This window comes from Pristiophorus japonicus, chromosome 4 (assembly GCF_044704955.1).
Source record: "Pristiophorus japonicus isolate sPriJap1 chromosome 4, sPriJap1.hap1, whole genome shotgun sequence".
Classification (NCBI taxonomy): Eukaryota; Metazoa; Chordata; class Chondrichthyes; family Pristiophoridae; genus Pristiophorus; species Pristiophorus japonicus.
The window spans coordinates 82,531,685-82,673,494 of record NC_091980.1 but is presented as its reverse complement, the minus strand read 5'-3'; the positions used below and the strand labels follow the sequence as shown (position 1 = coordinate 82,673,494).

General features: G+C 47.2%; 1 long non-coding RNA gene across 1 annotated transcript; it reads right to left on the bottom strand.

Annotated features, from left to right (window-relative positions):
• Nucleotides 1-55,456: 55,456 nt before the first annotated feature.
• On the bottom strand, nt 55,457-128,841 carry LOC139262101 (uncharacterized). The gene is made up of 3 exons (XR_011592894.1): nt 128,701-128,841; nt 56,971-57,133; nt 55,457-55,516 (listed from the first exon to the last, which is right to left on the bottom strand). It is a non-coding gene; the product is annotated as an uncharacterized lncRNA (long non-coding RNA).
• Nucleotides 128,842-141,810: the final 12,969 nt, after the last annotated feature.

Sequence of the window (141,810 nt, the reverse complement as noted above, 5' to 3'; positions counted from 1 at the left end):
CCCCAAACATGGTAGAAGACCTCTTACTGCGTTCTCCTTCAGTTGGGGTGTGTCCACTGATGTGGTAGGGTGCATGTTGGATGTATGGGGTAAGTACCCACTTTTCTTCTTGCAGAGATGGGGTTTTGAGTTACTTTAGGTAAGGTTTTACCATTAGCAGGTCAGGAACAGATTGTAGAGTGGAAAACTTTCGAATCTCCGAGTTTCTCCCAAGTTGGTTTTTACTGAAATTTGTCAGTCGTGGTGGCTCAGTATTACCAAGTTGGTTGAAGGTAATGCTTTGTTGGTAGTTTCATAAGGCTCTTGTTGCTGCGATGTGTCCGATGATGTTTTGGGCCACTGAAGCTGTTTGAAGATGTCACTGACCTTGGTTGCACTGTAGAACTCTTGACTGCACCATCTCGACTCTGAACTGCTCCGTCTCGACTTGACTTGACTGACTTGACTGATTTGACTGTGAGACAGGCCCTCAATCGATCCCTGTTCTTTGTTGAATTTTTGGCGGGCTCGTCAACGGTAACCTGATTAAAATGTGTCAATGTTGCGAAAAATGGTTTCGAAACTGCTGTACTCACTATTCATGAGCTGATGAGCTCCCAGCTATTGTTAAAGTTATACTCTGGTTTCGAGTTGCCTGTCTGGATCCAAGATTTCTATGCAGGTTGGAAAGGTGATTAGAATTATGCAAGTGTTGAATGGGTCCTGTGATTAGGGTGGGGACTGCTCTTCCATGGGTCGATTGTTGGAAATGTTAATGTCTTCTAGGGGGCTGACTCAGGTTAAACAGTTCCCCCAGACAATTTGATTAACTCCAATATCCAAACTGGCTTTACAGAAATCCATCCCATCCCCTGGTTTGCAGCCTTTTTCCCTTTACAGGCCCAACATGCACCTTTAAAGTTCTAAACCTTTGTTTTCGACCTTCAATCTCCCTCTCTTAGGCCCAATATGTATTTTACCATCCCAAAGCTGGTTTAAAAGAATCTAAAGTTATTCTCCTTAGGGTTTCTTCAAGCATTGGGGGATCTGTGAATTTTGAGAACTCATACAGCATATTACAAGAGTTGTGCCCGTTTTTTTGGGCCCCGACTATTCCAAAAAAATAACTTGCAAGTTTCCCCATTCAAATTGTTTAAATTGGCACCGCGCAGCCTGTCCTTTAGCTTCGGGGGTGGGGGGGAGGGGTAGTGCCTAATGTCTGCGCCGAAAAATCAATGCACCCCTTCTGCGCATGCGCAAAAAAAAAAAAAAATTTACGTGACTGCTATGGTTGCGCATGCCCAGTACAGCTTAGGGTCTGCATTTGGCCATTTCTAAAGAACCAGTTGTGTGTGAGAACTTTAATTCTCAGTGGAAAAATCGGAGCTGCAATATGCAACGTGGCTCAAGGACCAAGAATTTCTCACAGGATGAAGTGGAAGCACTAGTTACTGTGATTGTGGGCAGATGGAATGAGCTGGGGTCACATAAAAGTTCCACCAAAAGAAATGAAGAAACGCTGGAACCAACTTGCACACGATTACTTTGCAATGGTGACCACCCCGAGGTCTGGAGGCCAATGCAAAAAATGACAGGACCTTGGTCAAGTAGTTAGTGTAAGTAATATTTTCATTTTATCACTGGAAGTGCAATTGTAAATGTGACCATCTGTATGTCCCACCCAGCAGAAAGACACCCTCTCTAAAAAGTTATATCTTCATCTTTGCAGAGGAAGGTGGCACACAGCAAAAGGGAAAGAACTCAAACAGGAGGAGGCCCGGCAAATCTGCACCCACTGACACCCTTGGAAGAGAGGGTCGCTGCTTTGATGGGTCCTGCCTGGAGAAAAGCATCAGTACTGCACAAGCTGGGCCCACACTCAAGGGAGAGGGTAAGTCTTGCAAATTCCAAAGACTGGCTTTGCTAAATGTTAAGTACTGTGCGGGCTAGCTGTACTTCGGTTCATGGGGATGTCTCTGTCAGCTACGCTTCGGTTGATGCAATGTGCTATCATTCATCGTGGGCCTTCAAATGAGGCTACTGCCTGCACTGTGTGAGCCTACTCATGCCACCCTGCTCCCTCCTCTGCTGCTAACCATTTGTCGGTGTTCTGTTATATTTTGCAGAACTTGAAGCCAACACTGACGAGGCTGAAATCAATACAGAAGAAGATTCAGAAGCGGACGAGCCTGAAGAGGAGGACATCTTCCAATCACACCTTCCAGACCAAGGGCATGGGGGGGAGGGGTGTGGCAGGGGAGGGGGAGGATGAAGCCCCCACTTGAGCTCACTCTGGAGGAGGTACAGGTTCCGCCCTTTGAGGTGCCAGCCCCTTTCCTGAGTGGTGCGAGTGTTGGGACATTTCATGGTTTCACACAGTCCGAAGCAGGGGTTTCTAGTGGGGTGCAGCAAGGCACATCCAGGGCCCCATCGTCCAAGGCTGCGGGTCCCACTAGGATGCAGCGAGCCACACCCAGAGTCCCACCGTTCGAGGCTATGGGTCCCAGTGGAATGCAGCGAGCCACACCCAGGGTGAGGAGGGGAAGGAGAGTTCGACAGCGCTCTCTTGAGGTGCAGGATCTAACAGATGTGGTTCAGATGATGGCAATGAGTGCGGAGAGCATTGACCTTACGTGATCATTCTTGGACACCATCAGTGGAGTCGGGACTGTCGGGAGAAGTAACAAAACTCTCACGAGAAATAGGAACACTGTCCAGGCACATGAGGGAATGTCGCAGGCAGCTGATACACTGTCGGTGAACATGAGAGAGGGAATGTTGCAGGTAGTTGAGACACTGTCGGTGAACATGAGGGAGGGAATGTTCGCATGTAGCTGATACACTGTTGGTGAACATGAGAGAGGGAATGTTGCAGGTAGTTGAGACATTGTCAGGGCACATGAGGAAGGGAATATCGGAGTTAGCTGCTGCAATAAGGGAACACGCCCAGATTCTGCAGCCATTGACAGAGTCAACTGACACTCCCACTCCAATCCCCAGACCAGCCTCTGAAGTGGCCCAAGCCAGGCCTTCCACAATTCTGCCTGCCCACGCCCCCATCAAGAAATGCGCAGTACCCGAGATGCTCGAAAGAATAAGTTTGGTATCAACCCGAGAAACACTGCACCACCGCCTCTGGGCAGAGGTGGAGTCACCAAGACCAAGCGCAGTCTTAGAATAAGGTGGAGGAAAGATGGGTGCAGCCTTTCTTTGCTGCTATTGTTGTTGTTACTGTTGTAACTGTTCACACGTTAAAAGTTTTTTTTAAGTGATATAATATTACAAGTTTAAAAGTTTGTAAGTGATCTTAGCTGAAAACTTTAGAGTTTGATACAAGAATACTTTTTTAAAGTTAAGTTAAGTACAAACAAGTGTTTGTTAAATTTTTGAATAAAATATATTTTAAATTATAACTGAATCATTTCCATTATTTGTTCCATTATCGCAACACAAGATTACAGAATAGGTCCAAACAGTAAACATGCTCTATTTGGAAAAGTTGCCGCTGAGTCTTCAGGCAACAAAGCGTTCATGGATGAGCTGCTGGCGCAAGGCTCGAGTTATCGTTAAAGGAGTACAACGGCCCACCCTCCACCGCCGCCGTGCTCCGGGTTCAGGTAGTTGCGTGGCTTCCTCCTCCTCCTCCTCCTCCTCCTCGTCATCTGTATGTTCCTCCTCATCATCAGCCACTCTCACCTCAGGTTGGATTTCTACTCCCAGCTGCTGCTGCCTCATGATGGCTAAGTTATGCAGCATGCAGCATACAACAGTGAACTGACTGACAATCTCAGGTGAGAATTGCAAGTAGCCTCTGCAATGATCCAGGCATCGGAATCGCTGTTTCAAGATGCCAATGGTCCTCTCTATTATGCTGCGCGTCGCAATGTGCGACATGTTGTATTCCCGGTCAGCTTCTGTCCGGGTTACACGTAGGGGCATCATGAGCCAGGTGGCGAGGCCATACCCTTTGTCTCCCAGCAGTCAGCTCTGCCCTCCTGGCTGCTGATGAAACATGGCAGATACAGCACTCTTGCATTGGATGAACGCATAATGAGTGATCCCATCGTATCTCGCATCAACTGCCATGATGCGATGCATGTCATCGCAGACGAGCTGCACGTTAACGAAGTGGAAGTCTTTCTGTTCCTGTACGTCTCGGAATCCTCCAAAGGTGTTTGCAAAGCGATGTGGGTACAATCAATGCAGCCCTAAACCTTTGGGAAGCGAGCAATCCTGGAGAAGCCCTGTCATGCATTGCCTAGGTGATCATGGTGACTTTATGTAGTCATTCCTCCGGGCATATAGTGCAGCAGTCACCTGCCAAATGCAGATATGTGTTACATGTTGAGAAATGGCAGCCACATCTCCAATTGTGGCCTGGAATGATCCAGTTGCATAAATTGAAAGTGCAGCTGTAACCTTTACTTCAATTGACAACGCAGTCCTCTTGACGCTTCTAGGTTTCAGCTCTGCTTTTACTAACTCACAGATCTCGGTTACAACTTCTTTGCGGAAATGCAGTCTTCTCACACAGTCTGCATCACTCAGGTGCAGGTGTGAATGACTGTCTTGATATACTCGATGTGCGTAAGGCCTTCTGCCCATCATCCTACGTGCTCTGAGGTTCCTCATGCGATGATGACTAATCAATCATCTCCTCCACAACACCATCATGCAGAAGGCTTGCCCGAGTTATGGCATTGTCAATATTGCCCCCATGAAGCTGCTGTATTTATAAGGGTTCTCATTCCTTCAGTTTGGCATCCGCCGCGCCCCTCCCCCACCCCCACTCCACCCCCCCCCGCCTGGGCTTCATTTGAAGCTGAGCCGCGAGCACCTGTGTTTTGGCGAGTTAGCGATTCTGCCGGCCAACGCTCCGACACTTGAGCCCAGTGAAGAGATGTTCAGTGGCGGCGTGGTACTTTGAAAAAAATGAAATATTAAAGATTTGCATTAGACTTCCATTTTCTCCCTTTTGACTTTGAAAAAATTAAGCTTCATGATGCATATTCTTTGTCTACTTGACTCCCTCCAAAACGTCGCATAAAAACAATGCCGTCTTTCTGCTCCGATTTTTTAATGTGCGCTGGTTTTTCTTGTGCCCAGAAGGTTTTTTGGGAGTGGTTACATACGCCGTCCTAGGAAAAATGTTAGTTGGTCAAACTTGCATAAATGTGAAAAACTGGCGCAGACATTAGGTTACATGACACAAAAAAAAATTAACCTAAAAAAATCGTATCAAACTGAGTTACGCTGGCGCAGAAACTTTGGGGAAACTTGGATATTTTAATTTACGCCCCAAAATGTGGTGCGCGCTAAAAAAGTGGCGCAGATAACTGTGAAAAATTGAGCCCTAGTTTCAGGTCGCTAACTTTTTGTTAGAACCGGATTCTGCTGAAAACTCTACGGCCGAATTTTTGACCTTTGGGGTATTTCGGTGAAAACGGTAGCTATACGTGAAACTTACCGTTTGCGCTGTGCTACTGTTTTTAGCCCAAACTTTCAGCCTTTACATCTGCGCCAGGGAAGGGGCGTTGCACGAGGATTTGCATTGCAAAAGCGGGAGTTTCACCAAATTTAATCCGGGGCTGGGAGCACTACGAGAGAGGCCTTGGGAGGGGGGAATAAAAAATTCCAAAAAACATTCCAAAATCATTTACAAGACCCTATCTATCAAATCGCTGAAAAAAAAAATCAAAACTTGAACTTACCATTTTTTTCAGGTTTTCATACTTACCGCTGCTGGCAGGGCTGCACCGACAGGTTTGACCTGTCACTATTCTGGGCGCGGCGTACAGGTTGGGAGAGAACCGAAAGTACGACGCAAATGCAATCCGCGTTGCGCACCTCTCCCCGGCTGTACTTGAAAACGCCACCACAAACAGGTACCCGAGGATGCCGCCCGGACTTTGCAACCGGGTTTTCGCCGCGGGGGGTCAAATCGCAATCTTCTCAAAAATCCGGCCCATCTATCAACCTGAAATGTTTACCCTATCTTCCTCTCTCTACAGAGGCTGTCCGAACTGTTGAATGTTTCCAGTATTTTCTGTTTTCTTTCAGATTTCCAGCATCTATAGTATTTTACTTTTTACTTTATTTTCTATTTTTTTAAATTGTTGTGTCTTTGGACAGGCGATTATTTCTGTTGAAACTGTACTGTTTATTTTAGTAATATCCAGATTTTAGTGCCTCTGAGGATAAAATCTGAAGAAACTCTGAATGGTCTTGGTTACCTGGTTACATACACAATGGACTTGAAATTGTGGTAGGAGGCTTCTGCCTGTGTAGAGGCCCACGTTTCCCAGGGGCACATGTGGTTCGCAAGCATCCCTGTGATCACATGGGCCGGCCCAACCAATCAAAAAGGCAGATTCCCATTATGCTTATGGGGATTCCATTTACATATCACACAACCTATATAAAAATAAATCACCACGTGTTTAAAATGAATCAAAATGTAATTTAATTAACTATTTAAAACAAAAATGTAATTTTTTGAAAAATGAATTGACAAATGAATTGATAGGGCTCAAAAATAACCGTAGCTAATTTTAAATGTTTTTGAATGTTTAAATGATTTAAATTTTTTTAATTAATATTTATTTAAACCCTTACGCTGGTAAAAGAAGGCTCTATGCCTGCTTTTACTAGGTATAAGGGCTCCATGGGCATTTGCTGGGCAGTAGTTGGGCAAATAGCTCAACTCTCCACCAACGAATGCCCATTTCCTGCACATGCGGACGATGGGGCTGAAATTCAGCCTCCCGCTAAAGCCCGTTACGGCCGGAATGGGGCGGCCAGGCGGCGGAATCGAATGGCTGCCAATTTGTGGTCGAACGGCCGCCGCCAGCAAAATTCAGCATGGGGTTTTTTGTTTAGCGGTCTCTACTTCCACCCTGCCGCTGCTGAACGGCTTTAAGTGCATCAGCAGTGCGCGCACTGCCGGGACTTCGCACCTCCAACAAAATTCAGGCCCAAAAATCTAATGCCCGCCGAGCGGAGCCCCCGACAGCTTTTTCTGTCGGTGCACCTTGCATTCTGTCTGTGCAGCGCATGTGGAAACCTGGAACTTGCGACAGCGTACGCGGTCATAGGCCCCATAAAATCGGGCCAATAAATTCAAAAGCGGGCTAGCCATGTTCAACTCCTAGGGAGTGACAATGAATAATTTTTACTTTAAAAAATGACTTATTTTATGGTATATCATTCTGAGAAGAAAACACAGCTCTAAGTTTAAATGGATTAGCAATCTACAGCCCTCTTTTGCTGATTAAAAATCTCTCTCCTCACCTTTCACTGATGTTGAGTGCTGTGGGCAGTGACTGGTTTGCACACAAGAGTCCAACTTGTTAATTTGTCAGCTGTGGTTTCTTCAGACAAATTATTCAGAGCAAGAGTCAGATGTAAAGAGGAGTCTTCTGGTCCATCAGAATGGAACTCGCTCAGCTGAGTTATCCAATACCAGCTGGCCAAACATTTATTTGTGGTGTAGTGACATGGTTTGGAAAAAAAATTACCATAAGGATCGGGCACCTTGCAGCAGTGTTGCAACAGTTAGAATTTTTTGTGTGATTGATTCTTCAGATAACAAGGGCAGTGCCACAATGGACATATCACTGCATATTTTGGAAACTGACCAAAATTGTTTTTAGGGTCCTCTCATCCAACTCTACTTTGCCTCTAGGTGGGCAATGTTCCAAAGGGGGCCAGAAGGATTTACAAGCAGTTAGTCAGACTGGAGATAGGGGTCACAGTCTCAGAATAAAGGGTCAGCCATTTAGGACAGAGATGAGGAGAAACTTCTTCACTCAGAGGGTGATGAATCTTTGCAATTCTCTACCCCAGAGAGTTGTGGATGCTCAGTCATTGAATATATTCAAGATGGAGATTGATAGATTTTAGGATACTAATGGAATCAAAGGATATGGGCATAGGCGGGAAAATGGATTTGAGACGGAAGATCAGCCATCATCTTATTGAATGGCGGAGCAGGCTCGAAGGGCCAAATGGCCTACTTCTGTTCCTATTTCTTATGTTCGTATGTGCGAACAACTAGCTTGTACACTGAAGTAAACTAACTTTCTGGCAAGCAATGTCAAAGCCCAAAGCTTGGCAAAGATTCTTTGGGTTAAAAATTATTCTCCTCAGTGCCACTCCATAGCGCCAGCAGCTTAGTAGGGGAGGTAGGGTGCTGCCCCGGGCGGGGGGGGGAAGGGGGGTTGGGGGGGGGGGGTGGCGCTGCTGGCTCCTCGGACCAGGAGATTGATGTGAGCTCTCCAGTTCACAGCAGCCCTGAGCCGAGACCTGCCACTCCACAATTGCTGCCAACCATGGCATCGCCCCAGCCACTTCCGACAAAAGGCGCACAGGAACATGCGGCCCAGTCTACAGCCGGCCCTTCCAGGGCCAGAGCTGGTCGAGAACGTCTGAGAAGGACATCTGTAGCTTCTTCTACAGACACACAGCAGCCGTCCCAAAGCCATGAGACAGCCACAGGGAAGACACTGTGGCGTAGTGTAAGGATAGGGCTACATAAGAGGGGTAATAAGGAGTTGCACAAAGGTGATAATTATTTATGTGAATATTTTGGAAACCCATTGTTTGGGTTCTAATAAATCTTTATTTTGTGTTTGGAATTTGTGATGAGGTCTCTCATTTGACTGTGCTGGAATGATGTGTGAGAGGGCTCACAGGTTGGCCCATGGACATGGCCAGATGCAGGCTCAACTGGGCATTGAGTTATGTGAACCATGCAGCTATGAGATGCTTTTGTATTTCCCTTGCAGGGTCACGATGGCAATGCCGCCTCCTGTGTGGCTGGCCACCCACATCCTCCTCCTCCTCCTGTGCCTCCTTCTTGCCCTCCTCCTCCTCCTCCTGCACAGGGGCCACTGCTGCCTCATTCTCCAATGGCTGCGCCCTCATGATGGCCAGGTTGTGGAGCTTGCAGAACACCACCGCGAATATGGAGGCATGTTAAGGCGAGTACTGCAGCATAACCCCTGAGTGGTCCAGGCAACATAACCTCTGTTTGAGAATGCCAATAGTGTGTTCGATGATAGTCCTGGTGGCCGTCAGACTCTCATTGTACACAAGCTGCGCAGCAGTTCTAGGGTTGCAAAGCGGAATCATGAGCCAAGTGCTTAGCGTATAGCTCTTGTCACCCAGGAGGGAGCCGCAATCTTCATTGGGACCAGTGAAGAGGCGTGGCACACCGCTGTGGCGCAGTATGAAAGAATCGTGGCTGCTGCCAGGAAACCGGGCATCCACTTGCATAATATTGCTGTTGTGGTTGCAAACAAGTTGAACATTGAGGGAGAGGAAACCCTTGCAGTTTCTGAATTGCTCAGGGGTTTGTTGGGGTGCCCTGAGACCAACATGAGTGCAATCAATGACCCCCCTGGACCCTGAGGACGCCTGCAATGCGCAGGAATGCATTCTGGTGCTCCAATTGCTTATCCCTGGTCATAGGGAATGAGATGTAGTCGGCCCTCCTCCTATACAGAGCATCTGTGACCTCCTGTATCGATGAGCAGGCTGCCAACTGCGAGATGATGCACATATCCGCAGTGGCAGCTTGGATGGACCCAGTTGCATAAAAGTTCAGGGCGATAGTCACCTTGGATGCGACGCTCAGGGCTGTCCTCACATGTTTGCGGCTCCAATTCTGCCTGCAGGAGATTTCAGAGCTCCCTCATGTGGTCCTTTTGGAATCTTAGTCTGCGCAGGCACTGATCATCATTCATATCCCTGTATGAGAATTACTAGCGGAAGAACCTTTCTCAATATGGCCTGGCACCCCCACGTCTGTGTTGACATCTTGCTCTGTGATGTGCCTCATTGGCTTCTCCCTGCTGCTCTGCTGCCTCTTCCACCTCTGCAGGCTGCTGCTGCCCAGCATCGGCCTCCGCTGCAGGCTGCCTTCTGGCCTGCTGGCCCAGTATCTGGTGGTGGTGGTCTGCGTAGCTCATTCTCACCTGAGGGGCCGCTCTTGCTGAGGGCCTTCTTATGGCACCTCTCTTGCCTCCCCTCTGTGGCCATCTCCCTGGCCCTCTCCATGCTGGGCCGCAATGATAGCTGCGGTCCTTGCCCGCTGCCTCTGCAGCCATTGCCCCCGGCGCCACATTCTCCTCCGTGCCTCAGCGGCACGCACAATGTCCCAGAGGCGTTGGCCTGCCAGCACTGCCCCCATTTCCAGGCCCTCCCCAAGCCCAACCTCCTCAAAGTGGCCTCCCTGTTTTGCAGATGGAAGGTGCCACCAGCACTCGCAAACCTGCGCGCACTGTATCCTTGCACTGCTAGTGAAGCAACGGGAAAACATTTCTGACACAAAATCAAGATAAAGCAACACACCTTTAAGACATTCCGGCGATGTGCATTAGGAACGATGCACCACTTGAAAAATATTGGCATCGCCGAGCGGTCAGACGACTTTTGAAGGGCAATGAGGCTTCCGGCCCAGAACCTCGGCGGTGCGTGCAGTGATGACGCAATTAGGAGTGCTGCCCAGCACCGTCACGGAAGTGGGGGCGAAGCGATGCGGTGATGCTCACTGCCGGGAAACCACGGCAGGACAATTGGGTTATCGGCGGCTATTCCATGAAAAGATGGCAGCCACTCCACTCCCGCAACGTGACGCCGATTTCCGGTGGTAACAGGCCTTAAGGGAAAGGGCAATTTTGGCCCCTTTTTGATCTTGGTCAAAATTGTGTGCACCTTTGGAAGTGGCTTAATGAGTGGTAGTGAATGGTCGGACATAAGGGTACGCTACACAATGGTGAGGAGTGTGAAAGGTATGGCTTGGGCATTACAGGGATGCTTTACGGAGCCGGTGTGGGGTGGTGCCAACCTGACACATCATGTGGCAGGCTCGGTGCACAGCATCAAGTGAAGTAAATGTAGCGATGGTGAGGCCATCCCTGGGGTCCCAGGCAGCGATGTGGTCGGGTGTTGATTCCCTGTTTTCTGTGCAGTATCAGATGATTGCGTAGAAAGTTAGTGTTGTTGGTAATGCTGTTGTGGCTGGTGATGTATATGTTGGGGCTGATCGTGGTGGGATTTTAAGGACCAAGGTGAGATTTTTTTCGAGGGCCCCGATGCTGCTGGAGTAGATGGCAGATAAGGTTGAAATGACAGAAGTGATCTATTGATGGTGAGAGAGATTGCTCCAAGGAGGTATCAGTGAATGGCGAGTTCACTGCAAACACTTCCAATCTGCATACAGCTCAAAGGTTTCTCCTAAATCCTGAAGGCTTCAGTTTCTGACATTGGAAAGTGAACAGCTGTGAAATGGTAGCTTTTGTACCACTTCTGCAGCTGTCAACTTGCCAATGCACTAGAGTCACTTAAAACCTGACTCCACTCACCTGGTGTGTTCCCTGAGGGATAACAAACCCGTCAAAAGTTTGGTAAAATTGGTAATTCTCATAAGCAGCATTCAGCTACCTCTTAACGACTTCAATTAACTGGCCCGTCGCTTGCTGTCGGGTCTGCAACCCGAACGCAGACCAGACAGGTCAGAAACTCACATGGAGGCGGGTTGGAGCAGGATCCCGACCCGCTGTCAATATGGGCTATTTTGACAGCGGGCCTGCCTCCAAATCCACACTCGCAAGGCTGGGAAGATTCCGGCCACAGTCTTTGGATCATTAGTCCAGGACTCTGGGTTACTAGTTCAGTAACATAACCACTATGCCACCGTCCCCAGCAACTTGTTGGTCGACTACATGAACTTAAACTCCTTTAAAATAATCTTTTTGAAAGCCAAATAATCCCTTTGTTTAATGCCTATACACTGTTATAAAAGCAGTTTAAGTCCTTAATACATTTCTTTTACTCACAGTTAGCCACTGCATTGTTTATTTACAGGGAATGTTTTTTCCCATCATACCTCAAAACCCCCTGTCTCTCGCCACCATGAGTATTTTGGGGTAGTTTGCCAGCAGTGGTGCTTCTGCTGCAAGGCTAGTTTTAATCATACCATGACACATCCTGAGAGCATCTCTGCTGTGAAGTAGAGAGTGTGCCAACATACACTCAAAGGGCTCAAAATTGCCCAGGGTTTGCTCCGTTTCTTTTGGAGCAACTTGATTTTTCTGGAGTATCTTAAAAATCCCCATTTTGCAGATTCAATTTGCGCCAGTGTAAGTTAGTTAGGATTTTTTTTAGTTTAGTTTAGTTTTTTTCAAAAGGGGGTGTTACCAACCACCTATGCCCATTTTGGCCATTTAGGCCACTTTGGACAGCTAATAGTTACTCCAAACTAACTTAGGCCAGTGTATGTGGCCACTTGTGGCCGCACAGAAAACCCTTGCGGAGAGTTAAGAAATCAGCGCAGGTAGGTACTAATGACTTGACTAAAGAATGTGAATAGGATCAAATAGCTATACAGGACACCATATGACAAACTTCGCAAAGTTAATTTACTGTACAATAGAAGCATTCATGGAAGCTTAAATTAAAAAATAAGAGACAAAACATATTTACATAATTTTTTCAAAACATCCAAATAAAAAATAGAAGTACCTCCTGCTCGTAATTCTTATGTTCTTATGTAGGAAAGTATTTTCATCAACAGGGTTAAGGAAAGTCTTGAGTAAGCTCATTAAAATTACTGGCTACACAGTTATCACCGCCCCCACCCCCCAATCAAAACTCCCCCCCTGGGATCAAAACTCGCCCCCCAGATCAAAACTCTCCCCACCCCACCCCCCACCAGATCAAAACTCTCCTCCCCCCACCGGGATCAAAACTCTTCCTGCCCCCGCCCCCGGATCAAAACTCTCCTCTTCCCCCCACCCCAATCAAAACTCTCCTCCACCCTGATCAAAGCTCTTCCCTCCCCCCCCCCAGATCAAAACTCTTCCCCCACCCCGATGAAAACTCTCGCCGCAACAACCTGTTCATTGTAGCCTTAGCCCGGGAAGGCAGCCGGCCAGCCTGTGTGGCAGGCCACTTGGTCCGGGATAGGGACAGGACGCATTGGGTCTCACGCTGCATCATCATCATCATCATCATCGGCAGGAGCTACTGCGCATGCGCGAACGCTCTAATGCGTATGCGGACAGCTGCTGGCACTGTTTTTCGTGCAGGGCCCTAGCTCCGCCCTCCAATCGACTGGCCACGCCACACCAACAGAGAGTCAACAGAGCGGCCAGAATCCGGGGTGATCTTTTTGGCACCATTTTCAACCTATGAAGTCGGTGCATCTCTGGTGAGTGTGCCGAAAAAACAGGCGGGCCAAATTTTGGCCCAACGATTCCCTTTGTATCTTGTTTCAATACTGGAGGAGGGTGAACTTAAGATGAAGCTAATGTATGTATTTTTGAAGAACACTATTTTTAAAATGATAACAATGATTCAAGTTGGCACTTCGTACAGTTTTGGTGTGTTGGCTATTGGGACAATATATAAGAAATATTTCAGCCTATGGCTTTGTAGTCCCTGCCCATGCCAACATTTACAAATTGTGCACAGAGACAATTTGCATCATCCATAAAAGATCCACAATGCTTTTTGGGGGGAAACTATGATACTGTACTTTTCCCTCATATTTTAAAATACTTTTACTATCTTGGACTTCTGGGAGATTATTTCAATAGACGAGTGCCCAGGTGGTGATTTTTGTGTCACTACCACCTTGTTTTTCCTTAAAAACAGGTCAGTAGTGGAACCAAAATTATTCTGTAACCAAGTATTACCCTTTAACAGATGACTTTAACATCTAATTCAGATAGATTCCATCGGAACCTGTACGAATTTTATCCAGGTGATCGGTCCTCTCCATCTTTCTGACTCAATGTTGGTGGATTGCTTTGTTTGGTATAAGGATCATGGAAGCTCTCATGAAGTGGAGCAGTTTATCTTTTCGGTACATACAATATGCACAGTTCCCGATCATAGAATCATAGAATCTTAGAAATTTACAGCAAGGAAGGAGGCCATTTCGTCCCATCATGTCCATGCCGGCTGGTAAAGAGCTATCCAGCCTAATCCCACTTTCCAGCTCTTGGTCCATAGCCTTGGGGGTTACGGTACTTCAAGTGCATATCCGAGTACTTTTCTGCCTCTACCACCCTTTCAGGCAGTAAACTTTAATAAACTCCCACCACATTCTGGGTAAAAAAATATCCCGTCAAATCCATTCTAAACCTCCTACCAATCACTTTAAATCTATGCCCCTTGGTTGTTGATCTCTCTGCTAAGGGAAATAGGTCCTTCCTATAGAGGATTGGCTAACTAACAGAAAACAGAGAGTCAGGATAAATGGGTCATTTTCAGTTTGGTAAACTGTAACTAGTGGGGTGCCACCGGGGTCAGTGTTGGGACATCAACTATTTACAATCGATATTAATGACTTGGATGAAGGGAGCGAGTGTACTGCTGATACAAAGATAGGTGGGAAAGCAAGTTGTGAGGTGGACGCAAAGAATTTGCAAAGGGATATAGATTGGTTAAGTGAGTGGGCAAATGTTTGGCAGATGGAGTATAATGTGGGGAAATGTGAGGTTATCCACTTTGGTAGGAAGAATAAAAAAACAAATTATTATTTAAATGGAGAGAGACTACAAAATGCTGTGGTACAGAGGGATCTGGGGGTCCTCGTACATGGAACACAAAAAGTGAGCACGCAGGTACATCAAGTAATCAGGAAGGCAAATGGAATGTTGGCCTTTATTGCAAGGGGGATAGAGTATAAAAGTAGGGAAGTCTTGCTACAACTGTACAGGGTATTGGTGAGACCACACCTGGAGTACTGCGTACAGTTTTGGTCTCCTTATTAAGGAGGGATATACTTGCATTGCAGACAGTTCAGAGAAGGTTCACGAGATTGATTCCTGAGAAGAAAGGTTGAGCAGGTTGGGCCTATACTTATTGGAGTTTAGAAGAATGAGAGGTGATATTATTGAAACATATAAGATTCTGAGGGGGCTTGACAGGATACATGCAGAGAAGATGTTTCCCCTCTTGGGGGAATCTAGAACTATGGGGCATCGTTTCAGAATAAGGGGTTGCCCATTTAAAATGGAGGTGAGGAGGATGTTTTTCTCTAGAGGGTCATGAAACTTTGAAATTCTCTAACCCAGAGAGCTGTGGAGGCTGGGTGTTTAAATATATTTAAGGTAGAGATATACAGATTTTTGAACTTCAGGGAAGTCAAGGGTTATGGGGAGCGGGCTGGAAAGTGGAGTTGAGGCCAAGATCAGATCAGCCATGATCTTATTGAATTGCGGAGCAGGCTCGAGAGGCCAAATGGATGTTGATGGAAGTCCCGTCTTCACACTGAGGACACCCTCCATCGTGTTGTGTGGCACTACTACTGTGCTAAATGGGATAGATTCAGAACAAACCTAGCAGCTCAAAATTGGGCATCCATGAGGTTCTGTGGGCCATCAGTAGAAGTAGAATTGTATTCCACCACAATCTGTAACCTCATGGCGCGGCATATCCCTCACTCTACAATTACTATCAAGCCAGGTGACCAATCCTGGACAATGAGGAATGCAGAAGATTGTGCCAGGAGCAGCACCAGACAAACCTAAAAAAAAATGAAGAGCTAACCTGGGGAAGCTGCAACACAGCTATAGACAGGTCTAAGCGATCCCACAGTCAATGAAATTTCAGCAGCGCTTCCCAAACCCACGATCCCTACCACCTAGAAGGTCAAGGGCAGCAGGCGCATGGGAGCATCATCACCTGCAAGTTCCCGTCCAAGTTACACACCATCCTGACTTGGAAATATATCGCCGTTTCTTCATCGTCACTGGGTCAAAAACCTGGAACTCCCTCCCTAACAGCACTGTGGGAGTTCCTTCACCACACGGACTGCAGCGGTTCTAGCAGGCAGCTCACCAACACCTTCTCAAGGGCAATTAGGGATGGGTAATAAATGATGCCCACATCCCAACAACGAATAAAAAAAATCTACTTTAAAAGATCTCCATTATAAGCAACTGTAGACTCAAGGGGATATATTTTTCTGCTTTTGATAGGGATGGTGTTAATCTCCCATCTTGTTCTGGAGTCAACCAGCAACAAATTAAAGCGACATTTCACTTCCATTTTCTGTTGGATGATTTTAGTGAAATACATTTCCACTTGAGGTAGCACCAATAATGACACACCTTTAGCAGTGCGCATTTCTCAGAAAATATAAATAATGACAAAAGCCATTAAGAGATCTGGGGGGTAAATGAAACAGCCCCTGAAAACTGTTGTGGGTATTGCGATTAGAGCGTGCCTGTTGGTCCGATGCTGGATGCACGTAAACTTCATGCTGCCTGGTCATTTACATGATTGCAGCGTTGAGGTAGCGCTAAATGCACTGTTCAGTGGCTGAGAGCCTCAGCAGGGGGCCCAAGTTTGTGCAAGGCTAGCACCACTTAAAGGTAACCTGTTCTACTTAAAGCCAGCCTGCACCTCTTAAAGGGGAGATGCATTCTGGCTGCAGCATGCACTGGAAAAGCCTGACCTGGAATAACAGTGAGTTATTGTTTAACGGTGGAGAGAGCATGCTACAAGGTTCTCAGATGCTGCACTGGAGGCCTTGGTGGAGGAGATGGACAGGAGGAGAGAGGTCCTCTATCCACAGGGGGCCCTCCAGACAAACTATGCGATGGCAGTGTGAGCATGTGGCCGCGGCAGTCAATGCCCAAAGTCAAGCTCCGAGTACCAGAATGCAGTGCCATAAAAAGTTCAATAACCTCACATGAATGGTCAAGGTGAGTGAATTCATCTTCAAATACCATCTCCCACCAACTGCACCACTGGCCTCAGACATTGCTCAATTCATCCCAATTACTCATCTACCAACATTCTCTATCAAATAGGACTCATATCTAAAATTCATAGTTTAACCTCACCCTCACACTCTTAGCACTGTTGCAAGCTTCATTACCCACATCTCACAGCTTACACACACTGTCAGCTATTCAACCATGACAAGCACATCACCCAAACAAATTGCACTATATGCACTAACACACTTCGCCCTTTCTTGTAGGATACGGTGGGGCATAACTGGAGGCAGCAGGGGCTACCTGTAGAGGGACAGGTGCACCTGCATGGCCTAACCCCCATGGAGGAGACAGTGCTGGACATAATTGGAACAGCCATCGCTAAGCCCTTGGCATGCGGTGGGGCTGAAACAATCAAAGACAACGGTATCCTCATACGTAATCTTCTCACATCGCATGTTTCCTCAACCCACGATCTCTTTCAATTTAAAAGCTGCACACGGTGTAACTATGCACTTCTTGCTTACCACCCTTTCTCTCACCAAGATACCCAAGAACTGCAACTGGCCAGGCATTGGTGGCAGAGCAAGAACTGGAAGAGAAAAGAGGCAGTGATGGGGATGACACAGCACCATCATTCAATTTCACACTTACAGCCACAGTCTCAGATACTGACACATCGCATTATACGCACTAACACACAGGTGGAAACGTATTGGTTGCTGTAAGCTCAGAATTGGAGACCCTTTACGAGAGCTGGGTAGCAAGTGCAGGATTGAATTTGATGAGAAAACTGCTGTTATTGACCATCACAACTACGATGTTTCTGATCCTGGCCAGATTGTTGGTACCATTGTCTGTGCGCCCCCTGGCCTGCGAGCACCATCGGAGCAGGCTGGGGAGTGGAAAGAGCAGTGTGGCGGCATACCACTCCAGGGAGCAGCATGTGCTGGAGCAGGAGAGCAACGGCAGTGAAAAGGGACATCATCAAGGTCCAGGTCGGTGACTGAAGCGTGGGCAGATACAGCAGGAGCGGCGAGGTCAGGACAAAGGAGCGGCGAGAGATTGTAGAGAGATGTGATCAGAGCCCAGGAGAGGCGTGAGTTAGGGGCCCAGAAGAGGCGAGGGCCCAGGGGCAGCACGGGCCAGCCCACACTGCGATATGTGTGCGCACTAGGTCCGTGCAGCAGAGCTGGTCTCCAGTCGTCTTGGTTAATCCTTGCTACTGGACCAAGAGCTAACTCTGTCAAGCCCGTGTGGTGGCTGGTGTGCAATGGCCACCACACATTAAAAAAAATTCAAGCACAGGCATCTTCCACCTTTCAAGATTTAGTTTGGACCTGGAATTTTAGATCCATCATTGAAACACCTGTAAACTTTTTGACGTGGAAGCAAGTCATCCTCGATTCGAGGGACTGCCTATGATGATGACATTAGAGGATAGCTTAGACATGGGATCTGCATGTGGTGAGACACTAGACACAAGTGGGCTGCAGCCAGGGCAGGGGGCAAGGGTGGCGCAGGTGCCAGCTCTCTGGAGAGCAAGGCCGCATATGAGTTCTGCTGCAGAGGACAGATGAAGACTTCGATAGGGCAGACTACAGAAGATGAGTGATGGGTATGCATCATGAAATGCTTGGTGCATTGGCAGGCTTGCCAGAAAGCCTGTGTACAACGGCAAGGAGCGTGGAGGAGTCCAGCAACAACATGGCGCAGAGCTTGGCGACTATCCTTTCCAGCATGAAAGTGATGGCCAACTCTATTATCACATTTGCAGACCCAATCATGATGCAGCGTCTTCAGCTTCCATTGCAGCACAAGCAGCAGCCTCCAAATGTCTGAGTGCTACAGTGGAAGCTCAGAATTCTGTCATGCACGCTCAGACTGCTGCCATCATGGCTGCACTTACCAGTGTTCAAAGGGGCTTGCACAGTGTCACAGCAGTCCAGCAATCTGCCCTCGAACAGATTACTAGCTTTGCTGAAGCACTGCCCCGGGGGAGTGGCAGTGGCTCAGTGGAGCATGAATTTCTCTCTCAAGATGACAGCATTCGTCCTCCCACCCCGGTCACTTCGCCAGTGCCCAGACTGTTGCCCCTCATGCCGAGGTAGTGCCATCTACAGTCGGGCCTTCTCAGCCCAGAGCTGCTCGAGTTTGTCCTCCAAAGACATCTGCGCTAAAAGTCAGCAGCTATCTACAAGCCATGCTGCAGCCACTGGGGTAGCATTGTGTAGGAGCACTAGGACAGGCAAAGGCACACGGAAGAAAGGCACGCATGCAGCAGACCACCACGAATCTCGACACCCATTCTACCAGATGATGCAGGTCTCCTCCAGAATGGTCCATGCAGTGGAAATGTTGCTTCAGCATGCCAATGTTCGATGATGTTTTATGCAACAGCGTGACTTTCATTGCATGAATGCTGCCCATCGGATTTATGAGCCATGCTGCTAATGGATAGCCCTTGCCTCCCACTAGCCATCGTGGTGGCTCAACTGCAGGTTGGACAGCGGACTGCTGCAGAATGAAGACATCATGTGTCGGGTGTTTGTTTTCCACTCTACTCTGATTCTTAGATCTCGGAACTTATAGTGGGAAAGGACAACACATGGCACAAAATATTAGGCTTAACCCAATGTCAGTTTTATTACGCAACAATAAACGACTAAAACTACAGGACTAGACTGCTGAAAGAAATTTGACTTTAGACATACAATCACCAGAGATTTGTGGTTCTTGATTCCGTAACCTGCTGTTTTTCCTTCCGGCTGTTCTCTGCTGCTTTTGTTCCTTTTCTGCCACTTCTTCTTGTGTTGCCTTCCTTCTTGTGTTGCCTGCCTGTGTATCTCTGTGTCCGAATATTTATATCCATTGTTGGAATAAGTTTCTTGCTTCTGAGATCCGCTTATCGAGATGGTGATCTATTTAACTGGCTGTGGTGATGAGCTTGAATGGTTACTAATTTGCACACGGAGTTGACGATGCAAAAGATATTTCCTTATGCTGAATGCTGTTATCGAAAAATTTGCATTCCGTGGGGTCCTTTGTTGTTCAGTCTTTTTACAGACTCGATGTCTCCAATGGCTGTTTCCCCCACCCTGGTCAATCAAGTTCAAAGCCTCATGTAACAACTCCATTGTTGTTATGCATGCTCAGTTTTATGTCCTTGACCACAGAATGTCCTTAATTGTCCAGCTTAATTCCAAAAGTTTGGATTAATCAATTTTTAGTTCATGGTCTGTGTTTTTCTGAAGGTTAGTAACCTTACACATGACTGCTGCCAGGTACTGGGCAAAGACCTGCAAGATTCACTGAGTATGGTCACATTCCAGCTGGACATTGAGGGAGAGGAATCCCTTTCGTTTGCAGTACATCTCCTAGTTGAGATGCGGCACCCGTGGTGTGTACAGTCAATGGCACCCTGAACCCTGAAACCAGCAATCCTCGCGAAGCCACGTGTTCACTCTGCTACTGTTCTCTGGCCAGAAAGAAGGAAAGGTATTCAACTCTCTTGAAATACAGAGCCACAATTACCTCCCTTATGCAACAGTGTATGGCAAAGTAAGAGATGTTACAAATATCACCTGCTCCAGCCTGGAAGGAGCCCAATGTATAAAGGTTCATGGCCACTGTGACTCCACAGCCACTGGTAGAGTAGTCCTCGTCCCGCTCTGAGGTTGCAGTTGTGGCTGTAGCAGGTGGCAGATTTGAATGCAGATGTCTTTGGTTAAGCGCAGACATCTGACACACTGTTCCTCGTTGAGGTTCAGGTAGAAGTATTGTTCCCATAATGCCCTGGGCAGATATGGCTTCCTGCTGTGAGTCCTTTTCCCCCTCCTCCTCCCTCTTCCAGCAGCTTGTCCTGCTCTGTGTCACCTCTGCTCATTCTCCCTGTCGTGCTGCAGGTCAAGTGGAATGCCTACTACTGCACCCATGTCTGGGAGCAAGTGATCTGTACAGAATTTCTTGAATTCAGAACAAAATCCTTCAGCACCTGCCACACCACTCCCTGTAGACTTTAGCAACTTTAAAGAACTGTACGAAGCACCAAACACTTCTACAAATTCAGCAACAGCCAATAGAAATCAATCAGTAACTAACTGTAAATAGTTGATCAGGTGAGTCTGCATTTGCTCGTTTTCATGAGTTGTATTACTTAACACAGACTTTTATATGTGATGAGTGTCTTACTGGTAACTCAGTGTAAAATAGTTCCATGGGTTGGGTCAGACTGCCGGAGAATGGTTTGCACTATACTGCTGACTGCTTCTAAACACTCCTTTTATTCTATTTACTGAGATGTAATAAGGTAACTGACTAATGGGAACCAATGCAGTGAGACGGAGGGAAACAAAAAGGAGACAAAAGCAAAAGACAGAAAGGAGATGAGGAAAAGTGGAGGGCAGAGAAACCCAAAGCAAAGAACAAAAAGGGCCACTGTACAGCAAAATTCTAAAAGGACAAAGGGTGTTAAAAAAACAAGCCTGAAGGCTTTGTGTCTTAATGCAAGGAGTATCCGTAATAAGGTGGATGAATTAACTGTGCAAATAGATGTTAACAAATATGATGTGATCGGGATTACGGAGACGTGGCTCCAGGATGATCAGGGCTGGGAACTCAACATCCAGGGGTATTCAACATTTAGGAAGGATAGAATAAAAGGAAAAGGAGGAGGGGTAGCATTGCTGGTTAAAGAGGAGATTAATGCAATAGTTAGGAAGGACATTAGCTTGGATGATGTGGAATCTATATGGGTAGAGCTGCAGAACACCAAAGGGCAAAAAACGTTCGTGGGAGTTGTGTACAGACCTCCAAACAGTAGTAGTGATGTTGGGGAGGGCATCAAACAGGAAATTAGGGGTGCATGCAATAAAGGTGCAGCAGTTATAATGGGTGACTTTAATATGCACATAGATTGGGCTAGCCAAACTGAAAGCAATACGGTGGAGGAGGATTTCCTGGAGTGCATAAGGGATGGTTTTCTAGACCAATATGTCGAGGAACCAACTAGGGGGGAGGCCATCTTAGACTGGGTGTTGTGTAATGAGAGAGGATTAAATAGCAATCTCATTGTGCGAGGCCCCTTGGGGAAGAGTGACCATAATATGGTGGAATTCTGCATTAGGATGGAGAATGAAACAGTTAATTCAGAGACCATGGTCCAGAACTTAAAGAAGGGTAACTTTGAAGGTATGAGGCGTGAATTGGCTAGGATAGATTGGCGATTGATACTTAAGAGGTTGACTGTGGATGGGCAATGGCAGGCATTTAGAGACCGCCTGGATGAAATACAACAATTGTACATTCCTGTCTGACGTAAAAATAAAAAAGGGAAGGTGGCTCAACCGTGGCTATCAAGGGTATTCAGGGATAGTATTAAAGCCAAGGAAGTGGCATACAAATTGGCCAGAAATAGCAGCGAACCCGGAGACTGGGAGAAATTTAGAACTCAGCAGAGGAGGACAAAGGGTTTGATTAGGGCAGGGAAAATGGAGTACGAGAAGAAGTTTGCAGGGAACATTAAGACGGATTGCAAAAGTTTCTATGGATATGTAAAGAATAAAAGGTTAGTAAAGACAAACGTAGGTCCCCTGCAGTCAGAATCAGGGGCAGTCATAACGGGGAACAAAGAAATGGCAGACCAATTGAACAAGTACTTTGGTTCGGTATTCACTAAGGAGGACACAAACAACCTTCCGGATATAAAAGGGGTCAGAGGGTCGAGTAAGGAGGAGGAACTGAGGGAAAGCCTTATTAGTCGGGAAATTGTGTTGGGGAAATTGATGGGATTGAAGGCCGATAATTCCCCAGGGCCTGATGGTCTGCATCCCAGAGTACTTAAGGAGGTGGCCTTGGAAATAGCGGATGCATTGACAGTCATTTTCCAACATTCCATTGACTCTGGATCAGTTCCGATCGAGTGGAGGGTAGCCAATGTAACCCCACTTTTTAAAAAAGGAGGAAGAGAGAAAACAGGGAATTATAGACCGGTCAACCTGACCTCAGTAGTGGGTAAAATGATGGAATCAATTATTAAGGATGTCATAGCAGCGCATTTGGAAAGAGGTGACATGATAGGTCCAAGTCAGCATGGATTTGTGAAAGGGAAATCATGCTTGACAAATCTTCTGGAATTTTTTGAGGATGTTTCCAGTAGAGTGGACAAGGGAGAACCAGTTGATGTGGTATATTTGGACTTTCAGAAGGCTTTCGACAAGGTCCCACACAAGAGATTAATGTGCAAAGTTAAAGCACATGGGATTGGGGGTAGTGTGCTGACATGGATTGAGAACTGGTTGTCAGACAGGAAGCAAAGAGTAGGAGTAAATGGGTACTTTTCAGAATGGCAGGCAGTGACTAGTGGGGTACCGCAAGGTTCTGTGCTGGGGCCTCAGCTGTTTACATTGTACATTAATGATTTAGACGAGGGGATTAAATGTAGTATCTCCAAATTTGCGGTGATACTAAGTTGGGTGGCAGTGTGAGCTGCGAGGAGGATGCTATGAGGCTGCAGAGTGACTTGGATAGGTTAGGTGAGTGGGCAAATGCATGGCAGATGAAGTATAATGTGGATAAATGTGAGGTTATCCACTTTGGTGGTAAAAACAGAGAGACAGACTATTATCTGAATGGTGACAGATTAGGAAAAGGAGAGGTGCAACAAGACCTGGGTGTCATGGTACATCAGTCATTGAAGGTTGGCATGCAGGTACAGCAGGCGGTTAAGAAAGCAAATGGCATGTTGGCCTTCATAGCGATGGGATTTGAGTACAGGGGCAGGGAGGTGTTGCTACAGTTGTACAGGGCCTTGGTGAGGCCACACCTGGAGTTTTGTGTACAGTTTTGGTCTCCTAACTTGAGGAAGGACATTCTTGCTATTGAGGGAGTGCAGCGAAGGTTCACCAGACTGATTCCCGGGATGGTGGGACTGACCTATCAAGAAAGACTGGATCAACTGTGCTTGTATCGACTGGAGTTCAGAAGAATGAGAGGGGACCTCATAGAAACATTTAAAATTCTGACGGGTTTAGACAGGTTAGATGCAGGAAAAATGTTCCCAATGTTGGGGAAGTCCATAACCAGGGGTCACAGTCTAAGGATAAGGGGTAAGCCATTTAGGACTGAGATGCGGAGGAACTTCTTCACCCAGAGAGTGGTGAACTTGTGGAATTCTCTACCACAGAAAGTTGTTGAGGCCAATTCACTAAATATATTCAAAAATAAGTTAGATGAAGTCCTTACTACTAGGGGGATCAAGGGGTATGGCGAGATAGCAGGAAGGGGGTACTGAAGTTTCATGTTCAGCCATGAACTCATTGAATGGCGGTGCAGGCTAGAAGGGCCGAATGGCCTACTCCTGCACCTATTTTTCTATGTTTCTATGTTTCTATGTTTCTATTAACCTTCGGAGTCACTTTATTAATCAGGCTTAATTGCAGGAATACCTTCGTAAGAAAGTGTTGTAGCTGTTGGATACGGGGCCCAGAGGAGCCGAGGGCTCAGGGGCAGCATGGACCAGCCCACACTGCGATATGTGCGCGCACTAGATCCATGCAGCAGATCAGGCCTCCGGTCGTCTTGGTTAACCCTTACCACTGGATAAAGGCCTAGCTCTGTCAAGCCCGTGTGGTGACTGATGTGCAACAGTCACCACACGTTAAAAAAGTCCACGCACAGGCATCTTCCACCCCTGGAATTCAGGACTAGAATATCGGATCCTTCATTGAAACATCTGTGAACTCATTCCTTTTGGTGTGGAAGCAAGTCATCCTCGTTCGAGGGACCGCCTATGATGATGATGATGAGTTGATGATCCCTTTAAATATCTCTAATGGCGGCGGGTGGGGAGGGTGGGGAGGGGAGCCTTCCTGCTGCTGAACACGTGTTTAGCTGTGCGTGTTTAAGAGAGGGTGTTAGCTGGAGTGTTGCTCTCTAAAATGGCAGCGTTGGTGTTAAATCAGCGTGACATCACGATCTGCCACTCTGCATACTACTGGTGCAAGCTCCTTGTGCCTGCGCTAATGCCTTACCTAGATGGTGTCCTGTGCGGCCCACACCAGAGGTGTGTGCATCACAGATGCCATTTTGGACCCGAATCGGCACCCATAGCGCCTCAACAATGGGCGCTATAGAGCCAAGTTTTGCGGCCCTGGAGTGCAGAAACCTGCAGCAATTTTGTCTCAAAAGTCCAGTCCAGTTCACTAACATGACCATTGAAATAGCGATCGATTCTGTGCCATGGAGAAGCAATACGCCACAGTTTTCCTTCGTCAACTTGCAAGTCTGCATCTTAGCAACTGGGTAAATTTCGTCATGACAATGGCTTAGGTTCGGGAAAAAATTTCACATTCTCAATAAGAGCACCAATGACATGACAAAATTGTAGCAAAATTTGTATGTAAAGGATATCTATATACGGCTGCAAAGGCATAAAATTATGGAATGAAATTGGTCATCGACCATAGCACAAGATGGGCGATAGTAAAGTGACACCCCACCCTATTTTCTTCTCCATCAAGAAAATCAGACGGGGTGTAAAATGAGCTGCCGATTTCCGGTCACCCGTTTTGTGTTAGCGCCGGAGATCAGTGACATCCTGTATGACTGTACAGGTACAAATACATCCTTCCTAAACACGCTGATGAAACCAAAAAAAGAGCAAAAGTTGAATTGCTTTATATCTGTTTTTCTCTGTGGAAAAGAACTACAAATAAATGCACAATTCATATAGAATCTGTTTAAATGACGAAGAAGTTGTACATGTGCAGCAAATTTAAATGTTTTTGTTTTCTACACACAGATTTTAAAGGAACTATGCTTTTTATATCCCTATTATTCTCAAGTGGATACAAAATCTGTTTGACCAAGTTACAAAACTTGGAATAATGTGTTAATGTTTACTAATATTTATATATGGCCATCCTCATTCCCCGACATCTCAATGGGGCACAAACTCTCTTTGGGATGCTGCGTATATGAGTTTTATCAGGATACATTTCACACGGCCTTTTCTTACCCCTTTAAACATTCAGTCGGTTTGTCCTGGGGCAAAGAATGAATCAATAATGGTAATTCAATTCTCTAATGCCATTGCATCACTGAATTCAATTGAACCTTCAATGAATTAGGAACACTTAAAAAAAAAGTGAAGTGAAGATGAAGCTGCAGTTTAAATCTCCTCAAGCATTTCAAATCACAACTGAAGTGATTTCAAAAATTAATTCAAATATGGGAGACAATTGAAAATGTGTTACTGATATAATCTTTTGTGACAACTCTTAAAGCTAGCAACATATCTGAGCAGGCATTTTTCATCAACCCAAGTTGTAATACCCCCCAAAATACTACCAGCATCAGTGTATGCAGCTATTAACCTTATTAACTTGTGCTCTCAGACAGTGCTATGTCTGGTATCCTGCACGTAATAGTTTCCTGACAGAAAAGCTAATATTTGTAAAAGCCTTGCCTGTCCTTGACAGAGAAGGTGGATAATACCTTTCCCTGATGAAAATCCCATGAAAGAACTCCAGTTAGAAAGATAATAACTAGTTCCATTATCAGAGATTCTACTGATACTGAATCCAACAGTAAATTCAACCATTTCTGATGTGAAGCCAAACCATGGCACATAATGAGCCGGAATTTGCGGATTTGCGGTGGGTATTATGGTGAACTAACAGTGTTCGTCATTATTACCTCTCTGAAACTGACACCAACTTCAGGATTAAGCGCATCCGCATCTAACCTGGAATCCTGAAATGGTGGTCCGTCAGTCACTGCTCCGACACAGGCTGCGCCAGAAGTCTCTGTTCCTCAGACTCTGGTCTCTAGTGCATACCCCCCTCCGCACCCCAACCCCTCCCTTTGCCCCACTATTGGTGGCTGTGTCTTCTGCCATCTAAGCAGCACACTCTGGAATTCCCTCCCAAAACTCCATCGCCTCTCTACCTTCTACTCCTCCATCAATATCCTCCTTAAAACCCATCTCTTTGATCAAGCTTTTGATCCGCCTCCGAATATCTCCTTCTTTTGCTCTACATGTACTTTTATCTAATTGTATTTCTCTGAAGTGCCTTGCGGCATTTTTCTACATTAAAGGCACTACATGAATGCATGTTGTTTTTTGCTAGCTGTAGCAAAATCATAAAGCTGTTTCTAAATAATAGGGCAGAAATTCCGAGGAGGGCTTCCCACGGGTAAATCCAGAAAAAATAGAAATAAAATGCGCACTTACCAGAAGCTGCTGCGTCCGTTGGAACTCCCGATTCACAAACCTCCTCTCCCTACTATGTGCAGCGCATGCACGTCGGGAAGTCCGCAGCAGTCACATGTGCCTGGCCACCCAATCACAGGTAAGTATTTTCTCAATCATTGGAATAGGAGTTTCATAAATTACAAAACTCCTATTACTATGAATGAGAAAAAGCCCAAAACGCACAAACACTACATAAAACATTTAAAAAAACACCTCACACAATAAACTAATAGAAATTAAAAATGTTACACATGGTTTTTAAAGAAAAAAAATTCCCGTTTTTAAAAAAAAGTTAGGGTTAGGGTTTAAAAGAACAGTATCTGAGTGGGCAGGGTTTTAACATAAATGTGTTTTAAAATTTTTATTTTAATCATGTTTTCTCTATGTTTTTAAACTCTTACACTGTAAAAGTAGGCTATACGCCTGCTTTTTCAGGCTCATGAGTTTTGAGGACATTTGCTGGGCAAGATATGGGTAAATGTCGGAAATCTTGCCCTGCAAGTGGCCTCGCTCCCGGTCTGCGGATCATCTGACAAGCCAGAAACTTGACAGATCGGAAAAGCCGGTTTTCAGCGCATGCGCATTACGCACTGAAAACCGGCTTTTCCGACGCCTTCCCGGATCCGTAGAAACTTCGTACGGACCCGGGACATTGGAATTTCAGGATCAATAGATTTATGATTTTGCTACATGTAGCACACGGGAAATCTATGACTCCACCCGTAGTATCTGTTATTTAGGAATATGCAAGATTAAGGCCTAGAAATTTGATTGCCTCTGAAAAAGGGCATGGAGATCATGATGCGCTAGCAACCTGCGACCATTTCGAGGACTGCAGGCAACACCCAAACTTTGTGCTGCCTGCTCATTTGCATAATTGTGGTGTTGAGCCCAGCACTGAACATGCTGCTGAGTGGCTTAACGTCAGCAAGTGGCTCAAGTTTGTGCGAGTCCAGCACCAAGTAAAGCTAACCTGCACTACGTAAAGGTAGTAAGCACCTCTTAAAAGGGAGGTGCATTTTGCCTGCAACAGATCATTGAACTGGCTGGAGAAGACAGTGGGAAAGATCAATTAATGGTGGCACAACAGGGGAGAAAGCATGCACCAAGATTCTCCGATGCAACATTGGAGGCCTTAGTGCAGGAGATCAATATTAGGAGGTCCTCTTACCGCTGGGGGCCAGGAGGCCCTCCAAGCAACAGAGAAAAGTGCAGTGGGAGCAGATAGCCGCTGTGGTTAAAGCCAGCAGTGTAGCCCCGAGGACATTAACGCAGGAATAAGTGAAATGACCTCATATGAGTGGTCAGGTCTGTGAATTCATCTTCCAATGACATATCCCACAAACTGCACTACTAGCCTCATACATTACTCAATTCACCACACGCCTATCACTCACCCACCAACAATCTCTATCAATCATGACTCATACCTCACATTCACATGCTCCATCTCACCCTCACACACCATTGCCACAAGCCTCACATTGACAACTTACAGCTTTCACACACTTTCAGCTATTCAACCATGACAGGCACGTCATGCAAACATATTACACCACACTCACTGACACGCTTTTCTTTCTCTTGCAGGGAAAGATGGCATATAACTGCCGCTAGCAGAACTTAACTGGCGAGGCACAGGCTCACTTGTATCTCCTCATCTCATTGCAGGAGATGGTGCTGGCCATTCTTTGGAGGGGCATGGCTGAGCCCGTGGCCAGCAGCGCAGTTGAAAGAATACAAGATGCTGGTGTCCTCATATGTTATTTTCCTTCTCACATCCCACTTCCCCTTCATTCCACAATCTCTTCTGATTTACCAGCTGCAGATGGTGTAAGCAGGCACCTCCTGCCTCCTCCGCTCCCCTCCCCACAACCCTATCCTTGAACCTTTCACATTTCAGAGACCGCAGAAATCCAACCTGCTCTGCCAGTAGTGCAAGAAAAGTAAGAGGAGAGTGATGAAGCAGAAACACCGTCACTTGATCTGACAATTGCAACAACCAGATCAGATACCGGACACTGCATGGAATTTAGAGGGTAGCTTAGAGGCGGGATCTGCACGTGGTCAGTCACTGGCACGACTGGGTTGGTGCAATGACAGGCCAGCTAGAAAGCCTGAGTGCAATGTCACGGAGCATGGAGGAGTCCGACACCAACCTTGCACAGGGCTTTCTGTATAGCTTGGAACCCATCCTTACCAGCATGGAAGGGCAGATCCATTACCGCACTTATAGACCCAACCATCATGCAATGTCTGTTGGCTGATGTCTCAGTTTCCATTGCAGCAGAACCACATGTCACCCTATGCTGCAGTGGAAGCTCAGACTTCTGTCATGCAAGCTTCGACTGCTCTGATGCAGGCTCAGCTTGCTGTGATGGAAGCTTAGACTGCTGCCATCGTGGCTGAGCTTTCCAGTGTGGAAAAGAGCTTGCAGGATGGTATAGCAGTCAACAATCAGTCCTCCTGGCTAGGAATGTTGAGGTGCTGCTCCAGGGGAGTGGCAGTCGCTCAGTGGAGCATGAACTTTCTGTCCTCTCTTAGGATGGCAGCATTCGTCCTCCCACCCCTGCCACTCCGCCAGTGCCATTGCTGTTGCCTGTCAGTCAGAGAGTCCAGATTTCCCCCATACCGCCCATACTGAGCCGGTGCAACCTGCAGCCGGGCATTCTAGGCCAAGAGGCGCTCGCGATTGTCCTGCAAAGCCATCTGCAGTCTCTCCCACTGAAAGTCAGCTGCCTTCCACCAGCCATGTTTTAGCCAATAGATAGCACTTCGTAGGAGCACTAAGACAGGTAAAGGCACATTGAAGGCAGGCACTAAGGGAATGCACAAAGGTGACCAGTTGACTTTGTTATGTTATATTGGATAGATTGATGGATAACTTTGGATTGGAATGTTTTATCTGTGGTGGCTTTTATTTCAGCATTGTGGCAGGGAGGATGCTGTGATGGTCAGTAACACAGGGAAGGGAAGATGTGGGACTATTGTTGAATGGGAAATTATGGTTGTGCTCACGTAGCACAGTTGGATGAGTCGATCATGGTCAGTCCGGGCAAAAAGGACTGGCTGGGTTGCCTCCTTCCTTCTAATTCCTCCTCTTCCTCCTCTTCCACATTCTCCTCCTGCTCTTTCTTCTCCTCCTCTTTTGCTTTCTCTTCCCGCTCCACCTCCTCCTCTTCCTCCTCCTCATCACCTGGCCGCTGCATGCTTGCTGGCAAAGGTTGTGCCCTCATGATGGCAAAGTTGTGGATCATACAGCAGGCCATGACAAATCTTGAGACCACGCTCTGGTGAGTACTGCAGGGCTCCTCCAATGCGGTCCAGACAGTAGAACCATTGTTTAAGGATGCCAATGGTCTGCTCTATCAAATTACATGTGGCAGCATGTCTCATTGTATCATTGTACACATGCTGCCCATGTGTTGTTGGGGTGCGGAGCGGAATTATAGGCCAGGTGGTCAGCAAATAGCTCTTGTTGCCCAGTAGCCACCCTCAGGTTTGTATTAGTGGCTCAAAGTCTGAGGGAATAATGGATTGGAGCAGAGTAAAAGCATCATGACTGCTGCCAGGATACTGGGCATTCACCATCGTAATGTGCTGAGCATGGTCGCACACCAACTGCACTTTCAGTGAGTGGTAACCTTTGTGGTTGCGGTACGTCTCAGCATGTTGTGTCCTTACACACTACTATAAATTCACACGAGGCACATTCTGCAGACAAAGTCATCCTGTGACCTGACCTTTATTCACAGGACCAAGAAGTGATGAAGGTGGGTGGAGCTTCCCCTTTTATACCCGAAAGACCAGGCTAGGAGTGTCTCCCACAAGTTCACCCCCTGTGGTCAAGGTGTGTATTTCTTAGGTGTATATAGTATGCAGTGTTGTTACATGAAGGTTACAGTTACATGAAGGTTACATACATGACCTCACCTCCCCCCCACGCCTTGTGTGGTCAAAGATTAAGTCTTTCGGGCAGTCGACTCTCTCTCGTGGAGTGCCGCAGTTGGGGCTCTGGTTGTTGAGCCTTGGCATGCGTCTCTGTCCTCTGTGGTGATTCCGGCCTGTCCGGGCTGACCGCAGGGACTGTGCATGCTGCTGAATGTTCTTGTTGCTCGTTCACTGGCAATGGTGTGGGAAACATCTCATGATCTTCCTCAGGTTCCTCAGTGTCCATGCTGAACCTTTTTTTAAATTGGTCCAGATGCTTGCAGCATATCTGTCCATTGTTAAGTCTGACCACTATGACCCTATTCCCTCTTTGCCAATTACAGTACCCTCAAGCCACTTGGGCCCCAAAGCCTGATTAAGGACAAATACAGGGTCATCGATTTCTATACATCTCCCCTTTGAGTTACGGCCATGGCACTCATTTTGGGACTGGCGCTTGCCCTCAACAATGTCTGACAGGACTGGATGAATGAGGGACAGCTGAGTTTTTAGTGTATGTTTCATGAGTAGTTCCACGGGCGGGACTCCCGTGAGCGAATGCGGTTGGGACCGATAGGCCAGCAGGAGGCGTGATAGGCGGCATTGAAGGGAGGGTCCTTGAATCTGGAGCATGCCTTGTTTTATGAGTTGGACCGCACGTTCCGTCTGGCCATTGGAGGCCAGCTTGAACGGTGCTGTCCTGACATGTTTGATGCCATTACCTGACATGAACTCACGGAATTCATAGCTAATGAAACACAGGCCGTTGTCGCTAACCAGGATGTCCAGCAAGCCGTGGGTCGCAAAGACCGCACGCAGACTCTCCACAGTGGTGGATGTCGTGCACAAATTCAATATGATGCACTTGATCCATTTCGAGTACGCATCAACAACAATGAGGAACATTTTTCCCATGAACGGGCCCGCGTAGGCTACGTGAATACATGACCATGGCCTGGTGGGCCAGGGCCACGGGCTGAGTGGGGCCTCCCGGGGGGCATTGCCCAGCTGGGCACACGTCATGTACCTGCGAACATAGTGTTCCATGTCTGAATCAATTCCCGGCCACCATACATGTGACCGAGCAATGGCCTTCATTAGCACGATGCCTGGGTGCTCGCTGTGGAGTTCCCTGATGAATGCTTCCTTTCCCTTCTGGGGCATGACTACCCGGCTGCCCCATAATAGGCAGTCGGCTTGGATGGAGAGCTCATCCATCTGTCTGTGAAACGGTCTGACCTCCTCAGGGCATGCTCCGTGTGCGGGCGCCCAATCCCCAGCCAGGACACATTCCTTCATCAAGGATAGGAGGGGATCTCTGTTGGTCCAGATTTTGATCTGGCGGGGTATGATGGGGGAGCCTGCGCTGTCAAAAGCATTTACAGCCATGACCATCTCAGCGCTTTGCTCTGCTGCCCCCTCAGTGGTGGCCAGTGGAAGCCTGCTGATCGCGTTAGCGCAATTTTCGGTGCCTGGCCGGTACCGTATGGCGTAGTCATATGCAGCCAGCGTGAGAGCCCATCGCTGTATGCGAGCTGACGCATTGGCATTGACAGCTTTGCTGTCTGACAACAGGGATGTTAATGGCTTGTGGTCCACTTCTAACTCGAACCTTCTGTCAAAAAGTTACTGGTGCATCTTTTTCACCGCGTAGACACATGCGAGTGCTTCCTTTTCAACCTTCCCATATCCCCGTTCTGCTTGGGAGAGCGACCTGGAGGCATAGGCCACAGATTGGAGTTGGCCCTCATCATTACTCTGCTGCAACACGCACCCAACCCCATAAGATGATGCATCACATGTCAAAACCAATTTCTTACAGGGGTTGTATAGGGTCAATAGCTTATTAGAACAAAGTAAGTTCCACGCCCGATTGAACGCCTGTTCCTGACAGTCCCCCCAAAACCAATCGCAACCCTTATGCAGGAGCACATGTCGCGGCTCCAACAATGTGCTTAAGTTCGGCAGAAAGTTCCCGAAATAGTTCAAGAGTCCCAGAAATGAACGCAATTCCGATGTGTTGCCGGGCCTGGGCGCACGACGAATCGCCTCCGTTTTGGATTCGGTAGGCCGAATCCCGTCTGTGGCAACCCTCCTGTCCAAAAACTTGACCTCTGGAGCCAAAAACGCACACTTGAACTTCTTTAGTCACAGGCCTACCCTGTCCAGTTGGCGTAGCACCTCCTCCAGGTTGTGGAGGTGTTCCTCGGTGTCTCGGCCCGTGATAAGGATGTCATCCTGAAATACGATTGTTCCAGGGATGGATTTGAGCAGGCTTTCCATGTTCCTTTGAAAGATAGCGGCTGCTGAACGAATGACAAACGGACACCTGTTGTAGACAAACAGCCCCTTGTGTGTGGTGATGGTGGTCAGTAGCTTGGGTTCTTCAGCCAGTTCCTGGGTCATGTAGGCTGAAGTGGACTTGGTGAACAGCTTGCCGTCTGCCAGTGTGGCAAAAAGATCCTCCGCTCTCGGAAGCGGGTATTGGTCTTGCAGTGACACTCGGTTGATAGTGGCCTTATAGTCGCCATAGATCCTGACCGAGCCATCCGTTTTTAGGACAAAGATGATGGGGCCTGCCCAGTCGCTGAATTTAACGGGCAAAATTATGCCCTCTCTTAGTAACCTGTCCAACTCACTCGCAATTTTCTCCCGCATCAGCTCTGGCTTTATGGTGCACTCGTCTGGCGTCCGGGTGATGCGTATCACAACTTTGTTACCTTTGAAAGTCCCGACACCAGGTTGAAATAGTGACTCAAATTTCTGTAGGACCTGTGAGCATGAACTTCGCTCCACAGATGAAATGGAGTGCACATCCCCCCATTTCCAGTTTATCTCGGCCAGCCAGCTCCTCCCCAAAAGCGCGGGACCATTTCCTGGGACAATCCAGGGTGGTAGCCGGTTCGCTGATCCATTATGTGTAGCCACCAACGTTGCACTGCCTAGTACTGGGACGATCTCTTTGGTGTACGTCCGTAATTGCGTGTCAATGCATTCTAGTTTGGGTCTGCTAGCTCTGAGTGGCCATAGTTTCTCGAATTGTTGGACACTCATAAGTGACTGGCTGGCCCCTGTGTCCAGCTCCATCAGTACCGGGATGCCATTTAATAGGACTTTCATCATCATAGGTGGCGCTTTTGTATATGAGCTGTGGATGTTTGCCACCTGAACCCGCTGAACTTCAGCGTCATTGCTGTATCCCAAGCATCACCCTGCCTTGCAGACCCCGCTTGTTGTTCATGTGCCTCATAAATTAGCCTCGCTGTGGGCTTCCTGCACATTCTGGCCAAATGTCCACTGAAGTTACAATTTCTACAGATGAATTGTTGGAACCTGCAGGTTTTTGCAGCATGCCTACCCCCACACCTCCAGCATGAGCTGAGATTGTTGTGAACAAAAGGGCTGTTACCAGGCATTCCTCTCTGATTATCTCTTTGATTACTCTTGAGCACTCTGTTAGTGGGTGTCAATGACCCCATCCTGGGACGTATTGTCCCTTGTGATGGTGTAAATGTCCATTCAACCTGCCATTGTCTCTGTTGATGACCCACTCTAGAGTCTGTTACTGCCTGGGTGGTGTCGAATTGCCCTTGCCTGTCTGTGGGGTTCTGAGTCGCGTTTACAATGTTAACTCCCTGATCCTTCGCCAAGTTGGGAGCAGAGTTGCGCGCGTATATTATCCTGGTTTTCTCCTCCCCTGCCATGAAGGTCTGAGCCATCAACACTGCCGCTTCCAAGGTCAAGTCCTTGGTCTCAATTAGCTTTCTGAAAATCCCGGCATGCCCAGTGCCCTCAATGAAGAAATCCTGTAACATCTCCTCCCTGCAGGCGTCTGTGAACTTACAGAGGCTGGCTAAGCGCCGAAGGTCTGCAACAAAGTCCGGTATGCTCTGTCCTTCCCGACGTCGGTGTGTATAGAATCAGTGTCGGGCCATGTGTATACTGCTCGCCAGTTTGCGGTGCTCACCGATCAGTTTGCTGAGCTCCTCGAAGGTTTTGTCCACCGGCTTCTCGGCTGCGAGCAGGTCTTTCATCAGCACGTACGTCTTAGGTCCACAGCTGGTCAGTAGATGCGCCCTTCGCTTGTCAGCCGCTGCCTCTCCCAGCCAGTCCTTCGTGACAAAGCTCTGCTGGAGTCTCTCAACAAAATCGTCCCAGTCCTCACCAACACAGTATCGTTCCTCTGTGCTACCGGTGACCATTCTCGTGAGTCGTTGATTCCCGTTTCCCGTCACCAAATATTGTGTCCTTACACACTATTATAAATTCACACGAGGCACATTCTGCAGGCAAAGTCACTCTGTGACCTGACCTTTATTCACAGGACCAAGAAGTGATGAAGGTGGGTGGAGCTTCCCCTTTTATACCTGAAAGACCAGGCTAGGAGTATCTCCCACAAGTTCACCCCCTGTGGTCAAGATGTGCATTTTTTAGGTGTATATAGTATGCAGTGTTGTTACATGAAGGTTACAGTTACATGAAGGTTACATACATGACACAAAAAGCCATGTGCATGCAGTTGATGGCGCCTTGCACCATGGGGAAACCAACTATTCTGGCAAAGACACAGGCAGGCTCCACATGCTTCTCTCTGTTCAGGGAGAAGACAATGATGTCCCCTCTCCTGGCATAAAGAGCATCTGTCACCTCTCTTATGCAGTAGTGGATGGCGAACTGGGAGGTGTTACAGATGTTGCCTGCTGCAACCTGGAAGGATCGTGACACTACGAAATTCAGGGCCATGGTCACCTTCACAGCCACTGGCAGCGCTGTCCTTGCCCTGGAGAGAGGCTGCAGATTTGGTTGCAAGAGATGGCAGAGTTCTGTGAGCACCTCCTTCAAAAAGCACAGACACCTCAGAACCTGCTCCTGGCTTGGGTTGAGGTCAGAGAATTGCTCCTAGAATTCCTTAGGTCGGTATGGCCTCCTGCTGAGAGCCTTTCTCATTCTCCCTCTCCGAGCAGCTTGTCTTCTTCTTCGCTGCCTCTGCTCCTTCTCCCTGTCATGCTGCAGGCCAAGGGGGTGAAATCTAGAGTACCCATGACTGGGAGCAAGTGCTCTGGCCAGATCCTTAAATAGAGAAGCAAGGCCTTCTCCACTTGCTCCACCACTCCCTGTCACCTCACCAACTTTAAACATAGAAAATAGGTGCAGGAGTAGGCCATTCGGCCCTTCGATCCTGCACCACCATTCAATAAGATCATGGCTGATCATTCACCTCAGTACCCCTTTCCTGCTTTCTCTCCATGCCCCTTGATCCCTTTAGCAGTAAGGGGCATATCTAACTCCCTCTTGAATATATCCAATGAACTGGCATCAACAACTCTCTGCGGTAGGGAATTCCACAGGTTAACAACTCTTGAAAGCTCCAAACACTCATCCTCCTGGAACTGTCTGCAGCCTTTGACACAGTTGACCACTCCATCCTCCACCAACGCCTCTCCAACATCGTCCAGCTGTATGGGACTGCAATTGCCTGGTTCCATTCTTGTTTATTTAATCGTAGCCAGAAAATCTCCTGCATTCGCTTCTCTACCCAATCCTCATCATTAACCCTGGTGTCCCCCAAGGATCTATCCTTGGCCCCCTCCTATTTCTCGTCTATATGCTGCCCCTTGGCGATATCATACAAAAACACATAGTCAGTTTCCACATGTACTGACGACACCCAGTTCTACTTCTCCACCACTTCTCTCAACCCCTCCTGGTTTCTAAATTGTCAGTCTGCTTGTCCGACATCCAGTACTGGATGAGCAGAAATTTTCTCCAATTAAATATTGGGAAGACCAAAGCCATTGTCTTTGGTCCCCACCACAATCTGCGTTCCCTAACCACTGACTCCATCCCTCTCCCTAGCATCTATCTGAGGCTAAACCAGATTATTCGCAACCTAGGCGTCATATTTGACCCTGAAATGAATTTATGGCGACATATCCACGGCATAACTAAAACCGCCTTTTACCGCCTCCATAACATTGGCCACCTCCGCCCCTGCCTCAACTCTTCTGCTGCTGAAACCCTCATCCATGCCTTTGTTACCTCTAGACTTGACTACTCCAACTTCCTCCTAGCTGGCCTCCCACATTCTACACTACGTAAACATGAGGTCATCCAAAACTCAGCAGCCCGTGTCCTAACTCGCACCAAGTCACAATCACCCATCACCCCTGTGCTTGCTGACTTACATTGGCTTCCGGTTAACCAATGCCTCGATTTCAAAATTCTCATTCTTGTTTACAAATCCCTCGCCCCTCCCTATCTCTGTAATCTATTTCAGTCTCAGAACCCCACGAGATGTCTGCACTTCTCAAATTCTGCCCTCTTGAGCATCCCTGATTATAACTGCTCAACCATTGGTGGCCATGCCTTCAGCTGCTTGGGCCCTAAGCTCTGGAATTCCCTCCCTAAACCTTTCTGCCTCTCTACCTCTCTTTCTTCCTTTAAGACGATTCTTAAAACCTACCTCTTTAACCAAGCTTTTGGTTGTCTGCCATAATTTCTTCTTATGTGGCACGGTGCCAAATTTATCTGTTTTGTCTTATAACACTGTTGTGAAGCGCCTTGGGATGTTTTACTACGTTAAAGACGCTATATAAATAAAAGTTGTTGTTGTTCATTTTCTAAACCTGAAAGACTTTCACCAGTCCTTTTGTCATGTTTATTGTTTAAACACACAGCGGTATAAGGAAATAACAGTGAACAATAGGCTGTGAGCAGAAAACATTAAACAGGATGCGATGAGTAGATATCATACAGAAACATTCGGCAATAATTACGGTTCATCGTCAAAGAGCAGATTTTTGAAGACTTATGGATCGAAATCAGGAATAACGGGTCTACAATTTTCTAGAACGTGATGGCGACAGGTGAGCTACCTCCTGGAATAAAAATCATATATATAAAAATAACAGATACCACGATTTGTTACCAGATGCAAAGCGTAAAATGCTGGCTGTTTCTGACCTGTGGCGTTAAACTGCCCAGCACAATCCAACCTGGAACTCCCTCCCTAACAGCACTGTGGGAGTACCTTCATCACATGGACTGCAGCGGTTCAAGAAAGTATCACACCACCACTTTCTCAAGGGAAGTTAGGGCTGATCAATAAATGCTGACCTCGCCAGCGACGCCCACATCCCAGGAACGAATAATAAAAAACCTGCAAGTTTTCTGACCATTATAACATTTCAAATCTGACCTGGACCTATGTCTACAGTAAAAGGATGATTTTACAAATAGTGTGATTTTGCAAAATCAGTTCTAACAGGGATACAGCTGCAACTTAGCAGAGTAATACATTATGCATTGCGTGGTATAACATTTCCAACTCTGATAAAACGGTGTGTCATCTGACTTACTATGAGCAACAGCATGGGAAATTTGCATATATAAAATTCTTGCTCCTAGCACATGTTTTGTTTATAACACTTCCTGTGACACATTTCATGTCATATCTGTATATATACAAACTTCTTATATCTGCTTAGCATAAGTCTTTGTAAAAGGGGATCAGAGCTAAAGACGCAGAGATGAACAAAACAAAAGTAAGGAAACCATTAGTAAAACTATTAATGAGGAGCTACTGAGGATGTATCAAAGTAATTAATCAGAAATGAAACGAGAAGGGGAATCGATTTACGAAGTCTTGTTTTTCCATTAAGTGAAGGGTAAATTACTGGATGCAAGGCTTGTAGCATAATAAAGACAACAAAAATGTATCACAATGTTATGAATTTACCTATATTTCAGCATTTTCTATCTTTGAAATTCATCGAACAATAATGTTTGAAATGGCGGTGTCTCTTTGACAAGCCTGAAGCTCGAGTTTATGGGGCTTCCCAAACCTATCACTGCTATGTAAAGAAACTCAACAAAACAGCAGACTTTATCTCCCAGCATATTTATATCCCTAAAACCTCCAGTATTTTGACATATTGCACAATAGGCTTTCCACAGAATGTGCTTGGTCTTGCTGTTGGTAAACATTCCAGTGTGGCACAGATCCAATTCAAACAATGGAATTAACTCTCTTTTTTATATGCAATTCTCTGTAAATTTACTGTATTGGCCAGGATAGATCATCACACGCAGGTTTACTCTTGACAGCTAGCAGGATATTGTTGGGTTATTTGATTAATGTGGCTATGGTAATGTTGCTGTTTCTTACATTTTTAGGGATGTTTAATTAGCTTGGGTTACCCAATATCAGGCAAAAAGTTTAATTTGTGCTATCTGACCAATGAGTTTTTAAGAAATTTATATGCAAAATGCTACTTTTATCAATCCTCAAACAGAAGGAAGGAATGTGTTATTGCGAGCTGGAGATTTAAGGTGGAAATTTGTATCGTGTGCAATGTTTGCCAAATTTCTGTGGATCTACAATCACTGCACACCTGTCTCAGTAGCACTTAATTTCATTAAAATATAGTTTTTTTTTAACAGGTAGGTGGTATAACATTTTTTAAATAGAGGGAACTGTAACAAGGACAGAGGTTTCACAAACATAGTTTGTGATTGCCAGTAGCAGAGTAAAGTTGGAGAAGCTGTACAGGAAAGTGTAATGCATGCTCCAACAGATTGTTTTCAGCAAGTGATGGTAACTTTTCATTTGAAGTTGTGTGTGTAAGGAACAAAAGTCCAGGCAAAGAGATTGCTTGCAAGAGAGTTCAACGGAAGGGGAGAAGCAATGTGCTTGTGAAGCTTTCTCATTGATATTCTGTGCAGACATTGTGGATTAATGCAAAATGTTGATATGTGATTTGGAAAAATGAAAGTCTAGTTTAAGCAAAGGCAACTCTCATAGTACTACTCTATTCAAGATCTTACAGACTAAATGCCTGATCACATCCCAGTGAAGCTGCACAGGATTGAATATAGCACAGAATCTTCAATCTTCATCCAGTCCTGCACGGCTTTTGGACTTGCACTGACACTCAAGAGGAACTGAGTGAGATTTCTCTGCAGCTTGCCAAAGCTATCCACAGTATTCTTTCATTGAGTTAATGCTGGTTTTAATAGAACATTGAAGTTTGTTATGATAAGCAGAACAGGGCCTTCTTGAGGATTCTTACTCTGTTACTTGTTTTTCTCGGTATTTTGATGTGATTAGCAAGGCAAAGAGCTAAAGAGAGAGTGCTGTAATTACTATGATTTTGGCCAAAATTCATTACAAAACACTGAAATGGGGAATAAAGAATACAGAGTAAAAATTGGGCATATGTTACCGAGGCCATTCATCTCAGAGGCAGAACTAGAAGAGACCTGGGAATAAATTGCCTTTAGGATTGATGAAGAGAAAATCCTCTTGAAAAAAGCAACATTCAATTTTCCCTCAGATTTTTAGACACCTAACTATGGTATAATTTATAGCATGCGTATTAAATTCCATTTCAACAAGAGTTTTGATCTTTTCTGCAATGACTTTAACTTGTGTGTACAGTCCTATTCATATCCAGCTTCATAAAAGTAGCAAACTTGCTCTTTTTGAAGGACTGTGCACATAAACATTTACTAACTTATTTAATCTTGAAATGGGCAAACAACCAAAGGCAAAACTTGAAAGAAAGAAAACACTTTTGGAAATTCCTCCCTGATTTCAATAGGCATTCCAAACAGATTTCTATGAAATGAATTTAACATCACCAGATATTATTCAGCTCTGATGGGCGGCAGGCCACAGATTAAACTCCCATGATCTCAGTAGGACCAGCGGCATTGTGTTTCATGAAGCCTTTGATCATTTATGCCTACACTTCATCTAACTTTCAATTCTTAGAACTTTTAATCTACTTCAGAACCAGAAAGTAATCTAACTCCTTTAAAGCTTACATAGTTTTCATTCATTGCCTCCAGTTATGTAGACACAGTTTCCTTTAGAAAATCATCTTATTTATGGTATCTATGCCATTCAGCATTTAAAGATCTGACATTTTTCTATCTATTGGGCTCAATTTTGCCCAAGCCCGTTTTCTGGCATATTGTCAGAGTTACGCCCATTTTTCTAGGCCAGAAATGCGCCGGAAATATTTTGCCAAAGTTTCCCCGATCTATAATTCGAATTTGGCGTCGCGCAGTGTGTCCCGTCGCCTTGGGGGGTGGAGCCTGCTGTCTGCGCAGAAAAAGCGATGCCACATCTTCTGCACATGCGTGATGTAAAAGTGACATTTTTGACCTCGTTGCAATGGACGCGCATGCTTAGCACAGCTCCGAGTTGGCAATTGGCCATTTTTAAAGAGCCAGGTGTGTGTGTGACAAGGAGTGCTGTGTGAGAGCATTGGAAAAATCGGTACTGCAGCAGTACAAGATGCAATGCGATGCAAGGACCAAAACTTTCTTGCAGGATGAAGTGGAGGCGCGAGTTACTGTGATTGGGACCAGATGGCAGGAGCTGGACACCAGCAGAGGTCACATAAAAGTTCCACCCAAAGAAATGAAGAAACATTGGAACCAAGTTGCAGAAGATTACTGTGCAATGGTGACCACCATGAGATCTGGAGGCCAGTGTAAAAAGAAATGGCAGGACCTTGGTCAAGTAGTAAGTGTAAGTAATATTTTCATTTATTCAATGCAATTGCAATTGTAAGTGTGACCAGCTGTATATGTCCCACCCAGCAGAAAGACACCCTCTCTAAAAAGTTTTGTTTTCATCTTTGCAGAGGAAGGTGGTGCACAACAAACAAGAAAGAACGCGAACAGGAGGAGACCTGGCAAATCAGCAGCCACTGACACCCTTGGAAGAGGGGGTCGCTGCTTTGATGGAGAAAAGCAAACATCACTGCACAAGTTGGGCCCACACTCGACGGAGAGGATAAGTCCTGCAAATTCCACAGTCTGGCTTTGCTAAATGTAAAGTACTGCGCGGGCTAGCTATACTTCAGTTTCTGGGGATGTCTCCATCAGCTACGCTTCGGTTGATGCAATATACTATCATTCATTGTGGTCCTTCAAATCAGCCTGCTGCCTGCGCTGTGTGTGTATACTCATGCCACCCTGCCCCCTCTTCTGCTGCTAACCATTTGTTTGTTTGTAGACTGGAAACACAGACTAAACGGTGGCACAATTGAGGAACAGTGGAGGACTTTTAAGGAGTTCTTTCATAGTGCTCAACAAAAATATATTCCAGTGAAAAAGAAGGGTGGTAAGAGAAGGGATAACCAGCCGTGGATAACCAAGGAAATAAAGAAGAGTATCAAATTAAAAACCAATGCGTATAAAGTGGCCAAGGTTAGTGGGAAACTAGAAGATTGGGAAAATTTTAAACGACAGCAAAGAATGACTAAGAAAGCAATAAAGAAAGGAAAGATAGATTACGAAAGTAAACTTGTGCAAAACATAAAAACAGATAGCAAAAGCTTTTACAGATATATAAAAATGAAAAGAGTGACTAAAGTAAATGTTGGTCCCTTAGAAGATGAGAAGGGGGATTTAATAGTTGGAAATGTGGAAATGGCTGAGATCTTAAATAATTATTTTGCTTCGGTCTTCACAGTGGAAGACACAAAAACCATGCCAAAAATTGCTGGTCACAGGAATGTGGGAAGGGAGGACCTTGAGACAATCACTATCACAAGGGGATTAGTGCTGGACAGGCTAATGGGACTCAAGGTAGACAAGTCCCCTGGTCCTGATAAAATGCATCCCACAGTATTAAAAGAGATGGCGGAAGTTATAGCAGATGCATTCTTTATAATCTACCAAAATTCTCTGGACTCTGGGGAGGTACCAGCGGATTGGAAAGCAGCTAATGTAACGCCTCTGTTTAAAAAAGGGGCAGCCAAAAGGCAGGTAACTATAGGCCGGTTAGTTTAACATCTGTAGTGGGGAAAATGCTTGAAACTATCATTAAGGAAGAAATAGCGGGACATCTAGATAGGAATAGTGCAATCAAGCAGACGCAACATGGATTCATGAAGGGGAAATCATGTTTAACTAATTTACTGGGATTCTTTGAGGATATCACGCGCATGGTGGATAGAGGTGTACCGATGGATGTGGTGTATTTAGATTTCAAAAAAACATTCGATAAGGTGCCACACAAAAGGTTAATGCAGAAGATAAAGGTACGCGGAGTCAGAGGAAATGTATTAGCATGGATAGAGAATTGGCTGGCTAACAGAAAGCAGAGAGTCGGGATAAATGGGTCCTTTTCGGGTTGGAAATCGGTGGTTAGTGGTGTGCCACAGGGATCGGTGCTGGGACCACAACTGTTTACAATATACATAGATGACCTGGAAGAGGGGACAGAGTGTAGTGTAACAAAATTTGCAGATGACATTAAGATTAGTGGGAAAGTGGGTTGTGTAGAGGACACAGAGAGGCTGCAAAGAGATTTAGATAGGTTAAGCGAATGGGCTAAGGTTTGGCAGATGGAATACAATGTCGGAAAGTGTGAGGTCATCCACTTGAATGTGGAGAAATTACAACATGTTGCGGTGCAGAGGGACCTGGGGGTCCTTGTGCATGAATCCCAAAAGGTTAGTTTGCAGGTGCAGCAGGTAATCAGGAAGGCGAATGGAATGTTGGCCTTCATTGCGAGAGGGATGGAGTACAAAAGCAGGGAGGTCCTGCTGTAACTGTATAGGGTATTGGTGAGGCCGCACCTGGAGTACTGCGTGCAGTTTTGGTCACCTTACTTAAGGAAGGATATACGAGCTTTGGAGGGGGTACAGAGACGATTGACTAGGCTGATTCCGGAGATGAGGGGGTTACCTTATGATGATAGATTGAGTAGACTGGGTCTTTACTCGTTGGAGTTCAGAAGGATGAGGGGTGATCTTATAGAAACATTTAAAATAATGAAAGGGATAGACAAGATAGAGGCAGAGAGGTTGTTTCCACTGGTCGGGGAGACTAGAACTAGGGGCACAGCCTCAAAATACGGGGGGGCCAATTTAAAACCGAGTTGAGAAGGAATTTCTTCTCCCAGAGGGTTGTGAATCTGTGGAATTCTGTGCCCAAGGAAGCAGTTGAGGCTAGCTCATTGAATGAATTCAAGTCACAGATAGATAGATTTTTAACCAATAAGGGAATTAAGGGTTACGGGGAGCGGGCGGCCAGATCAGCCATGATCTTGTTGAATGGCGGAGCAGGCTCGAGGGGCTAGATGGCCTACTCCTGTTCCTAATTCTTATGTTCTTATGTGTTCTGTTATATTTTGCAGAACTTGAGGCCAACCCCGACGATATAGAAGAAATTTCAGACGAGGACCAGCCTGAACAGAATAACGTGTTCAAATCCAACCCTCCAGTCCAAGAGCATGGAGGTGAGGGTGAGGGGGAGGGGATGGAGCTGGATGAAGCCCCCACTGTTTTACTGACCTTGGAGGAGGTGCCGCTCATTGCGGTGACAGCCCCTTCCGTGACTAGTGGTTTGAGTGCTAGTGGGACATTCCATGGTTTCCGAATATCCGCGGCTGCGGGGCCCAGAGGGCGGGTGCAGCGAGGCACACCCAGGACCCCACCGTCCCAGGCTGCGGGTCCCAGTGGTGGGGTGCGAGCCACACCAGTGGGGAGGAGGAGAAGGAGAACTGGACCACGTTCTCCTGAGGTGCAGGATCTAACAGATGTGCTTCAAATGATGGCAATGAATGGGGAGAGCATTGACCTTACGCGATCACTCCTGGACACCATCAGTGGGGTGAGTGACGAGGTAGCAGGACTGTCAGGAGAAGTAACAGCAATCTCACGAGAAATAGGAACGATGTCAGTGACCATGAGGGAGGGAATGTCACAGGTGGGTGATGTGCTGTCAGTGAACATTAGGGAGGGAATGTCAGAGATGGTGTAAACACTATCACTGAACATGAGGGCGGGAATTTCACAGATAATTGAGACAGTTTTGCTCAACATGAGGGAGGGAATGTTGCAGGTCGTTGAGACACTGTCAGGGCTCATGAGGGAACGGCATGTTGGAGTTAGCTGCTGCAATAAGGGAACACATCAAGATCACGCGCCCATTAACAGAATCAACTGCCACACCCACTCCAATCCCCACACCAGCCTCTGAAGAGCCCCAAGCCGGGCCCTCCAAATTGCTGGCTGGGCCCTCCACATTGCGGCCTGTGCCTTCCACATTGCTGTCTACCTTCCCCATCCCCCCTCAACAGGTGCGCACTACCCGAGATCTTAGAAAGAATAAGCTTGGCGCCATCCCCAGAAACACTGTGCCATCGCCTGCGGGCGGTCTTAGAAAAAGGTGGAGGAGAGATGGGTGCAGTCTTTCTTTGCTGCTGCTGTTGTTGTTGTTATTTTTACTGTTGTAACTGTTGTTCTCTATTAAAAGATTTTTGTAAGTTATGTAAATTTACAAGTTTATAAGTTAGTAAGTGATCTTAAAGTTTGTAAGTGATCATAAGTGAAAACTTTAAAGTTTGATACAAGAATCATTTTATTAAAGTTAAGTTAAGTACAGGGGACTGTTTGTTAAACTTTTGAATAAAATTTATTTTACATTAAATCTGAATCATTTCCATTATTTGTTCCATTATTAACACAACTTTTGAAGTAAACAAGAATCATTTCCATCATTTGTTGCATTAACACAACACAATAGTTGTCGCTGAACCTTCAGGCAGCAAAGCGTTCACGCATGAGCTGCTGGCGCAAGGCTCGAGCAATCGTTAAAGGGGCACGATGGCCCGCTCTCCTCCGCCGTCGTGCTTCGGGTTCAGGAACATGCACGACTTCCTTGTCCTCGTCCTCCTGCTTGTCATCTGCATCTTCCACTTCATTATCATCAGCCACTCTCACCACAGGTGAGTGTTCTACTACCTGCGGCTGCTGCCGCATGATGGCTAAGTTATGCAGCATGCAGCACACAACAGTGAGCTGACCGACAATCTCAGAGGAGTATAGCAAGTACCCTCCGGAATTGTCCAGGCATCGGAAACACTGTTTCAAGATGCCAATGGTCCTCTCTATGATGCTGCGTGTCGCAATGTGCGACATGTTGTATTCCCGGTCAGCTTCCGTCCGGGTTACGCGTAGGCCGTAGCCTTTGTCTCCCAGTAGCCAGCGCTGCCTTTCTGGCTGCTGCTAAAACATGGCAGATATAATGCTCTCGTGTAGGATGAATGGATCATACATGCTCCCAGGGTATCTTGCATCGACTGACATGTCGTCACACACAAGCTGTAAATTAATGGAGTGGAAGCCTTTTCTGTTCCTGTACATTCTCGGAATCCTCCAAAGGCTCGCAAGGCATTGTGGCTACACTCAATACAGCTCTGTACCTTTGGGAAGCCAGCAATCCTGGAGAAGCCCACAGCCCTGTCATGCATTGCTTGGGATGTCATGGGGAACTTTATGTAGTCATTCCTCCGGGCATATAGTGCAGCTGTCATCTGGCGAATGCAGACATGTGTTGCATGTTGAGAAATGGCGCACACATCCCCAGTTGTAGCTTAAAATGATCCGGAGGCAAAGCAGTCCTCCTGACACTTCTAGGTTGCAGGTCTGCTTTTACTAACTCACAGATCTCAGTTACAACTTCTTTGTAGAAACACAGCCTTCTGACACAGTCTGCATCGCTCAGGTGCAGGTACGAATGCCTGTCTCGATATACCTGACATGGCTAAGGCCTCCTGCCCAGGACCCTACAGGCTCTGATGTTCCTCATGCGATGATGTTGAATCAATAGTCTCCTATGTAGCACCATCATGCCGATGGCTTGCACAAGGTGTGGCATTGTCAGTATTGCCCCCATAATTAAATTTTACCTTTGCAAGAAGCTCAAAATGACAGGAAGGCAGGCAGGACATGTTCTTTGTTCTTTCTCAACAAGGTCTGTATGGATGGACCACACCCAGGTCTTGCGAGTTCTCCTCTCCTCCCCCTGCCCCCCACTATCTCATTGCAGTCTTGTGATTTCTACCTTTCTCCTCCAACGTCCCTCCCCCAACTCATTGCAGTCTTGTGACTTCTCCCCTTCTTCTCCACACCCACCCCACTGAGCTCAGTGCAGAAAGCTTCCGATCGGTCGGCACCTCCCTCTCACCCTGCCCACCCCCCAGGCTTATTTTCTAGCTGAGCCCTAAGCCCCAGTGTCCGGGCGCATGGCCAATTCTGCCGGCCAAAGCTGCATCCCTCCAGCCCTGCTTGAAGACGTTCGGTGATAGCGTATCAGTAAAAAAAAATGAAAACTTCTGAAATCGAAAAAACTTCCATTTACTACATTGACAGATAAAAAAAGTTGAACTTTATTATTAATTGTTACAGTGTTCCTGACTCTCTCCAAAATCTTCGATTAAAAACAATGGCGTCTTTCAGCACTGATTTGTCAATGAGCGCTGCTTTCTGCTAGCTCACCAGAAGGTTTTTTGGGAGTGGCCAGATACGCCAACCTAGGAGGGAAAATCTTTGGCCATACTGCCAAAAATTATGAAAAACGCAATTATGAATGCCCCCTATTATGTCAAAAAAAACTCACCTAGAAAAATCATATCTAACTCAGTTACGCCGGCACAGATCGCAGGGAGAAGCTTTGAAACAATAAATACGCCAGAAAAACCGGCATGCACCAAAAAAACGGTGCAAATGTCCCAGGAAAATTGAGCCCAATCTTCTGCTCTCTAATGAGAATAAGCCCAATTCCATCGGCCTACCTTCCTAAGTAAGCAATTTCAGTCTTAAAATCATCTTTGTCACTCTTCTCTATGGCCGTCAACTCTGGTTGGACACATACATGATCTCTCACCTCCAGGGCAATCCTGGAGAATTGGCAACCCTACTCTACTCTGAACCTTGTCTAATGAATTAATAAATGATTTATGCACTGTAATTAGATCACCATCACTGAATCCTGCACTCTTCAACTAAGCTAAATCGTAAAACATTTTGTATATCTTTTTCAACTTACGTGCACATAGCATCCTACTTCAAGTCACTGGGGACTATTTTATTGCTGTTTGATTTGTTCCAGGAGAAGATTTGTTTTAGTATTAAGAAAACCTGCTTCCATTTTTCATTTAAGGCTATCAGTAATTATTTAGTTTTGGATGGATTGAGCACTGAGCCATTATAGTTTGCATGTCATTCTGAACTCTCTCCACTGAGACAGTTGAGAACAAATGTGTCATTGCAGTGCCCACATCAGTAAAGCATTTCTATTCCATAACTCACTCATCCTTATGGCCTTATAATGGTACCTTGACTCTGTTTCAACTGTATTTGTTCATATATTTCAAAGTGCTCTGCATTCCATTTAGGGCTTTATGGGGAGAGAGATTTATCTTCCCTCCTGAGTCTCGTGTGCTTGCCAAGTTGTGGGCTGAATCAAATTCAAATTCCAGCACTGACCTGCCCATTTTCTCCCAAACCAACAGGTTGTTGCTGTTCCTCATCAACTACAAGAATGGAAGGATACCACAAATCATGCTTCACAAGATAGGAGCCACTTCAAAGAAATCTGATCCAAGGGTCGTGTATGTGTGCACCAGACACAGAAGTGTCTCATACAAGTGCAAAACCCATGCAATACATGTTGGCTGCCTATTATAGGGGAACAAAGCACACAATTGGTACTGGATTCGTGGTACTCTGTTAATTACAGTTTAACCATTAGTTTTAGCTCTGTGGTGGCATTGCTTGCTCATTCAGTCTGTCATGTTTGTAACTACAATGTAACACCACTGTATTACTGTATACACTCAACTCAGATGCACACATTGACCACAGGGGGTGAACTTGTGGGAGACACTCCTTGCCTGATCACACAGGTATATAAAGGGAGGTCCCACGCAGGGTCATCACTTCTGGAATCCTGTAATAAAGAGTTAAGATCTTGTCTCCAGTATGTGCCTCGTGTGGTTTCATGCTGTAGAGTAAGGATTTGACATTGGCGATGAGAAACGGGAATTCACGACCCACGAGAATGGCCACCGGTAGCACAGAGGAACGGTACTGTGTTGGGGAAGACTGGGCCGATTTTGTCGAGGGGCTTCAGCAAAGCTTCGTTACTAAAAACTGGCTGGGGGATGCAGCGGCTGACAAGCAACGGGCTTATCTCCTGACCAGCTGCGGGCCAAAGACTTATGTGCTCATGAAGGACTTCCTGGCACCCAAAAAGCCGTCGGACAAAATCTTTGAAGAGCTTAGCAAATTAATTGGGGAGCACCTCAATCCGGTGAGCAGCATACACATGGCTCGACACAGATTCTACACCCACCGACGTCGTGAAGGACAGAGCATACCGGACTTTGTAGCAGACCTCCGCCGTTTGGCCAGCCTCTATAAGTTCACAGATGCCTGCAGGGGGGAGATACTAAGGGACTTCTTTATCGAGGGTATCGGTCATGCGGGAATTTATCGTAAGTTAATTGATACCAAGGACTTGACCTTGGAAACGGCAGCGTTGTTAGCTCAAACTTTCATGGCGGGGGAGGAAGAGACGAAAATGATTTATGCGCGCAATTCTGCCTCCAACGCAGCGATGGATCTGGGGTAGTCAACACCATCAATACTACTCAGAGCCCCACAGGCAGGCAGAAGCAGTCCGACATTTACCAGGCAGCAACAGACCCCAGAGTAGGACCTCAACAGAGACAATGGCAGGCTGAACAGACGTTCATGCCATCACAGTAGACAATGTGGCCCGGGATGGGGCCATTGACACCCACTAATAGGGTACCTAAGAGCAGTCAAAGGGACAGTCAGTGCGGAATTCCTGGCCATAGTCCCTTTTTCCCCAACAATGGAAACTTTAACTCATGTTGAAGGTGTGGGGGAAAACACTCAGCCAGATCTTGCAGATTCCAACAGTTTGTCTGCAGAAACTACAATCGCAGTGGCCATTTAGCTCGAATGTGCAGAAAACCTGCAACCAGACTATTATATGAGACAGAGGGACCAGAAGAGGGTTTTGTGAGGCAGGATGACTTTTGGGGCAAATCGATGGACGCCGAGGTTCAGCGGATCCATGCGGCGAATATTCACAGTTCATACACCAAAAACGCCACCAATGATGCTGAGAGTTTCGTTGAATGGTATCCCAGTACACATGGAGCTGGACACTGGGGCCAACCAGTCACTCATGGGCGTTCAGCAATTCGAGAAGTTACGGCCACTCAAAGCCAGTAGACCCAAATTCGAACGTATTGAGACACAATTACAGACTTACACCAAAGAAATAATTCCGGTGCTAGGCAGTGCAATGGGTTAGTGAACTGGCTGCCACGTTGGATTGTCCCGGGTCCTGGGCAATGGTCCCGCACTGTTGAGGAGGAGCTGGCTAGCTGAGATGAACTGGAAATGGGGGGATGTTCACGCAATGTCCTCGGTGGAGCGAAGTTCGTGCTCACAAGTCCTATATCAATTCGAGTCACTATTCCAACCGGGCATCGGGACTTTCAAAGGCACTAAAGTAGTGATGTACATCACCCCGGACGGCAGGCCAGTGCACCACAAAGCCAGAGCGGTGCCATATGTAATGCGGGAAAAAATCGAGAGCGAATTGGACCAGCTGTTGCGAGAGGGCATCATCTCGCCTGTTGAATTCAGCGACTGGGCGAGCCCCATCGTTCCCGTCCTAAAAGCGAATGGCTCTGTCAGGATCTGTGGCGACTACAAGGCCACCATCAATGGGGTGTCCCTACAAGACCAGTACCCGCTCACAAGAGCAGAGGACCTCTTCACCACGCTGGCAGGCGGCAAGCTGTTCATCAAGTTGGACCTCACTTCAGTCTATATGACCCAGGAACTGGCCGACGAATCCAAACTACTGACCATCATCACCACGCACAAGGGACTGTTTGCGTATAACAGGTGCCCGTTTGGCATTCGATCAGCGGCCGCGATTTTTCAACGTAACATGGAAAGCCTGCTTAAATCCATTCCGGGAACGATCGTATTCCAGGACGACATCCGCATCACGGGTCGAGACACTGAGGAACACCTCCACAACCTGGAGGAGCTGCTACGCCGACAGGACTGGGTAGGCCTACGACTCAAGAAGTCTAAATGCATGTTCTTAGCTCCCGAGGTTGAGTTTCTGGGCAGGAGGGTTGCTGCAGATGGGATTCGGCCCACCGAATCCAAAACAGAGGCAATTCGACGAGCATCCAGGCCCTGCAACACATCGGAGTTGCGGAGTTGCGTTCATTCCTGGGACTGTTGAACTATTTCAGGAACTTTCTGCTGAACTTAAGCACATTATTGGAGCCGTGCTCCTGTGTAAGGGTTGCGATTGGTTTTGGGGGGACTGTCAGGAACGGGATTTAATCAGGTGCGAAACCTACTTTGTTCAAACAAATTGTTGACCTTGTACGACCCCTGTAAACGTTTAGTTCTGACATGTGATGCATCGTCCTATGGGGTTGGGTGCGTGTTGCAGCAGGGTAATGCTGAGGGTCAGCTACAACCTGTGGCTTATGCCTCTAGGTCGCTCTCTCAAGCAGAACGGGGATATGGGATGGTCGAGAAGGAAGCACTTGCATGTGTCTATGGTGTAAAAGAAATGCATCAGTACCTCTTCGGTAGGAAGTTTGAATTAGAGACGGACCACAAGCCACTCACATCTCTGTTGTCAGACAGCAAGGCTGTCAATGCCAACGCATCAGCTCGTATACAGCGGTGGGCTCTCACGCCAGTTGCTTATGACTACTCCATCCGGCACCGGCCCGGCACTGAAAACTGTGCTGATGCGCTCAGCAGGCTCCCACTGGTCACCACTGAGGGGGCAGCTGAGCAAAGCGCTGAGCTGGTCATGGCTGTCGATGCCATCGACAGTGCAGGCTCCCCCATCATAGCCCGCCAGATCAAAATCTGGACAGAGATCCCCTCCGATCCTTGATTAAGAAATGTGTCCTGACTGGGGATTGGGCGCCGCACACGGAGCATGCCCTGAGGAGGTCAGACCATTCCACAGGCGGATGGATGAGCTCTCCATCCAAGCCGACTGCCTACTATGGGGCAGCCGGGTAGTCATGCCCCAGAAGGGCAGAGAGGCATTCATCAGGGAACTCCACAGCAAGCACCCAGGCATTGTGATGATGAAGGCCATTGCCCGGTCACACGTTTGGTGACCTGGAATTGATTCAGACCTGGAACACTGTGTTCGCAGGTGCAGAACCTGTGCCCAGCTGGGTAATGCCTCCAGGGAGGCCCCGCTCAGCCCATGGCCCTAGCCCAGCAAGCCATGGTCACGCATTCATGTTGACTATGCAGGCCCGTTCATGGGGAAGATGTTCCTCAATGTGGTAGATGCGTACTTGAAATGGATCGAGTGCATCATCCTGAATTCATGCACGTCATCCACCACCGTGGAAAGCCTACGTGCGATCTTTGCAACCCATAGCTTGCCGGACATCCCGGTTAGTGATAATGACCCGTGTTTCACGAGTAATGAATTCCGGGAGTTTATGTCGGGCAATGGCATCAACCACGTCAGGACTGCACCATTCAAGCCAGCCTCCAATGGCCAAGCGGAACGGGCAGTCCAAATCATTAAACAAGCTATGCTCAGGATTCAAGTACCCTCCCTACAATGCAGCCTATCGCGCCTCCTGCTGGCCTATAGATCCCGCCAGCACTCGCTCACGGGGGTCCCGCCCGCAAAGCTACTCATGAAACGGACACTCAAAACTCGGTTGTCCCTCATCCACCCAGTCCTGACCGACATAGTTGAGGGCAAGTGCAAGTCACAAAACAAGTACCATGACTGTAATTCAAGGGGGAGATGTATAGAAATAAATGATCCTGTATTCGTCCTCAATCACGCCATGGGGCCCAAATGGCTTGAGGATACTGTAATTGGCAAAGAGAGGAATAGGGTCATCGAGGTAAAACTCAACAATGGTCAAATATGCCGTAAGCATCTGGACCAAGTAAAAAAAAGGTTCAGCATGGACACGGAGGAACCTGAAGAAGACCATGAGATGGAGCTCACACTACCGCCAGTGAACGTGCAACAAGAGCAATCAGAAGAATGCACAGTCCCTGAGGTCAGCCCGGACAGGCCGGAATCACCACAGGTGACAGACACTCATGTCAGTGTCCAACAACCAGAGCTCCAACTGCGGCGCTCCACCAGACCACCTGAAAGACTAAACCTATGATCCCAGTAAGACTTTGGGGTGGGGGGGGGGGGAAGGTGATGTCATGTTTGTAACTACAATCCAACACCACTGTATTACTGTATACACTCAACTCAGATGCACACCTTGACCACAGGGGGTGAACTTGTGGGAGACACTCCTTACCTGATCACACAGGTATATAAAGGGTGGTCCCACGCAGGGTCATCACTTCTGGAGTCCTGTAATAAAGAGTTAAGGTCACAGAGTGGCTTTGTCTCTGGAATGTGCCTCGTGTGGTTTCATGCTGTAGAGTAAGGACTTTACACAGTCCAACCAAGATCTGCAAGTTCCTCCACACACTTCACAGCAGTGTTCTATGTCCCAGTGATCGCACTTTGGGATCTGTTTCCCATGCTTTCACTTGGCCTTGATATTGGAAATTATGATTTCTTCGAATTGCCAAACTCCATTATAGATTGTACTTCCCCAAGCCCCTTGTTGTGACTTCTCAGGAGTTGAGCAGTATTCTGCAGTAGGTAAAATTCTGTTTCAGATTTTCCAAATGCTTCTGTTGGCCACCAAGGAACTGCATTCCTTCCTTCAGCTCTGCGTTCAGTATAGACTTGGGAGCCTGTCATTTAACATGTTCATCAAGTGTCCAGCCTACATGATGTAAGGGGTAGTCCCGGGAGTCAGGTTCACCTCTGACCTACTTGAGCGGTTCGAATTGCTCCCACTCCCTTGGGTTCTAGACTCTGGATTTATTTGGGGGTGTGATAAAGTGCAAAGGACAACTGGTTTGATGCAAAAGAACTTTGATTTTATTACAGCCAAGAAAGTACACAGCCAAACTTATAATCACTCTAATAAAGAACAATACATTACACATTCAAAAGGGGTTTCAGTAAAAATTACACCTCCCACCTCCCAATACCTAATCCTAGCTAGGTTAGACTCCAGGACGGGCAGGGACTAAGCTTATCAATCCTTTCTGGTCAGCTAGCGGTAGTTCGAGATTTTGGGGTTCGTTGAATTCTGTAGGTTCTGCTTGCCATACCCCGAATGTCAGGGGAGACTTCTTATGGCGCAATCTTCAGTTAGGTTGAGTCCGCTGATGCAGTAAGGCGCGTTTTAGATTTGTGGGGTAAGTACCCATTTTCTTTCGTTAGAAGTAGGTTTTTACAGTTCTTTAGGTAATGTTTTACCTGTTGGAAGCTCAGGATCAGCTTGTAGAGTGGAAACTTTAGATTCTTCGATTTCTTTCTGTTGGAGTTTTGTTTTGAGTTTGGTCGATCGCGGTGGTTTTGGTGGTGCCACGTTGGCTGTGGTCGGTTGCTGCCGCGATGGTAATGTTCTTCCTTCATTTTGTACTTCAGGACTTCGAGGCTGGAGAAGTTGGTTTTCAACTGTCGCGTTGGTTTCTCTCCCTTCTTGATGGCATCGTCACAGTATGGCACACCCTTTGTTAAAACAGCGGGCCAGTTATACGGTTTGAGTCATCCTAATTTTCGCACCAAATCAGTCCAGAATTGTTTAAATTTGACATCTCTTTGTAATATTTTGGCGGGCTCGTTAAAAGTTAATATGTCTTGGGTGGGTTGCTCTTCTAAATCTGTTTCCTGATGGAAATATTAGCTTGGTAATCGCAATGTCCTTTTTGTGCTTGGTTTTTGCATACAGGCTATAGTGAGCCCTTTGTTATTATTCATGCTGAAGATGGCTTTTCTCAGCTCAGTTTGATGGCTGGCCACCTCTAAGTTATTGTTGTAATGTTAATGTCTCTTGTGGAGAAACGTTTTCGAATATCCATTTCTCCAGACCATTTACTTTATTCACAACACCCAGACAGTTCCAATAATCAAATTGGCTCCTTTAGTTCCTTGGACCTGTCCACAGACTTGAATTTGTCTTGTAAAAGTCCAAAATTCGATTAAAGTTCATAGTTTCTTCCATAAGCACTTTAGGATTTCAAACTTTCTGGTAGATAGTCCCAAATTAAATTTCCTTTCCAATGAGCCCAAATACTGGGGGGGTTCCCGTGAACTTTGACCTTTCAGTGATTTGTTCCTTCTCCAGCATGGTCCCAACCCTTTTTCCATGTTGTAGAAGGGATGTCTGTATTGGGGCCTCATGGTACCATATGATATTGAAGATATGGAGAATATGATGTGGATGAACCTCACACGGAACTTCTTTAGTTTCTTGATCCAGTTATACTGTCCAACTCTCACAGTGAAAGAATTGGAAAGGAAATTGAGTGGAGTGTAAAATGGGCAGCTGGCGCACTATTCACCCATTTGGAGCTATCACCCAAGACAAATTTCACCCCTATGGAGCCATGACATCACTGTGGAAGATTACACCAGGTGAAAGAACAACAGCAATGTTGCATCCCACCATCAGACATTACAAACTTTATTTATCTCTAACGCAGCACTGGGCAAAAAGATTATGGTTATAAATTAGCCGTTGAAATTTAGTATTTCTTTAAAATAATGTTCTCTTTTAAAAAAGGAAATATTCTTACTTGAAAGAACCCAAACACTGTATCCTCTCATGCTGTTATTCGGGAATATTCAAGTGCTTTAGTAAAAGTAATCTTCTTCACTGCAATTTGAAATTAAATTGGAATCAAAAATAACTCTTTGAAGGACTTGCCATTTTAAACTAGGTGATGTTTATTGTTTATAACCATAAATATTGTTTGGGTACAATCAATGTAAATCTTAGCTGAGCACTCTCCTCGGTTACAGTTAGAAGCTTTCATCTTATGACTATGATAAAAGTAATAAGCAGGTTTGGCTACTGAGTTAGCAGGTTTCTCGTGAATATCATCTCAGCTGCAGCTTTCTTTCTCTTTCTTTGTAAACGACCCCTAGTAGCATTCATTGCAGGCCCCAGGAGAGTTATAAGAAATATTTCAATGGCAGATAGCTCATCAAAATGAAGATCACCATGGGATTTATAGGCTAGAAAACACTTCAATTCCTAAAACATTATAATGTTGAAAAGGTCAGATAGAACTTGGTATATTCATTTCTAAATTACAAAAATGTGTAAAGGTCAGTCAGCTAAATTGGGAACTTGCCGGTCTCATTGGTAAAGTTGTCTATTTGTCTTGGTAGCCAGACCTATACACACTTCTCATTCGCAGGACAAATAAGTAACTCCACTTATGAAACATTACTTAGCGACAATACCTACACTGCACATAAATACATTTTATCATTCTCCAGTTATTAGCTGTTGGAGAACAATAGATTTCAATGATTTAGGACCAGTAATTGCCAAGTGATTTCCTTTTGCTTTGCCTATCTTATTACTGTGTAGTATAGGAAAAATAAGGAAATATTGTATTGGCATTTTTTTTCATGCAGGGATATTGCTATAACCCAACTTGTACACAAAGGAATATTGTTTGTGATGAGGATTAAAGTTTCTTTATGAGTCAGGTTTGACTTCTGAGGTTGTAAAATTCATGATTTGTGAAATCAAATCTGAAGTTCTTCCCATTGTGCTAGACCACCCGGGAATACAGAGTTACTGTGAAGGAGAATAAAATCATACTCGCCGCTGTACTGGAAAGAATTGGATGTTTACAGTTTCAAGAAAAAAATGGATGTTTACAGTGTCATGACTGCTGGGGGCCAGATTGACACCTTGCATAAATGTATTTTATTATCAGCTCCAGCAAGCTTCCTGAGCACATAAGATTGCTCCTTCATCAGCGGATTTACACCAAATGGGGGCAATTTTCCCACCATTCAGGAAACAGTCTTTATTAATTCTCTGGACTTGGGAAGTTCAAAACACTATAACTAACTAAGAAGAAAGTCCAACAGCGATTATAGAGGAGAAGGAAGTCATAGCGGTGCTAGGGAGGGTGGAGGTACAGAAAATTGCAGAGGTCATTGGTAGTGGATGATAGTGGAGCAGATCAGGTTTGCCAGCATAACAGGCTGTAACATTTTTGAGTCTTCCTCAGAGTTCCTCAGATTTAGTATTTAAAATTATTCCCGTAGGTGAGCTCTTGCTCCTTATGACTCACAATGCATCTTTACCTGCCCAATGTCTAGATAATAGCCTGGATTTTGTTCTCATTGGCGAAGGAGCAGCACTCACTGTTCACCTCGCAGTCAGCTGCCCATGGAAGTTTTGCGGGCTTCTCAGAATAGATTTCTTCTAATCCAGTGTCTTTTCCAGTGTGGTGCCCTCTACAGAGATCTGTGAGCAGTTAAAGAAACAGTGAGGTTCTTCAACCAATCAAATTGAAGAATCCTTACTGAGACGTGCAGAGTCCAAACCAGGAAGGAAAAAGCAGGAAATATAAATTAGATTTAAATGATGTACAGAAAGCAAAGTAAATATTGGGAAATACAGATAGGATTAAGGGAGAGAGATAAAAGAAACAAACATAAAAGTAAAAAAAAATATATATATATATTTTAAATCCCAACATTAATTTTCTGCTGAGGGAATGAGACTCCACACTTGTAACAATAATTTTTCATGGCTAGAGAGGTTGTTCAGCAGTAATTATCACTTATCACGATGTTAAAAACTCACTTATTTCTGAATACACGAGCCCTAAATTTTTTTGCTGTTTTTAGGGGGCAAGTACAGCAAGTTCACGCCGTTGCAGTCATTTCAATGCTGAGTCTGTCGGCGAGGACTGCAACAGTGCACTCTGTGGAAGAGCGGGGTATCTCTAACACCAGCTTCTGGATCTTCCTGTCTAATTGCACATGTGACATCAGTTGCATTAATCAATTTTACAACAATGGCTGAGAAATAGCTTTCAAAGAAATGATGAGGGAAAATAAATGTTTATATTTCTTAGTTCTGCCAATCAAATATATATAGACATAATATTCACAGGATGCATATGTCTGAATTGAATGACATGGCGTCTCTCTCCGACAACTGTTAAAATAGAACTTCTATATTCTGGTGTTCTTGTTTTGATTGTCTATGAAAAAAGCTAGGCCATTTTTTATGAGTATAGGTGGCTTTTAACCCAATATGTGGCATCAGAGAAAGAAGGAATAGCAGACAAAAAAGCTTATTTTTTTTCACACAGCCCATACTAGCCATGAAATACAATGCACCAACTGAAACTGGGAAACAGAAATCAGGGGAGATCCTGATGGATAGACCATTACAATGCTTTATCCTTCCTTGCATGTAGAAATAGATGGGGGGCCTAAAAATAATTGCCTTCAGACACTAACAGCGCTTTAGATGGCAGAACTGGCAACAATAAACTGTCAAAATTGAGAGATTTAAGAAAAAAATACTCTGAATTTCTAGAGTAAATGAAGCTCCAAAGCTTTAATCGTTCCTTTGTTGGCTGAGAGTCATGAGAGCGCCTTGAATAATATAATTACCAAGCCATCCACACCATTGTTTTTCAGTCGAACTGGCTGTGATGAGAATAATGGCTAAGTTCCAGGAAATTGGCAATCCCTGTTGACTACAATGGAGGGATGAGCACCATGAACACATTTTTATCAGCTTTCGGATGCTAACGGCGGAGCGGCACGAATGTGCCAGCAAACTATGGCATAACGCAGCTCATGGCATATCTCACTTATGCCATTATTTCCTGGAAATTTTAAGCATTAACATCGTTGCACATCGTTAATGTGTCATCACTATGGTGCAAGTTTGCAGCAAATTCAGGACCAATAGTAACCATATTATGGAAGCTTGACCAATTTCTGAATGTTATATGAAGTGTAAGATCTATTACAGTTATGAAACACACCCTATTTTCTCCAAGCTTTTGGTAAAGGAGAGTTATTGATAGTTATGCTAGGGGTATATGCATGTGTTAGATGCATTCTTGTTGAAAACAAATAATCAGAACACTGTTAAATTTGTGCAGAGGTAGGTTTTGAAAAGCAAATGATCTGATTGCACCTTGGTAGGATTCAGAGATCTTTTTAAATATGAATATTTTCTACTCAACTATTTGTTACTGTCTCTTTTGGCATATGTACAAAACATTTTTTTCAGTAAATGAGGCCACTGAGGTTACCCGATGAGTCAGCGTACACTAGTTGAACAATTAGTGGGTGATTGTTGCAGACACATGACTGGAGCAGTTTCTAAAGCAAATACGTTAGTGTGTGCTTAGTTGGATGAATACTGTACTGACTCTTGTGGTTCTTGGTGGGAGCAGCGATTAAAATAAACATCTGAACCAGCCTTGCTTTTTCTTTTTTCTTTGTTCTCCTGGTTAGAACATCTGCCAGAACTGCAATTATTTCACTCGCTACTGCCCCTGTAGTCTCCCCCATTATTAGTTCTCTCTGCTTCCTTCCCCCTTAGGCTCCACCAACTCATGGGGCTAGAACCTCCACTTTTTTTGCATGCATAACGCCCACTTAACGCCCATTTTACCACTGAAATTACGTATAACGCCCATATATCGGCCATTTTAGCACAAAATGGAAATTGACGGGCATTTTTAGGAAACTTAGCGTCGAGTGTTACTTTCCCCATGTGCTTAACGCCGGGAAAAAATATTACCGCCGCCCACTTTTTTTGGTTGGAATCAGCAGAATGGGCGGAATCAACGCCCATAATATCACCTAACATTACTTTCCGTACGGAATTAACGCCGAGATTCAATATCAATGCCCGCCCACTGTTTTTTGTCGTAAAGAGCATACTTACCCAAACTAGCGGCCATGAGATCGCTCAGCGCCAATTTCACCACCTCGTACACATATCGCCCGCAATATCGCTCGCCCGAAAAAACACCCACAAAAAATGGAACTAACCGGAACAAAGGCCAGCTGTGTGGCTGGAGTTTGTTAAATCCTACTCTTATGTGAGGAGCTGATATCTGAACGATTTGCCTGAAAGAGCACTGGTATATGTGTGCTCAGACATCAATGGTGCCCATTACCTTGGCGCCAGTTAAATTTTATGTTGATTGATGTTAAGTTGTATTTAACCCTTTCATGGTAAGAAATCACCAGTGTGTAATGGTCCAGCTATCTGAGACAATGTGCAACAAGGTTATGTTCAATAATAAAAATGTAATACCAACATTGGTCTGAAATCATAAGTATCACAGCCAATAATACTCAACCCCCGCCCACACCCCACTTTTTCCACCATTGCCATAAATCACATGTTCAACATGTCCAGCAACACAGAATACAAAGGCAAAGCAGGAGCGTGGTCCACAGCCCCCATACATTGCAACAAAATGCATACATCCAGATGGAGATATAACCCATCCATCACCTGCAGACATGCACCTCACTTTCCTTCCCCCACTCCTTCTTCTCCCCACCTCTATCCCTTCCCCTCCTCGTTCCATGGCGCCTGGCCAAGGAGCTCCTCAGGGGGTGCCTCATTGGGGGAGATGAAGGCAGAGGTGGTGGTTGCACGGGTACGGGAGCGGGGGGTGACGACGGGGCAACATTCTCTGATGCAGAAGCAGGATCTTGGTCCTTGCTCTCATCTGTCGTTTTCAGTGGTGGTGCAGAATCTAGGGGTGGAGTGCCGCGCTCTGGGACCACTGGGAGGCTTGTGGCAGCAGTGTTCCTGGCTATCGCATCCAGGGCCTCCACCATGCGTGGAATGTACTCAGTCATGGTGGCCAGCTGTCGGGATATGCCCCCAGTGCTTTGATGAGCTGGTCACCAATGTCTACAGTCCTCCTGGAAAACTGTACCAACTCTCCGCTGATATGTGGCGCCCGTGGAACAGACCTGCCACGTCCATGAGGCCTATGCGGGGTCGGCGCCATCGTGTGGCGAGGTGCTTGGGGCCAGTACCTCCAGAGTGGAGGCGGGAATGACTGGAGGACCATTAGATGGCCTTGGGGTGGAAAGGCTTCTGGAGCGTGGCGGTGCAGGTTCTTCAAAGTCCGCGCTCTCATCCGTGGAGAACAGACCCAGCGGATTGACGGGCGAGAATCGGAGCTCCTCAGCACCAGATGTAGTAGGATTGTCCGCCGACTCCTGCCCCGCGCCCCCACCTTCTGGCCTCTGTGGCCTTGTCTGGGGCTGCGCTGCTGGCTGACTGCAAAACACAAATTATTGGAGGAGAAGGGGGTGCTAGGGTGACAAGGTGAGTCCAGCGCTACACACAACATCTGCACGACAAAAGCACCATCGCTCTCAAAATCATCGCAGACATCACATTTCATGACCATCAACACATTTGCATTACAATGATTTTCATTAGGCCAGCATCATTTCTATGACAATTTTAGAAATCATTATCATATATGATGGTTCGGATCTGAGTGGGTGTGGAATCTATAGGCTTTACATGACGCAATGGTGTAAGCTTTACTCATGGGGCATCACTTCACGGTCTACAGATGCATCCATGGCTGTCCAGGGGTGCTTCCCCACGAGTGCGAGCACGCGCTCCTTCATGTCAGTGATGTCGCTGGGGACTGGTGACCCCCACCCGTTCACCTCTGCATGGACCTCACTGTCGATAGCATCTTCTGTAAAAGGTGACAGGACAACATGGCATGAGATCATTGCGTGATATCATTGCTAGGTACTGTCATAGAGACTGATACAACACATAACCAACAGATGTAATCATGATTATTATGATAATTATCATTCTTTACCGAAAGACGTACACCGTGACCGCAGGCTTTGAGTAAAACATTCCTGGTAAAAGTGCAAGACCTCACATTTGCTGATAGTCACTCATGACTGTTACAAATCAAATTAGATAAATACTTAAGTGCGTGTAAATCAACGTAATACTTACTCTTGCGGATCCCAAAAAGTCGTTCCATCATTTGCGGCATTGGTTGCCCTCACGCACCTCGTTGGTCGGCGACGAGACCACCTCTGCTATCTCGGTCCATATCTTCTGGTATGCCGTTGGGGTGGGCTTCCCATGCCCTCCATGTGTTAAATCAGCGTAACTCAACCTCCTGCTGGAGGGAGGCATTTGCCTTGTCCGAGAACCTCCTGATTCTTTTGCACCCTCCAATGTGCTCCTCTCCCAGCTCACTGCTCTCTCCAGCATCAGTCTCCACAGCGTGCTGTGATGCCTCCTCCTCTCTCTCCATTATAGGCCAAACTCAGTCAAATATGTGGCTGGTAACACCTACTTTTTGTTTGCCTACTTGCTGTAAAGCTCTAAAGTCTCCCTCCTTCCTCCCAAAGAGCCACACCACACCCAGCCACGCCTTCCCTCTCTCTCTGTCTCCTCTTCTGCGCATGTCATGGTGACCCTTGGCCTCCAGAATCGCGGGAATCGAGCTTTACCATGCCGTTGCTAAGGATGGCAGAAGGTCAAAAAAATTTAACGCCACCGCCCATTTTATATAGCTCGCGGTAACGCCCATTTTCAAAAGTAGAGACTAGGTGGTTTGAGAATGGCCGAGAATAGCCTATAATGGATCTGAAAACCCTTTTTTACCGCCCACGCTGGAAATATTGCCCATTTTTGGGTAATAACCACAAAAGTGGAGGTTCTAGCCCATGGCCTCTGTAACTGCTGCCATCCTGACCATCTCTCTTGGTACCTACACTAAGGAACTGTTTATGTTTAATATTGAACTTTCCTACATTTCCCATAGCCTGCCAACATGTTCATCATTCTTCCATATTACACCGTTGAGCCTGTAATTATAAGACTAAAAAGAACAAATGGGTGAAAGATTAAGGTGTAATTGCCAAACAATAATGTTGATTATGAATGTGGGGGTTGATTTCTTACTCTGATTTTAATACTGACTTGTTGTCATTCAAAAAATGGCAATCCAGGCATTAGGCTGCATTTGAATAAGGTTCTGTTGGAAGAGGAAAATGTCAAGATGACCTCAACCAATGCAGTATACTCTTGATAAATCAAAGTTGCTTTCTGTGATGTATTTGCATGCTCTGTACCATGTAATTACATGTAATAGCCTACAGATGGGGAAAGCTTGGGAGGCACACATTACTGCACCTGGTGCTGCCTCCCTTTATAAAGTAGGCTCCTCCTGCAGGTTTCACTTTTGGAGTTTACATTAAACCTAAAGGTCACAAGCAATGGGCCACATGTGATTTATTATAGTGATAAGTATATGTATCACTTTTGTTATGATGTAAACCTGTAAATACCATGTTTAACTACCAGAGGGCTTATCCCCTGGAGTCCCAAGGGATCCCAGAATCCCTTGGGAGCACCTGTATATAAGGAGGCCTCATAGGCTGGAGAGGCACTCTGAGATCTGTAATAAAGGACTATGGCCACACCTTACTTTGAGCTTGCAGTATCTGGCCTGACTCTTTATTCAAGACATAACAACTGACGATGAGATACAGATGATGAACCCCACCACAACAATGCAGAGAACTGTGGGTATCCTGGAGACATTTTTGGAGGGAGCTGATTGGGAAACCTTCGTAGAGCGACTCGACCAATACTTCGTGGCCAACGAGCTGGAAGGAGAAGCGAATGCTGCCAAACGAAGGGCGATCCCCCTCACCGTTTGCGGGGCACCAATGTATGGCCTCATGAAAAATCTGCTTGCTCCAGCAAAACCCACAGACAAGTCATACGATGAGTTGTGCACAGTGGTCCGGGAGCATCTAAACCCGAAGGAAAGTGTTCTGATGGCGAGGTATCGGTTCTATACGTACAAGAGGTCTGAAGGCCAGGAAGTGGTGAGCTTCGTCACTGAGCTAAGGCGCCTTGCAGGACATTGTGAATTTGAAGGATACTTGGAACACATGCTCAGGGACTTCTTTTACTTGGTATTGGCCATGAAGTAATACTTCGCAAACTTTTGACTGTAGAGACCCCAACCTTGAGTAAAGCCATAGCGAAAGCCCAGGTGTTTATCGCCACCAATGACAAAACCAAACAAATTTCTCAGCACATGGGTGCTGCTGCAAGTACTGTAAACAAAGTAACGTTGTTTTCAAATCGAAATGTACAGGGCAGGACTTACACGCCTGCAGCTGCACGTCCGCAGATGACTGAGTCCACCATCAAGGGTGGTGAATACAAGGCCGTTAACACCTTGTTGGCGCTGCGGGAGTGATCATCGTTTCCATTCATGCCACTTCAAAGGATATGTTTGCAAGGGTTTTGGAACAATGGGACACCTCCAACGTATGTACAGGTGAGCTGCAAACCCTACTAATCCTGCAAACCATCATGTTGCAGAGGAGGACAGATCCATGGTGGATCACGACGAACCAGAGCCTCAGACCGAGGAGGCAGAGGTAGATGGGGTGCACACATTTACCACAAAATGTCCCCCGATAATGCTGAAGGTTGAATTAAATGGATTCCCAATGTCCATGGAGCTGGACACGAGTACAAGCCAGTCCATAATGAGCAAAAAAACTTTCGATAAACTGTGGTGCAGCAAGGCCTCAAGGCCAGTCCTGACTCCCATTCGTACTAAACTGAGAACGTACGCAAAGGAACTGATTCCTGTAATTGTCAATGCTACTGTAAAGGTCTCCGACGATGGAGCGGTGCACGAGTTACCACTCTGGGTGGTACCGGGCAAAGGCCCCATGCTGTTTGGCAGGAGCTGGCTGGGAAAGATACGCTGGAACTGAGACGACGTCCGAGCGCTTTCGTCCATTGACGACACCTCATGTGCCCAGATCCTAAACAAGTTCCCCTCGCTGTTCGAACCAGGCATCGGGAAGTTCCAGGGAGCAAAAGTGCAGATCCATTTGATTCCGGGGGCATGACCCATCCATCACAAGGTGAGAGCGGTACCTTACATGATGAGAGAGAGGGTGGAGATCGAACTGGACAGGCTGCAACGAGAAGGCATCATTTTGCCGATCGAATTCAATGAGTGGGCCAGTCCGATTGTTCCAGTCCTCAAGGGAGATGGCACCGTCAGAATCTGTGGTGATTATAAAGTAACTATCAATCACTTCTCACTGCAGGATCAATACCAGCTACTGAAGGCAGACATCCTTTCTGCGATGCTGGCGGGAGGGAAAACTTTCACGAAGCTGGACTTGACCTCGACCTACATTACGCAGGAGCTGGAGGAATCATTGAAAGGCCTCACCTGCATCAACACACAAAAGTCTTTTCATTTACAACAGATGCCCATTTGGGATTCGATCGGCCGTGACAATATTCCAGATGAACAAGGAAAGCTTGCTGAAGTCGGTCCCGTGCACTGTGGTCTTCCAGGATGACATCTTGGTTACAGGTTGGAACACCGTCGAGCACCTGCAAAACCTGGAGGAGGTTCTTAGTCGGCTTAATCGTGTGGGGCTAAGGCTAAAATGCTCGAAGTGCGTTTTCGTGGTGCCTGAAGTGGAGTTCCTGGGGAGAAGAATCACGGCGGATGGCATCAGGCCCACCAATTCGAAAATGGAGGCAATCGAGAACGCACCAAGACCACAGAATGTGACGGAGCTGCGGTCGTTTCTAGGACTCCTGAACTACTTTGGTAACTTCTTACTGGGTCTCAGCCCACTATTAGAACCACTGCACGCTTTACTGCATAAAGGAGACGAATGGGTATGGGGTAAATGCCAAGAAAATGTCTTTGTAAAAGCTAGAAAACTGTTATGCTCAAATTGCTTATGTTATATGATCCATGTAAGCATTTGGTACTAGCATGTGATGCATCGTCATACGGTTTCGGGTGTGTATTGCAACAAGCTAATGATTCTGGGAAATTGCAACCGGTTGCTTATGCATGTAGAAGTCTGTCTAAGGCTGATAGGCCCTATAGCATGATTGAAAAATAAGCGTTAGTGTGTGTTTACAGGGTAAAGAAAATGCATCAATGTCTGTTCAGGCTCAAATTTGAATTGGAAACTTACCATGAGCTGCTTATATCCCTCTTTTCTGAAAGCAAGGGGATAAATACGAATGCATTGGCCTGCATCCAGAGATGGGTGCTCATGTTGTCCACATACAACTCCGCCATCCGCCACAGGCCAGGCACAGAAAACTGTGCCGATGCTCTCAGTAGGCTGCCATTGCCCACCACGGGGGTGGAGCTGGCACAGCCTGAAGATTTATTCATGGTAATGGAAGCATTCGAGAGTGAGCAATCACCTGTTACCGCCCGACAGATTAGAACCTTGATGAGCCAGGGCCCCGTACTGTCCTTAGTAAAAAAACTGGTGCTCCACGGGAGTTGGTCTACTGTCCCATTAGAGATGCAGGAGGAAATAAAGCCGTACCAGTGGCGCAAAGATGAAATGTCTTTCCAGGTAGACTGCCTCCGATGGGGTAATTGGGTAGTGGTGCCAAAAAAGTGCAGGGACACTTTCATCAGTGATCTCCACAGCACCCACCCAGGCATCGTAATGATGAAAGCGATAGCCAGATCCCACGTGTCGTGGCCCGGTATCGATGCAGACTTAGAGTCCTGTGTGCACAAATATAATACATGCTCACAGTTAAGCAAGTCTTCCTCGATTCTGAGGGACTGCCTATGATGATGAGCAATGCACCCAGGGAGGTGCCACTAAGTTTATGGTCCTGGCCTTCCAAACCATGGTCCAGGGTCCATGTCGACTATGCAGGCCCGTTCTTGGGAATAATGTTCGTAATGGTCGTAGTTCGTAATGGTTCGTAATGTACGCCAAATGGATTGAATGTGTGATAATGTAGGCAAGCAGGTCCGCTGCCACCATTGAAAGCCTACGGGCCATGTTTGCCACGCACGGCCTGCCTGTTGTCCTTGTAAGTGACAATGGGCCATGCTTTACCGGTGCTGAATTCAAGGAGTTCATGACCCGCAATGGGATCAAACATGTCACATCTGCCCTGTTTAAACCAACGTCCATCGTTCAGGCAGAACTAGCAGTTCAAACCATCAAGCAGAGCTTGAAAAGGGTAACTGAAGGCTCACTGCAGACTCGCTTATCCCGAGTCCTGCTTAGTTACCGCACAAGACCCCACTCGCTCACTGGAGTCTCTCCTGCTGAACTGTTCATGAAAAGGGCACTTAAGACAAGGCTCTCGTTCGTACACCCTGATCTACACGAACAGGTAGAGAGCAGGCGGCTTCAACAGAGTACATATCACAATCGTGCAAATGTGTCACGTGAAATTGAGATAAATTATCCTGTATTTGCTTTAAACCATGGATAAGGTCCCAAGTGGCTTCCTGGCATTGTTGTGATCAAACTCTCAAATGGACTCACCTGCAGGAAACACTTGGACCAAACCAAACTCAGATTTATGGACTATCCAGAACAACCCATAATAGACTTCACCTTTTTCGACCCTCCAACACACAAACTCACAAGTGGCAACCGACCCAACGGTTGACCACGAAGCAGAACCCATCACCCGCAGCAGCCCAGCAGGACTCACCACCCCCAGCAGCCCAGCAAGGCCAGCTGCGCAGCAATCCAGCGAGGGCCCAACAAACGACTCAGCAAAACCAGCATTTGCACCAAGACGATCAACCAGGTAAAGGAAGGCCCCAGATCGACTCACATTGTAAATAGTTACACTATTGACTTTCGGGGGGAGTGTTGTTATGTATGTAAACCTGTAAATATCATCTCTAACCACCAGAGGGCTTATCCCCTGGAGTCCCAAGGGATCCCACAATCCCTTGGGAGCACCTGTATATAAGGAGACCTCACAGGCTGGAGAGGCACTCTGAGACCTTTATTAAAGAACTACGGTCCAACCTTACTTTGAGCTTGCAGTATCTGGTCTGACTCTTTATTCAAGACATAACAACTTTCTGCACAATTAAAAAAAATATATCTATTAATTTGAATGAAGCAATGTGGATAAGACAAAGTGGAGATAATTTGTTTAAAAATTGGAATCAGATCATTTTAATTGAAAAACTTTGAACTAATAACAGTAGACAGTGTACAAACAATTACTACAATCAGTGGTTGTAACCTAGACTGACTACATTTGAAGTTCTGTATAAAATGTTTTTAAAATCAATGCTCAGTTCCCAGTGGGTCAAAGGTTACGCTGTTGCAAGGATGGGGTGTAGGATTGGCAGAGGGGTATAAATCACTACTAAAATGATTTTATCAAAAATTTGCTTAAGACTGTATTTGCTTGTTCCAAGAAAACAAATTAAAAAAAAATTCAAACAGATTTCAGATAATTATCTGAGAAAATTAGGGAGCTTCTGCTACATGCCAGTTTGGGAGTATCAACTTTGGAAAAAAGAAGAAAGTAAATTTATTATTCGGTTTACTAATGCTTGCTTATTTTAAATTTTATTCAGATTTGATTGGTAACTTTACAAATAAATAGTCATTTCCTGAAATCACTATCTTTTGTCCGACGGACATCTAAAGCATGAGGTGTGATGCCTCCGAAACCATACTTTCAGGTGTAATGCCTTTGAAAGACATTTGTAATGAACCCATGCCAAATATCCAATGACTGAAGGTTACCAAATTTAAATCTACTGTATATTCTACAGTTTCTCAATCTTGTTTGTATGGATTCATTATATACTTCCACTCACTCTATCATCTAAATTACAGGGAGTAATGATATACTTTTGGGTCAGATTGTGCCAATAATTACTCTTCCTTCTTTCTGGTTAAAGGGATCACTAGAAGCAGCTCTGGGAACAATAACATTATTTATTTGGCACTTTTTGGCCAGCAGAATGAGCGTGATTGCTGCCCCTGTGCCACATTGTGAATCCTCCTCCCCTTCAATGGGCTCAAAATTGGCCAGGAGTTGCTCTATTTTTTTTTTGAGCAACTTGATTTTTCTGGAGTATCTTAAAAATCCCCATTTGCACATTCAATTTGCGCCGGTGTAAGTGAGTTAGTTAGGATTTTTTTAGTTTACTTTTTTTCTGTCAAAAGTGGGTGTTACCAGCCACCTACGCCAGTTTTGGCCATTTAGGCCACTTTGGCCAGCTAATAGTTACTCCAAATCTACTTACGTCAGTGTATGTGGCCACTTCAAAAAACCCTTGCGGAGAATTTATGGCCCCAAGTTTCCACATGATTTGTTCCTGATTTTTAGGAGCAACTGGTGTAGAACGGAGTATCTTAGAAATTGGAAATCTTGTCATTTAGTTTGCTCCAGTTCTAGTCAGTTCGAACAGTTTCACTTTGGAACAGAATTTTTTTTTCAAAAGGGGATGTGTCCGGCCACTTATGCCTGATTTCAAAGTTTCGTGAATGAAAACTTACTCCAAACTAACTTAGAATGGAGTAAGTGAAGATTTTTGTACGCTCGAAAAAACCTTGTCTACACTTTAGAAAATCAGGCGTAGGGAATGGGGGGGGCGGTGGTGTTTAAAGGGAAGTTTACAAACATTAAACACTTCAGTTTTACAAATAAAGAGCCATCATCAATAATAAATGATAAATACATCAATAAATCAACCAATAAATCAATCAAAAAAAATTAATAAGAAATAATTTTTTTTTTAAATCAATAAATAAAACATTTTCTACTTACCGACTGCAGCACCGGGAGCCCTCCAACAGCGTGCTGGGATGCCCCCCTCAGTGTGTCTCTGTCAGTGTCTCTATCTCTCTGTCTGTCTGTGTGTCTCTCATTCTCTGTCTGTCAGTGTCTGTATTTCTGACAGCGAGGGGAGGGGGAGGAGGGGGGTAGAGGGATGGGGGAGAAGGGGGAGTGGGGGAGATGGGGGAGTGGGGGAGAAGGGGGAGGGATGGGGAGAAGGGAGAAGGGGGGAGGAGAAGGGGGGAGGGGGAGGGGGGAGGGGGGGAGAAGGGAGAAGGGGGGGAGAAGGGGATAAAGGGGAGAAGGGGAAGAAAGGAGATGGGGAAAGGAGATGGGGGAGGAGATGGAGGGGAAAGGAGATTGGGGGGGAAAGGAGATTGGGGGGGAGGAGATTGGGGGGGGAAAGGAGATTGGGGGGGAGGAGATTGGGGGGGGAGAGGAGATTGGGGGGGGAAAGGAGATTGGGGGGGAGGAGATTTGGGGGGGAAGGAGATTGGGGGGAAGGAGATTGGGGGGGAAGGAGATTGGGGGGGAAGGAGATTGGGGGGGAAGGAGATTGGGGGGGAAGGAGATTTGGGGAGGGAAGGAGATTGGGGAGGGAAGGAGATTGGGGAGGGTGGGGGGGAAGGAGAAGGGGGAGGGAGGCTGAACGGGCCGGACCCGAGACTTCGGACAGGGCCCGTCCCCAGCACCAGATTTACAGGTAGGTGGCGTTGGGTCGGGTCTGGGGGAGGGAGGGAGAGGGAGGTCAGGTCGGATCCAGTCCGGGGGCGGGGTGGGGGGGGGAGCGGATGTCGGGTCCGGTCCGGGAGCGGGTGTCGGGTCCGGGGCGGGGGCTGGGGGGAGCGGATGTCGGGTCCGGTCCGGGAGCGGGGGGGGGGAGCGGGTGTCAGGTCCGATCCGGGGGCTGCTGGGGGGGGGGGGGAGCGCGGGTGTCCGGTCCGGTCCGGAGGCGGGAAGCGGGATTCGAGTCAGGTCGGGAGGAAGCAGGAGCTGGCCGTGGGAGGAGCCTTATTCACGCAGCACCAGTGAGGCCATTCGGCCAGGGCTAGGGGACTGTGTGCTTCGGGCCCCTCCCACACAGTTTCGGGCACCTGCAGCTACAGTGGGCGCCTGCAGCTACCTCTGCACATGCGCGCCCACTGTAGCGCGCATGTGCAGAGGTCCCAGCACTGTTTTCAGCGCAGGGACCTGGCTCCACCCCCTACAGCTTGTGCTGCGCTGCGCCGAGGGCCAGAGGACCTGCAGGGAGGTGGAGAATCTGGAGTTTTTTTTTAGGCGCACTTTGTGGCGCGAAAAACGGGCATCCAGGTCGGTACTGCGCCGTTCTAGGCGCGGCTCGAAACTTGGGCCCAAGAAATCAGCCCAGGTAAGTACATTCTAAAGCACCAAGACTGACAAAGCACTAAACAAAGTACAAAAATAAGCATTCAATAACAAATGAAAAATAGAAGGGAGCAGAGAGGACCTGCACCTAAAGCACCAAGACTTACAAAGCACTAAACAAATGCACAAAAAGTAATAATCAATCAAAAACAAATAAAAAATAGAATTCCGACCTTCATCTGACCACTCGGCCAGGGATAGGGGCGGGACGATCCAAGACCACTCAGCCAGGGATAGGGGCGACAACTGCGAGCATTGGGTCCCTCTCACAGGCTGCAGGACACGCTGGGGGCGAGGAGCTATTGCACATGCGCGCACACTCTAACGCGCATGTGCAGACGTCCCGGCCCTGTTTTCAGGGCCGGGATGCTGGCTCCGCCCCAATCCACACTATGCCACCACCGAGAAGAGGCCGGACAGCGGCCAAAGTCGGGAGGAAGATTTTCGGCGCGCTTGAAGGCAGACAAAAGCGCCGCACCTTGGGTGAGTGTGCCAAAAATCAGCAGGGGCCAATTTTGAGCCCAATATTGCTGTCCATTGTCCCTGGATCAACACAGTCCAGCCCTTCTCTTTAATCCCGTGCCACAAACCTGTGCTTTGTGGTTGACCCTCTGGATTTTCTGCTCTTCCTCGAAATAAGCAAGTGCTATGAATGTGCTGGCCGCTTGTCAGTTTAATGGAAATGAGGCCTGATTATCAAAATGGACCGGCGTCTCGCTAGCGACATTGGGCAGGTGTTGCGATCGCTCTGCCCACCGCTCGATCAATCTATACTGAAGTTGAAAATCGACCCTTATGTTCCTTTGTGTCAAAAAAACTAGTGGTGGGAGAATCAATCACATCTTTATTTCAAAACCTTCATAGTACATCTGGTTCATTTTCACCCAAAGAAACAAGGGCTAGAACCTCCACTTTTTTTGCATGCTTAATGTCCACTTAACGGCCATTTTACCACTGAAGTGACGTATAATGGCCATATATCGCCCATTTTGGCACAAAATGGAAACTGGTGGTCACTTTTTGGAAACTTATCGCTGAGTGTTTCTTTCCCCATGTGCTTAACACTGATAGAAAATATTACCGCCCGGCCACTTTTTGGGGGCGGAATCAGCAGAATGGGCGATTTCAACGCGTATAATATCAGCCAGCATTACTTTCCACATGGATTTAACGCCGAGAATCAATATTAACGCCCGCCATAAGGAGCGTATTTACCGAAACTAGCGGCCATAAGATTGGCCAGCATCAATTTAACCACCTCGCCCAGAAAAAGTGGAACTAACCGGAACGAATCACAGCGTTATGGACACTATGTTCTAGATCACATGTTGCGTCCTTTAAAAGACTGCTGTGCTTCAACCTCGGCGGAGTTTGGATGTACTCTGCAGGTCATTGGAGTTGATGTGAACATCTGTAAAAACATCTTGACCATACTGTGACCGATTGGAATTGAAGAGGTGTCTTCGCCGGGACATACCTTGTTTGTGACGAATCGGTGGAAAACAGAGAGCTACTGCAATGGGGCCTGTGCTTTCTCACCCTCTCTTGGTGACCAAATACATGCAGCCTCGACATCGCCGAAGGAACGCTCCACAGCATTATGTCCCCAATGTAAGATGTGAAAGACAGATGAGGAGGACCAGACGTTATATCCCCCGCAAGTACAAGGAGAAGCATTCTTACCTCGACTTGCCCAACACCACCTGCCTTCGGAGACTGCGCTTCCACAAAGAGGTTATCACTGAGGTATGCCAGCTGATAAGGGCAGATCTGCAGCCTGCTAGCGCCATCAATACTACACTGTCCGTCGAGGTCAAAGTCACCGCGGCACTGTCGTTCTACGCCTCGGGTTCTTTTCAGGCCACACAGCTGGAGACATTTGTGGACTTTCTCAGCATGCCACATATCGCTGCATTAGACAGGTCACTGAAGCCCTGTACGCATGCAGGAGAGACTTGATCAGCTTCCCTATTACCAGGGAGGCACAGAGTGAGAGGGCTCTAGGATTCTCCAGAATTGCAAACTTCCCCAAGGTGCAGGGAGCAATAGACTGTATGCTGTATCACGATGCGGGCACCTTTTCAGGATGCTGAGGTTTTCAGGAACCACAAGGGATTCCACTCCTTGAATGTCGAAATGGTTGTTGACCACTAGCAAATTATACCGGCAGTGAATGCTCAAGTTCCAGGCATCATCCATGATGCTCACATCCTGCTTGAGAGCACTGTATCTGACTTGTTTAACAATGAGCCACAAGGTCAATGCTGGATGCTTGGTGATAAAGAATATGGCCTCGCCACCTGGTTGATGACCCCCCTGTATGATACCCACACCGAGGCCGAGAGGCCACAGAGAGCCACAGAAAAACTGCCAATATTGTGGAGAAAACCATTGGAGTGCTGATGCAATGGTTTGATGCCTGGACCACTCAGGAGGCGAGCTCCAATACCACCCTGAGCAGGTAGTTCAATTTGTGGTGGTTTGCTCCATGCTGCACAACTTGGCTATCAGGAGGGAACAAAAATTGTCTGATGAGTCTGACAATCCACCTCACCAGAGAGAGGAAGAGGAGGACGAGGAAGCGGACGCTGACATTGGCCCAGAAAATCAGGCTGACGCTGAAGCCATGTCCCCGCCCCCCGTGTAGACCGTATGAAAGGGCCCATGGTGGCATGATGGCTGCAAGAGCCTTACATCAGTAGCTCATCAATGATCGCTTTGCCTGAAAGAACGTTGGTGTTACTTACAAGGCTGACATACTGCTGGGTGTGCAGGTCATACATCAATGGTGGGCATCACCTTGGTGACATTTAAAGTTTAAGTTGATTGAAGTTAAGTGTGAATATACCCTTTGATGTAAAAGAATCACCAGTGTGTAACGGTGCAGCTATCTGAGCCAATGCACTACAAGGTTTTGTTAAATAAAAAACATTTAAACCGAACATTAGTCTGAAATCATCAGTATTTCTGTACAAACCAACCTTTCCTCCCCCCGCTCCACCCCCGTTTCTCATCCCCACCTCTACCCCTTCCCCTTCCTCTCCTGACTCCAAGCCGCCTGGCCAAGGATGAACTCAGGCCGATGCTTCATTGCGAGGTGGGAGGGTGGGGCGGGGGTGGTGGAGGGTGGTGACGGCCGAGGCACTGCTTGGAGCGTGGATAGATTTGGGAGAGGACTGTCCCGAGGTGGGAACATGTTCCGAGCCAGAAGCAAGATGTTTCTGCTGGCTCTCGTGTGGCTGGTAATGGGGGTGCGTCACCTTGGGGTGCAGTTCCATGCTCCGGGATCACTGGGAGCCCTCTGCCACCAATGTTCCTGGCTACCAGCTCCAGGGCCTCCTCCATCCCTTCCATGTTATATGTTATTTGTTGGACAAAAACTCAGTGCCAACTATGTTCTTGGTGCTTAGTAGGCTTTTTTCTACAGGTGAATCTCTGTCATGCCTCCCACAATAGCCAAACAAGCACACACCACAGCCACACATGCTTTCAGTGCCTCTGAGCTCCCTCTCTCTGTCTCCTCTTTTGCGCATGTCATGATGACACTTGACCTCCTGAATCACGGGAATCGAGTGTTGCCATGCCGATGCAGAACTGCCACACTTTACGGAGAAAGTCAAAAATGTAACGCTATCGCCCATTTGATATCGCTCGCGGTAACACCCATTTTCAAAAATGTAAACTAGGTGTTTTGAGAATGGGCGAGAAGCCGGCGATCTGAAAACTCTTTTTTAATGCCTACGCTGGAAATAATGCCCATTTTGGGGCGATCAACACAAAAGTGGAGATTCTAGTCCCTAGTCTTTAAAACTTGGATTAAAATGAGTTACTGTGCACAGTTTTGGTCTCCTTATCTAAGAAAGGATATTTTTGCCTTGGAGGCAGTGCAATGAAGGTTTACTAAATTGATTCCTGGGATGGGAGGGTTGTCCTATGAGGAGAGATTGAGTAGATTGGGCCTATACTCTCTGGAGTTTAGAAGAGTGAGAGGTGATCTCATTGAAACATATAAGATTCTGAGGGGGATTGACAGGGGAGATGCTGAGAGGCTGATTCCCCTGGCTGGGGAGTCTAGAACTAGGGAGCATAGTCTCAGGATAAGGGGTTGGTCTTTTAAGACTGAGATGAGGAGGAATTTCTTCAATCAGAGGGTTGTAAGTCTTTGGAATTCTCGGTCCAAAGGGTTGTAGATGCTGAGTTGTTGAGTATATTCAAGGCTGAGATCAATAGATTTTTAGACACTAGGGGAATCTCGGGATAGGGGGATCGGGCGGGAAAATGGAGTTGAGGTCGAAGATCAGCCATGATCTTATTGAATGGCGGAACAGGTTCGAGGGGCTGTATGGCCTACTCCTGCTCCTAATTCTTATGTTCTTATGTGAGAAACCAATACATAATTTAAATCTCTACCTATTTTTCGCAATAAGATTAAAATCTCAATTTCCATATTTCTCTCTCTCATTATATACACTTTAAATACAAAAAGACACTCACCACATGAAGCCTTAATCCTTCCCTTAATCCCATCAAAAAGACATTAAAAATGCATTAGACTATTGGACCCTACCCCTCTTATTAACAAAACTACTTAATGCTTAAAGATCCATATAAACAATCATTGAACAGCCATAAGACCCTAACAAATGGTAATGCTATTATAAACGTATTAACTCCACAGGGAATCTGTGGGAGAACTTTGTTCCATTTAGCCATTAAATTTTAACTCCATAAATGTCAGAATAATTCTACAAAACTGTCAAAACAATGCTGGAATCAAAGACCACCTTTCAGCATGATTTTAATTCACGGTCGATGAAACTGAACAAGCAGGCCACATTTAGAGTCCCTTTATTTCAAAATAAGCGCATATTTTCATCCATCAGGCATAGCTTTATGTTGCAGAATTCTAATCTTGCACCTTCATTGAGGCCAGAGTTTTCCCATTGGTGAGCATGTGGATTTGGGGGCCGGTCGGCAGCAAAAATCGCCAAAATTGACAGCGCGTCGGAAATCCGCCACAAACCTGCCGACTTCCGCATTTAATTCTGGTGCATTTTGAGGCACACCATGGACCCGATCGGGAGAGGTAAGCGACCTCATTTAAATACTTGTTGAGAGACCCTTCAGAGAGTTTTTACCACCAGCTTTAGGCTTCAACTTCAGGAGCACGGGTATCACACACCTCGGGAACCTCACCTGTGAAGGGGAGGAGGAAGCTCAGTGGCCATTGTGTGAGTGCATTCATTGAGAGCTGGGAATAACACATAAATACTCGTACATTACACCTGACTACCTGGCTAATGAAAAGGCTCCCGTTGACTCCATTTTGTGCAGAGATTTAGCTGTGATCAGTTTGCAGGTCATTTGTGCAACCTCGGAAACCACTCTCACCACATTGCTAGTCACTATCACAACACTGAGGGATTGGCCCTCTGAACTCCCCTTTACCGGCCATCTATTACATCAGCATGGGTGCCGCTTACGCTGTCTCACCTTGGACCTCAGAATTGGACCAAGCTCAGCCCCAGCACCAACAACACCAGCAACCACAACAGCAGCCTTCTCCTCAACACCTGATGCTCCACAGGAGAGAGGGAGTCAGCACTGGACTACATCACGCCCGAGGCGATATCCTCAACAAGGGTATACAGGCAGAGGATGAGCTTCTTCAACATAACTGAGCAGCAGTGCTTCAGGAGGCCCAGGCTATTGTGCCAGTCATCACAGACATTTGTAGCTTGCTGGAGCAAAACCTGCAGCCCAGAGAACTTGGTGGACATGCCGAACCAATGGCTGTCAAAGTCACCACTGCCCTCAGACTCTTTGCCTCAGGCTCCTTCCAGGGATCTGCAGCAGACTTTTGCGGGATCTCGCAGTTGGCCACCCACAGATGCATCACCCAGGTGACTGGTGCCATGTTTGACAACTTAGCCAACTATATTAACTTTCCCACTGATGAAGCCAGTGTTACCTAGCGGGCACTCAGCTCAGCTCTGGCTGGCTTCCCATAGGTGCAGGGCATCATCGACTGCACACATGTGGCCATGAAGGCACCTCCATATCACCCTGAAGTGTTTGTGAACTGCAAGGGCTTCCACTCCCATAATGTGCAGCTCATCTGCAACCATAAAAATAGCATCATACATGTATGTGTCAGATTCTCTGGCAGCTGTCAGGATTCTTTCGTGCTGCACCAGTCCACCCTCCCTCAGCTCTTCATACCTCCAAACAGACTCACCGGCTGGCTGCTTGGGGACAAGGCTATCCACAAAAGATGTGGCTCATGTCACCCTTGAGGAGGTTACGTAATGAGGCCGAGGAGCATTATAATGAGAACCACATGTCCACCAGATGTGTCATAGAGCATGCAATAGATATGCTGAAGATGCACTTCAGATGCCTTAACAGATCTGGAGGAGCCCTTCAGTATGCACCAGCCAGGGTCTCCAGATTCATCATTGTTTGCTACATGCTGCACAATATAGTGCAGCAGCAAGGAGTGGAGCTGCAGGAGGAGCAAGGCGCACAGCCTCTTTAGAGGAGGAGGAGGAGGAGCAGGTGGAAGATGAAGAGGAGGTAGAGTAAGAGGAACCTGAGGTGGAGAAGGTGCCAGCAGTGGCTCAAATTGCTGCCCAGGAGACCAGGCCTGGCCATATGGTTGCTACATACTGTGCTAAGTTCCACCCCAACCCCTAACAACACCATAAAGCATCTCTACGAAGACCAAGACATTCCTGTTACCCAAACTCCCATTGCTCGGGGTTAAATCATATCTCACTACTCACTCCAAGTGACAAAGCCACTATCAAGGTAGCAGGCAAAAATGGACAAGACCGGAAACTTGTGCAAATAAATACATTTATCTGTCATTAAAATAACTCAATACTAACATTTGTTCATACACCCATGTACATATGCTTGTGCATTTAGATTTAGCAATGTATCCCTCGATGTTCTGGTGCAGGCAATGAGAGCATGCAGGGAGTTCCTCTTTCCTGCTGGTAAGCACAAAAGTTGCAGATCACAGAGGTCAGCCGCAGGGATGTGGTGAGGAGGATGTGGATCCAGTGCCGCAAAAGATTCAATGATCGCATGTCAGGAAAGGTGAGCATAATTCCACACTCACCTACATCCTGATGTGCCTGTCATCCTAATTCCATCACTCTGCCTCCCCAAGCCTAGTCCTGCACGTCACTCCTCACACCAACCTACCTTGCAGGTCCACCCATCCCTTTCTGTCTATGGACCTACTCACATCCCATCTGAATAACCACCACTGACACTACCACTCATCCTAATGCAATCATATAAAGTAACACCACAGAAGGAGGCTATTTGGCAATGTCACACCACTCCCTCATAGTCACCCTTTACAGATATAACCCATCCATTCCTTACATTAATCCAATCACTCTCACTCAAAGTTCTCTTCTATCCCTCCATGCAGGAGAAGAGAGCGCACAACAACAGCAATGTGCAGAGAGCCAGGGGTGGCCCTCCAGTCTTCACTCAATTGACGGCAGCAGAGGAGAAGGCCCTGGAGATATAGAAACATAGAAAATAGGTGCAGGAATAGGCCATTCGGCCCTTCGAGCCTGCACCACCATTCAATATGATCATGGCTGATCATTCACCTCAGTACCCCTTTCCTGCTTTCTCTCCATACCCCTTGATCCCTTTAGCCGTCAGGGCCATATCCAACTCCCTCATGAATATACTAATGAACTGGCATCAACAACTCTCTGCGGTAGAGAATTCCATCGGTTAACAACTCTCTGAGTGAAGAAGTTTCTCCTCATCTCGATCCTAAATGGCTTACCCCTTATCCTTAGACTGTGACCCCTGGTTCTGACGGAAACATTCTTCCTGCATCTAACCTGTCCAGTCCCGTCAGAATCTTATACGTTTCTATGAGATCCCCTCTCATCCTTCTAAACTCCAGTGAATACAGGCCCAGTCGATCCAGTCTCTCCTCATATGTCAGTCCTGCCATCCCGGGAATCAGTCTGGTGAACCTTCGCTGCACTCACTCAATAGCAAGAATGTCCTTCCTCAGATTAGGAGACCAAAACTGCACACAATACTCAAGGTGAGGCCTCATCAAGGCCCTCTACAACTGCATTAAGACCTCCCTGCTCCTATACTCAAATCCCCTCGCTATGAAGGCCAACATGCCATTTGCCTTCTTTACCACCTGCTGTACCTGCATGCCAAACTTCAATGACTGATGAACCATGACACCCAGGTCTCATTGCACCTCCCCTTTTCCTAATCTGTCACCATTCAGATAATATTCTGTCTTCCTGCTTTTGCCACCAAGTGGATAACCTCACATTTATCTACATTGTACTGCACCTGCCATGCATTTGCCCATTCACATAACCTGTCCAAGTCACCCTGAAGCCTCTTAGCATCCTCCTCACAGCTCACACCGCCACCCAGTTTAGTGTCAGCTGCAAACTTGGAGATATTTCACTCAATTCCTTCATCTAAATCATTGATGTATATTGTAAATAGCTGGGGTCCCAGCACTGAGCTCTGCGGCACACCACTAGTCACTGCTTGTTATTCTGAGAAGGATCCGTTTATCCCGACTCTCTGCTTCCTGTCTGCCAACCAGTTCTCTATCCACGTCAATATATTACCCCCAATACCATGTGCTTTAATTTTGCACACTCATCTTTTGTGTGGGACCTAGTCAAAAGCCTTTTGAAAGTCCAAATACACCACATCCACTGGTTCTCCCTTGTCCACTCTACTTGTTACATTCTCACATATCTCGAGCTGCAGAGCTGCTGGAGGTGGGAGATGGAGAGAGGGGGATATCCCAGCAACCTGGTGACAGAATTACCACTCATGTAGCCACATGGCATACAGCAGTCACTCATGTGGTGACTGATGTCAGCAGCCAGTGAATGTTCATCATGAGCATAATGGAAACATAACCCTTTCTTAAGATAACACTTCTAAATCATCTCTTTACTCTCCCACAGGTGCATCAAGTTCCTTCCCTCCCCCACTGTCTAGTCAGAGGAGGAAAATGACTCCTCAGAGGAAGCTCCAGCCTTGGAGTGTGCAGCATCAGCAGACCCATTCACAGTCAGCACCAGCGCAGATACGCACATCTCAGTGGATCCTGTGCGAGGTACAGTAGTGTTATCACCTGGTGTCTCACACATCACAAATGAGCAAGATCAGGTGGTGTTGATAACAGTGGAGACTCCTTATGGAGGGCACAGGACGCTCAGAGCTGCATGCAGAAGCTGAGCCTTGGGGGCCATTGAGACAGAGGGTGATCTTGGAGGGGCAGCATCAATTGCATGAGGCTTTGGCAGCTTTTGCAGCCGCGATGTCTGCAAATGTGCAGAGAATGGAGGAGTCTATCTCCAACATGAATACCACCTTCTCACAGGCGATGGTGGCGATGTGCCACCTGGAAATGAGGGCCACCTGCATGGAGCAACAAATCCACCAGTCCAATGAGAACATGCTTACTGTGGACAACAGGTGGCAGACACTCATTGACCTCATCTCAAGGAGGAATATTAACATAGACATGGGCCTTTATCATGCCACTGATGTGCAGCAAGGTGCTCTTCAGCTTTTTGCTAGCAGGGAAGTGCAGGTGGCCCATGAGAGAGATGATGGTGAGAGAGGACATGGAAGTGGGAGATCTTCTCAAAACGCTCCCACTTCTCCCCCATTGCCTTCCCCTCAGTCAGAGCCTCACATGCTGCTTTGGATCCCGATGGCCGAGTCTGCCCCTGCACAGTTGCTGGAGGAGCAGACTTTGGCGTGGCCCTCACAGGCTCCAAAACCCAGAGGACATCTGCCAAAAGTTTCGAACTAGTCGCAGTAGGGAAGTGAGCAACCTGCCTCTACCTCTGCTGAAGCCACAGGGGTTGCACCTCGTAGAAGTACTCGGAAAAGAAAAAAGACACAAAAGTACATGCACAAGGGCATGCACATGCGTGTATGAACAAATATTAGTATTAACTTTCAGTTACTTTGCTGATACAGATAAATGTATTTCTTTGCACCACTTTCTGGTCTTGTCTATTTTTGCCTACTATCTTGGAAGTGGCTTTGTCACTTGGAGTGAATGGTGAGACATTACTTAGCCTCGAGCTATGGGGGTTTGAGTGACAGGAATGGTTTAGTCATTGTAGAGTTGCTTTATGTTATTGTTGGGATGGGTGGGGGTAGGGAGGGACTTAGTGCAGCATGTGGCAGCCATATTGGTGCATTGGAGCAATTGAAGTTAAACTGGCTATAATGGGGCCATCCCTGGCCTCCTGGGCAGTGTCATGTATACATGCTAATGTATGTACTGTAACACTAAACCACTGAATGTACCTTCACCCTGTATACACTATACCCCTGTACCACCAGAGGGTGCTGCTGCTGGAGACCTAAGGGTCACCTGTACACTGTAGGTAACCCAGTATAAAAGGGAACTCACCTCTTGGTGTCCTCACTCTAGGAGCTGCAATAAAGGACTAAGGTCACTACAGTTCAAGTACTATACTCTTACCTCGTGGTGTCATTATCAGAGTGCTTGCATATACTACAACTGGCGACGAAGTTATGAATTTTCACGCACAATATGTCGAACCTAAGCAACTTCCAACAATTCGCTGATGGGGAAGATTGGGATGCCTTTGTGGAAAGGCTAGAACATTTTTTCATCACGAACGACCTGGCTGGGGACTCACCAATCTTGCTGGCGAAGCCATCCTGCAGAGCCATCCTGCTCAGCAGTTGGGTGCCCACTATCCATGGCCTCGTCAGGGACCTGCTAGCCCCAGCGAAGACGATAACCAAGACCTATGTGGAGCTCGTAACTTTAATACAAGAACAACTTAAACCTAAAAAGAGCATCCTCACAGCCAGACACCAGTTCGACACCCACCGGCGGCCCGAAGGCCAAGAAATTGCGAAATATGCTGCAGATCTGAGAAGATTGGCTGCACCGTGTGATTTTGGCGACCACCTCACCGAAGCACTAAGGGACATCTTCATTATTGTAAGCTGCTCTCTGTGAACACTATGGTCACCCTGCAGAAGGCAATTGAAGTGAGCCAGACCTTCATGATTTTGGTCTGCGGATGATGACTCACACCCAGGACTCTAACCCAACGAGTACAGTGAACCGAATGGCGACTTTCAAAGGCAAGACTGCTGCTCCAAGTCCCGCAACCCTGAGTCCGCCACATGGGGCCAACTGGCTAGCCCCGTGCTGGCGCTGTGGAGGAAACCACAGGGCCCACCAGTGCCGATACAAAGACTATACCTGCAAAGGCTGCAACACTAAAGGTCACCTTCAGCGAATGTGTAGAAAAAGTTTTACTCACCGAGTCGCTGAAGAGTTGGCCGATCACCTGGGTTCCAGAGCTGATGAAGATGAAGCTGCTTCGCCCCTGGAAGAGGAGTACGGAATATATACCTGCCCCACCGAGAGTTCCCCGTGGAAAATGGAAGTAGAAATCAACGGGATTCCAGTCTCGATGGAGATCGACACAGGGGCGAGCCAGTCGTTGATGAATCAGACGGCCTTTGAGAAACTCTGGGACAATCCCGCCAAACGACCCAAAATATCCCCAATCCAGGCAAAGCTGCTCACCTACACAAAAGGCACCATCCCAGTTGTTGGCAGCGTGGAGGTACAGGTATCCCACGGCGGCGCAATCCACAAGCTTCCCCTGTGAATCAAAGCCGGTGATGGTCCAACGCTGCTGACAAGAAGTTGGATGAAGCAAGTCCAAATCTGTCGGAGCGACGAAGGCCTCCAGGCCCCGGCGATCGACATCCAATGTGGCCCCAACCTTGGATCCATTGCAGCACCTGAAAATCCTACCATCCAACTCGACTGCGTGGCGACGACACAGACTGCACAACTCAACAGCGAGATGATCCAACCTGAACGACCAGACCTCACCTTCCGGGCTCCAGTGGCAGGACTCCGAGGGAAGAAGATCGGCGCAGAAGGTAGATTCCCGGCATCTGTGGCAGAACCTAGGGAGAAAAGGATCACCGCAGCCTACCTCATGGAGAGAGAGAAGATGGCGCCTGCACTATGAGGCGAAGCACCTGGAATCAAGATGGCCACAAACAGACCACGAGGGGCAGCGTTGAGGGAGCAACACGTGCTACCGAGCGGTGAGCCGGATTGGGGTAAAGATCGCAAGGCCCGCTTAAAGGAGACCGGCAACCCAGAACAATTAAAGGGACGGTTCCACTCTTGGCACAGCGATGCCAGTGATATTAAAGATAAAAATGTAAATAATGAATGCAGGTATATAAATATACTGTTGAATGGTGATGCCAGCAATGCTAATGAGAGAAATGTAACGAGTGCTTCAAAAGGTGATGTAAGTGACAAGTTTGCACTGTTGAACAGTGATGCCAGTAATGCTAACGGAACAAATGTAACCTTTGTAATGACAACCGTGAAAGTATAAAGAAGTATAACAATGTCGCAGTAGCTAGTTGCGATCGGAGCCAATGTATTATGTATGCTAATGATAGAATGAGAAATGATACCGGGTTCTACATGTATAATGACAATGCCAAAGGGAACCGCTGTGGGAAACACCCAGGTCCAGTGGGCTACCTGATCATGTAGCTTGCGCTTCTGGGACCAATGCGATGCGCAGGAAGGGTTCACACACATCCAGTGGGAGCAGACCCACTGCAGGGACAGTGGTCAATGGGCAGCACAGCCACCACCATAGGCAACCTGTCCCAGATCGGCCCTACCCCCCCTGGCCATCAGGGCTAGTACCGAGAGCAAGAGGCCAGTACCCTCCAGCTTTCCCAGTGGAACCTGGGATGACCAGACTTCCATCACCAATAGAGGACAAGGAGGCCACACCATCCTGTGGCCCTGCCCATCATGATACGCCACCAGCTACCCATTCTGCAATGTATGTACCTTACCCATAACACTTGCTCCACCACTGCGGAATCCTCCAACAGTGACACCCACATGGTCTATGTATGGGGGTGGGGGGGGCAGGGGGGAAATGGATGTGTGCAGCCACAAGCACATGGATCACACCCGGCACCCACACAACCCTCACCACAACCTCCCACTGTCCACTGCTGATCACCTCCCCATGTCATGGCAATAAGGCCTTGGAAAAGGCTTAGGTGGGGAGTGTTGTCATGTATGCATGTTAATGTATGTACTGTAACACTAGACCACTGAATGTAGCTTCACCCTGTATACACTATACTTGTACCACCAGAGGGTACTGCTGCTGGAGACCTCAGGGTCACCTGTACACTGCAAATAACCAATTATAAAAGGGAGCTGACCTCTTGGTGTCCTCACTCTAGGAGCTGCAATAAAGGACTAAGGTTACTACTGTTCAAATACTATATCCTTACCTCGTGGAGTCATTATTAGAGTGCTTGCATATACTACAGGCAGCAATGTGCGCCACTGCTGATGCCACCTTCACCTCACGTTCCTGCTCTTCCTCCTCCTCCTTGTCTTCCCCCTGCTAATGTTCCTCCTCCTCCTCCTCCTGTGAAGAGGCTATGTGTGGTGTGCCATGCTCCTCCTGCAGTTCCAAATCTCGCTGCTGAGCTACGTTTTGCAGCGTGCAGCAAATTATGATGATTCTGGAGACCCTGGCTGGTGCGTAATGAAGGGCTCCTCCAGATCTGTCAAGGCATCTGGTGCATCTTCAGCATGCTTATTGCTTGCTCTATGACACATCTGGTGGACATTTGGCTCGCATTATAATGCTCCTCGGCCTCAGTGCTTGACCTCCTCAAGCGTGTCTTGAGCCACATTTTCAGTGGATAGCTCTTGTCTGCAAGCAGCCAGCCGTTAAATCTGTTTGGAGGTACGAAGAGCTGAGGGAGGGTGGACTGGTGCCTCTCCAATACCTCTCCATTGTCATCCAGCTGGGTGATACTGCACTTGCATGGTTCCATTCTTATCTATCTAATCATAGCCAGATAATCACCTGCAACAGCCTCTCTTCCCACCCCTTCATCATTAACTCTGGTGTCTCTCAATGATCTATCCTTGGCTGCCTGCTATTTTTCATCTATATGTTGCCCCTTGGTGACATCATCTGAAAACACAGCAGCAGTTTCCACATGTACGATGATGACACCCAGCTCTACCTCACTACCACTTCTCGCGACCCCTGCATGGTCTCTAATTTGTCAAACTGCTTGTCCGACATCCAGTTCTGAATGAGCAGAAATATTCTCCAATTGAATATTGGGAAGACCAAAGCCATTGGTTTCGGTCCCCGTCACAAACTCCGTTCCCTAGACACTGACTCCATCCCTCTCACCAACTCCTGACTGAGCCTGAACCAGACTGTTCACAACCTTGGTGTCATATTTGACCCTGAAATGAGCTTTCGACCACATATCTGCAGCATAACTAAGACTGCCTATTTCCACCTTCGTAACATCACCCATCTCCGCCCTTACCTCAGCTCATCCGCTGCTGAAACCCTCATCCATGCCTTTGTTACCACTAGACTTGACTCTTCCAACGTACTTCTGGCTGATTTCCTACATTCTACCCTACATAAACAAGAGGTGATCCAAAACTCGGTTGCCCATGTCCTAACTCACACCAAGTCCTGCTCACCCATCACCCCTCTGTTTGCTGACCTATATTGGCTCGATTTCAAAATTCTCATCCTTATTTTCAAAACCCTCCATGGTCTTGTTCCTCATTATCTCTGTAATCTCCTCCAGCCCACAACCCCCCCAAGATATCTGCACTCCTCTAATTCTGCCCTCCTGAGTATCCCTGATTATAATCGCTCAACCACTGGTGGCCATGCCTTCTGTTGCCTAGGCCCCAAGTTCTGGAATTCTCAGCCTAAACTTCTCCACCTCTCTATTTCTCTTTCCTCCTTCAAGACGCTCCTTAAAACATACCTCTTTGACCAAGCTTTTGGTCATCTGCCCTAATTTCTACTTATGCGGCTTGGTTTTAAATTTTTATCGCATAGTATTCCTGTAAAGCGTCTTGGGGCATTTCACGACATTAAAGGCGCTATATAAACCTAAATTGTTTTGTTGTTGTTGAAAGAGTCGTGACAGATACCAGCGAATGGATAATGATCTTTTTATGGTTGCAGACGAGTTGCACATTGAGGGAGTGGAAGCCCTTGCAGTTGACAAACACTCGTGGGTGATGAGGGGGTGCCCTCATGGTCACATGTGTGCAGTCAATGACACCCTGCACCTGTGGGAAACCAGCCAGAGCCGCAAAGCCGAGCACCTGCTTGGTAACACTGGCTTCATCAGTGGCAAAGTTGACATAATTGGCTGAGTTGTGAAACATGGCATCAGTGACCTGGGTGATGCATCTGTGGGTGGCCAACTGCGAGATCCTGCAAATGTTTGCTGTGGATCCCTGGAAGGAGACTGAGGTGAAGAAGTTGAGGGCGGTGGTTACTTTGACAGCCACTGGTTAGGCAAGTCCACCAGGTCCTCTGAGCATCAGGTCTTGTTCCTGTAAGCTACAAATGTCTGCGATGACCTGGCATGATAGCCTGAGCCTTCTGATTCACTGATGCTCAGTCATGTCCAGGAATCTCATCCTCTGCCTGTATACCCTGTGTTGGGGGTATCGCCTCCAGCGTGCTGCAGCCTTGTTGTGCCCCCTCTCTGGTGGGGATCAGGTCGGTGATGTGGCTGCTGTTGTGGTTGCTGCTGTTGCTGGTGTTGTGGCTACTGCTGGTGTTGTTAGTGGTTGGGCTCAGCTTGGTCTGATTCTGAGGTCCAAGATAAGAGAGCATAAGCGGCACCCATGCTGATGTACTAAATGTGAGGTAAAGTGGAGACCAGAGGGCCAATCCCTCAATGTTGTGATAGTCACTAGCAATCTGCTGACAGTGGTTTGCAGAAATGACCTGCAAAATGCTCACAGCTAAATCTCTGCACAAAATGGAGTCAACAAGAGCTTTTCCATTAGCTCAGTAGTCAGGTGTAATATACGAGTATTTATGTGTTATTCCCAGCTCTCAATGAATGCACTCACACAATGGCTACTGAGCTTCCTCCTCCCCTTCACAGTCGAGGTTCCCGAGGTGTGTGATACCCGTGCTCCTGAAGTTGAAGCCAAAAGCTGGTGTTAAAAACCCTCTGAAGGGTCTCTCAACAAGCAGATAATTACTTGAATGAGGTTGCCTGCCTCTCACGATCGGGTCCATGGTGTGCTGGGAAACCTGCATGAATTAAATGCGGAAGTCGGCAGAATGAATGCAAGTTCCCGATGCAATTGCAATTTTGCCGATTTTTACTGCGAACCCGCCCCCAAACCTGCACGCTCGGTAACGGCAAAATTCTGGCCTAGCCTTAGGAGTGATGAGTTGCTGTTTGAATTCTGTCCGGTGAATCATCTAGATCAACCATTGCTCATTTCTGGTTATGAGCAGAAATGATCAATGGTGGTTTTAGATGATTCACCAGTTAAATGATTGAGCTGTCAAAAGCAAAACCACTTCATGGGCGGTGCAAAAAGTTGACTAACTGGCCCCAGAGACAGACTGTGGATTTCATTTAAAGGCCCCTGTTATAGTGCAATCGTTCACCAGCAACTTGTCAACTGTTCACAGTTTTGAAGACTTCAGTTAGATCATATAATCTATTTTCTAAAGGGAACAACTTTCCTCACAACTTAAATTCCGGAATCATTTTTATTGCTTGCTTCTCAGGGCATTAATACCCCTCCAATGATTACTTGACCTGAATTGTATTCAATACTCCAGCTGGGATTTGGCCAATAACGTACACAGCAACAATTGTAATCCTTTTTGATCTGTACTCTCTCCCTCTGTTAAAGTAACTCTTTAATTCATTACTGCATCTCCACTGACAATTTCAAGGGTTTATGAAAGCATATTCCCTCATCATGGTTAATGAATTCATTCTTTTTAACAGCATTTAATGCATATATTTATAGTTCATGATAGATATATATAATCAAAAGATAATGACTCAACAAGCCGATAAAGATGATGGTACTTTAAATCACAGGAGTGTTAATAATGTACTTAAAGATTTCTAATCTTAAAATCATGCCTTCAAATAATCTCCCTCTGGGAATCCATTAGGGACTTTTCAATTTTGTAACATTTTTATTTGGAGGCTAGCTGCAGTGTATTATGGGACTGGAAAGTTGAAACTCTGTATAATCTAACCACAGAACAGTTCAAAGTCTTGAAATATACTTTTAGTAATGTAATGCAACTATATAGGGCTAGAACCTCCACTTTTTTGCATGCTTAACGCCCACTTAATGCCCATTTTACTGCTGAAATGACGAATAACGCCCATATATCGCCCATTTTTCCCCAAAATGGATACTGACGGGCATTTTTAGGAAACTTATCGTCGAGCGTTACTTTCCCCATGGGCTTAACGCCGGGAAAAAATATTACCACCCGCCCACTTTTTTTGGGTGGAATCATCAGAATGGGTGAAATCAGCGTCCATAATATCGGCCAGCGTTACTTTCCGCATGGAATTAATGCCGAGATTCTATAATACCGCTCGGCCACTTTTTTTATCATAAAGAGCACATTTAGTGAAACTAATGCCCAGGAGATCACCACCGTCACTTTCACCATCTCGCACACATATCGCCCACAATATCGCTCGCCAAAAAAATGCCCAGAAAAAGTGGAACTGTTCTGAACTAAAGCCAGCGGTGTGGCTGCCATTTTAAAAATCGCATGTCGCTTCATTCAAAAGGCTTCTTCAACTTCGGAGGAGTTTGCATTGACTCTGGAGTTCTTCTCAGGTGAAGTGATCATCTCAACAGACATATTTTCTGACTCAGGACATTGGGGGTTTACTCTAGGTGAATATTAGTGAGGAAATCATTTCTTCTGATCAATCGCTATTATACTTTCATTTCAATGGGGCCAGCCATTTCTCAGCCTGCATCGATTAACACACAGATGCTGCAGAGTGCAGATGGCTTAGTGTGTGATGCATATCATTATGTCCCCAATTTAATTCAATGCAAAAAAATGAGGCGGAGGGCCAGAGCATACGAACCCCGCACGTACAAGGAAAAGAGGTATTACCTCGACGTCTCCAACCACAACTGCCTTTGGAGTGTGCGCTTCCACAAGGTCTGACATCTTTAAGAGTCAGCCACAAGGACAATGCTGGGTGCTTGGTGACAACCGATATAGCCTAGCCACCTGGCTGATGACCCCCCCTGCGTGACACCCACACCGAGGCCGAGAAGCGATACAACCAGAGCCACAGAGACACATGCAATGTGGTCCAGAAAACAATAACTATGCTGAAGCAGTGCTTCAGATGTCTGGACCACTCAGGAGGCAAGCTACAATACAACCCTGAGCAAGTAGGTAAATTTGTGGTCATGTGCTCGATGCTGCACAACCTGGCTATTAGGAGCGGCCAAGAATTGCCAGAAAGCACTGATGCTCCACCTCAGGAGAGAGAGGAAGAGGACGACGAGGGGCTGGACGCTGACCTAGGGCCAGACAATCAGGCTGGCTATGCAACCATGCCCACGAACCCCTCCAGACCGCAGGAAATGGCCCGTGGTGGCTTCATAGCTGCAAGACTCTTATGTGAGGAGCTGATATCTGAACAATTTGCCTGAAAGAACATTGATGTGAGTGACAACACTGACACACACTGCTGTATGTGCGCAGCTCAGACATCAATGGTGCCCATCACCATAGTGCCAGTTAAAGTTTACGTTGATTGAAGTTAAGTTGTACTTAACCCTTTCATGTTAAGGAATCACCAGTGTGTAATGGTGCAGCTATCTGAGAAAATGCGCAATAAAATTTTTTTTGTACCAACATTGGTCTGAAATCATAAGTAACATCCAACCACCGCCCACACCCCACTTTTTCCACCATTGACATCAATCAAATGTTCAACATGTCCAGCAACACAGAATACAAAGGCAAAGCAGGAGGGTGGTCCCCAGCCCCCATACATTACAACAAATTGCATACAACCAGATGGAGATATAATACAGCCATCACCTGCAGACATGCACCTCACTTTCCTTCCCCCCTCCCCTTCTTCTCCCCATCTCTACCCTTTCCCCTCCTCGCTCTATGGCAACTGGGTGAGGAGCTCCTCAGGCGGTGCCTCATTGAGGGAGATGAAGGCAGAGGCGGTGGCTGCACAGATACGGGAGCGGGGGGGCCGAAAGGGAAACATTCTCTGATGCAGAAGCAGGATCTTGGTTCTTGCTCTCATCTGTCGTTCGCAGTGGTGATGCGGAACCTAGGGGTGGAGTGCCGTGCTCTGGGACCACTGGGAGGCCTGTGCCAGCAATGTTCCTGGCTATCACATCCAGAGCCTCTGCCATCCACAGAATGTGCTCAGTCATGGTGGCCAGCTGTTGGGATATGCCCCCCAATGCTTTGATGAGCTGGTCACCAATGTCTACAGTCCTCCTAGACAACTGTACCATCTCTTCGCTCTCATGTGGCGCTCGTGGTCTCTGTGGGGTTGGCGCCATCCTGGGGACAAATGAGGTGCCTTGTGGCAAGGTGCTTGGGGCCGGTACCTCCAGAGTGGAGGTGGGAATGACTGGAGGACCACTAGATGGACTTGGGGTGGAATGGCTTCTGGAGCGTGGCGATGCAGGTTCCTCGAAGTCCGCGTTCTCATCCGTGGAGAACAGATCCAGCGGATTGACGGGCAAGAATCGCAACTCCTCAGCACCAGATGTAGGATCATCCAGAGAGTCAGGCCCCATGCCCCCACCTTCTGGCCTCTGTGGTCTTGCCTGGGGCCACGCTGCTGGCTGAGCTGCAAAACACAAATGAGGTTATTAGAGGAGAAGTGGGTGCTCGGGTGACAAGGTGAGTCCAGCGCTACACACAGCATATGCATGACAAAAGAGGGCAGAAGACTGGGAAGCTTTAAAAAGCCAGCAAAGAACGACTAAAAAAATTATTAAGAAAGGGAAGATAGATTTTAAAAGTAAACTAGCACAAACTATAAAAACAGATAGCAAGAGTTTCTATAGGTACATAAAAAGGAAAAGAGTGGATAAAGTAAATGTTGGTCCCTTAGAGGACGAGACCAGGGAATTAGTAATGGAGAACATGATGATGGCAGAAACTTTGAACAAATATTTTGTATCAGTCTTTACGGTAGAGGACACTAACAATATTCCGACAGTGGATAGTCAAGGGGCTATAGGAGGATGAGGAATTTAACACAATCACAATCACTAAGGAAGTGGTACTCACGAAGATAATGGGGCTAAAGGCAGATAAATCCCCTGGACCTGATGGCTTGCATCCTATGGTCTTAAGAGAAGTAACGGCAGGAATAGTGGATGCATTGGTTGTAATTTACCAAAATTCCCTGGATTCTGGGGAAGTCCCAGCCAATTGGAAAACTGCAAATGTAATGTCCCTATTTAAAAAAGGAGGTAGACAAAAAGCAGGAAATTATGGGCTAGAACCTCCACTTTTGAGCTTATCGCCCAAAAATGGCCGTTATTTCCGGTGTGGGCAGTAAAAAAGGGTTTTCAGATCGCCGGCTTCTCGTCCATTCTCTAAACACCTAGTTTACATTTTTGAAAATGGACGTTACTGTGAGCGATATTAAATGGACGGTAGCATTAAATTATTTTGACCTACTGCCGTAAAGTGTGGCCGTCCTTAGCAACGGAATGGCAACCCTCGATTCCCGCGATTCAGGAGGTCAAAGGTCACCATGACATGCGCAGAAGAGGAGACAGAGGGAGAGGGAGCTCAGAGGGACTGAAGGCGTGGCTGGGTGTGGTGTGGCTAATTTGGGAGGAAAGAGGGAGACTTTAAGCTTCACAGTAAGTAGGCAAACAAAAAATAGGTGTTACCAGCCACATATTTGACCTAATTTCCCCTATAATGGAGGGAGAGGAGGAAACATCACAAAACGCTGTGGAGACTGATGCTGGAGAGAGGTGGGAGAGGAGCACATTGGAGGCCGCAAAAGAGCCAGGAGGTTCTCGCACGAGGCAAATACCTCCCTCCTTCAGGAGGTTGAGTCACACTGGGATGATTTGACATAGGGAGAGCGTGGGAAGCCCATCCCAAAGACCTATCAGAGGACATGCACCGAGATAGTAGAGGTGGACTCATCGGCCACCACCGAGGTGCGTGAGGGCAACCAATGCCGCAAACGATGGAACGACCTTGTGGGATCCGCAAGAGTAAGTATTTAATTGATTTACTTGTACTTATGTATTTATATAATGTGATTTGTAACAGTCATGCGTGACAATCAGCAGATGTGAGGTCTTGCACTTTTACCGGGAATGTTTTACTCAAAGCCTGCGGTCACGGTGTATGCCTTTAGGTAAAGAATGATAATAATCATAATAATCATGATTACATCTGTGGTGTATGAAATGATACGCTGAACTCTGTACTGTGAGCCAGTGACTAGGTGTAACCTGGTCAGTCTTTAATGGCTTCCAGAAGTGAAGATACAAAGGTGAAGTTCAGGTTATATACCGGGCCCAGCATGAGTGTACCTATGACCCTAAGACTTCCAGAGGTAGTGCCCTCTGGTGGTGGGCAGACCTTATGTACATACATTACATCATTTCCCCCCACCAGTTCTTGGCACAAATCCATATTACAAGTTCAGACGGTCCAGAGCCCTTCGCTCCCTGGTTGACCATCTCAGTACAATCCCAGTGCTTTCCGAGTCTCTCACGACTTGGGGCTAGGCATTGACCACAGTGGGTTCTTCTGATGGCTGGACGTGAGTTGGTTGGTCATCTGAGTTCGCGGTGTCTTCTTCAAACTGTTCCCGTTCGTCAGTGTGTCTTAGCTTGATTTGATCAATGTGTTTCCTGCACATCTGCCCATTCTTGAGCTTAACCATATGCACCCGGTTACCCTCCTTATCCATAACATTGCCCGGGAGCCACATGGGCCCTTGACCATGGTTAAGTACATACACTGGGTCATTTACAGATATGTCATGTGACACTGCGGCGCGGTCGTGATACCGCTGCTGGCGTTGACGTCGGGTTTCGACGTGATCATTAAAGTTAGGATGGACTAGAGAGAGCCTGGTTTTGAGGTCTCTATTCATCAATAGTTCTGCAGGCGGGACCCCGGTGAGCATGTGTGGCCTTGTCCTGTAACTGAGCAGTATGCGTGACAGGCGTGTCTGCAAGCAACCGTGGGTTACGTGTTTTAGGCTCTGCTTGATGGTTTGAACTGCCCGCTCCGCTTGACCATTGGACGCGGGTTTGAACGGGGCTGACCTCACGTGCCTTATGCCGTTGTGTTTCATGAACTCTTGAAACTCCAGGCTCGCTGACTATGATGTCTGGCAGACCATGTGTGGCAAACATGGCTCTCAGGTTCTCAATGGTGGCAGTGGAAGTGCTGGATGACATGATCACACATTCTATCTATTTGGAGTATGCATCCACCACCACAAAAAACATTTTACCAAGGAAGGGGCCCGCAAAGTCGATGTGGATTCTAGACCACTGTTTGGATGGCCATGACTACAGACTGAGTGGAGCTTCCTTTGTGGCATTGCTTAACTGCATGCAAGTGCTGCACTGATGCACGCATGACTCTAAGTCCGAGTCAATGCCAGGCTACCAAACATGGGACCTGGCAATGGCCTTCATCATGATAATACCAGGATGCGTACTATATAACTCCTGTACAAATCTCGCCCTGCCTTTCTTGGACATTACAACATGATTACCCCACAGTCGACAGTCGGAGTGGATGGAAAGCTCATCTTTGCGACGACTGTACGGTTTGGTTTCATCACCCATTTCCTTGGGGATGGCCGACCAAACCCCGTTAAGAACACAACATTTTACAACCAATAGGGTCGGATCCTGGCTGGTCCAGGTCTTAAATTGTTGAGCAGTGAAAGGTGACCCTTCTCTCTCAAAGGCATCCATGACCATGAGTAGCTCTGTGGACATTGGCGTTTCCACCTCCGGTTTGGGCAACAGTGACCGGCTCAATGCATCAGCACAGTTGTTGGTGCCTGGTCTATGGCGAATGACATAATCATAGGCAGATAATGTCAGCGCCCACCTCTGGATGCGGGATGACGCGTTGGTATTGATACCTTTATCTTCTGAAAACAACGATATAAGCGGCTCGTGATCGGTTTCCAGCTCAAAGCAAAGCCCAAACAGGTACTGGTGCATTTTTTTTACCCCATAAACACATGCTAAAGCCTCTTTCTCTACCATGCTGTAGGCTCTTTCCGCCTTGGACAGGCGTATGCAACTGGTTGTAGTTTGCCTTGGCTTGCTGAAGCATGCAGCCGACCCCATAGGACGACGCATCACAGGTCAAAACTAGACACTTGCATGGGTCAGACAATACTAGTAGCTTGTGGGAACACAACAGATTTCTAGCCTTCTCAAAGACTCTGTCTTGAAGTTCACCCCATACCCAGTCGTCTCCTTTCCTGAGCAGCTTGTGAAAAGGCTCTAATACTGTGCTCAATTTGGGTAAGAAGTTACCGAAGTAGTTGAGAAGACCCAGGAACGAACTCAGCTCTGTCACATTCTGGAGCCTGGGCGTATTTTTGATGGCCTCTGTTTTCGCTTCTGTAGGCCTGATTATGTCTGCAACAATCTTTTGTCCAAGGAATTCGATCTCTGGTGCCATGAAAACGCACTTCGAACGTTTCAGCCCGAGTCCCACTTTGTCCAGATGACGCAGAACCTCTTCCAGATTGTGCAGGTGCTCGGCGGTGTCACGACCTGTGACTAGGATGTCGTGTCGGAATATTATGGTCCTGGGGACAGATTTCAATAGGCTCTCCATGTTTCTCTGAAATATGGTTGCCACCAAACGAATACCAAAAGTGCACCTGTTGTAAATAAACAGTCCTTTCTGCGTGTTGATGCACGTAAGTTTCGTTAATGATTCAACCGGTTCCTGTGTCATGTAGGCCGACGTTAGATCCAATTTTGTGAACGATTTTCCCCCCTGCTAGCGTTGCAAACAGGTCATCAGCTTTTGGTAATGGGTACTGATCTTGTTTCGAAACTCGGTTGATCGTGACCTTGTAGTCTCCACAAATCCTGACCGTGCCGTCGCTCTTTAACACTGAAATAATGGGGCTGGCCCATTCATTAAATTCGACCGGTGAGATGACCCCCTCACATTGTAACCTTCCCAATTCGAGCTCGACCTTTTCTCTCATCATGTGTGGGACCGCCCTGGCTTTGTGATGGATAGGCCTTGCGTCTGGGCCTACGTGAATCTGCACCTTATCTCCCTTGAAGCTGCCAATTCCCAGTGCAAACAGTGAGGGAAATTTGCTCAGCAAAGATGTGCAGGAAACACATTGATCAAATCAAGCTAAGACACACCGAGGAACCGGAACAGTTGGAAGAAGACACCTCGAAGTTAGATGACCAACCAACTCACATCTAGCCATCAGAAGGACCCACTGTGATCAACACCCAGCCCTAAGTCGTGAGAGACTCGGAAAGCACTGGAATTGTACTGAGATGGTCAACCAGGGAGTGAAGAGCTCCGGATAGTCTGAACTTGTAACATGGATTTGTGCCAAGAACTGGGGGGGGGGGGGAAATTATGTAATGTATGTACATAAGGTCTGCCCACCAACGGGGGGCATTACCGTCGGATGTCCTAGGGTCATAGGTATACTTGTGTTGGGCCCGGTATATAACCTGTACTTCACATTTGTATCATCACTTCTGGAAGCCATTAAGACTGACCAGGTTACACCGAATCACTGGCTCACAGTACGGAGTTCATTGTATGTTGCCTCCCTGGTGCAAGGGTCAATGGTGTCTCGGAGCGGGTGCAGGACATTCTGAAAAGGGAGGGTGAACAGCAAGTTGTCGTGATGCACATTGGTACCAACGATATAGACAAAAAGCGGGATGAGGTCCTACGAGACTAATTTAAGGAGCTAGGAGCTAAATTAAAAAGTAGGACCTCAAAAGTAGTAATCTCGGGATTGCTACTAGTGCCACGTGCTGGTCAGAGTAGTAATCGCAGGATAGCTCAGATGAATACGTGGCTTGAGCAGTGGTGCAGCAGAGAGGATTCAAATTCCTGGGGCATTGGAACCGGTTCTGGGGGAGGTGGGACCAGTACAAACCGGACGGTCTGCACCTAGGCAGGACCAGAACCAATGTCCTAGGAGGAGTGTTTGCTAGTGCTGTTGGGGAGGAGTTAAACTAATATGGCAGGGGGATGGGAACCAATGCAGGGAGACAGAGGGAAACAAAATGGAGACAGAAGCAAAAGACAGAAAGGAGATGAATAAAAGTGGAGGGTAGAGAAATCCAAGGCAAAAAACAAAAAGGGCCACTTTGCAGCAAAATTCTAAAGGGGCAAAGTGTGTTAAAAAGGCAAGCCTGAAGGCTCTGTGCCTCAATGCGAGGAGTATTCGGAATAAGGTGGACGAATTAACTGTGCAGATAGCAGTTAACGGATATGATGTGGTTGGCATCACGGAGACATGGCTCCAGGGTGACCAAGGCTGGGAACTCAACATCCAAGGGTATTCAACATTTAGGAAGGATAGACAGAAAGGAAAAGGAGGCGGGGTGGCGTTGCTGGTTAAAGAGGAAATTAATGCAATTGTAAGGAAGGATATTAGCTTGGATGAAGGGGAATCGGTATGGGTGGAGCTACGGAATACCAAAGGGCAAAAAACGCTAGTGGGACTTGTGTACAGACCTCCAAACAGTAGTAGTGATGTTGGGGAGGGCATCAAACAGGGAATTAGGTGTGCATGCAATGAAGGTGCAGCAGTTATCATGGGTGACTTTAATATGCATATAGATTGGGCTAACCAAACTGCGAACAATATGGTGGAGGAGGATTTCCTGGAGTGCATAAGGGATGGTTTTCTAGACCAATATGTCGAGGAACCAACTAGCGGGGAGGCTATCTTAGACTGGGTGTTGTGTAATGAGAGAGGCGTAATTATCAATCTCGTTGTGCGAGGTCCCTTGGGGAAGAGTGACCATAATATGGTGGAATTCTACATTAGGATGGAGAATGAAACAGTTAATTCAGAGACCATTGTCCAGAACTTAAAGAAGGGTAACTTTGAAGGTAAGAGGCATGAATTGGCTAGGATAGATTGGCGAATAATACTTTAGGGGTTGACAGTGGATGGGCAATGGCAGACATTTAGAGACCGCATGGATGAACTCCAACAATTGTACATCCCTGTCTGGCGTAAAAATAAAAAAGGGAAGGTGGCTCAACCGTAGCTATCAAGGGAAATCAGGGATAGTATTAAAGCCAAGGAAGTGACATACAAATAGGCCAGAAATAGTTGCGAACCCGGGGACTGGGAGAAATATAGAATTCAACAGAGGAGGACAAAGGGTTTGATTAGGGCAGGGAAAATAGAGTACGAGAGGAAGCTTGCAGGGAACATTAAAATCGACTGCAAAAGCTTCGATAGATATGTAAAGAGTAAAAGGTTACTAAAGACAAACGTAGGTCCCCTGCAGTCAGAATCAGGGGAAGTCATAACTGGGAACAAAGAAATGGCAGACCAATTGAACAAGTACTTTGGTTCGGTATTCACTAAGGAGGACACAAACAACCTTCCGGATATAAAAGGGGTCAGAGGTTCTAGTAAGAAGGAGGAACTGAGGGAAATCCTTATTAGTTGGGAAATTGTGTTGGGGAAATTGATGGGACTGAAGGCCGATAAATCCCCAGGGCCTGATGGTCTGCATCGCAGAGTATTTAAGGAGGTGGCCTTGGAAATAGCGGATGCATTGACAGTCATTTTCCAACATTCAATAGACTCTGGATCAGTTCCTATGGAGTGGAGGGTAGCCAAAGTAACCCCACTTTTAAAAAAAGAAGGGCAAGAGAAAACAGGGAATTATAGACCGGTCAGCCTGACATCGGTAGTGGGTAAAATGATGGAATCAATTATTAAGGATGTCATAGCAGCGCATTTGGAAAAAGGTGACATGATAGGTCCACGTCAGCATGGATTTGTGAAAGGGAAATCATGCTTTACAAATCTTCTGGAATTTTTTGAGGATGTTTCCAGTAGAGTGGACAAGGGGGAACCAGTTGATTTGGTGTATTTGGACTTTCAGAAGGCTTTCGACAAGGTCCCACACAAGAGATTAATGTGCAAAGTTAAAGCACATGGGATTGGGGGTTGGGTGCTGACGTGGATTGAGAACTGGTTGGCAGACAGGAAGCAAAGAATAGGAGTAAATGGGTACTTTTCAGAATGGCAGGCAGTGACTAGTGGGGTACCGCAAGGTTCTGTGCTGGGGCCCCAGCTGTTTACATTGTACATTAATGATTTAGACGAGGGGATTAAATGTAGTATCTCCAAATTTGCGGATGACACTAAGTTGGGTGGCAGTGTGAGCTGTGAGGAGGATGCTATGAGGCTACAGGGTGACTTGGATAGGTTAGGTGAGTGGGCAAATGCATTGCAGATGAAGTATAATGTGGATAAATGTGAGGTCATCCACTTTGGTTGTAAAAACAGAGAGACAGACTATTATCTGAATGGTGACAGATTAGGAAAAGGGGAGATGCAAGGAGACCTGGGTGTCATGGTACATCAGTCACTGAAGGTTGGCATGCAGGTACAGCAGGCGGTTAAGAAAGCAAATGGCATGTTGGCCTTCATTGCGAGGAGATTTGAGTACAGGGGCAGGGAGGTGTTACTACAGTTGTACAGGGCCTTGGTGAGGCCACACCTGGAGTATTGTGTACGGTTTTGGTCTCCTAACTTGAAGAAGGACATTCTTGCTATTGAGGGAGCGCAGCAAAGTTACACCAGACTGATTCCCGGGATGGCGGGACTGACATATCAAGAAAGACTGGATCAACTGGGCTTGTATTCACTGGAGTTCAGAAGAATGAGAGGGTATCTCATAGAAACGTTTAAAATTCTGACGGGTTTGGACAGGTTAGATGCAGGAAGAATGTTCCCAATGTTGGGGAAGTCCATAACCAGGGGTCACAGTCTAAGGATAAGGGGTAAGCCATTTAGGACCAAGATGAGGAGAAACTTCTTCACCCAGAGAGTGGTGAACCTGTGGAATTCTCTACCACAGAAAGTTGTTGAGGTCAATTCACTAAATATATTCAAAAAGGAGTTAGATGTAGTCCTTACTACTCGGGGGATCAAGGGGTATGGCGAGAAAGCAGGAATGGGTACTGAAGTTGCATGTTCAGCCATGATACTCATTGAATGGTGGTGCAGGCTCGAAGGGCCGAATGGCCTACTCCTGCACCTATTTTCTATGTTTCTATGTTTCTATGTATCATTTTCATTTTATTTTCTCGAGCCAACTCCTGCCGAATAACAATGGGCCATTGCCCCGGATAATCCATAACGGTAGATCATGAACTGCTCCCTCGTACGACACTCTTACTGCTGCATACTGATCACTAGTATGAGCTCTTTGGTGTAGGTATGCAACTTCACATTTATCGGACTCAGCTTGGGTCTCTCTGCCTTGGTCTAACACAGCTTTTTGAAAGTCCTCTGGCTCTTTATCGATTGACTCGCACCCATGACTAATTCCATGAATACCGGCACGCCGTTTAATTTTACCTCCATCATTATCAGTTGGCTCTTTGTTAGTAATTTTACCTCCATCATTATCGGTTGGCTCTTTGTTAGTAATTTTACCTCCATCATTATCGGTTGGCTGTTTGTTGGGAATGCACATACACTATACACTCAGAGCTCTCAATTGCCTCGGGCTGCCTCGCCAGATACACGCTGAATTGATCATCATCCACGTGGTGTGTCACTGCTCGCTTGCTCTGCTGTGGATACGCCCCGTCTTTGCACTTCCTCTGCATACATACTGCGTGAAGCGGCACTGATGGGGTCGGTGATTGCCCCCGTAACGCCAACACATTGAGCTCGGATTTGCTCATGATGGCGGGCTTTGAGCGGTTCCCGTTCTCACATACGCAGTCGAGTAGGCCCCAGATGGCGAATTATCAGCGGCTCCCGTTCTCGCATTCGCGGTCGAGTAGGCCCTCGATGGCGAACTTTGAGCGGCTCCTGGTCTTGCAGGCGCAGACGAGTAGGCCCTGCCATGTGCAGCTCTGCTGGCCGTCGATACAATTTTGTACACAGTACTTGCCGTGGAGTTCCTGCTTTGTCGCGATATCTGCTTTGTGCTTTTCTGCGTGGACATGCAAGCCTGGGCGATGGTGATAAACTTGCTGAGGTCCGACGTCTCCGCAGCCAGCAGCTTATTTAAGATCGTCTCGTGGTTGACCCCAATCATGAAAAAGTCACGCAGCATGTTTTTCAACGCAGACCCAAATTTGCAAGACCCTGCAAGAAACATAGAAACATCGCAAATAGGTGCAGTATTAGGCTATTCGGCACTTCGTGCCTGTGTCACCATTCAATATCTTTATGGCTGATCATGCAACTTCAGTACCCCATTCTCTCCATACCCCTTGATCCCTTTAGCCGTAAGAGCCACATCTAACTCCCTTTTGAATATATCTAACGAACTGGCCTCAACAACTTTCTGTCGTAGAGAATTCCACAGGTTCACAATTCTCTGAGTGAAGAAGTTTCTCCTCATCTCGGTCCTTAGGCTGTGACCCCTGGTTCTGGTCTTCCCCAACATCAGGAACATTCTTCCTGCATCCAACCTGTCCAATCCCGTCAGAATTTTATATGTTTCTATGAGATCCCCTCTCATTCTTCTAAATTCCATTGACTATAAGCCTAGTCGATCAAGTCTTTCTTCATCTGCCATCCCGGGAATCAGTCTGGTAAACCTTCGCTGCACTCCCTCAATAGCAAGAATGTCCTTCCTCAGATTAGGAGACCAAAACTGTACACAATATTCAAGGTGTGGCCTCACCAAGGCCCTGTACAACTGCAGTAAGGCCTCCCTGCTCCTATAAATTCCTCTCGCTATGAAGGCCAACATGCCATTTGCCTTCATCATCGCCTGCTGTACCTGTATGCCAACTTTCAATGATTGATGTACCATGACACCCAGATCTCGTTGCATCTCCCCTTTTCCTAATCTGTCACATTCAGATAATAATCTGCCTTCCTGTTTTTGCCACCAAAGTGGATAACCTTACATTTACCTACATTATACTAAATCTGCCATGCATTTGCCCACTCACCTAACCTGTCCAAGTCACCCTGCAGCCTCTTAGCATCCTCCTCACAGCTCACACTGCCACCCAGCTTAGTGTCAGCTGCAAACTTGGAGATATGACATTCAATTCCTTTGTCTAAATCATTAATGTATGTTGTATATAGCTGGGGTCCCAGCACTGAACCTTGCAGTACCGCACTAGTCATTGCCTGCCATTCTGAAAAGGATCCGTTTGTTCCCACTCTTTGCTTCCTGTCTGCCAACCAGTTCTCTATCCACATCAATATATTACCCCCACTACCAGGTGCTTTAATTTTGCACACTAATTTTTTGTGTGGGATCTTGTCAAAAGCCTTTTGAATGTCCAAATACACCACATCCACTGGTTCTTCCTTGTCCACTCTACTAGTTACATCCTCAAAAAGTTCTAGAGGATTTGTCAAGCATGATTTACCTTTCATAAATCCATGCTGACTTGGACCGATCCTGTCACTGCTTTCCAAATGCGCTGTCAGTTCGGCAACAAATGCTGCTATGTCCTGGCCTTCTGGACGAACATGCGCATGGAAGCGATATCTGGATATGAGGATTCCTTCCGTGGGTTTAAGGTGTTCCCGAACTAGAGCACACAGTTCTTTGTAATCTTTTTCTGTAGGAAGAGTGGGTGAGAGCAAATTCTTGATGAGTGCATAGATCATGGGGCCACAGACGGTGAGAAGAACTGCCCTACGCTTCTCTGCATCCTCGTCTTTGTTTAGGTCATTTGCCACGAAATACTGGTCAAGGCGATCCGTGAAATCTCCGTAATCCTCTCCCTCATTGAATCTCTCGAGAATTCCAACAGTACTTGATCGTGCTGTGCTCATCATACTTTTGCGTAGGTTCATATCTGCCTCATCGCCAGTTGTGCTGTATGAAATGATACAATGAACTCCGTGAAGCAGTGACTAGGTGTAACCTGGTCAGTCTTTAATGGCTTCCAGAAGTGAAGATACAAAGCTGAAGTACAGGTTATATACCAGGCCCAGCACGAGTGTACCTATGGCTCGAGGACTTCTGCTGGTAGTGCCCCCTGTTGGTGAGCAGACCTTATGTACATACATTACAACATTAAGTCCGTGATGAAAGTAACACTAGGCGATAATATGGGCGTTGAAATCGCCCATTCTGCTGATTCTGCCCAAAAAACGTGGGCGGGCAGTAATATTTTTTCTCAGCGTTAAGCACATGGGGAAAATAACGCTCAGCATAAGACTCCTAAAAAAGCCTGTCAGTTTCCATTTTTGTGCCAAAATGGCCGTTATATGGGTGTTATACGTCATTTCAGCGGTAAAATTGGCGTTAAGTGGGCATTAAGCAGGCAAAAAATGTGGAGATTCTAGCCCCACAGACCAGTTAGACTAACATCTGTGGTTGGGAAAATGTTGGAGACCATTATTAAAGAAGCAGTCGCAGGACATTTGGAAAAGCAAAATTTGGTCAGGCAGAGTCAGCATGGATTTATGAAGGGGAAGTCATGTTTGACAAATTTGCTGGAATTCTTTGAAGATGTAATGAACAGGGTGGATAAAGGGGAACCAGTGGATGTGGTGCATTTGAACTTCCAGAAGGCATTTGACAAGGTACCTCATAAAAGTTTACTGCACAAGATAAAAGTTCACGGGGTTGGGGGTAATATATTAGCATGGATAGAGGATTGGCTAATGAACAGAGAACAGAGAGTCGGGATAAATGGTTCATTCTTTGGTTGGCAACCAGTAACTAGTGGGGTGCCGCAAGGATCATTGCTGGGACCCCAACTATTTACAATCTATATTAACGACTTGGAAGACGGGACTGAGTGTAACGTAGCCAAGTTTGCTGACGATACAAAGATGGGAGGAAAAGCAATGCACGAGGAGGACACAGAAAATCTGCAAAAGGACATAGACAGGTTAAGTGAGTGGGCAAAAATTTGGAAGATGGAGTACAATGTCAGAAAGTGTGAGGTCATGCACTTTGGCAGAAAAAAATCAAATAGCAAGTTATTATTTAAATGGAGAAAGATTGCAAAGTGCCACAGTACAGCAGGACCTAGGGGTACTTGTGCATGAAACACAAAAGGATAGTATGCAGGTACAGCAAGTGACCAGGAAGGCCAATGGTATCTTGGTCTTTATTGCAAAGGGGATGGAGTATAAAAGCAGGGAAGTCTTGCTACAGCTATATAAGGTATTGGTGAGGCCACACCTGGAATACTGCGTGCAGTTTTGGTTTCCATATTTACAAATGGATTGCTTTGGAGGCAGTTCAGAGAAGGTTCACAAGGTTGATTCCGGGGATGAGGGTGTTGACTTATGAGGAAAGGTTGAGTAGGTTGGGCCTCTACTCATTGGAATTCAGAAAAATGAGAGGTGATTTTATCGAAACATAAGATTGAGGGGGCTTGGCAAGGTGGATGCAGAGAGGATGTTTCCATGGATGGGGGAGACTAGAACTAGAGTACATGACCTTAGAATTAGGGGCCGCCCATTTAAAACAGAGATGAGGAGAAATTTCTTCTCTCCGAGGGTTGTAAATCTGTGGAATTAGCTGCCTCAGAGAGCTGTGGAAGCTGGGACATTGAATAAATTTAAGACAGAAATAGACAGCTTCTTAAACAATAAGGGGTTAAGGGGTTATGGGGAATGGGTGGGGAAGTGGAGCTAAGTCCATGATCAGGTCAACCATGATCTTATTGAATGGTGGAGCAGACTCGAGGGGCCATATGGCCTACTCCTGTTCCTATTTATTTTATTCTTATGTTCTTAAAAGCACCAATGTTCTCAAAATCATCACAGACATCACATTTCATGACTATCAGCACATTAGCATGTAATGATGTAAGCTTTACTCACGTGGCATCACTTCCGGGTCTGCAGATGCTTCCGTGGCTGTCCGGGTGTGCTTCCCTACGAGTGCTAGCACTCGCTCCTCCATCTCAGTGATGTCGCTGGCGACTGGTGGCCCGCCCACCCGTTCACCTCTGCACGGATCTCATTGTCGACAGCTTCTTCTGTAAAAGATGACAGGATGACATGGCACGAGATCATTGCGTGATATCATTGTTAGGTATGGTCACAGAGACTGATACAACATATAACCGATGGATGTAATAATGATTATTATGATAATTATCATTCCTTACCTAAAGACGTGCACTGTCACCGCAGGCTTTGAGTAAAACATTCCCGGTAAAAGTGAAAGACCTCACATATGCTGATAGTCACTCATGACTGTTACAAATCAAATTATATAAATACATAAGTACATGTAAATCAATGTAATACTTACTCTTGCGGATCCCACCAGGTCGTTCCATCGTTTGCGGCATTGGTTGCCGTCACGAACGTGGTTGGTCGCCGACGAGACCACCTCTGCTATCTCGATCCATATCTTCTGGTAGGCCTTTGGGGTGGGCTTCCCACGCCCTCCCTGTGTCAAATCACCCCAGCGTGACTCGACCTCCTACAGGAGGGAGGCATTTGCCTCTTCTGAGAACCACCTCGCTCTTTTGCGCCCTCCTATGTGCTCCTCTCCCACCACACTGTTCTCTCCAGCGTCAGTCTCCATAGCGTGCTGTGATGCCTCCTCCTCTCCCTTCATTATAGGCCAAATTCGGTCAAATATGTGACTGGTAACAGCTACTTTTTGTTTGCCTACTTGCTGTGAAGCTCTAAAGCCTCCCTCCTTCCTCCCAAAGCAGCCACACCACACCCAGACTCGCCTTCAGTCCCTCTGAGCTCCCTCGCTCTCTGTCTCCTCTTCTGCGCATGTCATGATAACCTTTGACCCCCTGAATCGCGGGAATCGAGCATTGCCAGCCGTTGCTAAGGACGACGACACTTTACGGCAGAAGGTCAGCGAGATTTAACGCCACTGCCTATTTCATATCGCTCGCGGTAACGCCCATTTCAAAAAATGGTGACTAGGTGCTTTCAGAATGGACGAGAAGTCGGCGATCTGAAAACTCATTTTTACCACCCACGCTGGAAATAACGCCCATTTTTGGGCGATAAGCACAAAAGTGGAAACTCTAGCTCCTTATCATTTAAGGCTGTGTTAATTAGAAGTTCTGAAGCCTCTGCTAAATTTTAGAGGATCTAAAATGTCATTATGCAGAATTTGTAACTTTCTGTTCTTGCTTTTAATTTTTTTTTTGTTTATTTTCCTCCTCCTACGTACCTTTCGACATCAAACAACATTCCATTGCTGAGTGGGTGGCCAAACTACTGCTCTGGCCCCTTGACTATACAGTTTGAAACCATCCACTAGGAAGTGTGAGAGCAGGTGATTCTGCTTTGAATTTCAGTGCCTGGCCGTCACTCATTATCTCCCCACAATACATGGTAGCCTCTGTTTCGAGAATTTCAGGTGCAAACCCTGTGTTGTTGAAAATCATTTTTTCTCTCAAAAGAGATTTCAAGCTGGAGTGTTATATTAATTCAATTAATCCATAGATCTCATACCTATTTTATAATCTCTAAATATTGGAGCATAATGTAAGTAGCATGACAATTTTTGCTTTCAAAACCAGTAAATATTTAAGAACATAAGAAATAGGAGCATGAGTAGGCTATTTGGCCCCTCGAGCCTGCTCCGCCATTCAATAAAATCATGGCTGATCTGATCTTGGCCTCGACTCCACTTCTCTGTCCGCTCCCCATAACCCTTGACTCCCTTATCGTTCAAAAATCTGTCTATCTCCACCTTAAATATATTCAATGACCCAGCCTCCTGGTTAGAGAATTCCAAAGATTCACAACTCTGGGAGAGAAGAAATTCCTCCTCATCTCCTTTTTAAATGGGCGGTCCCTTATTCTTAAACTATGCCCCCTAGTTCTAGATTCCTGCATGAGGGGAATCATCCTCTCTGCATCGACCCTGTCAAGGCCCCTCAGAATCTTATATGTTTCAATAAGATCATCTCATTCTTCTAAACTCCAATGAGTATAGGCCCAACCTGCTTACCCTTTCTTCATAAGACAACCCCTTCATCTCAGGAATCAACCTTGTGAACATTGTCTGAACTGCCTCCAATGCAATTATACACCTCCTTAAATAAGGAGACCAAAAATGTATGCAGTACTCCAGATGTGGTCTCATCAATGCCCTTGTTATAGCAGGACTTCCCTACTTTAATACTCCATCTCATTAAGTAGGGGAAGTCTGACTAACTTGATTGCATTTATGAGAAGGTAACAATGAGGGTCGATGAGGGTAATGCATTTGATGTATTGTATTTGGATTTTAGCAAGGATTTTGATAAGGTCCCACATGGCAAACTGGTCAAAAAAGTAAGGCCCATGGGATCCAGGGCAAAGTGGCAAGTTGGATCCAAAATTGGCTCAGAGGCAGAAAACCAAGTATAATGATTGATAGGTGTTTTTGAGACTGAAAGGCTGTTTCCAGAGGGGTTCCGCAGGGCTCAGTACCAGTCCCTTGCTTTTTGTGGTATATATATCAATGATTTAGACATTGATATATTTAGAGGGTATGTACAAAAAGTTTGTAAATGATACTAAAATCGTCTGTGTGGTTGATAATGAGGAAAAAAGCTGTAGACTGCAAGAAACATAGAAACATAGAAAATAGGTGCAGGAGTAGGCCATTCGGCCCTTCTAGCCTGCACCGCCATTCAATGAGTTCATGGCTGAACATGCAAATTCAGTACCCCCTTCCTGCTTTCTCGCCATACCCCTTGATCCCCCGAGTAGTAAGGACTTCATCTAACTCCCTTTTGAATATATTTAGTGAATTGGCCTCAACTACTTTCTGTGGTAGAGAATTCCACAGGTTCACCACTCTCTGGGTGAAGAAGTTTCTCCTCATCTCGGTCCTAAATGGCTTACCCCTTATCCTTAGACTGTGACTTGAAGATATCAATGAAATGGTCAGGACAATAGCAAATGGAATTCAATCAGAGAAGTATGAGGTAATTCATATGGCGAGGGCTAACAAGTCAAAGGAAACGAGACTCCAGGATGGTATGTTGCCTCCCTGGTGCAAGGGTCAAGGATGTCTCGGAGTGGCTGCAGCACATTCCGGAGGTGGAGTGTGAACAGCCAGCTGTCGTGGTACATATAGGTACCAACGATATAGGTAAAAAATGGAATGAGGTCCTACAAGCTGAATTTAGGGAGCTAGGAGTTAAATTAAAAAGTAGGACCTCAAAGGTAGTAATCTCAGGATTGCTCCCAGTACCACGTGTTAGTCAGAGTAGGAATTTCAGGACAGCTCAGCTAAATAAGTGACTTGAGGAGTGGTGCAAGGGGGAGGAAATCAAATTCCTGGGGCATTGGAACTGGCTCTGGGGGAGGTGGGAACTGTACAAACTGGACGGTCTACACCTGGGCAGGACCAGAACTGATGTCCTAGGCAGAGTGTTTGCTAGTGCTGGTGGGGAGGGTTTAAACTAAAAAGGCAGGGGGATGGGAATCTATGCAGGGAGGCAGAGCGAAGTAAAAAGTGGGTAGAAGCAAAAGGTAGGATGGAGAAAAGCAAGAGTGGAGAGCAGAGAAATCATGGGCAAAATTCAAAAAGGGCCACATTACAACATAATTCTAAAAGGATACAGAGTGTTAAAAAAACAAGCCTGAAGGCTCTGAGTCTCAATGCGAGGAGCATACGTAATAAGGTGGATGAATTGACTGCGCAGATAGCTGTTAACGGATATGATGTAACCGGGATTTCGGAGACATGGCTCCAAGGTAACCAAGGCTGGGAACTCAACACGCAGGGGTATTCAATATTCAGGAAGGGCAGACAGGAAGGAAAAGAAGATGGGGTAGCATTACTGGTTAAAGAGGAGATTAATGCAATAGTAAGAAAGGACATTAGCGTGGATGATTTGGAATCGATATGGGTAGAAAAGAGCAGAAAACATGAGTGAGAGTTGTGCACAGACCACCAAATAGTAGTAGGGAGGTTGGGCATGGCATCAAACAGGAAATTAGGGACGCATGCAATAAGGGTACAGCAGTTATCATGGGTGACTTTAATCTACATATTGATTGGGCTAACCAAACTGGTAGCAATACTATGGAGGAGGATTTCCTGGAGTGTATAAGGGATGCTTTTCTAGACCAATATGTCGAGGAACCAACTGGCGAACAGGCCATCCTGGACTAGGTCGTGTAACGAGACAGGATTAATTAGCAATCTGGTCGTGTGGGGCCATAATATGGTAGAATTCTTCATTAAGATGGAGAGTGACACAGTTAATTCAGAGACTAGGCTCCTGAACTTAAAGAAAGGAAACTTTGACGGTATGAGACGTGAATTGGCTAGTATAGACTGGAGAATGATACTTAAAGGGTTGACGGTGGATAGACAATGGCAGACATTTAAATATCACATGGATGAACTGCAACAATTGTATATCCCTGTGTGGCGTAAGAATAAAAAAGGGAAGGTGGCTCAACTGTGGCTAACAAGGGAAATGAGGCAAAGTGTTAAATCCAAGGAAGAGGCATATAAATTGGCCAGAAAAATCAGCAAACCTGAGGACTGGGAGAAATTTAGAATTCAGCAGAGGAGGACAAAGGGTTTAATTAGGAGGGGGAAAATGGAGTATGAGAGTAAGCTTTCAGGGAACATAAAAACTGACAGCAAAAGCTTCTATAGATATGTGAAGAGAAAAAGATTAGTGAAGACTAATGTAGGTCCCTTGCAGTCAGAATCAGGGGAATTCATAATGGGGAACAAGGAAATGGCAGACCAATTGAACAAATACTTTGATTCTGTCTTCACTAAGGAAGACACGAATAACCTCCTGAAAATATTAGGGGACCGAGGGTCTAGCGAGAAGGGGGAATTGAGGGAAATCCTTATTAGTCAGGGATTGGTGCTAGGGAAATTGAAGGGACTGAAGGCCAATAAATCCCCAGGGCCTGATAGTCTGCATCCCAGAGTACTTAAAGAAGTGGCCCTAGAAAGAATGGATGCATTGATAGTCATTTTCCTGCATTCTATAGACTCTGGTTCAGTTCCTAAGATTGGAGGGTAGCTAATGTCACCACACTTTTTAAAAAAGGAGGGAGAAAGAAAACAGGGAATTATAGACCGGTTAGCCTACATCGGTAGTGGGGAAAATGTTGGAATCAATTATTAAAGATGTAATAGCAGCGCATTTGGAAAGCAGTGACAGGATCGGTCCAAATCAGCATGGATTTATGAAAGGGAAATCATGCTTGACAAATCTTCTAGAATTTTTTGAGGATGTAACTAGTAGAGTGGATAAGGGAGAACCAATGGATGTGGTGTATTTGGACTTTCAAAAGGCTTTTGACAAGTTCGCACATAAGAGATTAGTGTGCAAAATTAAGGCACATGGTATTGGGGGTAATGTATTGACATGGATCGAGAACTGGTTGGCAGACAGGAAGCAGAGAGTGGGAATAAATGGGTCCTTTTCAGAATGGCAGGCAGTGACCAGTGGGGTGCCACAGGGCTCAGTGCTGGGACCCCAGCTATTTACAATATACATTAATGATTTAGACGAAGGAATTGAATGTAATATCTCCAAGTTTGCAGATGACACTAAGCTGGGTGGCAGTGTGAGCTGTGAGGAGGATGCTTGGAGGCTGCAGGGTGACTTGGACAAGTTAGGTAAGTGGGCAAATGCATGGCAGATGCAATATAATGTAGATAAATGTGAGGTTATCCACTTTGGTTGCAAAAACAGGAAGGCAGATTATTTTCTGAATGGTGACAGATTAGTAAAAGGGGAGGTGCAACAAGACCTGGGTTTTATGGTACATCAGTCATTGAAGGTAGGCATGCAGGTACAGCAGGCAGTAAAGAAAGCAAATGGCATGCTGGCCTTCATAGCGAGGGGATTTGAGTATAGGAGCAGGGAGGTCTTACTGCAGTTGTACAGGGCCTTGGTGAGACCACACCTTGCGTTTTGTGTGCAGTTTTGGTCTCCTAATTTGAAGAAGGACATTCTTGCTATTGAGTGAGTGCAGTGAAGGTTCATCAGACTGATTCCTGGGATGGCAGGATTGACATATGAAGAAGACTGGATTGACTAGGCTTATATTCACTGGAATTTAGAAGAGTGAGAGGGTATATCATAGAAATATATAAAATTCTGATGGGATTGGACAGGTTAGATGCAGGAAGAATGTTCCAGATGTTGGGGAAGTCCAGAACCAGGGGTCATAGTCTAAGGATAAGGGGTAAGCCATTTAGGACCGAGATGAAGAGAAACTTCTTCACTCAGAGAATTGTGAACCTGTGGAATTCTCTACCACAGAAAGTTGTTGAGGCCAGTTCATTAGATATATTCAAAAGGAAGTTAGATGTGGCCCTTACTGCTAAAGGGATCAAGGGGTATGGAGAGAAAGCAAGAATGGAGTACCGAAGTTGCATGATCAGACATGATCATATTGAATGGTGGTGCAGGCTCGAAGGGCCGAATGGCCTAATCCTGCACCTACTTTTTATGTTTCTATGAATGCACATTAAATGGTAAGATACTGACAAGTGTAGAGGAACAAAGGGACCTTGGAGTGCAGGTGCACAGATCCCTGAAGGTAGCAGGCCAGGTAGATAAGGTGATTAAGAAGGCATACGGAATACTTGTCTTTATTAGCCGAGGCATAGAATACAAGAGCAGAGGGGTTATGCTTGAATTGTATGAAACATTAGTTTGGCCACAGCTAGAGTACTGGTCACCATATTATAGGAAAGATGTGACTGCACTAGAGAGGGTACAGAGGAGATTTTTGAGGATGTTGTATGGACTGGAGAATTTTAGCTATGAGGAAAGATTGGATAGGCTGTTTTTTTTTCCTTTGTTACAGAGGAAGCTGAGGGGAAACCTTATTGAGGTGTATAAAATTATGAGGGGCCTAGACAGAGTGGATAGGAAAGACCTATTTCCCTTAGCGGAGGGGTCAACAACCAGCGGGCTTAGATTTAAAGCAATTGGTAGGAAGTTTAGAGGGGATTTAAGGGGCAATTTCTTCACCCAGAGGGTGTTGGAGCTTCGAAATTCACTGCCGGAAAGTGTGGTAGAGGCAGAAACCCTCACCACATTTAAAAATTGCTTAGATGTGCACTTGAAGTGCTGTTCATGGTTTCCCTTAGGTGTTTTCAACGCACTCCTACGTTACAATAGTTCTAGACCTGGGAATGATTACTGTCCTGAACAGATGAATGAGTCACGGACAAATATCTCGGTCTCAATCGGCAATGCTTTATCAAAACTACCTCAACACAGCAAAACAAGTAAATACAGTGAAGATGTCGTACAATCCAATGTAGTACGTGTCTAAACAGCTCCTATCGCGAAGTACACAAAGTCTAAACCCTCTGCTCGTATCTGTACCGACTGGCTGGGCATACCCCTGCGGTCCTTGCAGCAAAACCCTTACTCAGGCTTGTTTGGGAGAACACACGACACTTCCTCACAAAGTGGCTGTGATCTTAAAGATGAGTGGGCAGGGATGATGCTCACCAATTCGTTGATTTACTCGCTGCTTTTCTTGGTGAAAACGTGTCTCTTCTGGTTCCGTACTGGTTTATTTTCTCTGTCCCAGTTGGAGTGCTCAGTTCTTGTAGAGGTGAAGCAAGTGAGATCAAGAAGTAGATATGTGACCACATGGCCTCTTTTATATCCCAAAACTGTTTGACCTTCAGGCCGAATAAAGTTTGTCCTTGTTTCGAGGCTTCCTGTTTGTGTGGCTCCTGGGTATTCCATTGAAGGCTGGTTGATGGGGTTTCGCTTCCAACCGGTCTGGGCTTAATGGCTTTCGATTGTTCTGGTTTCCTGCCTCTCGGGGTTATCTCATCCAGGTAATGGTTTGATCACTGACCAGTTCATATCTGATCTAACTCTGAGGAGTTCATGTTGCTTAACAATGGCCATTACCTGTGATGATTTGCCTTATCCTGGCCATTGTAACTTCCTAGACTACCCCCGCCTATCAGGTGTGGATTTCGAGTACAACATGGAAAAGTACCTGGGTCCTTCTCACAACAGGATTCCAGCTTTTCTGCAGTGAGAAATATTAAAACGCAATGTCCAGATAATGTCCAACAATCCTCGGGGAGCAAATGCCTACTAGAAGAGTCCTTCTCGAACATATCAACGTCCGCTGGTGAGCAAGCATCGTGGCTCCCAACCAATTCTATCGCTTTTTACTTTTAAAACACCCTGAATATACATCCCTGAAATACAGCCGTACACTGCACTGTTACCATATATAAACAGGAAGTTACATTCAAGGTTCGTTAACTAGGGCCTCCCATCGACTCCGGAGCGCCTGACTTCTCTTTTTACAAGAAATACACAACAGGTATATCACAATCAAAAACTGTACAATGACGAGAGCATGTGAGCATACCCGGATCCACGGAGGAACCTCCACACTTATACCAAGGTTCTACCAGGGCGGGGAATTTATCCATTTAGTTCTTTCCCCTGTGTCCCGGTTTGTCTGTTCCAGTGTGAAATAATGTTTTTGGGGTAGCTCGACGGCCTTTAATAACGTTGTTAGGTGTTCTGGCAGAAAATAAATCTGATACCCGAACTGGGTAATGTACTGTTGCAGGTTCGGGATTGTGTTGTTTACCGTAATGTGTACCGTGATGGTTCTGGGATCGGAATAATACGTTCCTTTGCCACTTGAACGTCGGTGTGGGGTTTGAAGCAGAAAGTGCTGTCGGTGACCGGACACCAATGTCCCGGTACATTCGATACTGGTCCACACTCGTGGTTACGCAGTATGTCCCGTTGCCCGCATATGCTACCTGGGCCCTCACCTCCATGGCAATTGAAGGGCTCTCGACTCTCGGATTCAAACTCGCACTCTGGCTGATCGAATGTGTTCAATAGCTTGGGCACACAATATGATGTGTGCACCGCTGCTCTGGCACCCCTTGAGGTCAGTGCTGATCATGGTGTGCTCCCACTTTATAACAAATGGTGGGATCGCATGATACCGCACGTGACACCCTTCCTGTATGACCCCAATGTTCTCCACCCTGTATACCGGCGCTGGTTGTGATGTCCCGCCCATTACCGGCATACGCAACACTATTCCCATGATTGTGTGGTTGGACTGACCGCAATCCATTGGGACTGGGTAGGCTTCAGAGGCTAGACGGAGCTGACATGGGCTCATCGAATTACTGTACGGGCTGAACGCTGCGAGGTGCCGGTTGCTGTTCCATGACGGGACGCGACCTTGCTGGAGGTCCTCTAAATTACTGCGCCTCTCACTCAGCAACCAGGCACCGTACAACACGCACACTTCGTTTCATGCTGCCTGCACCGAGGCATTCCTGTCCTCCTGTATTAATGCATTTACAGTCTTTGCGTGTGTCTCCAGCTCTGCGATAACTTCCTTTAAATAGACAGTCATTGCCTGGTTCTTCTCTAACTCCAACCTTACCACCGCGTTTCCGCAGCTGGTCCTTTAAACCACTGATCTGCATCAGCAACTGCATATCGTCCATGCTGCTGACGAGAGATGTACCCGCGCTAAATGTTGTAGCGACATCATTGAGCACCCCTCGCCTCTGCCTTCCCGGACTAACGTTATCCCTCACTCCCATATCATACAATCTTTCCCCACTCACATCCCACATTTCAAAGAACTGGCGGAACATTTCTTTAATGAGCACCTCATACAGCTGCTCAGTTTCTTTTGGACACCACGCAGGCAGATGTATCCCGGTTATGTTTAAAATGACTGACGTGGCCACATAATGCATCCCTTGGAATAAAACCTTTCCAGTCGGGACTAAAACTAAACCATTCCCTGGGCCTGGTGTGGTGGCTGGACACCTAACTTTTGTCATCTGTACCGGTGGGGCTGTGGGCAGGGGCTTCCTCTTGTGTGCTGTAAGTTCAGTGGTATTTATTGTGTTGGGAGGGTCTGGAATCACGCAGAAGTCCATACTCTGATCCCATCCGATCCCAGCTCCGGCATCCTGCCAATGCCTCGTAAAGGCAATCGACACATCTGCTGGGCAGATCCGCTCCGACCCCCACATACACATACAAATTCCCTGTTCCTCCTTCCACCACTTGTCCCAGCACACTTCCACTCCCCCCCTTTGACCCCGTGATCTGTCGGTAGCTATCGTTCCCTAGTCGTTCTCAGTCCGCTGTCTGGTTCCCCGTGTCCTGACTAAATTTCCTGAGCCAGCACTACCGTCCCAGGGGAATGTGTCCCTTGCACTTCAAGCATATGTGCTTGCCCATGGTCACCCCAACCCATGTGGCAGTGACCTTCAGTCTGGGACATGATTAAAAGCCTCCCCATATGTGAACCCGGCGTGGCTGAAGTATTTTGTCGAATTCGACCCAGCCACCTTCCCTCATGGAAGTAGGCTGCCATCCCGTCAGTGTCCCCTGTCCTATCCCCCTGTGTCATGGTGGGTCCGTTCCCCCCAGTATCTCCATAGAGGAAGGACAACTCGGTGTCCCCCCTCCTGCTGCACCCTGTTCCGGCCAAGCTCTAAAGAATGATTACCAGGGTTATCTGCATCTTTCTCTCGGCTTCCTGTGAACATACAAAGAAACAACAACCTTTCTGTGAGAGGGTATACCTCCACAGGTCGGGCTACATCAAAACACACTCTGTAAAAACACAAAACTGAGAAGGAAACTATATACACCGCCACCCGTCTCTGGGTGGCCACGCTATGACCCTGGGTGTTTTACGGCTGCTCGGCAATCCGTAAGGAGGTGACTACGACATTCTCGGCCGTGGGATCCTGATACTCCTCCTAACCACCACCACCACGGGCTCCTCACTGTCCCAAACTATGGGAGGAAGACCCGCGTCCACCATGCTGTTTACAGCACCTTGGTGCTTCTTTCTGTTTCTCGCTCTTTCCCCCGGGTTAAACAACTTGCACTGGTTCACATGGAACAACTTCGTGCTCTTCGGAAGCTTAACCGCGTATACCATGGGACTGACCTCATCTACAATGCTGTAGGATCCCATGTACAAAGGCTCAAACGTGCCCACCCGAGTGTAATTGCGGACCATGACCTGATCCCCTACCTGGAATATTATGTACAGTTTTGGTCTCCTAATCTGAGGAAGGACATTCTTGCTATTGAGGGAGCACAGTGAAGGTTCACCAGACTGATTCCCGGGATGACAGGTCTGACACATGAAGAAAGACTGGATCGACTAGACTTGTATTCACTAGAATTTAGAAGAATGAGAGGGGACCTCATAGAAACATATAAAATTCTGACGGGATTGAACAGGTTAGATGCAGGAAGAATGTTCCCGATGTTGGGGAAGTCCAGAACCAGGGGTCACAGTCTAAGGATAAGGGGTAAGCCATTTAGGACTGAGATGAGGAGAAACGTCTTCACTCAGAGAGTGGTGAACCTGTGGAATTTTCTATCACAGAAAGTTGTTGGAGTCAGTTCGTTAGATATATTCAAAAGGGAGTTAGATGTGGCCCTCACGGCTAAAGGGATCAAGGGATATGGAGAGAAAGCAGGAATGGGCTACTAAAATGCATGATCAGCCATGATCATATTGAATGGTGGTGCAGGCTCGAAGGGCCGAATGGTCTACTCCTGCACCTATCCTGCACCTATTTTCTATGTTTCTATATTTCTTCCACTCGTGGTTCTCTGGGGCTCGAGCAACAATTGATTGCTCCAGTGCTGCTTCCCCATGTTGCTGGCAGCTTGCCAATGAATCTGTTTCAAATGCTCGAACAGATTCTTGACAAACTTGTCCTCTCTCACCTGCCCCGCTGTGAGAACCGGTGCCAGAACATGCGTGGGTGTGCGCATGACCCTACCAGTCATTAGCTCATGCGGGGAATACCCTGTGCTTCTGGAGAGGCTGGCTCAGACGTCCATCAGGACAAACGGCAGGACCTCAACCCACTTTTTTGGGGTCTGCCCTGTTTCCTTCTGCAGCCTTTCTTTGATGGTCCGATTAAGTCACTCCACAACCCCCGATGACTGTGGGTTGTGAGCCACATGCCATTTCCCTTCTATCCCTAGCACTTTCAAGGTAGCCTGCATGACCCGCCCTGTGAAGTGGCTCCCCTGGTCGGACTCCACGATCTGCGGCAGTCCCCACCTAGACAACACTTCCCTCACCAAGATCCTTGCCGTCGCCAATGCCATGGCTGATCGGCAAGGGAAGGCTTCAACCCACTTTGTGAAAACGTCCACTAGGACCAAACAGTATTTGTAACACCCCGCCTTTGCGGTGGGCAATGGCCCGATGTAATCGACCTGTACCGACTGCCATGGTCCCTCTACCCTTCTCGTATGTCCCATGGTAACCTCTTTCTTTTCTGGGGATCGGGGTTGTTCGCTGCACACGCCAGACAGTCTGCGCAAAAATCGCTGACATCCTCCCTCAGTTGCGGCCACCACCCTGCCTGTTCTACCCTCTGCCTGATAGGCTCCGGCCCTGGGTGTCCCACTCCTGGGCCCCCGTGGGCTACCTGGAGGAATTCCCTCCGGTGCTGCTCTGGAACCACCCACTGATCTCCCCTGAAAAGCATTCTCTCCTTTAAAGTAATGCCTACTACCCCGAACGGACCTTCTACCTTTGCTCCCCTAGCCAGCTGTTCGAGAACAACCTTGAGGATGGGATCCTGTGCCTGGACCTTCCTCAAGTCCAGGGCCAATGCTACCCCTACACTCCCTTGTGTTCCCCCTTTATCCCAGGTCATTGATACTGGGCTGGACCCGTTTGGGTCCCAAAACGCTCCTGTTTTGGCTCCGTCCTTGGCTAACTCATCAGCCTTTTGGCTGCCTTCCCCTCTGGGCTCTGTCTTGGAATGGGCCTTTACTTTATGAATGTAATGGCTTCCCTGGGTTCCCGTGGCCTCTAAGATCCTTTGCAACAGTTGTTTGGTTGCTAAGGGATGTGTGCGGATGTGAAACCGCGACGAGACCAGATGGCCAACTATTCGGTGCACGAATTGCATATGAAGATGGAATCCGAGCAGATGGTGTATGGGGTCGGGAACTCGTCGGCATGGGTAACGACGTACACCACTGCCGACAGTTCGGCGTGCTGAGCGTTCAGGGTGCTCGGGAGTTTAATGGCCCTTGCAATGCCTGCCATCGGATCATAAATCCCGTACCCAGTGAAATGCTCCCCTGCTATCACCGAACTGGATCTGTCGACATATATTTCGCGGCCCGTGGGGTGTTACCCCGGTCCGAAATCCTATGTCTACATCCCACACTCCCTCTACCGAACACTTATGGGCTGCCTCTGCATAGATCATGTTAGCTGCCAGCTTGGGCTCACACAGGCCTTGCACTCTCAGATTCATCTGTGAGAGCAACAAAGTCCAGCGAGCAATGCGAGCACTGCTCACCCATGCCGTCCTTTATTTTCCCATCTAGCAACATCTGAGTGGGGGTATGGTTAGTCAGTAGAATGATCTGGGATGACCCCGTGAAGAGCTGGGCCCAATGCGTGGTAAGGAGATGCCTCTCGCAATTGGAGTAACCCCGTTCTACATCTGTGAGGACTCTTGAGGAGTATGCCACGGGTCGCAGCTTGCTGTGCCGCCCCTGGAGCAGCACCGTGCTCAAGCTGTGCTTGCTGGCTGCTACTTCTACCCACCATTAATCGCCCCTGCCTGCTCGTTCCCGGTGAATCTCACGAGACTGTATGGAACCTTGCTGGACCAGGATGAATCGGTCGGGTTACTCGCATGGATCACCATGCTCGAAGCCCCGGTGTCTGCCAAGTACTTCCCCTCTACCTTCTCCACCCGCTTCCTCACGCATGGTCTACTCCACTCATCGTACGTGAATGAACACAGGTACTCAGGCTGAGTGCGTGCTAATCAGAGTGGTGGGATTACCGGAGCGGTCGAGATTTCCCTGCTCATGGCAGCATCTACCCTTCCCTGCTCTGGCACGCAAACTGTTCGAAGGGTGGCCACCAGAACATTGAATTGTTCGGTGTTCGGCCCCTTCGCCTCAACAGGTTTCGCCACGGGCGTTGGATGACCCTCTTTCCCTTGCCCCTTCCTCAGGGCTGGGCAGTCTTTCCTCCAGTGGCCCGGCTTCTCACACCCGAAACATGTCCTAACCCTCTCTGAGCTACCCTCTTCGTGGCGCCATTCCCTTTTACTACCCCCGCTGGGCTTCATCTCGTGAACCTTCCCTTTAACTGGTTTGACCTCCTCCTCTACGCTGGCCTTGAATGCCAGACTCATGTGATGGAGCACACTGGCCTCCGTGTTCTGGAGATCCTCAGAGTCAAACCAGTTCTCGGACTTTGCCCTAATCCGGGGCAAACATTTTGACATAAGGGTCCTGAGCCAATGGTTCCTTGGCTCCCCCTGCAACTGCGCCTGGTTCAGCACTCCATTACAGGCTTTATTATAGACCGGCCAGAGCCAGTTCGCAAAAGCCTGAGGTGCTTCCACAGCCAGTTGCAGCATCCTTTCCACCCTGGAGAATGGACTACCTTGGACGTGACCCATGGCTCTTAGGATTTCCTCCTTTAAGCCCTCTATGGTTCCCTGCCCCCTCTTGCTTTCGGCAGGGAAAATAATAGCAGCTTGTGAACCTCTGCTTCGTTACACTCATTAATCCCTCCCACTTGTTCTATCTCTGTGAAGTGGACCGATGGGTCTCCTTCGTTGGTAAGCTTGGGCACCCCTGAAATCGTATCTTACAGCTGTGGGGTTGTGAATAGGACCACAAAATCGCTTTGCAGCGCCCCCTGACCTTGGCCGTCTATGGGCGCACTGTATTTCCACTGCCGTTTGGGATGCATGGGTCCCGGCGCCTCTGGCAGAGGTCATGCATCCCTGTCCAGCTCCCAATCCTCACTCTCTTCCCCTTCCTCTTCCCAGTCCACCCGGGCTCCCCCCGGGGCCATTAGGCAGACCATTGGATAGAGCGTGGGTCAAGCTTTGGATTTTCTCTTGGCAGGGTCCGTGATTCCAACTCTCAAAACCTTTATTGGTGGCTACCCTAAACGCTGTCTTAATATCCTTCAGTTGCCCCTCCAGCCTGTCTATTTTACCTGATAGATGAGCGGTCTCCACCCGTGTAACTTGCTCATTGAGCTTGGCCTCTGTTACTGACACTGCAGGTACTCCCCGGTGTTACGGGAGGTTTCCTCCTAAGTGCGCCTCTCCTGCTTTTCTTCGCGCAACTCATCTAAAAGCCTCGTTCCTACCACGGTCCTTGTGGCTGACTGCTCCTCGGACTCCTTGAGCTCTGCCTTAAGCCTACCAACCTGCTCCCTAAGCAGTTGGACTCGCTTCTGCAGACACAGGAGCCAGATGGCCTTTTCTTTTGCATTTCTTTGCTCCTTACTCCCCGTCCACTCAGCGGCTTTGTCCACTGGACTCTCAGCCCGCAAAAGGTCTAGTACCCACTGTTGTGTTACGTTAACTTTCCCAAAGATATATGAGGACATCCTATCTCCCATTGCCGATCTCTTGGCCTTAATATCTTCCATAACTCTGTTCAGTACACCCAGGTCCTGCAGCGGTCACCAGATTCTGTAAATGGTTTCCCTTAGGTGTTTTCGATGCACCCCCACGTTACAATAGTTCTAGACCTGGGAGTGATTACTGTACTGAACAGGTGAATGTGTCACGGACAAATACCTCGGTATCAACCGGCAATGCTTTATTAAAGCTACCTCAACACAGCAAAACAAGTAAATACAGTGACGATGTAGTACAATCCAATATCCCAGCATGTCTAAACCGCCCCTATCATGAAGTATCCAAAATCTAAACCCTCTGCTCGGATCCACAGTGTACCCCCGAATCTGTACCTACCGGCTGGTCGTAACCCTATGGTCTTTGCAGCATTAGCTCCCCACTAAAACCCTTACTAAGGCTTGGTTGGGAGAACACATGACACCCCCTCACACAAGGGCTACGATCGTATGCTGCGTGGGCAGGGATGATGCTCACTGTTTCGTTGGCTTACTCATTGCTTCTCCTGGTGAAAACGTGTCTCTTCTGTTCCGTACTGGTTTGTTTTCTCTGTCCCAGGCGGAGTGCTCAGTTCTTGTAGCGGTGAAGCAATTGAGAGCATGAGGGAGATATGTGGCCAAACGGCCACCTTTTATATCCCAAAACTATTTGCCCTTTCAGGCCGAATAAGGTTTTTCCTTGTTTCAAGACTTTCTGTTTGTGTGGCTTCTTCTGGCCCAATAAAGTTTGTCCTTGTTTCGAGGCTTCCTGTTTGTGTGGCTTCTTCTGGCCCAATAATGTTTGTCCTTGTTTCGAGGTTTCCTGTTTGTGTGGCTCCTGGGTATTCCATTGATGGCTGGTTAGAAACATAGCAACATAGCAAATAGGTGCAGGAGTAGGCCGTTCGGCCCTTCGAGCCTGCACCGCCATTCAATAAGATCACGGCTGATCATTCACCTCAGTACCCCTTTCCTGCTTTCTCTCTATACCCCTTGATCCCCTTAGCTGTAAGGGCCATATCTAACTCCCTCTTGAATATATCCAATGAAATGGCATCAACAACTCTCTGCAGCAGGGAATTCCACAGGTTAACAACTCTCTAGGTGAAGAAGTTTCTCCTCATTTCAGTTCTAAATGGCTTACCCCTTATCCTAAGACTGTGTCCCCTGGTTCTGAACTTCCCCAACATCGGGAACATTCTACCCGCATCTAACCTGTCCCGTCCCGTCAGAATCTTATATGTTTCTATGAGATCACCTCTCATCCTTCTAAACTCCAATGTATAAAGGCCCAGTTGATCCAGTCTCTCCTCATATGTCAATCCAGCCATCTCGGGAATCAGTCTGGTGAACCTTCGCTGTACTCCCTCAATAGCAAGAATGTCCTTCCTCAGATTAGGAGAACAAAACTGAACACAATATTCCAGGTGAGGCCTCATCAAGACCCTGTACAACTGCAGTAAGACCTCGCACTGCGCGTGTGCGCGCGCTCCAACGCGCATGCGCAGGACTGCCGGCAATGACGTCCTTGGATCAGAGTTAGCACCGCCCCCTGCACTTTCAAAATCGGCGCGACGCTGTGGCTCCGCCCCCTGCTGATCTCTGCGCCGAGCTCCGAGGAACCTGCTGGGGAAGCTGACAATTCCTCCGTAAGTTTTTGACGTGCTTTTGGGCGCGAAAAACGGACGTCGATGTCGGGGCTGCGCCGTTCTAGGCGCTACTTGAAACTTGAAACTTGACCCCATAGAAACATATAAAATAGGTGCAGGAGCAGGCCATTCGGCCCTTCAAGCCTGCACCACCATTCAATATCATGTCTGATCATTCACCTCAGTACCTTTTCCTGCTTTCTCTCCATACCCCTTGATCCCTTTAACCGTAAGGGCCATATCTGACTCCCTCTTGAATATATCCATGAACTGGCATCAATCAATAATTCTCTGCGGTAGAGAATTCCACAGGTCAACAACTCTCTGAGTGAAGAAGTTTCTCCTCAGCTCAGTCCTAAATGGCCTACCCCTTATCCTTAGACTGTGTCTCCTGGTTCTAGACTTCCCCAACATTGGGAACATTCTTCCTATATCTAACTTGTCCAGCCCTGTCAGAATTTTATATGTTTCTATGAGATCCCCTCTTATCCTTCTAAACTCCAGTGAATACAGGCCCAGGCGATCCAATCTCTCCTCATATGTCAGTCCTGCCATCCCAGGAATCAGTTTGGTGAACCTTCGCTGCACTCCCTCAATAGCAAGAACGTCCTTCCTCCGATTAGGAGACCAAAACTGAACACAATATTCCAGGTGAGGCCTCACCAAGGCCCTGTACAACTGCAGTAAGACCTCCCTGCTCCTATACTCAAATCCGCTAGCTATGAAGGCCAACATGCCATTTGCCTTCTTTACCACCTGCTGCACCTGCATGCCAACCTTCAATGACTGATGTACCATGACACCCAGGTCTCGTTGCACCTCCCCTTTTCCTAATCTGCTGCCATTCAGATAATATTCTGCCTTTGTCGTTTTGCCACCAAAGTGGATAACCTCACATTTATCCACAAGATGAATTTCGTGAATAACCACATGACTGAACATTCCATCTAGCCAATCTATAATGTAACTTATCATTATAAGTGATGTGTTAACCTATGTATTTATCTACTTGTTATCCCACTTTAAGATACTTCCTCTCCCTCCTTCTTAAGCCCAGGGCAGGAAGGTTCCCAGGGTCTACCATTGCTGCACTTGATCCAATTGAACACCTCCAAGCAGGTGAAGCTGACTAGCTCACCCAAAAAACATCAAAAGCTTGTTTGCCTGATTTTTAAGCCATACTTTCATCTACTTAAAAAAAAAAATAAAGCACTATTGGAAAAAGAACTTCTGGATTTCAAGCTGTGATATGAAGAGAATTTCTACTGATAGGCTCCAAAATCATAACCGCATAGGTTGAATCTCTTTTTTATATTTATTTCTTCATGGAGAAAGAAATAAAATTGCATTTTTATAATACCTTTCACATCCTCAGGACATCCCAAAGTGCTTTGTATTTATTATTGTTATATATGCAATTGTGGCAGCTAATTTGCACACAGCAAGATCCAAAATGATGTGATAAATGTTTTGAAGGTGTTGATTTAAGAATCAATGTTGGGCAGAACACCAGAAATCCCAGCTCTTCTTCGAATATAGCCACGGAAGCATTTACATCCATTTGTACTAATCAAGGTGAGGAATGTTCGTGCTGGGGAATGTCATTTCAGACATCCAGTGTACTATCAAGCACTCTTAGATTAATTACAGCACAGCTAGATGCAGAGTAAATCTCCCTCTACTCTGCCTCAACGATGTATCTTAGCCATAATCTCAGAAGAGCATAGCCCACTGTGCCAGTAGGACATTTTCCCCCACTTTCCACATGGACCATTCTAGGGCCCGGAATTAGGGGAAGCATTGTGATCCCATGCCCCTTAAGAAATGGATTGAGACTACACAGACTCATTTCATAGAATCAGAGAAATTTACAGCACAGAAGGAGGCCATCATGTCTGCGCCAGCGCACAAAGAGCTATCTAGCCTAATGCCACTTTCCAGCTGTTGGTCCGTAGCCCTATAGGTTACGGCACTAAAGGCATCGGTTCCCCAAGGATTGTTGGACATTATCTGGACATTGCGTTTTAACATTTCTCACTGCAGAAAAAGCTGGAAGCCTGTTGCGGGAAGGGCCCAGGTACTTTTCCACGTTGTACTCGAAATCCACACCTGATGGGTGGGGGTGGTCTGGGAGATTACAATGGCCAGGATAAGGCAACTCATCACAGGTAATGGGCATGGAGGGGCCATTGTTAAGCAATGTGAATTCCTCAGAGTTAGATCAGATATGAACTGGTCAGTGATCAAGCTATTACCTGGATGAGATAACCCCGAGAGGCGGGAAACCAGAACAATAGAAAGCCATTAATTCCCAGACCGGTTGGAAGCGAAAACCCATCAACCAACGCGAAAGAATATTATCTGAATGGTGGCAGATTCGGAAAAGGGGAGGTGCCATGAGACCTGGGTGTCATGGTTCATCAGTCATTGAAAGTTGACATACAGGTACAGCAGGCAGTGAAGAAGGCAAATGGTATGTTGGCCTTCATAGCTAGGGGATTTGAATATAGGAGCAGGTTATAAACATTGGCACTCGGCCATTTTTAAAGGATCTTGAAGAAAAGTGCTGATTTGTTTCGTGGAGCTGTGGAAAGGCTTGGGATTGAATCTTGGTGATTTTTTGTGCCTGAAGGAGTGCTTTTAGCAGCACTGTTGAAGAAATCACCTGCTGAAATCAGTGAGTGCTGCTTTTTGCTGCTAAACTTCCAGAACAAGTGCTGCATAGGTGCATGCAAAACAAGGACTGTGTGTTTTGAAATATAAAAGTGTCAATTCAATACAGCAATGGAACAACGTCCACCAAGAACAAAGAATTTCTTTCATGAGTTAGTGGAGATATTAGTTAACGTCATTGAGCAGCGATGGCAGGAGCTGGATACCAGCAACAGAGGTCGCATAAAAGTGCCACCTAAAAAAATGAAGAAACGCTGGAACCAAGTTGCAGAAGATTACTGCGCAGTGGTACATACCATGAAATCTGGAAGTCAGTGTAGAAAGAAATGGCACGATCTTGGTCAAGTAGTTAGTGTAAGTAATATTTTCATTTTTTAATGTAATCGTAATTGTAATGTGACTATCTGTATGTCCCACCCTGCAGAAAGACGCACTCTGTAAAAAGTTATATTTTACTCTTTGCAGAAGAACTTGGCCCACAACAAAAGGGAAGCAACTCGAACAGGAGGAGGCATGCCCAATCTGCTTCCACTGATACCCTTGGAACAGAGGGTAGCTGCTATGATGAGTCATACCTGGAGAAAAGCAATCAGTACAGCACAAGCTGGGCCCGCACGCGAGGAAGAGGGTAAGTCCTGAAAATGCATCGTGGCCCTTCAAATCAACCTGCTGCCTGGCCTATGTGTGAGAGTACTCATGCCACCCATCCTGCTCCCTCTTTGCTGTTAAACATTTGACTGTTCTGATATATTTTGCAGAAGATGATGATTATGATGATGCCAACCCTGAAGATCCTGAACAAGAACCAGTAGAACCAGATGCGGACAATCCAGACTGGCTGCAGGCGACGATGACTGAAATGTCTACAGGGGGGACCTTCCAAATTAATGTTTATGAGCCCAAAATAAGGGGCATCAGAGTTTCAACCCCTTGCATAGGTTCTGGTTCCACCTTCCATGGTTTTGAATCCGACGTCGCGGGTCCCAGTGGTGCTGCTGGTGTAATGGAGCAGTTTACGCCCATTCACCCACCATCCCAGCCCATGGCTCGCACTTGAGTGGTGCTGAATGCAAGACACAGGGCCGCACTATCCCAGCCCGTGCCTCCCAGTGTAGTGCTGCCATCTGGAGCACCGAGCGTGCCACCATCCCAGCCCGTGCCTCCCAGTGTAGTGCTGCCATCTGGAGCACCGAGCGTGCCACCATCCCAGCCCGTGCCTCCCAGTGTAGTGCTGCCATCTGGAACACCGAGCGTCCCACCGTCCATGCCCGCGCCTCCCAGTGTAGTGGTGCCGCGAGGCAGACCCAGGCAGAGAAGGAGATTGGAGACATGCTCTCCTGAGATGCAGCGTGCAACAGATGCGGCTCAGGTTGTGGCATTGAGTATGGAGACCAATGAGCTTACCCGATCACTCATCGGCAGCGTCAGTGCAGTGGGTGAAGAGTTGACGGTCCCGACGGGAGAAATAGCAGTAATGACACGGGAAATGAGGGAGGGAATGTCCGAGGGAGTGCAATCGACGGCACAGGCTGTCAGGGAGGGCATGCAAGTGACGGCACAGGCCCTCATGGAGATAGCTGCTGCAATAAGGGCACACAGCCCCATCAATCAAATGACACCCATATGAAGAAGTGAACATTCACTGAGATGTGGATGAGACATGGTTGCAGCCTTTCTTTGCTGCTTTTGTTCTTGTTCTTGATGTAGCTGTTGTAGCGTTTTTCAAATTGAAATTGTTTTGTAAGTTTTGTAACTTTACAACTTATAAGCGATCTTAGGGTTTTTAAGTGATCTTATAGTGTAAATGCCCTCACATTTTGTAACTTATTTAATTTTGCACCTAAAAAATGATCTTGAAGTTTAAGTGATCTTAAGAGTGTAAGATTTTTCACATTGAAATTGTTTTGTAACTTTTGTAACTTTACAAGTTTATAAGTGATCTTCAAGAGTCATATTAAAAAGTAAAGTTTGATACAACAAATATTTTATTACAGTGACATTAACTTTTCAATAAAATATTTTTTCATTAAAACTGAATCATGTTCCATTAACACAACACAACATAGGAACAACTCCAAAAAAATAAACATGTCCATGCGCAACTGTTGTCGCAGAACCCTCAGGCATCAGTAATTGAAGCGTTCACAGCTGGCGCAGGGCTCGAGCAATCGTTAAAGGAGCACGATGGACGACCCTCCTCCGACGTCGTGCTCTGGTATCAGGAACTTGCATGCTTTCCTGATCGTCGTCATCATCCTCATCCTGCTCTTTCAAAATACTATCATCAAGCGCTCTCATGTGGGTCTTCTGGTTCCACTACCAACTCCTGCTGCCTCATGATGGCTAAGTTCTGCAGCATGCAGCACACAACAGTGAAGTGACCGACAATCTGAGGAGAGTATTGCAAGTGGCCTCCGGAATAGTCCAGCATTGGAAACACTGTTTCAAGATGCCAAAGGTCCTCTCTATGATGCTGCGCGTCGCAATGTGCGCCATGTTGTATTGACGGTCAGCTTCCGTACGTGTCACGCGTAGGGGTGTCATGAGCCAGGTGGTCAGGCCGTACCCTTTGTCTCCCAGTAACCAGCTCTGCCCTTCTGGCTGCTGCTCAAACATGTCCGATATAACGCTGTCACATAGGATGAACGCATCATGAGTGCTGCCAGGGTATCTCGTATCAGCTGACATGATGCGCTGCTTGTCATCACACACGAGCTGCACATTGATGGAGTGGAACCCTTTTCTATTCCTGTACTGCTCGGAATCCTCCACAGGTGCTCGCAAAGCGATGTGGGTACAATCAATGCAGCCCTGTACCTTTGGGAAGCCAGAAATCCTGAAGAAGCCCACAGCCCTGTCATGGATTGTTTGTACGGTCACTGGGAACTTGATGAAGTCATTCCTCCACGCATACAGTGCAGCCGTGACCTGGTAAACGCAGGCATGTACTGCACACATCTCCAGTTGTAGCCTGAAACGATCCCGAGGCATAGAAGGCAAGTGCAGCTGTTACCTTCACTTCAACAGACAAGGCAGTCGGCGTTCTGCTTCTGGGCTGCAAATCTGCTCTCAGCATATCACAGATCTCAACGTCAACTTCTCTGTGGAAATGCAGCCTTTTGACACAATCAGCCTCGCTTATAGAAAAAAAAACATATGTCCAGGTACGAGCGCCTGGCTCGATATTGCCGATGTGGGTAAGGTCTCCTGCCTATCAGCCTATGGGCTATGACATTCCTGGTGCGGTGAGCTCTAACCAATTCTCTCCTATGCAGTGTATTGCTGGTGAACCATTGCATAATCTGTGGTATTGATAACACAGCACCCATACTTGAATTACAAATTTAACCTTTAACCTGGCTGGCTGTCTGGCTGGCTGGCTCTCCCTCCTGGTGCTTTGCACACCTATCCTATCTCTTGGCCGAACGGCCTGCAGCCTATAAAAATAAATTCACAGCTGTGGAGGCTGCTGCATTGCTTCTGTGTGTGGCCCCAACCGTGTCCCTCCCCTTTCTCCTGGCCGAATAGCCTCAAGCTCCTCCGCAGCTCGAAGGCTGCTTGCTGCCTCTTCGCCTGCCGTCGTGCCACCGACGCTGCCCCTGTCTCCTGCATGAAAGGCCTGAAGGTCCACAGCTCGAAGGCTGCTGCTGCTTCACACATGTAGGAATATTCAATATTTTTTATTTGCTTTATTTATAATTTTTTATTCAGGATGGCTCTTTATTTGTATAAGTGAGATTGTTGAATGCTTGTAAAATTTAATTACTTCCCTTCCCACCCTCCCCCCGCCCTTGTTCCCTACGCCTGATTTGTAACCTACGCCTGATTTCTAAAGTGTAGGCAAGGTTTTTCTGAACGTACAAAAATCTAGACTTACTCCATTCTAAGTTAGTTTGGAGTAAGTTTTTACTGCCTAAACTTGCAAAACAGGTGTAAGTGGCCGGACATGCCCCCTTTTGAAAAAAATCTGTTCTAAAATGAAACTGTTCTAACTGACTGGAACTGGAGCAAACTAAATGCCGAGAGTTGCAATTTCTAAGATACTCCATCCTAAACTAGTTACTCCAAAAAAATAGGAGCGACTCAGGCTGCAACTTGACCCCTATGTTTCTATGTTTCATGATCACAGATTGCAGCAATTGGAAAAACACTAGACTGAAATAATGAAAGGGATAGACAAGATAGAGGCAGAGAGGTTGTTTCCACTGGTCGGGGAGACTAGAACTAGGGGGCACAGGCTCAAAATACGGGGGAGCCAATTTAAAACCAAGTTGAGAAGGAATTTCTTCTCCCAGAGGGTTGTGAATCTGTGGAATTCTCTGCCCAGGGAAGCAGTTGAGGCTAGCTCATTGAATGTATTCAAATCACAGATAGATAGATTTTTAACCAAAAAGGGAATTAAGGGTTATGGGGAGCGGGCAGGTAAGTGGAGCTGAGTCCACGGCCAGATCAGCCATGATCTTATTGAATGGCGGAGCAGGCTCGAGGGGCTAGATGGCCTACTCCTGTTCCTAATTCTTATGTTTTTATGTTCTTATGAAACCCAGACATTCCTTGAATGACAGAGGGAATATGAGAAGTTGAACCAACTCATTTTATTTTTATCCACCCTTCACTGATCGGTTCAGAGTGACTTAAATGGAGGCTTTGGAACTTGGTGGTTTTTGAACAGCCATTGTGTGATCCATTGGGAACTTTAGGGTAGTAGAGAGCAATTGAAAACTATGGAAGCTATGGAAACAAAACAAACTAGAATTGAACTTAATTAATTTTCATTTCAGCTATCAATTACCTTCTTAATCTGATAATCCTGAGTTACCCAAGATAGGTTTTCCCTAGAGCTTGTTCTAATGTTTTCATGATCTTGATTACTGTGATGTCTTTTCTTGTGCAATATGGATATCTTGGCTCAATCAATTAGCTCTGCCATCTCAGACAGCCAAAAACACTTAGGCCAGAATGTTATTGGCGGTGAGAGGGTGGGATCGGAGGGGGGTCAGGTGTCAAAATTGAAATCTGTCAGCGCTTAACAGATCCGACACCAAGCGGGGGGGAGGGGGGGGCAATTTAGGTCATTAAGAGGTAGTTAAAAGCCACTTGAACACCATTTTGCTCTGCACTTACCATTTTTCCAGCTTTTTCTTGAGGTTCCCAGTGCTCAGGGATCACGTCGGGTAAGTAGGTTGGGTGTTCCATCAGTATCCATTTTTCTGAATAGTTGACAGCTGCAAATATGGTATGAAGTCTACAATTTCACTGCTGTTCACTTTCAATCTTAGAAGCTGGAAGCTTCAGGATTTGGAAGACATACTTGAACTTTATGCAGGTTGGATATGTTTGCAGTGAACTCTCTATGCACCTCCTTGGAACAACCTCTCTCATCATTAACAGATCACTTCTGTCATCTCAACCTCACCTGCCATTTATTGCAGCAGCATCGTGCCTTTGAAAAACCTCAACTTGTGCCTCAGAATCCCACCATGTTCAGCCCCAACACCAGCATCACTAGTTGTATCATCATTACCAAGCACACCAGCAGCACCGACAACAACACCACAAACCTGATGCTGCATAGGACACAGGGCATCAGCACTCGACCACATTGCTGCCCGGGATGCCAAGGATGGCCTCACCATGGCCAGATTTACTTCAGTTGACACTGTTCGCCCTGGCTGCCACATGATGTGCCATGTTAGCACCACCCCACACCAGCACCATAAAGCATCCTTGCAAAGCCCAAGCCATTCCTTTCACACTCATCATCATTGCGATGGGTACCGTTATGTCTCATCATTCATTATAACTCACTAAGCCACTTCCAAAGGTGCAGGCAAATCTGACCAAGAAGGCAATGTGTTTAAAATTAAGATTTCAATGTTTGACAATCATTAACAGAAACTTTACATGAACATTGGCTAAAAGACCCAAGTGCCTATTCTTGTGTGTTGTTAGTTGGTATGATTGGACTAGGATGATGTAGATAGAAAGAGATGGATGGAGGTGCAAGGTAAGTTGGTGTGATAAGGATGTGCAGGATTAGGGTAGGGAAGACAGAGTGATGGGGATGAGATGAGTGGCACAGCAGGATGAGGTTGAGTGTGGTTTTGCAGTAACGTTTCGTGATTTACTGAAATCATTGAAAGGTTTGCGCCACTGCAGCCTGGTCCTCCTGACGATATCCCTGCTTGTGTCCACCTGTGCAACGTGCAACCATCTGCCTTGGTCTCCTGGGGAAGTCTCTTCAGCCTACTGGAATGGAAGAGAACCTCCCTGCATGCTGTGACTCCCTCCATAAGCATATGGAGGAAGTCATGGGAGAGCCTGGGTGCAGCTGTGCACCTTTGTGCAGTGTTTGGCAGTGCTTGCAGCACCTCAATGCTGTAGAACACTGACAGCACAACTGTCAAAATCAATTTGCATATGGCCCCTTTAAGGAAACCAGCTGATGACGCATCATCAAATAACGTCATCAGACCCGATTCCTTCAATTGGCTGGGAACCTCGCTGGGCAGGCTTAACAAACCCCATCAAGGTAAAATCACTTGGAGAGAGTGGCCTGCAGCCAGCAGCAGGCCGGGACCTTGCTCCAGACCTCAGCCGCACCAGACACACCTCGGTCGGCGAATTTGCGGCCTTAGTTTGTAGCAATGAAACAAAAATGGGATAGTTAGATACCAGCATTTTATCCCATTGTTTGGTCACTGGATAGATTGCTGTCAGAAGAGTAGTTCACTGTCATTTAAAACTGAGATGAGGAGGAATTTCTTCTCTCAGAGGGTTGTAAATCTGTGGACTTCACTGCCTCAGAGAGCTGTGGAAGCTGGGACATTGAATAAATTTAAGTCTAAGATAGACAGTTTCTTAACTGATAAGGGATTAAGGGGTTATGGGGAGTGGGCAGGGAAGTGGACCTGAGTCCATGATCAGATCAGCCATGATTGTATTAAATAGCGGAGCAGGCTCGAGGAGCCATATGGCCTGCTCCTGCTCCTAGTTCTTATGTTCTTATGTTTCATTTTCCAGATTGAATGAGGAAAATTGTTCATAAGTTGTGAAAAGAATAAGATTAGTTTGCAGTGAACTGGGATTTAGCCCTTAAAGAGGAGGTGGCAGCGCAGCGGCCGCCATCTTTTTCCTGTCGGCTGACTTTTCAATCAGCCCGACAATGGTGGCCGTTAGAGTGGCTGGGCCACCAACATGCAGACCAGCACCCCCTCTTGGGTGCCAGGCTGCTGGCCCAGCTGACACCCTCCCTGGTGACCCAATGGGCATCACTAAAGAGGCTACAGAGTTCTCAGCAGAAGAGACAGAGAGAGGGGGAGCTCAGAGGGACTCAGAAGACGTGGCTGGGTGTGGTGTGGCTGCTTTGGGAGGAAGGAGGGAGACTTTAGAGCTTCACAGCAAGTAGGCAAACAAAAAGTAGCTGTTACCAGCCACATATTTGACCAAATTTGCCCTATAATGGAGGGAGAGGACGAGGCATCACAGCACGCTGTGGAGACTGACGCTGGAGAGAGCAGTGAGGTGGGAGAGGTGCACATTGGAGGCCGCAAAAGAGCCAGGAGGTTCTCGGACGAGGCAAATACCTCCCTCCTGCAGAAGGTTGAGTCACGCTGAGGTGATTTGACACAGGGAGGGCGTGGGAAGCCCACCCCAAAGGCCTACCAGAAGATATGGACCGAGATAGCAGAGGTGGTCTTGTCGGCGATCAATGAGGTACGTGAGGGCAACCAATGCCGCAAATGATGGAACAACCTTGTGGGATCCGCAAGAGTAAGCATTACATTGATTTACATGTACTTATGTATTTATATAATTTGATTTGTAACAGTCATGAGTGAATATCAGCAGATGTGAGGTCTTGCACTTTTACCGGGAATGTTTTACTCAAAGCCTGCAGTCACGGTGTACGTCTTTAGGTACAGAATAATAATAATCATAATTACATCTGTCGGTTATGTGATGTATCAGTCTCTGTGACAATGCCTAGAATGATATCATGTAATGATCTCATGTCATGTCGTCCTGTCATCTTTTACAGAAGAAGCTATCGACGATGAGGTCCATGCAGAGGTGAACGGATGGGGGCCATCAGTCCCCAGTGACATCACTGAGATGGAGCAGCGAGTGCTCGCACTCGTGGGGAAGCACCCCCGGACAGCCACAGACACATCTGCAGACCCTGAAGTGATGCCACGTGAGTAAAGCTTAAACCATTGCATGATGTAAAGTCAATAGATGCTACACCAACTCATACCCGAACAATCATATATGATAGATGATTTCTAAAAGTGTAATGGAAATAATGCTGGCCGAATGAAAACCATTGCAATGTACAATGTGTTGATGGTCATGAAATGTGATGTCTGCGATGATTTTGAGAGCGGTGGTGCTTTTGTCGTGCATATTCTGTGTGTAGCGCTGGACTCACCTTGTCATCCTAGCACCCCCTTCTCCTCTAACAACCTCATTTGTGCAGCTCAGCCAGCAGTGCGGCCCCAGGCAAGGCCACAGAGGTCAGAAGGTGGGGGCGTGGGGCAGGAGTGTAGGATTCACAAAATTCTGGGACTGCCTACTCAATGGACATGTGTCTGGAATTTAAAAGGGAACTATGTTAGACTTTTGGAGGAGAAATGTGGACAGAAATATCTCACTATTCGGCGCCTTTGGACTAAATTAGGGCCTGTTAGATTGAGTTTGGACATTTTAAATTGTATGCTGGGTCTGCATAGGGCAGCTAACCCACCTGGAAGGCAGGCCCCAGGGAGACATTAGCAGTCTCACAAAAGCCCACTTACCAGGGACCGAGATACATACATATTTTAATAGTTCTTAAAACGGCTCTGCAGAAAAACCCTGGCATCAGCAAAACACACAATGGACAGTACCAAGACCTGATTACATTCTAACAGCACAATTCGAAACCCCCATCAACACCTTTGGGAATCTTGTATCTTGCTAATGCTTAATCAGCCCACCAAAATTCTCACAAAGGGATCACATTACAGTTGATCAGCCTGCAAAAATTGCACAAAAGCAGTCATCAAAAATCAATTGTGCACCCGAGTTTTGGCGCGAAAGTTTAAGCAGCCTCGGAGGTATAACTTGGCCTTGCTGGTAGCTTGAGGGGTAACCTTTGGGCTGAGGAAACACTTCTGAAGAAACGTACCCGAGAACACTCTGAAAAAGTACTTGGACTCTGGGCTCTTTGTCTCTGGCTTTGAAACATCCAACTTGCCACACGAGGTTACAGCAACGCAATAAGAAGAAACTAACAAGAAGCCTCGGAGTCACTGAAAAACCAACAATCATCCAGCGCTGATTCAAGGAAAAAACGTACTTACCATCAAAACGTCGACCAGTGCAAATACCGAAGACACCGCAACCAGCCAAAGAATCCACAAGATTGAGGAGAGAGAAAGCAGTGTGCAACTGGTCTAAACTGTGGAGAAATCCTTTGGTGAGCATAGTCCCTGCAATTTCAGAGCCTAACTTAGTTAGTGTAGTGGTGGGAGGTGGTTTTTTTTTTCACTGCATAACCTCTATATCCGTTGCATATATGTTTTTCCCCTTTTTCTGTACATTTTGTTATATGCTATTAAGTTTATTAGTGTGGTGTGCTACTTTCTAAATAAAATATTTGTTCTTGCACCAAACAGTTGTCTGTCTACATCAGGGACAAGGGGCCCTGGAGAGCCAATTTGTAATCCCCCATGGAACCCAGCAGCTCCAGACAATGGTAGCTCATTTAGAAAAGTTAACCCCTCAAGGGGACCCCTCGGTCCATTTTATGGACATAGAGCAGGCAGTCGGTATAAACGGCTGCGATGAGGCCGAACAGGCTAAAATGCTGCTTTTCTCCTTGGATCGCAAGGTAAATCAGGCCCTCTCTGCAGATACCAAGAAGGGGGAGAGCACATACGCTGCGATCCAAGAAAAGGTGTTAGAGGTTCTGGGCCTAAATGATGGAAGTCCATTTTCCCGGGTCGAGAAAACCCTGCAACAGGCAGGCGAAACTCCACAGGCTTTCGCAGACAGGCTGTGGCCCATCTACGAGAGAGCATGTGGAGGAGATCTCGACCGGGAACACCTGGACCGGGAACCAACAGCTCGCTGGATTTGCAGCCTAGTGGCTAACTGCCTGCCATGAGTAAAGGCTAAAGCCGAGCTGTGGTACGACCCCAGAGACCCCACCGCTATTGAGGAGTCAGTGCCGGCTTACCACAACGGCAGAGGGACAGTTGAGGCCCTGTCATGTATTCAACCAGTATTGTAACCCATGTATAATCTGACCTAAGTTGTACACTGTGAGAACAATGACCACTAGGTGGGAGACACTCCTAACCTGGACCTTCAGGTATAAAAGGGGAAACTCCACCCACCTTCATCACTTGAGTGCTAAGGAATAAAGGACAGGTCACAGACTGGGTCTCGTGTGCATTTATACTGTATAGTAAGGACGCATCAATTGCAACGAGAAACTGGGATTTAAACCACGCGAGCATGGCCACTAGCAGAACAGACGAGAGGTACTGTGTTAAGGAATGGTTTGGACAGAGATTCAACATTGTTAAAGCAGCACACAGTTCTCCAGGCAGACAAGGGCAGTCGGGCATGCCCCAGCATGTAGGCGAACCCAGAGGGGGAGTTCGACAGAGACAATGGCAAGCTGAACGGCAATTCACGCCATTGCAAGGGACAATGCGGCCAGTAATGGGGTCATCAACACCTGTTAATGGCACATTCAAGGACAGTCACAGGGGCAGTCAGGGACGATTGAATGGCAAGGGACCTTTGTTTCAAACAACAGCTCATGTTGGAGGCGTGGAGGCACACACTCAGCCGGAGTTTGCAGAGATGAGCAAAATACCTGCAGAAATTGCAGAAGTGAACGCTGGGGGAAATCGCTGGAAGCTGAAGTTCAGCGAGTTCATGTGGAGCACGTATACAGTTCATACACCAGGATGCCACTGATAATGATGAAAGTGCTCCTCAATGGCATCCCAGTATCAATCGAGCTAGACACGGGGACCAGCCAGTCCCTGATGGATATCAAACAGTTCGAAAAGTTGTCGGCATCCAAGGCCAGGAGGCCAAAATTATCGGTGATTGACGCACAGCTACGAACTTACACAAAGCAGATCATTCTGGTGCTAGGCAGCGCCACGGTAGTCGTGACCAACAAAGATTCAGAGAACAGATTGCCACTCTGGATTGTCCCAGGGGACGGTCCCGTACTACTGGGGAGGAGTTGGCTTGCTGTCATGAACTGGAAATGGGGCGATGTCAATGCAATTTCCTCTGTGGAGCGAGTATCATGCTCACAAATCCTGGACAAATTTGACTCATTATTTCAACCTGGCATCGGCACTTTCATGGGGGCCAAGGTAGTGATTCACATAAACCCGGATGCCAGGCCAGTACACCACAAGGCCAGAGCGGTGCCGTATGTGATGCGGGAATAGATAGGAGGCGAATTGGACCACCTGCTGAGGGAAGGCATCATCTCGCCAGTCGAATTCAGTGACTGGGCGAGCCCGATCGTGCCGGTGCTCAAGGCGGATGGGTCGGTCAGGATATGTGGTGATTACAAGGCCACCATCAATCGGGTGTCACTCCAAGACGAGTACCCGCTACCGAGAGCTATCCGGTGGCAAACTTTTTTCAAAATTGGACCTGACCTCAGCTTACATGACCCAGGAGCTAGCGAGTGAGTCGAAGAAGCTGACCACCATCATGACACACAAGGGGTTGTTTGAGTACAACAGATGTCCGTTCGGGATTCGCTCGGCCGCCGCGATCTTCCAACGAAATATGGAAAGTCTCCTCAAGTCGATTCCAGGGACGGTGGTTTTTCAGGACATCATCCTCACCACGGGTTAAGATACTGAAGAACACCTCCACAACCTGGAGGAGGTGCTACGCAGACTGGACCGGGTAGGGCTGCGACTGAAAAAGGAAAAATGCATCTTCCTAGCTCCAGAGGTAGAATTCCTGGGGATGAGGGTAGCAGCAGACGGGATCAGCCCTACTGCGTCCAAAACGGAAGCGATCCAGAGAGCACCCAGACCCCCTAACATGATGGAGCTGCATTCGTTCCTGGGGCTCCTGAACTATTTTGGTAACTTTCTTCCCAAATTGAGCATGCTGTTAGAGCTGCTACACGTGCTCCTACGCAAAGGTCGCGAATGGGTCTGGGGGGACAACCAGCAAAGGGCTTTTAATAGAGCACGCAATTTGTTATGTTCCAACAATCTGTTAACGCTATATGACCCATGTAAGAAACTTGTGTTAACGTGCAATGCGTCGTCCTATGGTGTCGGGTGTGTGTTGCAGCATGTCAATGCCAAGGGTCAGTTACAGCCGGTAGCTTATGCCTCCAGGAGTCTGTCCCAGGCAGAAAGGGGCTACGGGATGGTAGAAAAGGAGGCGCTCGCATATGTATATGCGGTAAAGGAAATGCACCAGTACCTGTTTGGCAGGAAATTTGAGCTGGAGACAGATCACAAACCCCCAACGTCCCTTTTGGCTGACAACAATGCAAACGCATCGGCCCGCATACAGAGGTGGGCACTCACGTTAGCTGCCTATGACTACACAATTCGGCACAGACCGGGCACCGAAAACTGCGCCGATGCACTCAGCAGGCTCTCACTAGCCACCACTGAGGGGGCTACCGAGCATGGTGCTGAGATGGTCATGGCTGTTGAAGCTTTCGGAAGCGAAGGCTTACCCGTGACAGCCCGTCAGATTAAAGTCTGGACAAATAGAGACCCGCTATTGTCTCTAGTCAAGAAATGTGTCCTGAATGGGGACTGGGCAGCCACGTACAGGGCATGCCCTGAGGAATTTAAACCATTTCACAGGCGCAGGGATGAACTCTCGATTCAAGCCGATTGCCTACTGTGGGGAAACCATGTAGTCATGCCCCAGATGGGCAGAGAGGTGTTCATCAGAGAACTCCACAATGAGCACCCGGGCATTGTCATGATGAAGGCAATGGCCAGGTCACACGGTGGCCAGGGATAGACGCAGATCTGGAACTTTGTGTTCGCAGGTGCAACACGTGTGCCCAGCTGGGCAATGCGCCCAGGGAAGCCCCCCTTAGCCCCTGGCCATGGCCCGCCAAGCCTTGGTCATGAATCCATGTGGACTGCGCAGGTCCTTTCATGGGAAAAATGTTTTTGGTTGTAGTAGACGTCTACTCCAAATGGATCGAGTGTGTCATTTTAAATTCAAGCACAGCCTCTGCCACGGTAGAATGTCTACGGTCAATGTTCGCCGTCCGCGGTCTACCGGACGTCTTGATCAGCGACAGTGGCCCGTGCTTCACAAGCACTGAATTCCAGGACTTCATGGCAGGCAATGGAATTAACCATGTCAGAACTGCACCATTTAAGCCGGCCTCAAATGGCCAGGCAGAACGAGCAGTGCAGAGAATCAAACAGGGGATGCTCAGAGTCCAAGGGGGTTCCCTACAAACCCGCTTATCACGCCTCCTGTTGGCCTATAGATCCCGACCACACTCGCTCATAGGGGTTCCACCCGCAGAGCTGCTAATGAAAAGGACGCTCAAAACCCGGCTATCCCTTATACACCCCACCATGAAAGAAATTGTCGAGAGCAGGCGCCAACCACAATATGACTCCCGTGACAGGAATGCGAGGGCGTGATGTATTGATGTAAATTATCCTGTTTTTGTCCTCAACTACGCTGCAGGGCCCAAATGGCTCGCAGGCACTGTGATTGCCAAAGAGGGAATTAGGATTCTGGTAGTTAAACTTACCAATGGACAAATCTGCCACAAACACGTGGATCAAACAAAAAGGAAGTTCAGCAACCCCATAGAAGAAGCAGAGGAAGAACACGATGTAGAGTTCACTCCACCAGAGGTGACCGAACAACGGAACCAAAGGGAGGAGAGCCCAGTCACTGTGGGCAGTCCAGACAGGCCTGAGGCACCGCAAACAGCAGACACTCAGGCCAGCGCCCAACAACCGGAGCCCCAACTCAGGCGCTCTACAAGAGAGCGTAAACCACCAGAGAGATTTAACCTGTGATTCCAATAAGACTTTGCGGGGGAGGTGATGTCATATATTCAACCAGCATTGTAACCCATGTATAATCTGACCTAAGTTGTACACTGTGAGAACAATAACCACTAGGTGGGAGACACCTCACCTGGACCTTCAGGTATAAAAGGTGAAGCTCCACCCACCTTCATCACTTGAGAGAGGCCCCACAAAAAGGAAAGGTCTACGAGATCCGGCCCAGTAATTCCAGGAGAGGATGGCACCAGGAAGGGGGGAGCCCTTCCGACTCAAATCGTTGCGCCAGTGTCCACTTTTTCCGCTATGCGTGCGGAAAAAGTGGACAATGGTGAAAGAATTGCCGAAATCCTTGGAAAGATAGGGCAGGAAAGGAATCCCCACCCTTAAAGGATTCCCCTGCCACAAAAGGTTTAACAGCCCCGGCCCAAAAATCCGGACCTGTGGCACACAATCCCTCTGGCAGTTTCGATGAGATTGTGGCCACGCTCCGAACTATGATAATGGGCTCAGGGAAGGTAGCTGTAGCCACCGACGCAATCCCATCTGCCCCACCTAACCCTGATCCATGACGAGAGCCAGCGCAGCCTGAATACCTGTGCCCTTTACAATATGATGAGCGGAAACGGCCCTGCGTGAAGATGGAGGTGGAGAGGTTAAAGGGACCTATCTGCTAGACACTGGTGCTTCCAGCACCATCGTCTATGCAGATAACCCAACCACCTCACCTCTGTTGAACAGAGTCCTGTATTCCTTGGTAGGGTTCACAGGTAACAAGCAGGCTGGCTCGTTCTCCATCCCACTATCAATTGACTTAGGAACACTCCACACCAAGTGGACGTGTGTCCTAAGGAAGTGGGAGAAAGAGGGAAAAGGGATCCGAGGCACAGATTTCATTATTGGCCACAAGGTCCTAGTGGATCTTAGAAATCATTGTCTATGGGGAGCGGTGTGCACGGGGGAAGAGAAAAAAGTTGCAGTGATCCCGGGGTTACAAGGCAAAGGGACCCAATGCACGGTAAAGCCAAAAGAAGGCTATGACCTCGAGTTACTGATAAGCAGTACCCCCAGAGAGTATCAGCCGTTTGTGTGGGCAAATCTCAGTGCATTCACCACCCACAAGCATGATTGTGGAAGGGTAACAGGGGTCGAGATTAGCGTAGATGGGGATCCCACGGCCAGGCCCCAAACACAGTATAATTTCCCTAGGGAGACGGAGGCAGACCTGGAGATTGCCCTGGGTTCCCTAGTCACACAGGGAGTGTTGAGGCCGATAGCCACCCACGTGAACTCACCACTTTGGCTGGTTAGGAAACCGGACAATTCGTGGAGAGCCACTGTGGACTAACGGGTCCTCAACCGCAATATCCTAGCCTGCGCGCCCACGGTTGCTGCAGTCGCTGATCTAATTGGAAGCATACCGGCATCCGCGTGCACCTTCACGGTGCTGGATATCTCAAACGGTTTTTGGTCCATTCCATTAAAGAGAGGGGACCAGAACAAATTTGCTTTTACCGAGGGCCAGCAATGCACGTGGAACTGCCTACCCCAGGGGTTTCATAACAGCCCCAGTATATTCCACCAATGCATGGCCAATTGTCTAAAACACTTCAGCAAGCCCCAGCAGTTGGTACAGTATGTGGATGACCTGCTCCTATTCACTGACAAGGGTGAGGAGCATGGCCCACTGCTGGCTGAACTGCTGGGACTGCTAAAGGAAGAGAGTTTTAAAGTCAACCCAAAGAAGGCGCAGATCGGCCAGCCAGAAGTAAAATTCCTGGGACTGTCTGTGCGCGCAGGCGAGAGGGCTATAGATAAGGCCAGGAGAGAAGCAGTGCAGGAATTGCCAGCCCCTCATTCTGTGACTGGAGTAAGATCTTTCAGGAGCTCCCCTACTCTGACTCCTTCAAAAAAGAGTGGAGTGGGACTGGGATAAAAGCTACGAGGAGGCGTTCACTCAATTAAAAAAAAACCTGCAAACCGTGCCAGCTTTAGGGGCTATTGATGGGGATGAGGAGTTTTTCCTGGAGGTAGTGGCCAGTGGGGATAGCCTGAGCGAGGTGCTACTTCAGGAGCGACGTGGCCAGCTCAGACCGGTGGTCTACTGCTCCAGGGTCCTCACAGATGTGGAGAAGGCATACTCCAACTGTGAGAGACACCTCCTTGCCACTCATTGGGCAGTAAAAAGATCCCTTATCTTTACAGGGGGGTCTCCAATTACGCTCCTCACCCATCACACGCCCACCCAAATGCGCCTAGATGGGAGAATTAAAGACGGGACAGTGAGCAGTGCCTGCATTGCTCGCTGGACCCTACTTCTCTCTCAAATGGACTTAAAGGTGAAAGGTCTTTGCGAGCCGAGACTAGCGGCCAACATGATGTACTCAGGGATGGCCCATAGGCGTTCCATAGAAGGGGTATGGGACGTCGATATAGGATTTCGGGCCAGGATACATCTCACAGGCCGCGAAATCTATGTTGATGGCTCCAGCACAGTGTCGGCAGGCGAGCGACTCACAGGCTGCGGGATCTATGACCCACAGGCAGGCATTGCCCTGCCGATTAAGCTCCCGAGCACCATAAGCGCCCAGCATGCCGAACTGTCGGCGGTGGAGTACATTGTGACCCACCCCAAGGCGTTCCCTACCCTGTACACGATTTGTTCAGGTAACATGTTTACCTGCAATTCGTGTACAGAATACCTGGCCATCTGGTCCTGTCGCGGGTATACATCTGCGGACGGGAAACCCCTAGCAACTAAACCGTTGCTGGAGAGAATCATGCGGGCTATAGGCAGTGAAGGGCAGGTGTATATACATAAGGTAACAGCCCACTCAAAAGGCCGAACCTCGTGGGGAGGGTAACCAGCGGGCAGATACCCTAGCTAAAGAGGGTGCTGTACGGGCAGTTTCTGGGACCCATGGCAGCAATTAGGGGCAGAGACAGGACACAAGGGAGTGCAGGGGTAGCATTGGCCCTGCACCTTAAAATGGTTCAGGTGCAGGACTCCGTCCTGAGATGTATCTTGAGTTTGCTAGCCAAGGGGGAGAAAGTAGAGGGTCCGTACGGTGCAGCTAAAGTGCCTGTAAAGGAAGGCATGTTGTTCCATGGGGATCAGTGGATTGTTCCGCAGCAGCACCAAAGGGAATTCCTCCAACTGGCCCTCGAGGGCCCAGGAGACGGACACCCCGGACCTGAGACCACGTGGCAACGGGTGGAACAGGCAGGGCGGTGGCCGGTACTCAGTGAGGATGTCCGGCAGTTTTGCTCGGAGTGTTTGGTGTGTGCAGTCAACAACCCTGACCTCCAGAAAAGGAAGGTGTCCATGGGGCATATCAGAAGGGTGGAGGGACCATGGCAATCGATTCAGATCGACTACATCGAGACCAGGGAGGATACAAATACTGCTGGTTTTGGTAGATGTTTTCTCCAAATGGGTGGAAGCCTTCCCGTGCCGCACAGCGACCGCACTAGGGACAGCTAGAATTTTAGTTAGGGAAGTATTCTCCCGGTGGGGACTTCCACAGTATGTGGAGTCCGACCAGGGAAGTCATTTTACCGGGAAGGTGATGCAGGCCACCCTTAAGGTGCTCGGCATCGAGGGGAAATGGCATGTCATCGGGCCCTGTGGAGCGACTGAATCGGACTATAAAGGAGAGGCTGCGAAAGGAGACGGGAGACTCACCCAAGGCATGGGTGGAGGTCTTGCTGTTGGTCCTAATGGGGGTCTGGGCCAGCCCATCGAAAAGCACGGGGTATTCCCCGCACGAGCTTATGACTGGCCGGATCATGCGAACCCCCACCCATGTGCTAGCCCCGGTGCTTACTGAGGGCCAACTCAGGGAAGTGAGCCAGGACAGCTTCACTAAGAATCTGTTTGAGCACCTCAAACAGATTCACTGGCAGGCTGCTGGTAACATGGGGAGGCAGCACAGGAGTAACTGATTGCTGTTGGAATCCCGTAGACACCATGAATGGGCGGTAGGGGATCAGGTGATGGTAAGGAACGTCAGGTAGGGGTTTTTGAAGCACTGTACATGGGGCCATACAATATTGTGGATAAAGCAAGCCCCATGGTGTACGCTGTCAAATTGCCCCGCCGCAAGAAATGGTTCCACATCAACCAGTGCAAGCTGTACAACCCAGGGTCAGCTAAGCACAAAGGGCAGCTGGAAAGAGTGAGCCG